General features: G+C 42.3%; 1 protein-coding gene and 2 long non-coding RNA genes across 4 annotated transcripts; 2 read left to right on the top strand and 1 right to left on the bottom strand.

Annotated features, from left to right (window-relative positions):
- Positions 1-45,125: 45,125 nt before the first annotated feature.
- LOC118964430 (uncharacterized) lies at positions 45,126-47,916 on the bottom strand. The gene is made up of 2 exons (XR_016495354.1): positions 47,727-47,916; positions 45,126-46,765 (listed from the first exon to the last, which is right to left on the bottom strand). It is a non-coding gene; the product is annotated as an uncharacterized LOC118964430 (long non-coding RNA).
- An 11,775-nt stretch (positions 47,917-59,691) lies between these two features.
- On the top strand, positions 59,692-89,540 carry LOC110522036 (dual specificity protein phosphatase 10). The gene is made up of 4 exons (XM_021600101.3): positions 59,692-60,035; positions 66,474-67,350; positions 83,093-83,479; positions 85,237-89,540. The coding sequence occupies exons 2-4, from the start codon at positions 66,522-66,524 to the stop codon at positions 85,500-85,502; spliced, it is 1,482 nt and encodes a 493-aa protein (XP_021455776.3). The 5' UTR covers positions 59,692-60,035; positions 66,474-66,521; the 3' UTR covers positions 85,503-89,540.
- Positions 89,541-141,508: 51,968 nt separating this feature from the next.
- Positions 141,509-143,784, top strand: LOC149984086 (uncharacterized). 2 transcript variants are annotated; one of them, XR_016495611.1, is made up of 2 exons: positions 141,509-142,572; positions 142,907-143,784. It is a non-coding gene; the product is annotated as an uncharacterized LOC149984086 (long non-coding RNA). The 2 variants fall into 2 exon arrangements; XR_016495610.1 differs by having other exon boundaries at positions 141,509-142,591.
- Positions 143,785-144,179: the final 395 nt, after the last annotated feature.

Genomic DNA, 144,179 nt, shown 5'->3' with positions numbered 1-144,179 from the left:
TCATAAGAGTGAACACATCAGTGAGCACATCAACCTTCTCTTTCAAACAACTGACTTCTGGTCTCTGGGTGTAACTGGTGCACAATTAATTTAATTTGAACTATATTCTCTCTCTTTCACACACACATGGCCATAAGTGTGCGTGCAAACACACACACTCTCCATGACTCTCTCTCCCCCTCTGTAGTCATGGTCTGCAATGTTCCTTTTGCACGACAGCGAGATTGCTGACCCCTTGATGAGTAACTCAGTCATGAGTTGGAAGTCTGTCTGAATTCTGAAATGTTCCATGTTTTCGGTCTGAGGTCATGTCTAGATACAGGATCTGAGCAAACACAGGGCTAATACATTCATTCTGGCTCTGATTTCAGTGTGAATGTGCCCTGTACGTGTCTTTATACATGCTATAGACATACAGTGGGGCAAAAAAGTATTTCGTCAGCCACCAATTGTGCAAGTTCTCCCACTTAAAAAGATGAGAGGCCTTTCATCATAGGTACACTTCAACTATGACAGAATGAGAAAAATTAGAAAAAAAATCCAGAAAATCTCATTGTAGGATTTTAAATGAATTTATTTGCAAATTATGGTGGAAAATAAGTATTTGGTCAATAACAAAAGTTTATCTCAATACTTTGTTATATACCCTTTGTTGGCAATGACAGAGGTCAAATGTTTTCTGTAAGTCTTCACAAGGTTTTCACACACTGTTGCTGGTATTTTGTCCCATTCTTCCATGCAGATCTCCTCTAGAGCAGTGATGTTTTGGGGCTGTTGCTGGGCAACACGGACTTTCAACTCCCTCCAAAGATTTGCTATGGGGTTGAGATCTGGAGACTGGCTAGGCCACTCTAGGACCTTGAAGTGCTTCTTACGAAGCCACTCCTTTCGTTGCCCGGGCGGTGTGTTTGGGATCATTGTCATGCTGAAAGACCCAGCCATGTTTCATCTTCAATGCCCTTGCTGATGGAAGGAGGTTTTTACTCAAAATCTCACGATATATGGCCCCATTCATTCTTTCCTTTACACGGATCAGTCGTCCTGGTCCCTTTGCAGAAAAACAGCCCCAAAGCATGATGTTTCCACCCCCATGCTTCACAGTAGGTATGGTGTTCTTTGGATGCAACTTGGCATTCTTTGTCATTCAAACACTACGAGTTGAGTTTTTACCAAAAAGTTATATTTTGGTTTCATCTGACCATATGACATTCTCCCAATCTTCTTCTGGATCATCCAAATGCTCTGTAGCAAACTTCAGACGGGCCTGGACATGTACTGCTGCTTAAGCAGGGGGACACGTCTGGCACTGCAGGATTTGAGTCCCTAGTGGCGTAGTGTGTTACTGATGGTAGGCTTTGTTACTTTGGTCCCAGCTCTCTGCATGTCATTCACTAGGTCCCCCCGTGTGGTTCTGGGATTTTTGCTCACCGTTTTTGTGATAATTTTGACCCCACGGGGTGAGATCTTGCGTGGAGCCCCAGATCAAGGGAGATTATCAGTGGTCTTGTATGTCTTCCATTTCCTAATAATTGCTCCCACAGTTGATTTCTTCAAACCAAGCTGCTTACCTATTGCAGATTCAGTCTTCCCAGCCTGGTGCAGGTCTACAATTTTGTTTCTGGTGTCCTTTGACAGCTCTTTGGTCTTGGCCATAGTGGAGTTTGGAGTGTGACTGTTTGAGGTTGTGGACAGGTGTCTTTTATACTGATAACAAGTTCAAACAGGTGCCATTAATACAGGTAACGAGTGGAGGACAGAGGAGCCTCTTAAAGAAGACGTTACAGGTCTGTGAGAGCAAGAAATCTTGCTTGTTTGTAGGTGACCAAATACTTATTTTCCACCATAATTTGCAAATAAATTCATTAAAAATCCTACAATGTGATTTTCTGGATTTTTTTTCTCTCATTTTGTCTGTCATAGTTGAAGTGTACCTATGATGAAAATTACAGGCCTCATGTTTTTAAGTGGGAGAACATGCACAATTGGTGGCTGACTAAATACTATTTTGCCCCACTGTATGTTCCTTCCTTTTGAATCTGTGGCCTATAAAGGGAACTCATTGAACTTTCCATCAGCTGCTGGATTTCACCTGCTCGGATTTCCATGCTCTCATGTAAGACAGTCTGGGTCCCATAGGGCTCTGGTCAAAAGTAGTGCACTATATGGAATAGGGTGCAGACTGGGCCCTGGTCAAAAGTAGTGCACTATAAAGAGAATAGGGTGTCCTTTGGGACACAGACACACTGTACATAAACTTATAGGGAGACACATCTTCAGGATGACGTCATAGATTATGTTGAACATATCACTCAGTCACCCTGGGACCCTCTATGTATCATATGAAGATCCCCCCCCCCCCCGCCCCCTGAATCCACTTGTGTCTGTCTGACAAATAAGATGTTTCTATATCATGTGGCTTCATTGATGTTCAGTTGGTTATGTATATGACTATGTCACCTGCTCAGTCTGTGTATCTATCTATATGATATGCAAAATGTCGGAGCAGCCTTCCACTCTGACACAATCATGTTGTATTTATTTTTGACATTTGTACTTATTTTGTCATTTAAGTATTGAACGTTATGATCATATTAAAGAGTTAAAAAATAATAAGTTGAATATGTAAAGGAAAATAAACACCATAGCCTCACATCCCATTCCCCCAACCCCACCCATCCAGGATGTCTCCATCTAACCAAACCACCCACCTCATGCCCCCCACCCTGAAACCATATTTTTTCCCCCTTCCCACCCATACTTTTTTAATGGTAGCTCACAATATGAGCATTCCAAAAGTTGTTTATATATTATAGAGATCAGTCCTTTCGGGAGCCCAGATAATTTGTGTGAGAAATAATAGGACCAAAGTGTAGTTTACATTGTTTAGCCCATAAGAGTCTGTCCAGAGCATGTGAGCTGAATGTCCTTTCCAACCCTTCAGCAAAAAAAATATTCCTCGCCCACAGGAGAGAAAAAAACGGACAATCCAAATTTGCTCCATTCATTAAAAGCACAATTTAACCAACACCCATCTAGTTTTGTGACTACCTGGACCTACCATTTGGATTTAAAGTATTGAAACCAAACCATATGGATTTGATTGAAAAGTATTTGAATTAACATGAAAAGGTGAATGCAAGAAGCGCATATCATTTCAAATAGGCTACATGTCATATTAAACAGCAGATAAACACTCTAAATAGGCCAGGAGCAAGACAGGGAGCCTAAGAAGGAACGGAAATTAATTATTTAGTCTATTATTTATATTATTTCAAGGCTATAGTCCACAAGGAAATACATTGCGAGTGCGACACAATAGGCTGGTAGGGACATAAAGCACTCAACATTTAAACAACATTTCATGCATTAAATCATTATAGTCTACAAATTGCGCATATAGCCTGTGATTTACTTAGAATTAAATACAAATCAAATGAAAAATTATTTATTGGTGCCTTTGAAATCCTTTTTAGAATTAATTTTTAGAAACACGAGTTTGGCCATTCTGTGGCTTCACACTCATGCGATGGTACCTGGAGAGCAGTCCAGCAGCGGAGAACATCCTCTCCACACTTGGATGATAAACACCCGTTTGGCCACTCTTGCCAGGCTTGGCAGAGATGGAGATTTTTTATATTTTTTTAGGTAGGCCTAAAGGTTTTTAGGCAAAATTATTATTTTGTTGTGGACATTACATCACTGCGCTCCTTCTCTTGCGCTTGGTCACCTTGATTTAGCAACTGTGTGTTTTTATCAGTTTCTTTATGAAAATATTTAGCTAACTCCATGACAGTAGCTAAAGCAAGAGGGAATATCAGCACAAGTAGACTACAAATACATGCTGGACCGGGCATGCCCTAAGCGAAATTGGAGAGGGTGAGAAGGCCTTTGGGAATCTCGCTCCGCGCTCTAGGCAAATCGGGCATGCTCCGCTCCTCGCACCGCTTCAGCTTCGCTCACATACTCTTGCCCTGTCTAATCCACGGGGTGGTTCTACTAAACTATATGGAATTGCTTTAAGAAGGTCACATCAAGGATCATTCAGATATTTGATTTAGAATTTTAAGACTCCTTGAAGTATCCTAAAAAAAATCTAAAACAATTATTTGATGAAAAAAATTGGCCTTACTGCTATTAGTCCATTAAAAATGCATGGAACAACAGAGAGTCCCAAAAATGTTTTAAAGAAAGTATGTTCTGAAGTGTCTGTCCTATATCTGAGAGATATATAAGAAAGATAGATAAGGAAACATAATTTGTACATGTATTTAGTGCCATTATTTTTGGCACTAAACAGTGTCCATATACAGTGCATTCGAAAAGTATTCAGAACCCTTGACTTTTTCCACATTTTGTTACATTACAGCCGTTTTTTTTTTTTTAACCCCCTTTTTCTCCCCAATTTCTTGGTATCCAAATGGGAGCTAGTCTTGTCTTATGGCTGCAACTCCTGTACGGACTCAGGAGAGGCGAAGGTCGAGAGCCGTGCGTCCTCTTAAACACAATCCAACCAAGCCGCACTGCTTCTTGACACAATGCCCACATAACCCGGAAGCCAGCCGCACCAATGTGTCAGAGGAAACACCGTACACCTGGCGACCTTGTCAACATGCACTGCGCCCGGCCCGCCACAGGAGTTGCCAGTGCGCGATGGGACAAAGGACATCCCTGCCGGCAAAACCCCCCCCTAACCCGGACGATGCTGGGCCAATGCGCCGCCCCATGAGTCTCCCAGTTGTGGCCGGCTGCGACAGAGCCTGGACTCGAACCCAGAATCTCGAGTGGCACAGCGATGCAGTGCCATAGACCACTGTGCCATGATCAAAACCTGCTCCAAAGCGCTCAGACCTCAGACTTGGACGAATGTTAATCTTCCGACAGGACAATGACCCTAAACACACAGCCAAGAGAATACAGGAGTGGCTTCGGCACAAGTCTCCGAATGTCCTTGAGTGGCCCAGCCAGAGCCCTGATTTGAACCCGATCTCTTTTAGTCCTTATTTGGACTAATATTCCAAGAGTCCGTAAACATTAAAATGCTATTTATAATATGGTCACATTTTCACATATAACACGCTGTTACAAACAGACTGACACATTGACCAGATAAATACTTTAACAGTCTGAAAAGATAGATTGAGTCCTTCATCTACCAGAGTCTTGCACAACCTTCCAATTTATTACATTTAAATGGTTCTAAAGTATTGTTTGAATTTATACATTGAAAGGTTTCTGAAAAGTATTCAATTTCTTTATTGCTCAATCAAAATGATATTTAGCCCATTTCTCTTTTCTGTCTGGATAACACATTGTATCTATTCCTAGTATTTCCTGAATGTCTGTATTTTACCAACTGAATACTGTTGTGAATGGAGTTTGGCTGTTTTAAATGGTGTACATAGTGAAATAAAGTCTGTTTTTATTATCTTGTTGATTGATGACCAATCAAGAGCATTGTGCAATACTACAACAGAATAACCATATATCCACCTTAAAACAATCCTTGCTGCTTTGTTCTGTGCAATTTGCAGCCTCCTAATTTCACTTGCTGATGCATTTCCCCAGACCACAGAACAGTAGTTCACCTGACTCCCAATGAACGCTTGGGTTGTTTGCTTAAGAATCTTTCCCGGTAAATATTTAGCTATCCTTCTGATCATGCATGCAGTTCTTTAAAAACATTTTTTAAAACATAAATAACTCATTTAAGACAACCATTATAAGCAGTGGTCTAGCTGCACCCCTAGTAGTTTGGTTTCTGCCACCACAATGTATGATAGACCCCATAGATAATTGTATCCCATGTTCTGTTGGCCTTTTCCTGGTGGAGCAGACCAACATAACCTTGGTTTTCTTGGTGTTCAAAACAAGTTTGTTCCGGCAAACCCACTCCCTGATATTTCCCAGATCTACTTGTAGAGCTTGCTCTACCAGTTGCACCGATTGTCTTGCTGTATAAATTGTAGTGTCATCTGCAAATGTAGTAGCTTGAGTTTCAGATAAGGCATAATGAAGGTCGTTGGTATATATTAAGTAAAGAAGAGGCGCAAGGCAGCTGCCCTGCGGTATTCCACAGTTTAGACCATGAGGGGAAGAAAACAACCCATTTGATATAGGTGGACTGTTTCCTGTCAGTTAGATATGACTGTACCCAATTAAATGCTGTCTCCTTAAACACAAAATGCAATAATTTTGTCAAAATGATTTGATGATCCACTAAATCAAATGCTGCGCTAAAATCTAAAGAATATTACACCCACAAACCTACCATTATCCACAGCATTGAGTCACTGGTCAGTCATGTCAAACACTGTAGTGGTAGTGGAATGGTTTTTGCGATAAGCATGCTAATTGGCTGTGATCAGAGGATTATTTTCCATGTACTCCCATATTTGTCTACTCACAATACCCTCCAATATCTTACTGAGTGAAGGGAATAGACAAATTGGTCGACTATTGGCAGGATTAAGGGGTTCTTTGCTGTCTTTCGGGATTGGATATAGTTTAGCATGCTCCCATACATTTGGAAATGTCCCCTTTTCCAGTGACCAATTAAATATGTATTTCAGTGGAGCTGCAATCTGGGGAGCAGCATAGCAAAGTAAATGTTTTTCTCCACAAGATCATAACCTGTGGATTTATCATTGTGTAATGACTTCAGTAGGTTTAACACCAACTCTACTGCCACCATTTCTAAAAGAGCAGGTTTTAATAATATATATTTTAAAATTCATTGGACAATAGCTTGTTTGGAAGAATGGGTGGTTACATTATTGCTCAGTAAATAAATGTTGTTGTTTTTTTAAATCAGCAAAATGATTGACAATATCTGCTGGTTTTGTTATTGTTCTCCCGTCAACCTCCACACTAGATGGGCATGATGAGATCAATGTACCAAGTAAGCCCTTAACTGTATTCCATACCTTTTTTGAATCATTTTTACAATCAATTAAATCATTTTTGAAAAGTTGTTTTTTTTCTTACGATGTAATTTAACTGCATGATTACGTAGTGTTCTAAAATTTTGTTAATCCATTTCTAGTTTAGATTTGGCTGCTATGACTTTTGCCATATTTCTTTGAGAAAATGCCTCACCTAGTTCATCAATCCATGGAGATGGATGAGCCCCAACTGTACTCTTTCTTACTGGGGCATGATGGTCCATTACCTCAGTGAGCAAATCAATAAAACATTCTGTAGCGTGATTTAAATCATCCTCTAGATAAATTAGCTCCGAGGGTACAGCAGTCAACTCATTCTGAAATAGCTCATGATTAAATGTTTTAAAATGTCTCTTGACCACAATCTTTGAGGGTTTCTTTGGAACCTTGGTGTTCATGGTCACAATATTATGGTCTGTCCAGCCCACTGGCATTGATCTGGGCTTTTAAGCATTGCAATGGTATATTACAGAAGATCAGATCAATGCACATGTCTGAACGGTGACCTAACTTAGTTGAAGATCTAGTAGTATCATTAACCGTTTGTTTCAAACCACCGCTCTCGGCATATCTCATTAATTTAGTTATATTTTAATTATTATGATCCTTCCAATTTATATTAAAATCACCCAAGATAAATACATCTGTTACTATCTGTGGCCTGGTTAAACCAAGTACATAAGTCCTCGAGATAGGACACCTTAGAGCTAGGAGGTCTATACACACATCCTACCAATATGGGAGCCTGGTGTGGCAGATGAACTTGAGCCCAGGTTAAGACCCAGATGCAGACACAGGAGGTGGATAGTATGAGTCTCAGAGTTTATTATAGTACAAGGAGCAGGCAAAAGGTAAGTCAAGGCAGGCAAAGAATCGTAGTCCAAATAAGAGTCAGACAGGTACAAGACTGCAGGTAGGATCAGGGTCAGGAAACAGAAGACAAAGGGCTGTGAGACGGGTTTAATTCTAGATACATGGAAAGTGGGATGTATACAGAGAGTGTGGGGAAACAGAAGGCGAACAGCAGAGGGTCTAAGGACCTTAGAGATGGGGAAAGGACTGATAAAATGGGGGGAAAGTTTGCTGGACTCCACCCGGGGGGGCAGATCCCGAGTGGAAAACCATACCCTCGGCCCAAGAAGGTAGTGGGGAACAGGGGTCCGGTGGCTGTCATCGATTCCTGGGGGTGGTCTTGGGAAGTGTGGCCCGGGCTCTGTTCCAGGTACGGCGACAGCAACGGACGAACATCTGGGCAGAAGGTGTACTTTCCTCTTGCTCCAGGAAGAGAGGGGGCTGATATCGCGGGGAACACTCAAAAGGGGAGAGACCTGTAGCAGAACAGAGAAGGGTGTTGCAGGCACAGTTGCTGGCTCCAGGTGGTGGGATTGGTGGAGATGACACAACGCTCGCTCCGACTGGCTGTTAGCCTGGGGATGAAAACCAGAAGACAGGCTGATCGACGACAAAATGAGGGTGCAGAACGCCTTCCAGAACCGTGATGAGAACTGGGAACCGCGAATGGAATACCATGGATCCGGAAGACGTGCTGCACAATGAGCTGGATCGTCTCCTAAGCTGAGAGCAACTTAGGAAGAGGGATAAAATGGGGGGCTTTGGAAAACTTGTCCACCACTGTAAGAATGGTGGTGTTGCCATCTGACAGAGAGAGACCTGTGACAAAGTCCAAGGATATATGGTACCAGGGGCGGTGAGGGACAGGGAGTGGTTGAAGGAGGCCAGCCGGAGTTTACTGCGGAGTCTTGTTCTGCACACACACAGTGCAGGCAGCAAAGAAAACAGAGATGTCAGGAACCATTGTGGGCCACCAAAAACGTTGTTGGACAAAAGCCAAGGTCCGATGGGAGCCAGGATGACAGGTGACCCTCGAGGAATATGCCCATTCCAGAACCAGAGCACGGGCAGAGTCCGGGACAAACATTCGTATAGCCGGGCCCCCCTGAGTGCGTCAGTCTTCATGCTCTTGGACCGAGTGAATAACAGGGCCCATCTCGTCTGCCTGGAGATGAGGCGCTTGGAATATCTCTGCACCCCCAAGTTTTACAAGAATAGATGTTCCTCCCCAACTAACCAGTGCCTCCACTCCTCCAACACCATCTTAACAGTGAGTAATTCGCAATTTTCCACATCATAATTCTTCTCAGTGGAGTTAAGATGATGGGAATGCACGGTGCAGTGATGGAGCTTCTGGTCCTGGGCAGAACGCTGGGACAGGACAGCCCCCACTCTGACGTCCGAGGCGTCGACCTCCACAATGAAATGACGGGACGGTTCCGGATGGATTAAAATGGGGGGCTGTAGTGAATCGCTGCTTGAGGTCTGAGAATGCTCGGTCAGTTGCTGGAGACCATATGAATGGAACCTTGAGAGAGGTGAGTGCAGAGCGGGGGAAAGCAAGGGTGCTGAAACAACGGTCGAAATATGCAAACTCCAAGAAACGTTGCAGCTGCACCGTTGGCTACTTATTGGCTCTGGGCAAACCATATACACAATCGCAAACACCACTCAAATGGACGGCAGTTCATCAAAAACATATTACAAGTGGAACATTGCAAATGCCAAGTGTCATAAACCAAAATTCCCATGGAGAGCGCTCCACTGTAGGATTTCATATGGAAAGGGGTTGAGTGGAGATACCCAGCTTTGACACCAGGGTAGTGTCCATAAAGCTCTCGTCAGCCCAAGAGTCAATGAGCACTCAGATGGATTTTGACTGGCCTCCCCACAATAGGGTAGCATAGAGGGGGTTATGAGTAGTGAGAGATTGAAAACACCCTGTATGGCTCACCAGTGTACTCATACCTACTGATGAGCCTGGTCTTTTATTGGGAAGTTAGGCAACAATGTCCCGTAGCTCCACAATACAGACAGCTCCTGGTGTTTAGTGTGCGTAAGCGCTCTAGCCCTGCCCAGTTGCATGGGCTCCGGAGTAGATGAGTCGACAGCCCTCTATGATTTCCAAGAGAACTTGGGTGACATCGCATCCACTCGGAAATTAAGACTTCGGGGATTCCTTGGAGGCTAGGTGGAAATCGAGGACGAGCGAGGCCAACATGGAACAGACTCCCTCCCATAGTGCCTCTGTTTTATTTGATTTAACTAGGCAAGTCAGTTAAGTACATTCTTATTTACAATGACAACCTACACCGGCCAACGCTGGGCCAATTGTGCGCTGCACTATGGGACTCCAAATCACGGCCGTTGTGATACAGCCTGGATTCGAACCAGGGTGTCTGTCGTGATACCTCAAGCACGGAGATGCACAACTCGGGAGCCCCCTATTTGACATGCATTAAGGTCATCCCTCCTCGTTAAAGGTATAAGATTTTGAATATAGAGTGCTACACCCCCACAATTCCTATTCCTATCTCTACTAAGTAATTTTATATTATGACATTTCAGCTAGATCTACAGTCTCTATTATATTATGACAGACCAGCTAGATCTACTGTCTTTATTATATTACAATAGACCAGCTGTATCTACTGTCTCCATTTCACTTTGGCCATTGTTGTGGGCCTGCCCTCCCCTCAACAGCCTCAAATAGGCTATTTCATGTGTGGGGGGAGCGGCAGACACACGCATCTCGGCCATGCTCCCTCTAATCCACAATATGTATACTGTAAGTACTTGATCACCTACCAACCAGTAAGATTTCTGACTCTCACAGACCTGTTAGTTTTTCTTTAAGAAGCCCTCCTGTTCTCCACTCATTACCTGTATTAACTGCACCTGTTTGAACTCGTTACCTGTTTAAAAGACACCTGTCCACACACTCAATCAAACAGACTCCAACCTCTCCACAATGGCCAAGACCAGAGAGGGTGTACGGACATCAGGGATAAAATTGTAGACCTGCACAAGGCTGGGATGGGCTACAGGACAATAGGCAACAACTGTTGGCGCAATTATTAGAAAATGGAAGAAGTTCAAGATGACGGTCAATCACCCTCGGTCTGGGGCTCCATGCAAGATCTCACCTCGTGGAGCATCAATGATCATGAGGAAGGTGAGGGATCAGCCCAGAACTACACGGCAGGCCCTGGTCAATGACCCGAAGCGAGCTGGGACCACAGTCTCAAAGAAAACCATTAGTAACACACTACGCCGTCATGGATTAAAATCCTGCAGGGCACGCAAGGTCCCCCTGCTCAAGCCAGCGCATGTCCAGGCCCATCTGAAGTTTGCCAATGACCATCTGGATGATCCAGAGGAGGAATGGGAGAAGCTCATGTGGTCTGATGAGACAAAAATAGAGCTTTTTGGTCTGAACTCCACTCGCTGTGTTTGGAAGAAGAACAAATATTAAGTTCTGCTTTTCTGATGTATCAAATACTTATGTCATGAAATAAAATGCAAATTATTTACTTAAAAATCATACAATGTGATTTTCTGGATTTTTGTTTTAGATTCCGTCTCTCACAGTTGAAGTGTACCTATGATAAAAATTACAGACCTCTACATGCTTTGTAAGTAGGAAAACCTGCAAAATTGGCAGTGTTTCAAATTCTTGTTCTTCCCACTGTATATATATATACTCCCAAATATTTATAATGGGAAACGTTTGGGATTTCATAATCCATAAAGTAAATTTTATAAGTTGAGAGAATGCTAAATGTATCTATGATCTTCAATGCGTTTGGGAGTGATTGAGATACATTTCCTAGATATAATATAATATTGTCAGAGTATAATGAGATGAAGTGATCAGTAGATTTGAGGGAAATTGGTGTTATTTCCTTAGATTGATGAGTTGTCTGGCCAAGGGTCCATGGATAATAAAAACAGCAAAGGAGAAATCGGATTGCCATGTTTGCTGCTTCTAGTGATTCTGAATGGAGCAGAGCATTGCTTGTTATAGCTATGGCTGAGGGATTGGCATATAGTATTTTAATCATATAGGAATTTGCTAAATTTCAATTGGCTCATTCATCCCCCTCCTCTCCCCTGTAACTATTCCCCAGGATGTTGCTGTAAATGAGAACGTGTTCTCAGTCAACTTACCTGGTAAAATAACGATAAATAATGTTCCACAGACCAGAGATAACACCATTCTAGTCTATCAAAAGCTGTTTCTGCATCGAGAGAGGAGCTGTTGTTTCTGATTAAGCATTTACTGTATATGTAGTAGTCGACGGAGATTATCTGAGGATGAACATTTTTTAACAAATCGACTTTGGTTCGTGTGGACTAATTTGGGAAAGTAATTCTTCAGACGAGACAACAATATTTTAGAAAACAGTTTAATATCTCTGGGCAATAAATAAAATCACATTTTAATTGTCACAGGCGCCGAATACAACTGGTGTAGACCTTACAGTGAAATGCTTACTTAGAAGCCCTTAACCAATAATGCTTTAAAAATGTTAAGTAAAAAATAGAAAATAAAAGTAATAAATAATTCAACAGCAGCAGTAAAATAACAAGCAAAGCTATATACAGGGGGTATACAGAGTCAATGTGCGGGGGCACTGGTTAGTCGAGGTAATATGTACATGTAGGTAGAGTTAAAGTTACTATGTATAGATTATAAACAGAGTAGCGTAAAAGAGGGATCTGGGTAGCCCTTTGATTAGCTGTTCAGGGGTCTTATGGCTTGGGGTAGAAGCTGTTAAGAAGCCTTTTGAACCTAGATTTGGTGCTCCGGTACCGCTTGCCGTGAGGTAGCAGAGAGAATAGTCTATGACTAGTGTGGCTGGGGTTTTTGAAAATTTTTAGGGCCTTCCTCTGACACCACCTGGTATAGAGTTCCTGGATGGCTGGAAGCTTGGCCCCAGTGATGAAATGGGCCGTTCGCACAACCCTCTGTAGTACCTTGCGGTCAGAGGCCGAGCAGTTGCCATACCAGGCAGTGATGCTCTCGATGGTGCAGCTGTAGAACCTTTTGAGGATCTGAGGACCCATGACCAATTTTTTCAGTCTCCTGAGGGGGAATAGGCTTTGTCGTGCTCTCTTCATGACTGTCTTAGTGTGTTTGGACCATGATAGTTTGTTGGTGATGTGGACACTGGGAACTTGAAGCTCTTAACCTGTTCCACTACAGCCCCGTTGATGAGAATGGGGGCGTGCTCAGTCCTCCTTTTCCTGTAGTCCACAATCATCTCCTTTGTCTTGATCATGCTGAGGGAGAGGTTGTTGTCCTGGCACCACACGGGCAGGTGTCTGACCTCCTAGGCCGTCTCATCGTTGTCGGTGATCAGGCCTACCACTGTTGTGTCATCGCCAAACTTGATGATGGTGTTGGAGTCGTGTCTGGCCATGCAGTCATGAGTGAACAGGGAGTACAGGAAGGGACTGAGCATGCACCCCTGATGGGTCCCTGTGTTTAGGATCAGCGTGGCGGAGGTGTTGTTCCCTACCCTTACCACCTGGGGGCGGCCCGTCAGGAAGTCCAGCATTCAGTTGCAGAGGGAGGTGTTTAGTCCCAGGGTCCTTAGCTCAGTGATGAGCTTTGTGGGCACTATGGTGTATAACGCTGAACTGTAGTCAATGAATAGCATTCTCACATAGGTGTTCCTTTTGTCCAGGTGGAAAAGGGCAGTGTTGAGTGCAATAGACAGTGCATCATCTGTGGATCTGTTGGGGCGGTATGCAAATTGGAGTGGGTCTAGGTTTTCTGGGATAATGGTGTTGATGTGAGCCATTGCCAGCCTGTCGAAGTACTTCATGGCTACAGACGTGGGTGCTACAGGTCGGTAATCATTTAGACAGGTTACCTTAGTGTTCTTGGGCACATGGACATGGTGGTCTGCTTGAAACATGTTGGTATTACAGACTCAGTCAGTGACTGGTCAGCACATGCTCAGAGTACACGTTCTGGTAATCCGTCTGGCCCTGCGACCTTGTGAATGTTGACCTGTTTTAAGGTCTTACTCACATCGGCTACGAAGAGCGTGATCACACAGTCATCCGGAACAGCTGATGCTCTCATGCATGTTTCAGTGTTTCTTGCCTCGAAGTAATTATAGAGGTATTTTAGCTTGTCTGGTAGGTTTGTGTCACTGGGCAGCTCGCGGCTGTGCTTCCCTTTGTAGTCTGTAATATTTTGCAATCCCTGCCACATCCGACGAGTGTCGGAGATGGTGTACTACGATTCAATCTTAGTCCTGTATCAATGTTTTGCCTGTTTGATGGTTCGTCGGAGGGTATAGCAGGATTTCTTCTAAGCTTCCGGGTTCGAGTCCCCCTCCTTGAAAGCGGCAGCTCTAACCTTTAGCTCAATGCGGATGTTGCCTGTATCCATGGCTTTTGGTTGGGGTATGTATGTACGGTCACTATGGGGACGACGTCATAGAGGCATTTATTGATGAAGCCAGTGACTGATGTGGTGTACTCCTCAATGCCATCGGAAGAATCCCAGAACATATTCCAGTCTGTGGTAGCAAAACAGTCCTGCAGCTTGGCATCTGCTTCATCTGACCACTTTCTTATTGACTGAGTCACTGGTGCTTCCTGCTTTCTTTTTGCTTGTAAGCAGGAATCAGGAGGATATAATTATGGTCAGATTTGCCAAATGGAGGGTCTAGAGTTTTTCCCCTCTGGTTGCACATTTAACTTGCTGGTAGAGATTAGGTAGAACGGATTTGAGTTTCCCTGCATTAAAGTCCCAAGCCACTAGGAGCGTCGCCTCTGGATGAGTGTTTTCCTGTTGCCGTATACAGCTCAGTGCCAGCATAGGTTTGCGATGGTATATAGACAACTACGAAAAATATAGATGTAAACTCTCTTGGTAAATAGTGTGGTCTCCAGCTTATCATGAGATACTCTACCGAGTATCTGAGTATACTCTACTCAGGCGAGCAAAACCTTGAGACTTCCTTAGATTTCATGCACCAGCATATGCCGCCACCCCTTATCTTACCAGAGGCCGCTGTTCTATCCTGACGACAAAGCTTAAAACACGCCAGCTGTATGTTAATCATGCCATCGTTCAGTCACGACTCGGTGAAACATAAGATATTACAGTTTTTAATGTCCTGTTGGTTGGATATAAGTGCTCGTAGTTTGTTTATGTTATTATCGATTGATTGTACATTGGCTAATAGGACCGTTGGTAAAGGCAGATGGCTACTAGGACCGATGGTAAAGGTAGATTTCCCTCTCGGCTATGGATCCTTACAAGGCACCCAAACCGTCGTCGACGATTTCTCCGTCTTTTCCTCCTGCGATTGACGGGTATGAGGGCACTGTCGGGCGTCTGAAGTAAATCCTTCCTGTCCGACTCGAAGACTTCCTCCAGTACGGGGTGAGTAATTGCTGCCCTGATATAAAGGAGCTCTTTTTGGTCATAAGACACGGTGGCAGAAACATTATGTACAAAATAAGTGACAAATAACGCAAAAAGCATACACAATAGCACAATTGTTTACGGGATTGTAAAACTGCTCTCCTTCGGCGAGTGAGAAGACTGGGTGGCATCCTTAACTTTTGAATTAACTTAATTATTTTAAAAATAACTTTGTCTGGCTTGGTGTAGATTTACAATCAGAGATGTGTAGTGGAAACCTGTCATTCAGAGCCCAACCTGTTTAGCAAAAATGTAAACATATATTTTTTCTCTTGCCTGTTTTGCATATTATTGAAGTGTCTAATATCAGTTTGCAAACAATGTAAAAAAACAAAACAATATTTAGTTAATAGTTACCCGATTAAATTAATAATTTAAAAAAATGTATATTTTTATTTATTTCACCTTTATTTAACCAGGTAGGCTAGTTGAGAACAAGTTCTCATTTGCAACTGCGACCTGGCCAAGATAAAGCAAAGCAGTTCGACACATACAACAACACAGTTAAACATGGAATAAACAAACATACAATCAATAATACAGTAGGATACAGTTCCCATTAAATGGGAACACAGGATAAACTGGTTATTGACTGGAGATGTAATATGCTGAAAACAGGTCCCTAGTGGAATGACAACAACATTGGTGCTTGTTAAAGGAGAGATGGAGAGAGGGACAAAGCCACTTAACATTGCCACATTCAGAAAATACTCACCTACAATAACCATACTTTGCACATGAACCGCCGCCAGATTTGAACAAGAAATCAGGAATGTATTTATGTGAAATGCCTGGGTTTGCCAGGGATCTCTCGGTGAACACGGCAGCCTTGGAAAGGGGATTGGACCTTTTCACGGCACGCTTGTAAGGCTCTGATTGTCCTAAATTGTTCCAACAACTCTTCTACTGTTGTCCTTCTTCGTAGTTGTCCGGCATCTGGCAACTTTTCGTGTAGTCCTGAACAGAACTACAGAGTTGATTTTCATTCCATTCACTCTTGAAGATGCTTCTTTGAAGATAGGCTGGCCAGCCATTTCAATGGTTCCCCAACGGGATGATGAGAGTAGCGTAATACAATGGTTTGAGCTTAAATTCACATTCGAAGATACTTTACATAGGACAGCTAATCAGCCTTACCAGTGATTCTCTGGGAAAACACACACGTCTCCATCTCATGTTGAGATTCAAAGTTCAAACAATTTTCAATGTATAGCTGCCACTTCACGCCTTTTCTGGTTCACTGTGTTAATTCGTAACCCATCATTTATACATTTTGCTTGAAAGGGGGCATTCCGGCAGGCTGGCACACTCCCTGACAGCACTCCGGGGCGGTGATTACTCACTGTGCCAAGTTATGGAAACAATGATCTATTATAGCTTCTCAAATCACTTCCCTCTCTTGACAAAAACACTTTAATTTTCCAAATTACATGCACAACCCATAGTATGGAAACGTCAGCTATGTAGTATGTGTACTTTCCAAGTAACAGTATTTTCCTCTATAACATTTTAAATGACATCACAAAATAACAAACAAAACGACATTAGTGTTCTATATATCACCTCTGACTATTCACCACGTTCTATGTTAGAAATATTGTTCCAGTACTTGCTTTTGAATGTGTTAGAGTTTCAGGGGGAAAAGGTATGTTGAGACAAAGCACATTCCTTTGGTGAATTTGGCGAGCACAGGCCTGGGTCTTCTCCCTTGATTTACAACAGGCCATGAGTTGTTAACCCCCACTAGCCCCCCCCCCCCCCCACCTCCACCCTCTATGGGTGAAAGGGGGTCTGATTGAAGTTATTCATTGCAAACCTGATCTGAACTATTTGGATTCTCGCTGTCAGTCATGCCATTTAGTAAGGCAGATCCAAAATGCAAGTGTTCCAGCCTAGCTCAGTGCTTTCTGTGGTGGTGGAGCAGCCAGCGGAAAATACGGAACGTAGGGGTTGTTTAATGTTTTCTAGTTGCGCCTTGATTGGCATAGTGTTCTGCCACTCATAGGGACACTACAACATCTAAGGGTAGAGCTCAATTCAAGGGTAGAGAAAATTCAAGCCCCTTGGGTGCTGCAATAGAGTAACATTAGAAGTGCCCATCAAAGAAGGCTCAAGGTCATTGGCCACAGATAAAATGAAATTATTGATAAAACGTATCGGTGCTCATTGTCCAATGGACAAACATTATACAACAAGTTGGAAATCACAAATTCAACAATGAGTGGTTTAGAAGGAATCAATGGCTAACTTCAAGCAATGCAAAGCAATCACTAGCCTTCTATTCAGTGGAGTGGGTGTGTGGTCCCAAGTCTGGGTTTAAGGGTCTCTTTTCCAAGCTTAAAAGGATCAACATTCAACATTGGCCATGCTGTCAATACAGCATGACTTCTGCCACGCTCAAAACAACTGGAAACTCGGTATTGGGAAATCTTCAGTGAGTTCAAAACAACTGCGAACTCAGAAAAAAAAACTATCTCCGACTGGGGAAAATACATTTTGAACGGTCATCAAACTCGGAATTGCAAGTCTGGAACTCTGGCCTCTTTCTAGAGCTCCGACCTGAAGATCAGTGACATCATCATGATTCAATCTTGTTTTTTTCCGATTTCCCAGTTGTCTTGAAAGCACCATAAATCCAGAGAATGCCTGACTTTGATGACCAAGTTTAGAGTAGATCTGCATGGAGGAATGGGCCAAAATACCAGCAACAGTGTGTGAAAACCTTGTGAAGACTTACAGAAAACGTTTGACCTCTGTCATTGCCAACAAAGGTTATATAACAAAGTATTGAGATAAACTTTTGTTATTGACCAAATACTTATTTTCCACCATAATTTGCAAATAAATAAAAATCCTACAATTTGATTTTCTGTATTTTTTTCTTCTCATTTTGTCTGTCATAGTTGAAGTGTACCTATGATGAAGATTACAGGCATCTCTCATCTTTTTAAGTGGAAGAACTTGCACAATTGGTGGCTGACTAAATACTTTTTTGCCCCACTGTATATTGTAGCTAAGAAAGTAGTACTACGTGTATGTTGTTTAGAAAGCTGTTAGTAGCCCTTGTGCCTTACCCTAATAATTTGGTCCCTTTCCCCCTCATAATTATGCCTACTGTGCTGACTTGGTGGTGCACATGTAACCTATAATATGTTTTAGAGAAATGTAATCATTGAATATTGTAAGAGCTTTCCTTGTCTGCTTATATGCCCCCTTTATTTATCCTATGGTTCTGACTTGGTTTACAGGGAGAATAATGAAAGAACAGCCCATGTTCTGAATTCTGTTGCTGTACATTTCAAAAGTGCTGAACAAATAGTTATATTGACTACGTCCGTCCAAGCTCGCTCATTAATGTCTTAATAGAAATGACGGATTGCCTCTTATCCACTCGTCGTCCCCTTATGCCATAGTTTGTACATCTCAATTGTCAATAGAAACCACATTTGTTTTAAGCAAGTCAGCCATATCAGCTGTGCTTTTTAAAAGGCAGTAAATGAGGCTGAATGAACTGTTTCTCTGCCAGACAAGGCTGTTGATAGCCAGGTGTAGCAGTGGTAAGGTGATGGGGCTGCTTTTGGGACAGCTTTATGTAGGCCCTAACAGTTTGTGGGCACCATTTGTCACAGTTAAGGGAATTACTATCAGAACCCAAATTAATCAATCAAATATTCTCCCACTTTTTTTTAGACGCATGCCAGCAAAGCCAATACACAACACAACACTAAACAATACATGAATTGCACTATGTTTCTGATTCATTAGTTGCTATATCAGCTAATTGATCATTACTGCATACCTTGTTGGCCAGTAAATGACTGGGACGATTACCATGGAAGTAATGGATGAGTTTAATGGATGGCAACTTCTGCTCTCTCTCTCTCTCTCTCTTATTAAGTTATGTCTTGACTTTGGAAAGAGTAATAGCTTCCTGGTCAGAAAAAAATGTTTGTTTTAGAACACTCTAACACAGCTAAAACCATTTCCAATTCTAATATCTTATTTCATTGTGATTTATTCAACCCAGATGCAAACGCAGTTGCATTATCTTTCTATAAAACCTTGAATGGCATCCCATGGAATACGGGGGTCATCAACTGAGTTTTATGGAACATTATGAATTCATTTAGTTCAATTTCAAATTGATCACAGAATGTAGGATTATGTAGTAATGAAACTCCATTGTGTGGCTTTTTTTTTTAGGATATTTGAAATGTGTAATTGGCATTTGTAGGCATGGTGATCGGACAAACTCATTTCAAATTTATATTTTCTTAATTTTTCAAAATATAGGTGTAGATAATATAAAATTGATTCGGGATGATGTTTTATGCCTGTGAGTAGAAAGTGTACTTGTTTGCTTTTGGATTATGTGCTCACTAGGCATCAATGAAGTATAATCAGAGAGTATATGTTGGAGAGCCTTAGTTGTGTGTGGATAGTAGGTGGTCTTATTAAATTTGTCCTGCATGTCCAAAATGGCGTTCATGTCTGTCCTAATAACCAGATGGAATTCAGTTAATTCTAACAATATGCTGTTCAGAGAAAAATGTAGATCACGTGAATTTGGTGCATACACATTAATAAAGGCAATTTCCTTTCCATTATGGATGTATTGTATTTAAGGAAAGTGATTCTGCCTTCTTTAGGGTCAATGGGTTCTGGGGTCATCACCCTTCCAGGTTTTTGAAATGGTTGTTTCTGGTGAATTTTATAGGGAAAATACACCCAAAACTTTCCTGATAATTTGGTCAATATGTCCCAACCACACCTGAAATACCAATCACTTCTGCATTACTTTAATAAAACAACAAACGAGACAACGTAACAGTAGTGTTTTTGCATAAACACAGGATCAATACTGACTGGGGAAAGAACCTAAGGGAGTGCCAGATATAGGGGAGGTCATGAGTGAGGTAATAGGTAACAGGTGCGTATAATGATGGATGCCAGGTGTGCGTAATAATTTATTCCGGGACCGGTGGTTAGTATACAGGCGACGTCGAATGCCGGAGGGGAGAAGCGGTAGTAGACATGACACCTTCTAACTATAGCTTTTTCCACTACCATATCCTATCACTAGGTCTATATCCTCAAAAATAGTCTCAAAGGAGACTATCATCCCTGTTAAAGCCATTCTAGCTCCGACAGGTCCTGAAATTTACTGATGTCTTGGTCACAGTGCCTCTGAGAATAGCAAGCGAGACCACAGGTAGACAGGCATCACAATTGTTTATCTAATGAATCATTGTTACACACAGCAGACTGAGTCTTGAGAGAGGGAGGGAGGGAGAGAGAGAGAATTTATTTGTATATTTTTTTAATGCCTGACATGGCATGGCACTGGAGAATTCTCTGCGGCGCAGTCTGTGTTTAATTAAGTTTTCCCCTCCCTCACCATTACTGTCTCGCTCCCTTTTTCATTTGTGCTCACACAAGTAAACACACATACACATGCTCGTACACATGTTCGTACACATTCACACTCAAGTATAATGGGGCGGCAGGGTAGCCTAGTGGTTAGAGTGTTGGACTAGTAACCGGAAGGTTGCGAGTTCAAACCCCCGAGCTGACAAGGTACAAATCTGTCGTTCTGCCCCTGAACAGGCAGTTCCCTGTTCCCAGGCCGTCATTGAAAATAAGAATTTGTTCTTAACTGACTTGCCTGGTTAAATAAAGGAAAAATAAAAAAATTAAAAATGGAGTTAAAAATGTACCATTAGCTCACACCACAGCTAGCTTGAACTGTTGTGGATGGGGCTATCCAATTGGCACTTTTTGGGTGGCTGAACCCATCTGAGGAGGCCGGTCTTGTGGGTTAGCAAAGCAGAGGTCCCGAGTTCGAGCCAGGAATGAGCGGAAATTGGGGGGAAGTGGTACTCGCTAAGCAAAGCAACACACACACACACACTGCAGAGAGAGTGACGCAGGGGTCTCACTAAGCTAAAATCCAGGCTTAGAGTGACATCTTGGTATGGCTGGAAAGGCAAGGGAGGGAGGTAGAGGGAAGGAGCAAGGATGGAAGGGAGGGAAGGAAGGAGAGTGATAGTTCTGCTATGTTATTTGGGCTTAACATTTGGATGTGTTCCACAGTGCTGCATGGCGCTACAAGCAGAGAGGAAATAAGAGACAAAGAATGCAAGCTCTTGTACAGATGCTACAGCTGCAGAATCATCTCTATTACAAGAGGGAAGAACAAAATTATGATGAAAATAGATCTTCAACTCACAAATGACAAGAATCACAATGGGGTTTGTTTGAGTGACAAGCCAGCATTAGTGATGTGATTCATATTCCATTCACACAAAAATTATGCTACAATTAGGATACATTTCTATTCCTCAAAGAACAACTTTGTTATTAACAGTTCCCTCAAAGGTACACATGATACTGCTTGATATTGTTCTATACATAGATAAAGAATACCGTAATAGTTGTCTCTATTGTCCTATACGGTAGTATACACATGTTTACTGCTGTGACATGATTTCCGTGTTCTCTTTGTTAACTAACGCTGACATCAACACTATGGTAAAACCATTTGGCCCGTGTTATTCTGGCTCACTTGAGACAAAAGCAGATGTTGAAAAAATACATGCTTGAGGGGAGCCAAAAAAAGGTCGCGAAGATGAATCCCAAAATATAACTCCCCTCTTTCTGTGATGTCAAAAGGGACAACAGCAATACTTTTGCTCTCAGAGACCGGCTGCAAAAATAGCTTTCGATAATGCATTAGGTGAATAGGAACCAGGAGCTGATATCTGGGCAGAGGGAGTTTGGCTCCACATACACTAAGGGCAGAAAGGAACTGTTTCTGAATTCTTGAGAGAAAAACTAATTGTGGTGATGAGCACAATCTCTTCTCTGACTGACACAAGTCAGAGACACACACTATCTTGACAACCCAATCTCCAAATAGTACGTAATTTATGAAAGTACCAGGCCAACCTATTGTCGACTCCTGGAGAGGGAGAAACCCACAGTTAAAACTGTCCCGATCTGGAATGACAACAGTATCACTTGTCTCCAGGGGTGTGTCATGACGTTGGCCTGGGGGTAGGTTTATGACAGTCATAAATACCTCTTTCCCCCTTTTTCCTCTCTCTATCCTACTGATGTTACATTTGCAAACCCCTTGGTTAACATAGAGATTCTGGGAACATTAGAAGGTGCAAGGAAATGAACTATATTCTGGTAATCCGACCAATTGAACATATGCGGTGGTACTTAATGAATGATGTCAGTTCGGTTGGCATCTGAGACATTCTCATCAATGATAAGATGACATAAACTCTACAGTGGACAGTTTACACATCAGAGTTATCGGACTCACATGGAATTGTTGTTCAATTTAAATGTTTGAATATGAAATTATTTGTGATGGGATGAAATGTGATTTCAGCTTCTAAAATGTGAGAATTGGGTTTCCATAAGGTTAGGGCTCTGCTCAATCAGTGGCCTGCCCCTGTAAAGAGTCATGGGTTATAAAACTTTTCAGACACACCCTTCTCGCTCCACTATATAAGCCCTTGACGACAATATAACCTCCTGTTCCGAGGATATGAGGACGACGGTCCGATGTCAGAATGGTTCAGATAATAACTACAGAACGAAGCCAACATCAGCGTGAGCTTTGGTTGCGAATAGTATGAACTTTGAACTCTTATTCACTACAGAAGTGATACCTCCTAGCTGTTGAGTTAGCAACAGCAGCTGCAAACGAGGGTTAGGAAGGAACAGACAGAGTATCCCGTCTATCACACAACGACGTTACTACAACGTATCCAATTGACCACCAGAGACATTCTTCAAAGGACTCGGTTTTGCTACACGGCCTTCCATTTACCACCAACCTACTGAAGCGCAGCTCAGAGTAAATATTTATTGCATTTTCCTTTTCCAAATGGGCGGTAATTTAGAATGCATAAGCTACTGTATTTACGATAGCACAGCTTCGCCCTTTGTTCCTCAGTCTTCCCGCTCTTTCACTCAAACCCAGCCCCTTTTCTTTTGTGTAACAAGCTGTCATATCTGTTCCGCCCGCTAGGTACCTTTTCCTTTATGACGTAATTTGTAATCAAGTTATGATTAATTATGTGTATGTGTAATTCTGTGTGATTAGTTCGGTATTTAGTAAATAAATAGTGAAACTCAATTTTGTATTGCTGATTCAACTTGTTAGCCAGGGTTCGTGAAGATAACCAAGAATTTACAACTTTCAGATGAGACTGAAATAAGGTGACGATTAATATTGACTGCTATTGATCAAAAATAGTACTAGGTCTTTAAGAGTTTTTTCGGAAGATAACAGCTCTATAAATATTATTTTGTGGTGCCCCGACTCTCTAGTTCATTACATTTACATGATTAGCTCAATCAGGTAATATTAATTACGGATAAATTATTTTATAGAATAGCACATCATATCACTTAATCTGGCATAGCCAAAGACACAACAGGTGTTTTGACTGTACTATGTGGGAGGTATTTGAGGACAGCAGCTCTGATCTTGATGAACACAGATTTCAAACTATGTAAATTCTGTTTTGAGTCAGCTGTTTCTACTAAAACTTGTAGAATCTTCCTTAACAATAAGCCTTGGGTATCAAAAATCACTACTTGATAGGAAGAAGGCAGTTTATGTTGAGGGTGATAGACAGGCTTTAAGAGATGTACAACGTGAGATGAAAAGAGATACTGGTGGACAAGGAGGCATACAAGCAAACGGTGGAGAGGACCCTCTCCTCAAGAAATGCAAGGGTGGCCTGGCCAGGGATTAAATTCATGGCTAGTGCCCTCCACATAGACAGGGGAAAAACAGTGCTGACCTTGGGAGATATGAGGGCCAGAACATGGCTAATGAACTGAATGTTTTCTTCTCAAGATTTGAATCAGACAACTTTGTGTCGGAGGTAAAACAAATGGAAGCATCATTACAAATGTTTGAGAGAGTTGTTGTTAAACAGTCTGATGTTTTAAAGTTGTTCAGGGGATGTAACACATACAAAAGCCCAGGCCCAGACATGTGTTAAAGCACTGTGCTGAACAATTGGCTGGTGTTTTTAGACATTTTCCAATCCTCACTCGACCAGCAACACATGCCAGTATTGTGGAAAAACTCAATAATTATACGAATTCCTAAAGCATCTAATCCCTCTGTGCTGAATGACTACCACCCTGTCGCCTTGACATCCTTAGTAATGAAATGCCTTGAGAAACTTGAGAAAGTCATATTCTCAGCTTCTCGACCCATTTCAGCTTGCCTATCAGCCTTGCAGAAGAGTTGATGATGCCATTCTTACCCTCCTTAACATGGTCTATATACACCTAGAGGGTGCCAAATCCCATGTTAGGGTTCTGTTTGTTGACTTTTCATCTGCCTTCAACACAATCCAGCTCTACATTCTGGCACAGAGACTCAGTCGGGACTTCTCCTTAGATGGGGGGCTGGTTTTGTGGCTGTTGGACTTCCTGAGCCAACGCTCACATTGAGTCAAAATAGGTCCCCACGTGTCGGACATTCGCAATACCAACACAGGCTCTCCTCAGGGATGCATTTTGTCCCCACTCCTGTACATCTTGTACACTAATAGTTGTACTAGTTCCCATCCTGACAAACACCTTGTTAAGTTCGCTGATGACACTGCCTTGATCAGCCTGTTGCATGATGACGAGGAACATCATGGCCCGGTCCTAGATGACTTTGGAGAGTGGTGTGAGGAGTCACACTTGGTCTTCAATACCAACATGACCAAAGATATGTGCATAGACTTCAGGAAGTGTACAACACCTACCTCTGCAACATCTATCAGAGGTCAGAACATAGAGATTGTAAAGGAATACAAAAACATGGGTGTCCTCTTGGACAATAAGCTTCAGTGGAGTAAATGTACAGACCTGATATTTTGGCAATGCCACTGTCAGCCAGAGAAATATGCTGAGAAGGATTATCACCACAGCAAGCAAGGTACTTGGAGTTAAACAGACAGGCCTGTATGAGATATTTAAGGTCAGGGCCCTCCGCAAGGCTCACAAAATCATTTTAGACCCAAGCCACCCCCTGTACCCGGACTTTGAACTACTCCCTTCTGGGTGCCGGTATAGGGCACCCCTCAGCAGGAAAAAGAGAACTAGACAATAATTTGTGCCAGCTGTGATATCCCTCCTAAATAGCTCAGGCTAATGTTCCTATCGACTCAGTAAGGCCAGCAGGCTACTCTTTAAAAAAAAATGTTTTATTGGTATGTAACTATCATGAAAGTTGTATTGTCAATTTTGTTTTGCATTTAAATGCCACTTTAATAGTGTACATGACACTGCAACAAAATTTCCCCATGGGGACAATAAAGTCTGTAAGTAAAGGCACAGATATGTTTACACATTTGTTGACGTTTGTAATTGTGAAGATTTTAAAAATTTTTGTCATGTAGTGTATGTGGACACCTGCGTGTCGAATATCTCATTCCAAAATCATTGGCATTAATATGGAGTTGGTCCCCTGTTGCTGCTATAACAGCCTCCACTCTTCTGGAAAGGCTTTCTACGAGATGTTAAAACATTGCTGCATTCGTGAGGTCGGGTACTGATGTTGGGCGTGGCTCGAGGTCGGCATTCCAATTCGATATTGTTTAAGTCAGTGCTCTGTGCAGGCCATTCAAGTTCTTCCACACCAATCTCGACAAACTCTTTTCTTTATAGACCTTGCTTTGTGCACAGACAGGAAAGAGCCAAAACAGGAAAGGGCTGTGCTGAAGCTTCTTCCAGAGGCAGTTTGGAACTCAGTAGTAAGTAATGCAACCGAGGACAGACCATTTTTACACGCTACGCGCTTCAGCACTTGGCGGTTCCTTTCTGTGAGCTTGTGTGGCCTACCACTATGTGGCAGAGCACTGTGGGGCCTAGACATTTCCACTTCACAATAAAAGCACTTACAGGTGCAGGTCTAGCAGAGCAGAAATTTGACAAACTGACTTGTTGGAAAGGTGGCTTCCTATGAAAGTCTCTGAGCTCTTCAGTAAGGCCATTCTACTGCCAATGTTTGACTATGGAGATTGCATGTTTGTGTGCTCGATTTTATACACCTGTCAGCAACGTTGAGGCTGAAATAGCCGAATCCACTCACTTTTGTATATTTAGTGTAGTTTGTGCTGGCAATATGACATACAGATGTGAGATTGGGCCCATCATGACCAACGGCCATGACTCTTCTACAAATCCACCTTAATAAGGACCTTGAATTTAACAAGCCACTTATGACAGATACCTCCATTACTTAGCCTACTATAACAGATTTACTTCTTACTCACAACATAGTCTGAATAAATGTTTACTGGCCTGAGCCATTCCAGGAAATCTGTGAGGGAGAGAGCATCCATTGGCTCTTTAAAACCTAGCGCAGGCGAATGGGGGCGATAGATGGTTTGTTACGGGGATGTAATGACAAAATTGTAAGTTTAGCTCGGCCAACAGTTCACGTGAGGGTGTGAAGTTTAATTTCTTGCGTGCCTAAGTGTGATAAGCGGCAATCACGGTGTCACTTTGAATCCCGTCAATGGACTAAGAAAAGAGTGAAACTTTGAGAGGACTTCAAGGTTGGAAAAAATGGTGATTTCCAAACCCGACATCAATTATCATGACAAGCAAAGCAGGCGTAAAGTACATACTGGTTTAAAATGGAATCGGCTCAACAGCTTACAATTAAATCGTTTTCTGCTTTATTTTAAAAGTTGGTTGTTATATATGCTCGAGACTGAAATGGGGTTTGGAATGAATTATCCATAGAATAACCTGAGTACCACTTCCTAATTGAAATGTTCAACAGTGATAACTGTATTACTTGCTTTTCTATTGTTTCTCACCATAGGTTGCTGAAAGATGCTCAAGATTGAAATCGGATTTTACACCAAATATCCATGGCCTGAATTACATATTCAATAGTGATGCAGTTGAAGTCAGAAGTTTAAATACACTTAGGTTGGAGTTTAAAACTCATTTTTAACCACTCCACAAATTTCTTGTTAACAAATTATAGTTTTGGCAAGTCAGTTAGGACATCTACTTTGTGCATGACACAAGTAATTTTTCCAACAATTGTTTACAGACAGATTATTTCACTTATAATTCACTGTATCATAATTCCAGTGGGTCAGAAGTTTACATACACTAAGTTGACTGTGCCTTTAAACAGCTTGGAAAATTCCAGAATATTATGTCATGGCTTCTAATAGGCTAATTGACAACATTTGAGTCAATTGGAGGTGTACCTGTGGATGTATTTCAAGGCGTACCTTGGAACTCAGTGCCTCTTCACTTGACATCATTGGAAAATCAGAAGAAATCAGCCAAGACCTCAGACAAAAATGGAAGACCTCCACAAGTCTGGTTCATCCTTGGCAGCAATTTCCAAACGCCTGAAGGTACCACATTCATCTGTACAAACAATAGTACGCAAGTATAAACACCATGGGACCATACAGCCGTCATACCACTCAGGAAGGAGACTCGTTCTGTCTCCTAGAGATGAACGTACTTTGGTGCAAAAAGTGCAAATCAATCCCAGAACAACAGCAAAGGACCTTGTGAAGATGCTAGAGAAACGGGTACAAAAGTATCTATATGCTGTCGTAGCAGAATCAGAATTAGTTAGGTAACATTGATAAATAAGATGTTTTATCTACTTTCATAAATATGCTTATGTGGGAAAAGTAACTTGGGGCCCAGAGAGGAGAGAGGTCAGGCTTGTCTTTTATCTGTCTGGTAATATGCAGAATATCAGAAAGGGAGAAGTCAGAATTGAACAGTATCTTCCAATGTATCTGTTATACCATGTGAAGGGCTCCACAATGTCTGTGTGCCAGTCACTCCCCTTTGTGAGTTTATCCAGGAGGGGGTATATTTGAGATGGGAATAGAATTAACAATTGATATATGCCATTGAATGAGGTAATGTTTTGGTACTAAGAAGTACCAGGAACGAGATTACAATCTCGGTTTAGGAGACCAAACTGAACAATAATTTATAGCTAATGCTATCTGGCTATGGGATACTGCTCTTCCAAGTAAAAGGCACTTTGTGAAGTTTGTTCGTCATTGTGAGTTGAGAGGGGTGGATCTTTGCTATAAAAGATCTCAGTTGCCATTTCGTAAGCACTCTCAGAGAATTCATTTATAGACACTGAATTGATCTGAGAGTCACAGGGCTATGGTGAAGCTCATTTAATTAAAATATGAAGTTTATGTATAACTCTGACTGTTGTGTGGTTTGTAACTCCTTATTTAGTAATACAGGAAATTTTCACGACAATCCACAGTAAAACGAGTCCTATATCAACATAACCTGAAAGGCCGCTCAGCAAGGAAGAAGCCACTGCTTCAAAACCTCCATAAAAAAGCCAGACTACGGTTTGCAACTGCACATGGGGACAAAGATCATACTTTTTGGAGTAATGTCTTCTGGTCTGATGGAACAAAAATAGAACTGTTTGGCCATAATGACCATTGTTATGTTTGGAGGAAAAAGGGGGAGGCTTGCAAGCCAAAGAACACCATCCCAACCGTGTAGTACGGCGGTGGCAGCATCATGTTGTGGGGGTGCTTTGCTGCAGGGGGGACTGGTGCACTTCACAAAATAGATGGTATCATGAGGCTCGACAAATATGTGGATATGTTGAAACATCTCAAGACATCAGTCAGGAAGTTAAAGCTTGTTCGCAAATGGGTCTTCCAAATGGGACAATGACCCCAAGCATACTTCCAAAGTTGTGGCAGAATGGCTTAAGGACAACAAAGTCAAGGTATTGGAGTGGCCATCACAAAGCCCCAAATGGGCCAAAATTCACCCTACTTATTGTGGGAAGCTTGTGGAAGGCTACCTGAAATGTTTGACCCAAGTTAAACAATTTAAAGGCAACGCTACCAAATACTAATTGAGTGTATGTAAACTTCTGACCTACTGGGAATGTGATGAAAGAAAAAAAAGCTGAAATAAATTATTCTCTCTACTATTATTCTGACATTTCACATTCTTAATAAAAAAAGTGGTGATCCTAACTGATCTAAGACAGGGAATTGTTTACGAAGATTAAATGTCAGAAATTGTGGAAAAACTGAGTTTAAATGTATTTGGCTAAGGTGTATGTAAACTTCCGACTTCAACTGTCCATGTAACTGCAACATGTTGCCCAATTGCCAGTAGTACCACTGGTACTAGTTCTTTCCTGCAGAGGGCACTCAAGCTACCTCCTACGGTGACGTATAGCTCACTGTGACATTACTGATGCTGGAGTCATGACCAAGTGGCTAACACTTGTGAATGATGTGTTAAGATATACTAGAAGATCACGTAAGGTGTGTTCTATACTTAGTGAGGCACTGGCACATCCAAAAATGAGACTATTTCCATCCCATCTCTTCACATATAAAGCTCTTGCCAAGCTACGGAAATGTGAACACAAAAATATGAGCGCAGACTAGCATTGAAGTGGAATTATGCTAGGTAATATTTTGTGTTCATTTGTACAGTTATGTAAACTCTGTTGTTGTCTGAGGATAAACTTGAAGAAGCCTTTTATTCGGTTTGATTCTTTTGTTGTGAGACTGGTTTCAAATCATCTGACATTGACCTTTTCGTTGAGTATAATTATTCTGTTTGAGCGTCCGCAGACACTGATGGCTAATTGTTATTCTACCAGCTTCTTCTCACTTATCTCGCTCCACTCTTCCGCTTTCCTCCTGTGAAAGAAAAACAAGGGATATTGTTTTAATTTGGGAGTGGGAAGGGATAGATTTTGTCGAGGTGTAATCAATCACCCATCCTCCCACACACACATGCACACACGGTCACCGATGCGTGCACACACAAACACACATACACACTCAGCTATCATTCCTGCAGTCTGCAAATTGGGTACAATTCACACCTATTCAGGGAAATTGGAACTAATTTCATTATGTGGAATTTTGAACCACCAATGTGATAATGCTTTCCAATTAACCAACCTACTGGCTGCATATTTATTTATTATTTATCCTCAAAGGCATACACGGTAAGCTCATTTGACTAATTTCCACTATCTGTAATGCTAAGTGGCCACAATGAGCAATATTGTGGGGCCCAGAGAATACTTTAGTGTCTGTCACGTCTAGAGATGGCTATGGTATGGTTGGAAAATACAGCTGTCAAAGCACAGCACAGAATGGGTTTAGATCATTGTGGGCGTTTCAACAGTATTGCTTGTCTATCAGTCTTTCTAAATGTACATATTTATCCATCCCTTTGTTATATGCAGTGGTGACCAGTTGTTAAGGGCAGGTGGCGCAGAGCCTACCAGATAGGCTAAATGCCTTTTTATGCTCGCTTCGAGGAAAACAACACTGAAGCATGTATGAGAGCACCAGCTGTTCCGGACAACTGTGTGATAACGCTCTCGGTAGCCAAACAAGACCTTTAAATAGGTTAACATTCACAAAGCCGCGGGGCCAGACGGATTACCAGGACGTGTACTCAAAGCATACGAGGACCAACTGGCAAGTGTCTTTTCTGACATTTTCAACCTCTCCCTGACCGAGTCTGTAATACCTACATGTTTCAAAAAGACCACTATAGTCCCTGTGCCCAAGGAAGCAAAGGTAACCTGCCTAAATGATTACCGCCCCATAGAACTCACATCGGTAGCCATGAAGTGCTTTGAAAGGCTGGTCATAGCTCACATCAACAGCATCATCCCAGATACCCTAGACACACTCCAATTCACATACCGCCCCAACAGATCCACAGATGACGCAATCTCAATCGAAATCCAGACTGCGCTTTCCCACCTTGACTACAGCTCAGCGTTCAACACCATAGTGCCCACAAAGCTCATCACTAAGCTAAGGACCCTGGGACTAAAACACCTCTCTCTGCAACTGGATCCTAGACTTCCTGATGGGCTGCCCCCAGGTGGTAAGGGTAGTCAACAACATATTTGCCATGCTGATCCTCAACACTGGGGCCCCTCAGGGGTGCGTGCTTAGTCCCTCCTGTTCTCCCTGTTCACCCACAACTGCACAACTGTACCATCATCTTTGAAATGCAAGAGAAAGGGAAATGAGAGAGACATGTTTTGTTCCACCCAGGCACAATTTAGATTTTGGCCACAGCAGTGTATGTGCAAAGTTTTAGACTGATACAATGAACCATTGCATATCTGTTCAAAATGTTGTGTCAAGACTGCCCAAATGTGCCTAATTTGTTATGCACACAAATGCATAACAAATCATTTTCAACCAGGGAGTTGCGACACAAAAGTCAGAAATAGCGATATAATATATGCCTTACCTTTGAAGATCTTCTTTTGTTGGCACCCCAAAAGGTCCCAGTTATATTCGATAATGTCCTTCGTTATATCCATAAAAACACAGTTTAGCTGGCGCGCTTCAGTCAATAATCGACTCAGTTTTCCTCCATCAAAATGCATAGCAAAATGAATCCCAAATGTTACTTATAAACTTTTCCAAACAAGTCAAACAACGTTTATAATCAAGCCTTAGGTATCCTAATATGCAAATTAACGATACAATATAAGACTGAGAATAGTATGTTCATTACCGGAGATAAATAAGAAAGAACGCGCTTTCCTCCACATGCTTGGAAACACTTCAGCCAAGATGGGAGCCACCTAGTTTCTGGGAAATTTTTCAAAAAACGCGGCCTGAAACTCTTTCTAAAGACTGTTGGCATCTAGTGGAAACCCTAGGAACTGCAATTTGGGAGGACTTGGGCTTATAATTATAGTACTAGCCATTGAAAACAGTGGTAAGGTGAAATGTTTGATTTTTGGGATGGTTTGTCCTCGGGGTTTCGCCTGCCATATCAGTTCTGTTATACTCACAGACATAATTTTAACAGTTTTAGAAACGTGTGTGTTTTCTATGTAAATCTTCCAATTATATGCATATCCTAGCTTCTGGGCCTGAGTGACAGGCAGTTTACTTTGGGCATGCTTTTCATCCGGATGTGAAAATACCACTCCCTATCCCAAAGAAGTTGTTTAATGTATTGTTTAGTGTTGTGCTGTGTAGGGGCTTTGCTGGCATTGGTCATCTCCCTGTATAAAATATGATTTTTGAAATCTGAATGTTCTGTGTTGTGGAGGTGGCCCTTATGGATTTTTCTTGTCATTAATATCATAGATAATACAGTTGACATCTAAAACGTTTGATTTTGGCCTTTTATTACTGTTAGTATGTGAAGTAGTAATAGGAAACAGTAACTCCAACACATGGTGTCCTTACACATTTCACGGTCAGTACATGCTCTGCCCTCTGCTAAATCAGTAATCACTGTCTTTTGAAAACATGTACTGTATGTCTTTTCTTTTTCATAAAGTTTCTGTATTGCAGTCTGATTATTACACCATTTTATTTCTACTCTCTCCTGCAAACCTGCAGTTTGTGTAGCTTATTTGTCCTGTTTGACTGTGTGTCCTAAACTGTGTGTTAGGTCAGATTAACGAATGGTAGCCCCGCTCCCAAGCTGAATACCAGCATTAACCAGGGGACAATGGGATTGTGGGACTAAGCCCTTTTACAACCTGTCTGCTGGCTGGTTGATGTCATCCTCTGACTCTGGCGCTTACCACCACCACAACTGTCAGCCCCTGGCTATCAAAATGCCACCAGTAAATGACAGGAATCACTCTCTACCAACACCAGCTGACCTGTGACTCTTTTTTCTCTTTCCTGTACTGTCACTCAATCTCTCCCTCTCTCTCTCTGCCCCCCCCTCTCTCCCTGGTCTCTCTCTGTTTCTCCCACCCATTTCATTCTCTCTTTCCTTCTTTCTCTCTTTCCATCCCCTTCTTTCTTGCTCTCTTTGAAAAAACCTGCCCCATCAGTTTTATAACACAGAGATGCAGAATCTTAATTTGAGCCAGTTTGCTACAGCAGGAAAATAATTGGAATTATTATGTGGATTATAATTAATGGACATGTTAATGGACATGTTTGTAGGGGCGATTAACATTTTCGTTAGGGCAAATCAAGTCTGACAGTGGAAATTACAAACTTTAGATTTATTTTTTAAACCTCGAATACACTACAAGTTTGCATTTTCTGCAGTACGGGAAAATTCTCAGCAACAAAAGGGTGACCAAATTAAGATCCTACATCTGTAGTACCACTTTGTTAGTTTGTTTAAAAAAAGAGGGAGAATAGAAAGAGAATGGAATGACATCATGTTGTTTAGAATGATGTCATGTTGTTTAGAATCAGCCTCCGGTACCGCTTGCGTGCAATAGCAGAGAGTACACTCTATGACTGGGGTGGCTGGAGTCTTTGACAATTTTTAGGGCCTTCCTCTGACACTGCCTGGTATAGAGGTCCTGGATGGCAGGAAGCTTGGCCCCAGTGGTGTACTGGGCCGTACGCACTACCCTCTGTAGTTCCTTGTGGTCGGAGGCTGAGCAGTTGCCATGCCAAGCAGTGACGCAACCCTTCAGGATGCTCATGATGGTGCAGCTGCAGAACATTTTGAGGATCTAAGGACCCATGCCAAATCTTTTCAATCTCCTGAGGGGTAATAGGTTTTGTCGTGCTCTCTTCACAACTGTTGGTGTGCTTGGACCATGTTAGTTTGTTGGTGATGTGGATGCCAAGGAACTTGAAGCTCTCAACCTGCTCAACTACAACCCAGTCGATGAGAATGGGGGCCTGCTCGGACCTCCTTCTCCTGTAGCCCACAATCATCTCCATTGGCTTTATCACATTGAGGGAGAGGTTGTTGTCCTTGCACCACACGGTCAGGTCTCTGACCTCCTCTCTATAGGCTGTCTCATCGTTGTCTGTGATTAGGCCTACCACTGTTGTGTCATCGGCAAACTTAATGATGGTGTTGGAGTCGTGCAGTCGTGAGTGAACAGGGAGTACAGTTGGGGACTCAGCACGCACCCCTGAGGGGCCCCCTGCGTTGTGTCAGTGTGGGGGTTGTGTTGTTACCTACCCTTACCAGCTGGGAGCGGCCCGTCAGGAAGTTCAGGATCCAGTTGCAGAGGGAAGTGTTTAGTTCCAGGGTCCTTAGCTTACTAATGAGCTTTGAGGGCACTATGGTATTGAACGCTGAGCTGTAGTCAATGAACAGCATTCTCACATAGGTGTTCCTTTTTCCAGGTGTGAAAGGGCAGTGTGGAGTGCAATAGAGATTGCCTCATCTGTGAATCTGTTGGGGCGGTATGCAAATTGGAGTGGGTCTAGGGTTTCTAGGATAATGGTGTTGATGTGAGCCATGACCAGCCTTTCAAAGCATTTCATGGCTACAGCCATGAGTGCTACGGGTCAGTAGTCATTTAGGCAGGTTACCTTAGTGTTTTTGGGTACTGCTTGAAACATGTTGGTATTACAGACTCAGACAGGGAGAGGTTGAAAATGTCAGTGAAGACACTTGCCAGTTGGTCAGCGCATGCTCGGAGTACACGTCCTGGTAATCCGTCTGGCCCTGTGGCCTTGTGAATGTCACATCGGCTGCGGAGAGCGCGATCACACAGTCATCCGGAACAGCTGATGCTCTCATGCATGTTTCGGTGTTGCTTGCCTCGAAGCGAGCATAGAAGTAATTTAGCTTGTCTAGTAGGCTTGTGTCACTGGGAAGCCCCTGGCTGTGCTTCCCTTTGCAGTCTATAATAGTTCGCAAGCCCTGCCACATCCGATGAGCATCAGAGCTGGTGTTGTACGATTCGATCTTAGTCATGTTTTGACACTTTGCCTGTTTAATGGTTCTGGCTTATTGTCCCACTCCTTGAAAGTGGCAGCTCTAACCTTTAGCTCAGTGCAGATGTTTCCTGTAATCCTTGGCTTCTGGTTGGGGTACCTACGTACAGTCACTGTGGGGATGACATCATTGATTCACTTATTGATGAAGCCAGTGACTGATGTGGTGTACTCCTCAATGCCATCGGAAGAATCCCGGAACATATTCCAGTCTGTGCAAGCAAAACAGTCCTGTAGCTTAGCATCTGCTTCATCTGACAACTTTTTTGTCACTGGTGCTCACTGGTGCTTCCTGCTTTCATTTTTGCTTGTAAGCAGCAATCAGGAGGTTAAAATTATGGTCAGATTTGCCAAATCGAGGGAGGGTGAAGAAGAGCTTTGTACACGTCTCTGTGTGTAAAGGTGGTCTAGAGTTTTTTTCCTCTCTGGTTGCACATTTAACACGCTGATAGAAATGAGGTAAAACGGATTAAAGTTTCCCTGCATTAAAGTTCCCTCCCACTAGGAGTGCCACCTCTGGATTAATGTCTTCCTGTTTGTTTATGGCTTACAGTTCATTGTGTGCAGTCTTAGTGACATCATCGGTCTGTGGTGGTATGTAGACAGCTACGAAAAGTACAGATGAAAACTCTCTAGGTAGATAGTTTGGTCTACAGCTTATCATGAGATACTCTACCTCAGGCGACCAAAACCTTGAGACTTCCTTAGATACAAGCTGTTGTTTACAAATATACATAGACCGCCACCCCTTGTCTTGGCTGCTGTTCTATCCTGCCGATACAGTGTATAACCCACCAGTTGTATGTTATTCAACAGAAGAAGCTGATTAAACAGCGTGATCATGACACAGATGCTCCTTGTGCTGGGGACAATTAAATGTCCATTCTAAAATGTGCAGTTTTGTCACACAACACAATGCTACAGATGTCTCAAGTTTTGAGGGAGCATGCAATTGACATGCTGACTGCAGGAATCTCCACCAGAGCTGTTGCAAGATAATTTAATGTTAATTTCTCTACCATAAGCTGCCTCCAACGTGGTTTTAGAGAATTTGGCAGTATTTCCAACCGGCCTCACAACCTCAGACCTTATGTAAGCATGTCAGCCCAGGACCTCCACATCTGGCTTCTTCAACTGCGGGATCGTCTGAGACCAGCCACCTGGTAAACTGATGAAACGGTGGGTTTGCACAGCGCAATAAGTCCTGCACAAACTGTCAGAAACCATCTCAGGGAAGCTCATCTGTATGCTCATTGTCCTCACCAGGGTCTTGACCTGACTGTAGTTTGGCGTCGGAACCAACATCAGTGGGCTCACCTTCGATGGCCAATCGACCTGTACAATTCTGTGTTCCAGTTCCCGCCAATATCCAGCAACTTCACACAGCCATTGAACAGGAGTTGGACAACATTCCACAGACCGCAATCAACAGCCTGGTGTGTCGTGCTACATGAGGCAAATGGTCGTCACGCCAGATACTGACTGGTTTTCTGATCCAAGCCCCTACCTTTTTTTGTGACCAACAGATGCACATCTGTATTCCCAGTCATGTGAAATCCATAGAGTAGGGCCTAATTAATTTATTTTCATTGATTGATTTCCTTATATGAACTGTAAATCAGTAAAATCTTAGAAATTGTTGCATGTTGCGTTTTATATTTTTGTTCTGTGTATATATATATATATATATTTAGGCAGTTATGACAGCTTCTATGTTCCTTTTGTATCTCCAGTTCAGTTACACTTGACCTGCTGCTTGGATAATGTGCTCTGGTCCACACAGCATGCATACCCCAACATGGCTGCCATGTCTCCCCCTATGGCGTGGTTGCATATTGTAGTATTGGGTCATGTTTATTAGGGCACACTGTAGCAAAACATTTCAAGATAGTTTCCTTCGACAAGTTGAGATAATCCCTCCCTGTTTCACTACATTTTTTTTCTCCATTTGGTGCCTTCTGAACACGATCCTGTTTTGCTGTAGAGGAGGTAAGCTAACAGCTGCTAGGCTAATGCTAAAAGGGGCTAAGCCCCGCGGGTCCCCTGGAGAGATCGAGTAAGAAGGCCCCTGGCTTTATCTCCTGCAGTAGGTGACCCCTGTCCTAGAAACAGTTGCTGTTTTTACGTGAGTAGCAATAGCGACGGCAGCGCAAGGAGAGAGTCATTGTTATTTATACTGTGCAGAGTTACAGCGCTGCTGAAGAGCCAATATCCCCATGTGTTTGTTTCAGACTCCATCACAGAGGTTTGAGGGGGGAATGGGGATTACAATTTGTTTGGTATGTACGTCGGTTGTGGTGTTTGTCGTACTGGTTTGAACTAAAAGTAAATACTAACATCTAATTTATGTTAAATGTTGCTTTTGTATTGGTAGGGATGAGTATAAGTATTGAAGTACCACATGTAATATAATTAAGCAATAAGGCCCGAGTGGGTCTGATATATGGCCCATATACCACAGCTAAGGTCTGTTCTTAGGTACGACGCAACACGGACACAGGCCTTAGCCGTGGTATTTTGGCCATAAACCACAAATCCCAGAGGTGCCTTACTGCTATTATAAACTGGTTCGCAATGTAATTAGAGCAGTAAAAATATATTTTTTGTCACACCCGTGGTATACGATCTGATATACCATTAGCATTCAGGGCTTGAACCATCCGGTTTATTGGTACTGTTAATGCACTCATGTGTAAGACATGCTTCCATTCTCAGATCAGGTTACCAATAACATGATGTTTACAATGTAGGCCGAATGAAAGTATTTGCTATTCTTAAGATTGTTATCTTGTATTTCAAATGGGGCATGAGCTAAAACAATATTGCACACCCAGGTATCATGGTATATACAGTATCAGTCCCTATATCAAGAGTGCATTTTCAGGCCGTTACATCATGGGCTTCATGCAAGCATGTGAAAGTGTTTGTGTGTGCGAGAGAGTGAAAGTGTTTTTTAAATGTTATTAGTATTAACCAAACAATATTTAGCAGTTGCTAAGTGACTGTGAGGATGATTCACCCCCACTTCGGGCTAAAGGACATGCCAGCTTGAATGAATAATACTGAGCAGACCACGCCAACTCGTTGAAAATAGGGTTGCTATGAATACAGTGATGGAGCTGCTTGGCTAAATGTAAATCATGCCTTTTCTCTTTAAGACTGTCACAGATGTTGGCCTCTGCTCAGAGATAGCGTGACAGCTGGGGAGATATTTTATCCTTCAACAATACCAAATTATTCATTACAGTTGTTTAAACTGCTCAGCCACAATTCTGGGAGCTGCCAATACCACCTTTTCTGTTATCATTGCTGGTGATCTGATACAGCTTGGCAGTTATGGCTCATGATTGATTGAGCCTTGATGTAAGGCCTTACAAAATACTGTACATCCTAGTTTCATACAATGAAGGCCACAGCCAAAGTGCTAATGAAAAAGCCATGTCTAAACAGTTAGGTAGGATCAGATCTTTCTACAGTCAAAATGAGACAGAGAGAGATAGAGTCAGTGTGAATTAAGGATGCTTTTATCAAATAATTAAACCTATTAATTAAGGCTATAAAATATCTGACGTTGAAATATGATGAGGACCTGTAAGTGAATTGTTTGATTGTCTGTAATCATTGGATTTCTCATATACGTAGATTTTGAAATGGATTTGAACCTACGGTAAAATGGATAATTACCTTCATCAAGTTTCAGCAGGTTAGTACCTTTTTTGTCCGACACCCCTCCTCCCAAACACTCTCTTTCCAAATCCATTATCTCCCTCTTTACAATAGTGCTGTGCTATGTAAATTGAGTTTAATCAGATGAATGTGCAGAGAGTTATGGGGCCATAGGTCAACAGACTGTTGAATCCTTGGCACTGTCTCTCTCTCCCATCACTAGACATGTTGCTTTTCAAGCTGTCGAGCCTGCAGTATGCCCATCTGTGACATGTTCTCCCAAAAACCCAAAAGCTGCAGAATCTTTCAAATCTTTTAAATCCTCAGCCTCGCAGAGGAAATGTTATAAGTTGGTGTTTCATGGGCAGATGGGGGGCAAAAACATATATAAAACATTTCTTAATTGATTTCGGCTTGAAATACATCTCACGTAACACCAGCCACTTTACCCCTGATTGTATGCATACAACTACCTCATCTATCACTATTGTTATTGATATTGTTTGTGTACATACTCAATATTATTTTATTTAAATTGACACTATCTATTTCTGATATTGCTACTATGCAAGTAACCATTTGGCTGTACCGCTTACACCTTCTGTAGAGACCCATCCACTTAGCAAGACTTAGCAACATTTTTATATATCAAATTAATATTGATATGTGTGGTCGTAACATGATTTTGTGACATACCACAACAATATCATGTGACCGTATCAATTGTCCAACACATAAATATATGCCGCATGCATCTGTTTATGTACTGTCAACAAAACTAAGGAGATGATTGTGGACTTCAGGAAACAGCAGAGGGAACACCCCCCTATCCACATCGATGGAACAGTAGTGGAGAGGGTGGTAAGTTTTAAGTTCCTCGGCGTACACATCACAGACAAACTGAATTGGTCCACCCACACAGACAGCATCGTGAAAAAGGCGCAGCAGCGCCTCTTCAATCTCAGGAGGCTGAAGAAATTTGGCTTGTCACCAAAAGCACTCACAAACTTCTACAGATGCACAATCGAGAGCATCCTGTCGGGCTGTATCACCGCCTGGTACGACAAATGCTCCGCCCACAACAGTAAGGCTCTCCAGAGGGTAGTGAGGTCTGCACAACGCATCACCGGGGGCAAACTACCTGCCCTCCAGGACACCTACACCACTCGATGTCACAGGAAGGCCATAAAGATCATCAAGGACAACAACCACCGAGCCACTGCCTGTTCACCCCGCTATCATCCAGAAGGCGAGGTCAGTACAGGTGCATCAAAGCTGGGACCGAGAGACTGAAAAACAGCTTCTATCTCAAGGCCATCAGACTGTTAAACAGCCACCACTAACATTGAGTGGCTGCTGCCAACACACTGACTCAACTCCAGCCACTTTAATAATGGGAATTGATGGGAAATTATGTAAAATATATCACTAGCCACTTTAAACAATGCTACCTAATATAATGTTTACATACCCTACATTATTCATCTCATATGTATATGTATATACTGTACTCTATATCATCTACTGCATCTTTATGTAGACATGTATCACTAGCCACTTTAACTATGACACTTTGTTTACATACTCATCTCATATGTATATACTGCACTCAGTACCATCACTCATTCATATATCTTTATGTACATATTCTTTATCCCCTTACACTTGTGTCTATAAGATAGTAGTTTTGGAATTGTTAGCTAGATTACTTGTTGGTTATTACTGCATTGTCGGAACTAGAAGCACAAGCATTTCGCTACACTCGCATTAACTTCTGCTAACCATGTGTATGTGACAAATAAAATTTGATTTGATTTGATTTGATTTGTACGTGTGCACCTCACTCAAGTTTCAACTCCGGTTGCATGGCCTTAACTTATGTATGGAATACTGTGATAAGTGCATGTGTAACAGTATATGACGTATGCTAATGTATGGTGTGAAGACATTTGGGCAGTGGTGTAAAGTACTTCAGTAAAAATACCTTGAAGTTCTACTTAAGTAATTTTTGGAGTTATCTGTACATTACTTTACTATTTATATTTTTGGCAACTTTTACATTTACTTCAATACATTCCGAAAGAAAATAATGTACTTTTTACTCCATACATTTTCCCTGACACCCAAAAATACTCGTTACAATTCAAACACTTATCAAGAGAATATCCCTGGTCATCCCTACTGCATTTCATCTGGCAGACTCACGAAACACAGATGCTTTGTTTGTAAATTATGTTGTAGTGTTGTAGTGTGTCCCTGGCTATCCGTCAATAAAAAAAATATATTAAAAAATTGTTCCGTCTGGTTTAATATAAGGAATTTTAAATGATTTATACTTTTGATACTTAACATTTTAGCAATTCCATTTACTTTTGATACTTTAGTATTTTTAAAACCAAATGCATTTAGACTTTTACTCAAGTAGTATTTTACTGGGTGACTTTATCTTCAGTCATTTTCTATTAAGCTATCTTTACATTTACTCAAGTATGACAATTTAGTACTTTTTCCACCACCAGATGTTGCTGGGGAATATAGCATTTCTGTCACATGACCCATCAATTTAGACAAGTGTGTCTGGGGAACGGGGAAAACCTAGTCAGTTGTACAATTGAATGTGTTTTCTGCATTTAACCCAACCCCTCTGAATCAACGGAGCCCGGGGAACAGTTTGTAAACTTCCTTGCTCAGGGGCAGAATGAGAGATTTTTACCTTGTCAGCTTGGGGATTCAATCCAGCAACCTTTCAGTTACTGACCAAGCACTCTAACCACTAGGCTACCTGCCACCCCTGCCCTCAACCTATATTCATGTACTGTATATCCTATTTATGTTCGCTTAGACAAGTATATGTGACTCACCACCTGGATTCGGTCTTATGTAGCAAAATTTGAAAAAAAGCTCTCCTTTGTCTACACCCATTCAGCATTGTTCACACCCTCTTAAACCAGCCCCACCCACCTACCACTTTTAGTCTTAATCTTTACTACATTACTCACTCTTAAGCATATGACCTCACATGTGAATCCTTAAAGAGATGGGTGGTGCTGGCTTAATTGTTAAGAGGGGGTGAACAATGCTGAATTGGTGTAAACAAAGGAGAGCTCTCCAGTAGGTACCACAACATTCAAAGGCCCTTTTCTCAAAAGTGAGTTTACAAGTTTATCAACTTTCAAAGCAGAACTACTTTCCCATTGTTCCTCAAAAATGCAGTGTATGATATAACATTTTGTAGCTCTGAGTCTCCACCTTTTACCAATGTAATTGTATGTTTATTTTTATTTTTTTAACATTTTGCCACATCAGACCGAATCCAGGTGGTGAGTCACATATACTTTTCTAGGTGAACATAAAGCGGATATACAGTACACGAATATAGGTTGAAGGCAGGTTACTTTTAAAAAAGTAATGTAAGAAAACCTGTTTCTCGGGTTAACTAAAAAATGTATATGTAGGACAACCTATTTCCTAGGCTACAAGAGGTTAAGTTGTGACTGCGCTTGGGCTGCTCTTTAAGTGAACACAGGAAGTGGTTTAGCTTTTTCCTGTGCTTCAGAACCAGCAAATACCACACGGTGAATTAGCTGTCAGATTTTCCAAATAGAGCGAGAAACACGTACAACCCCACGCTGCCCTGTTTAGCATCAAAGTTTTGACATGATCCGGTAATATGCGTGTCATCGGTCAATGAAGGAAACCTGTGAGTTCATTTTATCATTGCGTTCCAAGCCTTGACATTAAGAAAGCTCCCATTGAAGTGAAACACAGACGGAACCATATCTGCAGCCAAAGATGATTTGGGCCTGAGAAATTGAAGATACAAGAACATTCTTCTCCCAATGGGGACCTTATGACCTCATATGGCACATGAGCATTTCTCTAGTGCTGATGTGTCAAATCATGGATCATTTATGTTGTGGACACATGAAGATTGGTAAATAGATGTTCACTTAAATATAACTAAAATAATGTGAGTAGTCCTAAAAGCTAATGAACATGAATTTGCAAGTTCCCTTCCCAAATATACTGTATACTGTATGCCATTGCACTACTGTAAAAAAACAAAAAACAAGCCTCCATTTAGATATCTCCATTGTAAATTAAAAATGCCTGTAATGTAAGTATTATTATTTATGGTAACCAAGGTACATTTTGTTCTACAACATAGTTTACAGTGCAAGTCAAACGTTGGAATGAAAAGAGGGGTGAAATTCTCAAGATAAACTAGCTGAACAACTAAATGAAAAAAAATGCATGTTAACATATCAAGGACTTTCCCACATTTAATTTACATGTGTGTACATAAAGGTATGGTTATAAAAATAGATGGGAATGCTACTCTCTTTTGATTCAAACAACACATTATCTGAAGAGTAGGCTTCCAAACTGAAAATGAAATACCATGAATGTGTCTGATTTATGCAACCCTGGTTTAAATGTAATTTTTCAACATTACATCAGGTAATGTGACTAGTGTGACATGTTTTTTTTTTTTTACAAACAGAACATAGGCTGCATACTGAATGAAATTCTACAATAAAATTCACTGGCAATAAATATTTTTGCGATCTTTCAATGTCTGGTTAATAAATCATAGGACTGTGGTTCATCATGAAAAGTGACAAGACGCAAAACGCTACACACACAAAATGAGGGTTCCTCAAGGGTTCTTTGGGAAGGGTGGTGGTTCTATGTGGAACCATACTGACCCAAAGTAACCTTTGAGCCTTTAAATGGTTCTTTGAAGTTCAAAAAATGCAACCATAAGTGAGTGTCATTTCAGTTGATCTGTTGTGTTATGCTATTTCATGTTATATACTGTATGACTATGGCCAGTGATGGTGTTTTGTGAAAGACTCATATGGCCTTCTGTCAATTGAGAACGGTTGACTAAGTCAGTAGTTCTAAATTGTCGCATATACTCCCCCTCCAGCTCTTTAGGTCACCAGGCTACTCATTATTACACACACCTGTCACCATTGTTACGCGCACCAGTGCCTCATCAGACTCAGACAGACTTCATCACCTTCCTGATTACCTTCCCAATATCTGTCACTCCCTTTGGTTCCTTCCCCAGGCGTGATTGTTTCTGTTCATGTCTGTACGCTACCCGTGTTTCTTGTTTTGGTCCATGTTCATTTATTTACTAAATACACTCACTGAACTTGCTTTTTTGTTACATCAATTCTCTCCTCGGGGGCCCCAAGCTGTTCCAGAGCTAGCACACCTGATTCAACTTGTTAATAAACACAATAATAAAACCTATTGAAATTGTAAACTATAGTATGGCTATTAAACCAGAATAAAAAACCCTGTAAGGTTATAAAAAAACACGTTGAGATTGGGCAAGGTTATTTATATAACCATTCTCCATAAAGGTTCCACAAAGAACCATAAGAGAAGGCTGTATATACACAGATGCAATATCTTAATTTGATCACTCTTTTGTGCAGGAAATGCAAACTTCTCTATTCAAGGCAATTTTAGGCTTCTAATGGTTGCAATTTCCATTTGAAAATGGCAGACTTCATTTGCCCTAATGAAAAATGTATTAACCCCTACAAAACATGCATATTAATTATAATTATTTACATTTTCGGTTGCTGCAGGATTCTTTTCCTGCTGTAGCAAACTGGCTCAAATTAAGATCCTATATTTGTAGTCCTAAAAAGGGTTGTATCCATAGCAGAACCCTTTTTTAATGGTTATTTATAGAACCTTAGGATAGGGTTCTTTATAACACCATACAGGTTCCATTTAGAACCTTAAGAGCATGGTTCTTTATAATAAACCTTATTTGGCACTATATAGAACTATTTGTTTTTAGAGTATAGGTTCCACAGCATTCATGCAGTTTATCTGAGCTATTTCTAGGTTTGACAAACATAGAATCTATGCGCATAAAGCTAAACCATTCTGTAGGACAAACTAGCCTTTCAAAATACCTCACTAACATCAGTGTGACAATCCTCCAACCAACGTTGACCTGTACTTTTATTCCATGTTTTGTAACCAGACAAACTGGCTCAGTTTGCAAAAAGCACATCAGCCACACTGTCAGTGTTAGCATGGGTTTTACTGGGGAAAGCTGATGAATCTGCTATGCTGAGTCATTTGTTGTGTATTTTTCAGAAATCCCAGAGTACAACCGTGTTGTGTATTTTGGAAGAGGCTTTATGAATATAACAAAATCACTTAATTTTTTTACTAGTGGAAATAGTTGTGGCTTTCACTAGCACCTGACAAGTAGGCTGCATAGCCTTTGCTGTCCTGAATGGTGCACACCTACCACAGAAAACAATAGGAGATCATCATCAAGAATGGTCTGGTGATATTATTTTGGTTACTATTGTAAAATGTGACTAAGATGAATATTGATTCAGGGTTGGTGATTAATTGTTATGTTTATTCAACCTGGGACAATTACTGTAAGTGCTTTTCATGAACATGAAAGGGGAATTTCACACTGGCTCTGTCACAGCATATAGTCATTATTTTATTGACAACATTACATTTTTTTGTCATAAACATCAACATTATCCAAACCACAAGCTAGAAAGAGCGCATTTTCATTTTACCGGTAGAATCTGGAAGTTTTGAATTCCTGTGTATTCGTCTGCTCATAGTGAACCACAGTCCACCCTTACAAAAAAAGATTGCAGTCAGAGTGCAGTATAACTGCAATTATAGTGCAGTGTAACAGCAGTATGCTGCAAATACTGCGTCCAAAATTACTTTTTTTTTACTGCAGTAATTTTGCAGTGCAAATGCAGTTAGAGTGCAGTATAACTGCAGTTACTGCACTTTTACTTCAGTTTCCAAATGGCAATGTTTTTTTTGTAAGGGCAGCATTCATAGTGAATGCAGATAGCACCGTTAGGTAGATGGGGTGTGCCCACAAACTTGGTTCATGGCGTTGTTTACAGCACACAGAAATCTCAGAACTTCTCCAGGCACATTTTTTTTATACGTTTGTTTTTTAACTAACGTTTGTCATCATGCCCACATGGTCTTCTGTCTGGCTGTCCTAATTACAACCAAGCGCAAAAAATGTGTTATATTTCACCTTTCTACCTACCAGAGATTTATCCAGATGCTGCCAGTGGTTTGCGGATATGAAGAATGATGCTTACGGTGACCAAAGATTATCAGAGGGATTTTCAGGCTGAACAGATGGGGAATCCATTTAGACGATAGCTGAGAAGTGATGCGATACCATCGTTTTCTCCTTTCACAACAAAATGAAAGATTCTCAATTCGAGGTAGCGTAACGTTAGCTGGACTAGTTAAATTATCTACGTTAGCAAACATTACAGTCTTGTATTGAACTCTGAAAGCCATCAGCAAAATCATATTGCTAGCTATCTTTTGGATACACACTGTCAATCAATTTCGCCAATGCCATGGTAGTCACTGCTAGACTGGTAGCTATCTTCAGCAGAGTAAGCATGTTTGTTTGTCTGTTTGTTCTATCTTGGACTAATGTTAGCTAGCGTAAGCATAAGCTAGCTAATGTTAACAAATAAGAGTAACTCAATCTGGTAGCCATCTATTCCACCCTTGTCTGGAAAACACTATAATTGTCTATATAGCTAAGTATTTGTTACAATAAATGAGCATTTTCTAAACTCAAACTGAACCCCTGCAACTGGACATGGACATTTTCTGAGACTCCTGTTTCCACAAACCGAGGATGAAGACACCATCAAAAATGCCGTGCTACACCAAACAGTACCTATCCTGTAACTCCCAGTAATGGATACCAAACATATTTGGTTAAATCACATTGTCGGGTGTATCAATTTGTAGCTAAGAGAACTGATGATCAGCAGATGATGGGTGATGTGGTCATGATAAAATTGCCATTCCAAAGAAACATACAGTAAGTTCAGAGAACAAATGTATAGCTGTGGGAGGTGTGTTGTCATGATCAAACTGCCATTCAGCTCCTCTTGAGTCATCTTCTGCTTGAAATCCAGCATAATGTCCAATCCATCGAGAGGGATACAGTTCACAGGAGTCAGTTCTACAATGACATGCGCAGGCAAAGGAATTACTTCTCTCTCTAAGAATCCACTCTAGAAAGAAGCCCAGGCACCACACAGTATTGCCTGTAAGACAAAAAAAAAGATAATAAATGATACTCCATTGCACAGTTTAAACAACAGTTGAACTGTGCCAGCATAACACTATTAGGGTAGACTACTTGAACATGCAAACATGTGCATAGGCACATAGATTACATTTAGAACAATATCTAGCCTAATAGAAAGAAATATGGCATAGCCTTCAACCTTTACACAGTGACTAGACAGTACAAATGTACCTAGGTAAGTAGGTAGGCAGAGTATCTAGCTACAGCCATGTCTAACGGGCATGCTTAGGCAAATCTTTTTTATAGTAAAACCAGCTTAGCATTTTTAGAGATTTACAACATTTAAATTGTTGTATTATTTTTTACTCCTCACTGTTAGCTAGTAAACTTAAGTAGCTAGCTTGCTGCATAGCCTATAATTGTTATTCACATCTGTTTGGAATCTTATTTTGCGTCATGCCTATAATTTTGTGATTTTGAAATGCATCCATGGTCATTGTCAATTATGTTACATAGCTAGCTAGTAAAACTATTTACAGTTGCTGATGTTACATGTTTGCTAAAAAGTTACATAAGGGAGGCCTGGTGCATAGTAATAAGTTAGCAGGTGCCAGGCTAACTAACTAGCCAACTCCAGTCATGTGCTAACGTTTGCTGATAAACCTAGTTTTAGGTAGGTGGTTGTAACGTTATCACTTGATGTTAAGTAGCCATATCTACGACTAAAAAGAGAAGAGGTTTTACAATCGAGATACAATAAATCTCTCATGGTAAAACCTCTTCAATTTTTTGTCATGGATATGACTACCTGTATTGTTTAGCTAATTTAGCTAGCTAGCTACCTAAAGTTAGCAAACTGGGAAAAAACATGATGTCCCCCCACTGTAACACAAAAGTATGTTCGTCAGTAATACACAATTTGGGTTTCAGTTGATAAACTAAAGATATCTAGGTGGCTTGCAGGAAAAATGACTTACTAGCCACCGTATTTGTCATCTGCCCTCTTGGTGCTGTAAATGGCTGTAGCTGAGCCTCTAGCAAAATCCAACTCCTTGTTTCAAATCCTCTTCGCTATATTCCGGTTGAAACATGTATGGTTGAATGTCACCATGTAGCTAAAAAAAAAAAAGCTCCATCTTCAAATTCGTGTTGATGAGAGGAGTCACTTGAAGCCATTGTGCTCTGGTCAGTTATTTCCGTTTTGCCAAATGGATTGTGTCCGCCTCCCTTTAAAAAAAAGTCTGCCTTTGGGGCAGGACGGGGCCAGAGCATGAAGAACCGCCCATACGAGTTGTAGTCTTTCAAATACAGAAAAATTGTCTGCTGATAAGAACATCGCTGAAAGATGTCCAAAGGCTCTATTGAATAAGGACAACCATGTCTACATGCGCAAAACTTATAGTGCGATCAGCATCACATAGAGCCTTTGCGAAATGCCAAAAAGCAGGACTACATTTATTGTCAGCCCCCCCCCCCCCCCCCCATAAATACCCCAGAGGCCGTGATACGGTGTATCAATTCAGCATGCAAAGCCCAGACCTGCCTTACTCCTGGGCAATTATGTGTGAAACACATCTCACTGTCCTAGAAATGGACACTAGACATGATGAAAACAATCCCAGATTTCCCCTGGGTGAAATTCCCCTTTAACAGTGACACATATTCATAACAACACAACCCGGCTGTGATACCACCAACTGCCGATGCTATTTCAACATTGACTATGAGTATTAATTCGAATGTTATGTAAATCTGAACGTGTTGTATTTCCTGTATCTACACCTGCATCCATTTTTAGCACATTCAGCAAAAACAATAACACCAGGAGTAGGTTACTGCCTTTACAGTTTTAGCATAATGTCAGGTGAAATAGTTTATGGGATAAACATAACGTAACGTAACATAACATAACAAAACATCAACGACACCAATCACACTCTCTATCAAACCATGATACCATACACTTAAGTGTGGACATTGATACGATTATACTAGGGTCTTGCGGGGTGAACAATTATTCATGGCCAGGTCTCAGATAATTCAAATTGGATGGGGCTTTGATCAGCTCCAGCCACACATTTATAAATACCCCCTCTGTGCAGCTGCTAAGAATAGAAGCAATAAGAAATGTCCTGCATTGTTCAAGGCTGCCAACGGGTATAAATAGAGAGTCTCGGTGAGACCCTCTCCCTACGACATGTGTCCTGTCATATGGGAGCATGTGCTCTTAGCCAAGTTGGCACTTTTCTCAACGGGCCCGCTGCCACTTAATTACCCAACAACAATATTACCTCACATTTTTTACAGGCTTCAGGGGTAACTTTTGTTTGTGTGTGTAAACAAGCAGCACTATAACCCTATTTTCTTGGACAGGTTTTCAAAGTCTTTGCGTCATTGACCTGCTATCCCTTGTCAGAATTGACTGGATGGGATGGGCAGCCAACTTTGTGTAGCTAATCAAAACTAACTTTAAAAAGTTTTATTTTGACTTTTTTTTATTTTATCTTTTGACCATCATACTCTCTCACACACAGCAACTCCACTCTCACTTGTCTCCAATTCCACATACCAACCCTCAGCCCATCCCATCTATCTCTGCTGGCCACCCACTTCGTGTTTCTACGCAACACATATCTTTCAACTATGCTATGATGTTTAACATACAATTTCAATCTATCTAATCGAATAGAATCTACAGATTATGTGTTGAAGATAAATACTTTTACTAAGAGTATTAGTATATTAGTAATTGACTGACCCAGTCTCTCCAGATCTCCTAACATTACTATTTCTAGGGTCAATTTTAGGTCAATGCTATGCATTTTCAGCCATTCCTGAACCTGAGACCAGAAACAGGCTACCTGAGGGCAATACCAAAATAAATGGTCTATTGATTCTGTATCCTCACAACAAAATCTGCAGAGCTTCGATGATTTTATGCCCCAAATATTCAACATTTTGATGGTGGCAAGAATTCTATATAATAATTTTAGCTGAAAAGCACAAAGTTTTGAATCTTGCGTTGTTTAATATATCAACTCATTCCATGAAATCGGTACATCAAAAATCTCTTCCCAACTATTTTGCAATCTGTATGGCAGTTGTCAACATCCTGGTCCTCAAATGAAACTGGTATACTTTCCTATTTATGCTATTTTTATTCCTCCAGTTTTTATCCTTTATATTGGGCAGACAGACCAGTTCCCTACCTTCTCCCGCTGCCACCCGCCATCCTCCATTTTTGGGGCAATGCTGTAATCAATTGGTTGTACTATTGGATTGAGCAGACCTTCCCATACAATTCTGATAACTCCATGAAGGACATAACAATATAATTTAAGAACAAAATACCCCTTTCAAACATCTTTCACATAAATACAGGTATTTTATCAACTAGCACATTTGAGTTCAGTAATATAATTTTTTGTAATATTTGTTCTATCTTTTCAGGGGGATGAAATTGAAATTGTAGCCAGCTCTGCAATGCTTGTTTGAAAAAGACAGGTTCTTTGAAAAAAGGCAAAAAGGCAATTTTTAAACAATGGATGAGCTTTTCTTATTAATCTAGTTGAGAACCATTAGGATTCAAATAATGAGTGAAGCTTTTACAGAGAGGTTTAGTGCTTTTATATTTAATCTTAACCCACTCAATTCATATTCATTATATAGATAGGCACGTTTTATTTTGTCTGGATTAGCGTCCCAGACAAAGTGAAATATTTTTTTGCTCATATGATTTGAAAAACAAATCAGGAGTAGGCAACGCCATAAGTAAGTGAGTAAACTGAGATATGACTAAGTTATCGAGACCTTTAATGAGACATTGCAGGGATCTAGCTTGCGGTCTTAACATAAAACTTGAGTAATCGGCATACATGGACACCTTTGTTTTTAAGCCTTGGATTTCTAATCCTCTAATGTTGTTCTTGGATCTGATTTTAATAGCTAGCATTTCGATGGCCATAACGAATAGATATGGTGACAGCGGACACCCTTGTTTATCTCCTCTTGACAATTCAAAACTCTCTGAGAAATAGCCATTATTTACTATATCCATTATTTTTACCTATTTTATAAGAGAATTACCGAAATTGAAAAAAATCCAGGCATTTACAAGTAAAATCCAGTATTACTTTATCAAATGCCTTTTAAAAATCTGCTATAAATACCATTCCTGGCTTCTTATACATTGGGGAGAACATTTTGTAAGCAGGTTTCCCTACTTACAAAGCATATAGAGGTCTGTAATGTTGCACACACTGCAGCAGGGATTTTGCCCACTCCTCCATACAGACCTTCTCCAGATCCTTCAGGTTTCGGGGCTGTCGCTGGGCAATACGGTCAAGATCTCGCGATACATGGCCCCATCCACCCCCCTCTCAATATGGTGTAGTCGTCTTGTCCCCTTTGCAGAAAAGCATCCCCAAAGAATGATGTTTCCACCTCCATGGTTCACGGTTGGGATGGTGTTCTTTGGGTTGTACTCATCCTTCTTCTTCCTCCAAACACGGCGAGTGGAGTTTAGACCAAAAAGCTATATTTTTGTCTCATCAGACCACATGACCTTCTCCCATTCCTCCTCTGGATCATCCAGATGGTCATTGGCAAACTTCAGACAGGCTGGACATGCGCTGGCTTGAGCAGGGGGACCTTGCGTGCGCTGCAGGATTTTAATCCATGACAGCGTAGTGTGTTACTAATGGTTTTCTTTGAGACTGTGGTCCCAGCTTTCTTCAGGTCATTGACCAGGTCCTGCCATGTAGTTCTGGGCTGATCCCTCACCTTCCTCATGATCATTGATGCCCCACGAAGTGAGATCTTGCATGGAGCCCCAGACCGAGGGTGATTGACCGTCATCTTGAACTTCTTCCATTTTCTAATAATTGCGCCAACAGTTGTTGCCTTCTCACCAAGCTGCTTGCCTATTGTCCTGGAGCCCATCCCAGCCTTGTGCAGGTCTACAATTTTATCCCTGATGTCCTTACACAGCTCTCTGATCTTGGCCATTGAGGAGAGGTTGGCGTCTGTTTGATTGAGTGTGTGGACAGGTGTCTTTTATACAGGTAACGAGTTCAAACAGGTGCAATTAATACAGGTAATGAGTGGAGAACAGGAGGGCTTCTTAAAGAAAAACGAACAGGTCTGTGAGAGCCGGAATTCTTACTGGTTGGTAGGTGATCAAATACTTATGTCATGCAATAAAATGCAAATTAATTACTTAAAAATCATACAATGTGATTTTCTGGATTTTTTTTGTTTTTGTCTCTCACAGTTGACGTGTACCTATGATAAAAATTACAGACCTCTACATGCTTTGTAAGTAGGAAAACCTGCAAAATCGGCAGTGTATCAAATACTTGTTCTCCCCACTGTATGTTTCATGATGTTCTATTATTTCTAGTAGTTGTTGTATATTATCTCCAATGTATCGTCCATGTAAAAAACCTGTCTGATCAGGATGAACAATACCTGGTAAAACCCTTTTAATTCTGAGTGCTATGCATTTTGCTAGTATTGTTGCATCACACATTGAAGTGTAAGGGGCCTCCAGTGTTTTAGATGGACTGGGTCTTTATATTTGCCATCTGGGTCTTGTTTTAGTAATAGAAAAATCAGACCTTCCTGCTGAGTACCTGGCAGACTACCATTTCTATAGGAGTAGATAAAACAATCTAACAATGGTGTCACGATCGTCGTACGAACTGGAAATATACTCAGCAGCGTGATTTGGGATCCACATGTTTAATAAAGGAAACTCACAAAAACAATAAACAGCAAACGAAATGTGAAGCTCAAGCAGTGCTCACAGGCAACTACACAGAAATATGATCCCACAAAAACCCAGTGGGAAAAAAGGCTGCTTAAATATGATCCCCAATCAGAGACAACGATAGACAGCTGCCTCTGATTGGGAACCATACCAGGCCAACATAGAAATACAAAAACTAGAGTACCCACTCTAGTCACACCCCAACCTAACCAAATTAGAGAATAAAAGGCTCTCTAAGGTCAGGGCGTGACAAATGGAGCTTTTAGTATATCAAAAAATACTTGATATACCTCTACCGGTATGCCATCAAGCCCTAGGGTTTTTCCAGACTGAAAGGATTTAATAGCCTCAAAAAGTTATTGCTCTAATTTGGCCTTCGCACTGATCTTTCTGTACATTTGTTAATTTTCCATTTTTTATATTATTTGGAAAGAATTCCTTACCGTAATCTTCATTCAGTGGGAGAGGATGAGACGGAAAAGAGAACATCTGCCTAAAATAATTAGCTTCCTCTTTTAAAATATAATTTGGAGAATCATAGATGACTCCGTCTTCAGTAACGGGTTTCTGCAAATTATTTTTGTTAGTGTTTCCCCCCCCCCCCCCCCCTTAAGTTGTGCCGTGGCGGAGGTCTTTGTGGGCTATACTCAGCCTTGTCTCAGGATGGTAAGTTGGTGGTTGAAGATATCCCTCTAGTGGTGTGGGGGCTGTGCTTTGGCAAAGTGGGTGGGGTTATATCCTTCCTGTTTGGCCCTGTCCGGGGGTGTCCTCGGAGTGGGCCACAGTGTCTCCTGACCCCTCCTGTCTCAGCCTCCAGTATTTATGCTGCAGTAGTTTATGTGTCGGGGGGCTAGGGTCAGTTTGTTATATCTGGAGTACTTCTCCTGTCCTATTCGGTGTCCTGTGTGAATCTAAGTGTGCGTTCTCTAATTCTCTCCTTCTCTCTTTCTCTCTCTCGGAGGACCTGAGCCCTAGGACCATGCCCCAGGACTACCTGACATGATAACTCCTTGCTGTCCCCAGTCCACCTGGCTGTGCTGCTGCTCCAGTTTCAACTGTTCTGCCTTATTATTATTTGACCATGCTGATCATTTATGAACATTTGAACATCTTGGCCATGTTCTGTTATAATCTCCACCCGGCACAGCCAGAAGAGGACTGGCCATCCCACATATGCTCTCTAATTCTCTCTTTCTTTCTCTCTCTCGGAGGACCTGAGCCCTAGGACCATGCCCCAGGAATACCTGACATGATTACTCCTTGCTGTCCCCAGTCCACCTGACTGTGCTGCTGCTCCAGTTTCAACTATTCTGCCTTATTATTATTCGACCATGCTGGTCATTTATGAACATTTGAACATCTTGACCATGTTTTGTTATAATCTCCACCCGGCACAGCCAGAAGAGGACTGGCCACCCCACATAGCCTGGTTCCTCTCTAGGTTTCTTCCTAGGTTTTGGCCTTTCTAGGGAGTTTTTCCTAGCCACCGTGCTTCTACACCTGCATTGCTTGCTGTTTGGGGTTTTAGGCTGGGTTTCTGTACAGCACTTTGAGATATCAGTTGATGTACGAAGGGCTATATAAAATAAATTTGATTGATTGATTGATATGAATGGCACACATACATAATCCAGAGCTGTGTTCGAATACCCATACTAACATACTGTATACTACATACTTAATAAGTATATACTACATACTATGTACTATTAGTTAATTTTAGTATACTGGAAATGAACGGTTTTGTTTAAGTTGAGCATACCAGAGCTTCGACTGTCTACCTGAAGTTGATGCTGTTGCTAGATTGTTAGTTTTACAAATGACTAGCTAAACATTCGTAAATTCAATCTGGAGTGTGCCCTCTAAATTCAGAGCGTCAGATTGTCCGTTTGTAAATTCAGAGCACACACTGGACGCTCTGGCCAAAGAATAGGGTTGATCCGAGTGTTCTGCCCTCACAACGGCAGTCAAGCACCAAGCTAACTGGCTAGCTTGCTAGCTACTTCCAGACACAAATGAGAGAACACCTCACTCTGACCATTTTACTCGCCCTAGCAGAGCTGGATAGGCTGTTTTCATGTTATCCAGAGTGTTGTGCTGCTGGGAACAATTTAGTTATGCTTTTTTTTCCCAACATTTACTGACACTGGGCCATATTCAATGGGTGTTGAGCACTCGTAAATTCATCAGTTATTCTGTGCGAGAGTGCTCTGAAATCGAAGTAGATAGCCATTGAATCGTGGTGCCGGATGAAATGGCAGCAGTTTTACGGGCGCCCAATCAATTGGACTATGATGTGTTTTTTGTAACTTTTTTGTACATAATGTTTCTGCAACCATATCTTACGGCAAAAAAGAGCTTCTGGATATCAGGACAGTGATCACTCACCTCGGATTAGATTAAGATTTTTTCTTCAACAAGCAGAACGCAAAGGACATTCTCCGAACACCTGACAAGGCCAACATCCCAGTTATTTGCAAGAGGAAGTGACACAGGTACAGAGGACACAGAGCTGGGTGCCTCGTAAGGATCCGCAGAAGGCAAGTGGGAAAGCTGCCGTTACCATCAATATTACTCGCCAACGTGCAATCACTGGACAATAAATTAGACGAGGTACGATCACGAATATCCTACCAACAGGACATCAGAAACTGTAATATCTTATGTTTCACGGAATCGTGGCTGAATGATGACATAGATATTCAGCTAGTGGGATATACGCTGGGGGGGAGGGGTCTGTGAATATTTGTAAACAACAGCTGGTGCACGAAATCTAAGGAACTAAGGAATTTTGCTCACCTGAAGTAGAGTATCCTGTGATAAAATGCAGGACACCCTATTTGCCTAGAGAGTTTTCAGCTATACTTTCCGTGGCTGTTTATTTACCACCACAGACGGATGCTGGCACTAAGACCGCACTCAGTCAGCTGTATAAGGAAATAAGCAAACAGGAAACTGCACACCCAGAGCTGACGCACCTAGTGGCCGGAGACTTTAATGCAGGGAAACTTAAATCAGTTCTACCTAATTTCTATCAACATGATGTGTTGTGCAACCAGAGTTGGAAAAAAATTCTAGATCACCTGTACTTCACACACAGAGATGCGTACAAAGCTCTCCCTCGCCCTCCATTTGGTATATCCGACCACAATTCTATCCTCCTGATTCCCGCTTACAAGCAAAAATGAAAGCAGGAAGCACCGTGACTCGGTCGATAAAAAAGTGGTCAGATGAAGCAGATGCTAAACTGCAGGACTGTTTTGCTATCACGGACTGGAACAAGAATTATTCCGATGGCATCTAAGAGTACACCACATCAGTCACTGGCTTTATCAATAAGTGCATCGAGGACGTAGTCCCCACAGCGGCTGTACGTACATACCCCAATCAGAAGCCATGGATTACAGGCAACATTCACACTGAGCTAAAGGGTAGAGCTGCTGCTTTCAAGGTGCGGGACTCTAACCCGGAAGCTTATAAGAAATCCTGCTATGCCCTCCGATGAACCATCAAACAGGCAAAGCATCAATACAGGGCTAAGATTGATTCGTACTACACCGGCTCCGATGCTCTTCTTATGTGGCAGGGCTTGCAAACTATTACAGACTACAAAGGGAAGCTGCCCAGTGACACTAGCCTACCAGATGAGCTAAATAACTTCTATGCTCACTTCGAGGCAAGCAACACTGAGGCATGCATGAGAGCATCAGCTGTTCCGGACAACTGTGTGATCACGCTCTCCGTAGCCGATGTGAGTAAGACGTTTAAACAGGTCAACATTCCCAAGGCCTCAGGGCTAGATGGATTACCAGGACGTGTACTCTGAGCATGCACTGACCAACTGGCAAGAGTCTTTACTGACATTTTCAACCAGTCACTGACTGAGTCTGTAATACCAACATGTTTCAAGCAGACCACCATTGTCTCTGTGCCCAAGAACACTAAGGTCTAAATGATTTCCGACCCATAGCACTCAAGTCCTTAGCCATGAAGTGCTTTGAAAGTGTCACGCCCTGGCCATTTATTCTCTATTTTGGTTAGGCCAGGGTGTGACTAGGGTGGGCATTCTAGTTTATTTAATTCTATGTTTTCTATTTCTTTGGTTTTTGCCGAGTGTGGTTCCCAATCAGAGGCAGCAGTTTATCGTTGTCTCTGATTGGGGATCACGTATAAGTTGTCATTCTCCTTTTGTTGTTTGTGGGATCTTGTTTTTTGTTAGCTCTGTGAAGCCTGCAGAACGTGATGTTCATTATTATTTTGTTGTTTTTGTTTAGTGGTCTGAGTAATTAAAGTATCATGAACACTTACTACAACGCTGCACCTTGGTCTCCTTCCGACGACAAATGTTACAGATAGGCTGGTAATGGCTCACAACAACACCATTATCCCAGAAACCCTAGACACACTCCAATTTGCATACCGCCCCAACAGATCCACAAATTATGCAATCTCTATTGCACTCCACACTGCCCTTTCCCACCAGGACAAAATGAACACCTACGTGAGAATGCTGTTCATTGACTACAGCTCAGCGTTCAAAACCATAGTACCCTCAAAGCTCATCACTAAGCTTAAGATCCCGGGACTAAACACCTCCCTCTGCAACCGGATCCTGGCCTGATCACTGACAACGACGAGACAGCCTATAGGGAGGAGGTCAGAGACCTGGCCGGGTGGTGTCAGAATAACAACCTATCACTTAACGTAACCAAGACTAAGGAGATGATTGTGGACTACAGGAAAAGGAGGACCGAGCATGCCCCCATTCTCATCGACAGGGCTGTAGTAGAGGAGGTTGAGAGCTTCAAGTTCCTTGGTGTCCACATCACCAACAAACTAGAATGGTCCAAACACACCAAGACAGTCGTGAATAGGGCACGACAAAGCCTATTCCCCCTCAGGAAACTAAAAAGATTTGGCATGGGTCCTCAGATCCTCAAAAGGTTCTACAGCCGTAACATCGAGTGTATGGTCTGACTGGTTGCATCACTGCCTGGTACGGCAACTGCTCGGCCTCCGACCGCAAGGCACTACAGAGGGTAGTGCGTATGGCCCAGTACATCACTGGGGCTAAGCTGCCTGCCGTCCAGGACCTCTACACCAGGCGGTGTCAGAGGAAGGCCCTAAAAATGGTCAAAGACTCCAGCCACCCCAGTCATAGACTGTTCTCTCTATTACCGCATGGAAAGCGTTACCAGAGTGCCAAGTCTAGGACAGAAAGGCTTCTCAACAGTTTTTACCCCAATGCCATAAGACTCCTGAACAGGTAATTAAATGGCTACCCGGACTATTTGCATTGTGTGCCCCTACCTAACCCCTCTTTTACGCTGCTGCTACTCTCTGTTCATCATATATGCATAGTCATTTTAACAATACATTCATGTACATACTACCTCAATTAGCCCGACCAACCAGTGCCTGTATATAGCCTCGCTACTGAATATAGCCTTGCTACTGTTATTTTTCACTGTCTTTTTACTGTTGTTTTTATTTCTTTACTTACCTATTGTTCACCAAATACCTTTTTTGTTTGTTTTTGTTTTAATTGCACTGTTGGTTAGAGCCTGTAAGTAAGCATTTCACTGTAAGTTCTACACCTGTTATATTCGGCGCACGTGACAAATAAACTTTGATTTGATGTAAATAATCAAGTCAATAAACACTGGGTAGTTTGATAGATAGCAGATAGTTAATATACTGCCGGCAAGTTGAATGTATTGGTAGCCAAATAACGTTAGGTAACTAGCTAACATACTACATACTGCTATAATGCTATGCGGTTCGTAAGGATAGCGTAGCTAACAAATTGTCAGCCAAAAGGCATTACTTTATTACATTTTTCAACATTTTCTTAACATTTGTCATAATTAGTTAAAGCAATGAATCTGTATCCGCTTTCATCGGACTTTGGCTGAATATATTCTGTCATTTTCTTCAAATCAGAAAAGTTATGAAGCCACGCCTCAATCATCTCAAGGCATAAAAAGAAATGCACTGGTCTCCTCTTAATCTACACTGATTGAAGTGGATTTATCAAGTGAAATCAATAAGGGATCTTAGTTTTCACCTGGTCAATCTAGGTCATGGAAAGAGCCTAATGTCCATCATGTTTTGTACACTCAGTACATATCCAAGAAGAATGTATACAGGCTATAATGAACAAGTATATGTCCATGTAACGTAGATGTGCAAGCCACACATCACAGCATCTTGAGTAGGGTATTGGTTCAGGGTCTTATAAGCAGAGACATGCGCCCTTTCATATGAACCTTTACATGTCCATATAATATACGTGCCTAAGCCATAGCCCTACATCAAAATATATTGAGTAGAGTATTGTTTCAGGGTCTTACAGTGCCTTGCGAAAGTATTCGGCCCCCTTGAACTTTGCGACCTTTTGCCACATTCCAGGCTTCAAACATAAAGATATAAAACTGTATTTTTTTGTGAAAAATCAATAACAAGTGGGATACAATCATGAAGTGGAACGACATTTATTGGATATTTCAAACTTTTTTAACAAATCAAAAACTGAAAAATTGGGCGTGCAAAATTATGGCTATTCTGGAGCAGGACATCACATGACTATAATTATCCATGATACACCCCTAAATGAGCAAATTGTCAAGATCATTTCCAATGAACATGAATCACAGACAGGCTAATTGAAGGCACCTGTGGCCATAACTTTATATAATAGGCTATTGTAGATTATGCATTACCATTGTAATATCATAGCCTAGCTGCATAATATGAATCACTATAAACCAGTTAGCCCCTGAAAAAACAATCATTATTAAACTATTAAATTGCATGCAACTACTACAGTGGTTATGACTGTATTTTCTGCATAAATAGGCTGAGAAGAACGCATTAAAGACGAAACAGGATGAACGAATTTCTAATCTGAGAATGTTATCATCCGTCTACACTTGCTTCACTCTTCCTCGTAGCGCACTTTTGATTGGTTGCCAGTGACATCACCCTACTCTCATACATGGGACTCGGAGAATTGTTCATTTGACTATTTAAGGAGAAACTCAATTACTAACTCCTCGCGTCCTGTCTCTGCTCTCCTCGCCTTCTCAAAATCCATTGGATGAGAAAGCCAAATGTCCCTCCCCTTTGAATTTCTCATCCAATGTGTTTTGAGAAGGAGGCGAGGAGACAACAGAGAGTACACGAGGAGAACAATTGAGATTTACCCCTACCTAGCCGCTTTTTAAGACCCGCTGCGGAACACCCACTACTGGGTTGGTTCTCGCTGCGCCCTCACTGTACAAAACGACTAATTGAATATTAATGAAGTCGTTTATTGGCTCATACACGTGCCAATCCTAAAGTGCCAATTCTCTAGGTTGGCTGAACCCCTTGTATATTATTACTGGGGACCAGGCTAAAAGTAGAAATGTTGCGGATCCGCGGCACTGGGAAAGGCTGAATGGAATCAACATTGAGCACAAATAAAAATCGTCAACACTCAACCGGAGCACCCAAAACATTGTCTTACAAAAATGTAAGTAAACTTCTAAAATTCCTTTATTAGGCGACCTTTCACAGTGTATATAGCTTACAAGTTGTGTATAAATTACGCTGGCGTTATCAACATGAACAGACCATACTCAGCAATTTCAAGTCATAACAGTGCTAACGTTAAATATGAACGATTTCAGATATCGGGAATTTCACATGAAACTATAGGCTATTCGATATTCTATATCCTTTAGATCGTTGCAAGAACTCATTTTCTTCATGCTAACTGACAGATGATAAACTGCTGGCTTTTCAATATCACTTTTAACAAATATCTGTTACTGGCTACAATGTTGCCAAAATTATCCAGACTAGACTATCACTACAAATGATACCATGTTTTACTTACTATACGAGATAAATATGTGATGTCCAACCGCGGCGTCTTTGAATTGGAATTGACATGTTTAATCTAATCAAACCGTGTCTGTACCGCTGAAGCCCTCCATACTTTTATTCTCAGCACGTCCTCATGCCGGTCTCTTCAATGAATGTACACCCTGTGATTTTTTTTTTTTTTTACATTACCAGCCAGTTGAAACAGCTGGACACTAAATGCACGGGCCAGACGACGCGACCATGGGCGTACTTTGATGTGAGGACATGGCTTATTACGTCGTTATTATTACAACGTTTGATGAAATTTAAGCAGCCTCGCGCATCCCATGACTGTCCCAGATGTGATTTGGAGGGAGAGACCAAACTGCGGCGTAGCTCTACTACAGGTTGAAGCTGTATTCCAGTCTTTTTTGTCACCTGAAATGCATAGCCTTATTGCACTGCAATGTGAAATTGACAGTAGCCTAGCTGCGTAGTCCAGATATTTGCTCTGTGAATTTCAATTCCCGTGTGACCTGCACATATTTGTGAGGATTATATTATTTTCTCATGGGCTACATATTCATTGGACACTCCACATATATCATATAGTCTATGGTTTATATCCACCCTCACTAAATGGTCAGTAGGCTCTCTGTTTTAACTGCATATTCCCATGACTGTGGTAGTTGTCTTGCAGACGTTTACTTAGCAGATATTTGGTGACTGTGTAGCTGTTTAGTTTCTCATTCACTGTCCCCAGTCAGTGGCATTAGTCATCAACAAACCTCCATGCTATTCGATAGACGCTGTGGTTATTATTGATTCTACCCACGTCATAGTAGCCTATAGCAGAAGTCTTCTCTGGTTTAACTGGGCCCGAACGGACCCAGTAGAACCTACGTTGAAATGCTTGGAATGTTCTTCCTGTGAACCGCATTAAACAATGCCCACGTTAATTTCTACTCCCGTCTCATGTCCTGTCCTTATATTAGTTGTATAAGTAATACAGTGTGCTATACAACACAACTGGCGACGCAAAAGAAACGTTCTCACGTTTGTGCTCATTATCTTCGGCAGAAAGTCTGAGTTAAATTCATTAAAAATAATTCGCTGTAGAAAGACGCAAACAAAACGTGCTTTTGATGTCACAGCAACGAGACCCTCGAGGGATAGGAAGAGTTAGCTGCGGGAAAAAGTGAAGTCAGCGTGAGTTAAAAGAGAAAAAAATGGCCTGGGAGTAAGGGAACGTCTGAAAAGTGTGAGAAAGAAAAATAAACAGAAAATGTCTGCATTGGTTGTAAATATAGGAACATTTGATGAATCTGTGGAACAATGGAGTTCTTACACAGAACGTTTTGAGTACTTTGTGTTGGCAAATGGAATTAAAACAGAAGTCGTGCCAACATTTTTGACTGTTATGGGAGGAAAAACATTCAATCTATTGCACAGCCTGGTAATGCCTGAAAAACCTGGTGATGAATCATATCTGTCAATATGCATATTCTAGCATCTGGTCCTGAGAAATAGGCTGTTTACTTTGGGAACGTTATTTTTCCAAACATAAAAATAGTGCCCCCTAGCTTCAAGAGGTTAACATTGCAGAGAGCAATAGAAGTGAGTACGTCATTGGAAATGGCAAATAAAGATGCACAACAGTTAAGTGCATCGACCCAAGTGCCAAAGGTGTCTATGGAGTTAAAAAACAAGGCACGAGGTGGCAAGCCATGCTATCGCTGTGGGAAACCAGGTCACCAAGCAGAGGAGTGTTGGTGCAAAGACTTAGACTGCAGAAGTTGTGGAAAAAAGGGTCACATCGAACGTGCATGTAAAAACAAAAAGAGACAATCAAACAAAAGTACTGAACAAAGGAAAAGCGACTTCAGGGAGTACAAAAAGAAAGTGCATAAAATGGAGCACATAGAGGATGAACAAAGTCATACCCTGTCTGAAGGGGAAGAATCTTTGCAGGTTTTGTCCATTTCAGACAATGGATATGAATTCTCGGGTGACACCGCTACTGGATGGAAACGCAGTGGACACTGGAGCAGCCATATCTTTGCTGTCTGAGGCTGTATACAAGGAGAAACTACATTACCTCACACTACAGCCCACAAATATGACGCTGAAAACATACACCGGTGAGATTGCTTCAGTGAGAGGAAGCGTGATTGTTACAGTGGAGCTCAACAAACAGAAGGTAAAGATACCCCTCTACATTGTGAAAGGCAACCATCCAGCATTGCTAGGACGCACATGGCTGAAAAAGATCAAACTAAACTGGCAGGAAATTCACATGGTTGCAAAAGAGGACACAAACCTACAAGGGATATTGAGGAAACACGCAGTGTTCAAAGGAGAACTTGGCAGTATGAAGGACATAACAGTTAAACTGACCGTGAAACCAGACAGCAAACTAAATGCTTCAAAGCTAGACCTGTCCCATACGCCATAAAACCAAAAGTTGAAATTGAGCTAAACATACTAGTGGAGAGTGGAGTATTGGATCCAGTGAATGGGCTACACCCGTTGTTCCAGTCATAAAAAAAGATGGATCCCTCAGACTCTGTGGTGATTTCAAAGTCACAATTAACCCAGTCTTGACTGCTGAAAAATATCCACTACCCCTCATTGATAACCTCTTTTCTGGTTTAGCTGGAGGACAAAAATTCAGTAAGATAGACATATGTCAGGCCTATCTACATGTGCATGTGGACCAAGAGTCACAAGAACTGTTGACCATAGTGACTCACAAAGGACTGTACAGGTACCGGTGGCTTCCTTTTGGAATCACCTCAGTTCCGGCCTTGTTTCAGAGAGATATGGACCAGATACTGAGTGGGCTCACTGGGGTCTAATGTTTCCTCGATGATCTACTCATCACCAGCAAAGACGAGCAGGAGCACCTGAGAAACAAGAACGCTACACTACAGAGATTGGAGGAGAACGGTCTGAGGGTCCGGAAGGACAAATGCACGTTTTTCCGGCCCTCTGTTGAGTACCTGGGCCACGTCATCGACAGTTCAGGTCTCCACAAGGTGCCATCGAAGGTGAAGGCCGTTGCGGAAGCAACCTAGCTAACATGTTAAAGCAACTGCATTAACTTTTGAACAAAACCAAACAGTGGAAGTGGACAGACAGATGTGAGGACGCCTTCAAGAAAGTGAAAACAGCCTTAGCTCAGTCAGAGGCCCTAACCCACTTCAACCCCAACCTGCCATTACAGTTGGCATGTGATGCATCGCCTTATGGCGTTGGTGCGGTTGTCTCACACATTATGCCATCACGTGAAGAAAGGCCAATTGCTTTCGCATCACAGACCTTAAGTAAAGCCGAGAGCAATTATGCACAGATAGAGCGTGAAACACTCGCCATTGTGTTTGGAGTTAAGAAATTTCATCAGTTTCTGTATGGCCGACGATTCACACTGCTGACGAACCATAGACCCCTCAACTTCATCTTTGGTCCCCACACCGGCATTCCGCATCTTGCAGCCAGCCGCATGCAGCCAACCGTATGCAGCGATGGGCATTGTTATCTGCTCACCAGTACGATATCAAGTACAGAAGGTCTGAGCAGCACTGCAATGCAGACGGTCTCTCAAGGCTTCCCTTACCTGTCACACACACTGAGCACTCCCAGGCTGAAATCCTCTACTTCAAGGAAGTGACGAACGCCCCAGTTACATCTGTCCAAGTGAAAAAGTTCAGCCACACTGACCCAGTGATGTCTGAGGTCGCGGACATTGTCACTCGTGGAAACGAAGGAGAGATGTCGGGCAGCCTATAACCTTACCTAGTGAGGAGAAACCAGCTCACAGTTCAGTTCGGATGCTTGCTATGGGGTTTTCCGGTCATCATACCGCCGCCACTGAGAAGGCAGGTGCTTGAAGAACTCCATTCAGGGCACTGTGGCATGGTGTGAATGAAGGAGATTACACACAGCTACTTTTGGTGGCAAGGTCTGGACACAGCTATCAAAGACAAGGTCAAATCATGATCTGCACGTCAAAAGATGAGGAACATGTCTCAGCTAGCGCCACTACACCCATGGGACTTCCCAGGGGAGCCTTGGCAGCGAGTCCACATAGACTATGCAGGCCCACTGGAGGATTGTATGTTCTTAGTCGTAGTTGAGGCACACAGCAAATGGCCTGAGGTCATAGTGATGAAGAGCACCTCAGCGGAGAGAACCATTAAAGAGCTACTGTCAATCTTCAGCAACTCATTAGTGATAATGGCCCCCAACAGGTGTCTGAACAGTTCCGGTCATTCATGGAAGCAAATGGAATTCAGCACATCAAGTCAGCGCTGTATCATTCTGCAACGAACGGCCTCGCCGAAAGGTTTGTCCAAACGATGAAGCAAGCTTTAAAATCATCACAAGGGAACGGCTCCCTCAATAGGCACCTAAAAACACCTTCCTGTTAACCTACAGAAACACTCCCCACGCTAAACCAAAGTGGCACCCGTGTCAGCCATGATGAAAAGACAGTTTTGCACGCGACTCGACCTCCTGAGACCTCCAAAGACTAAACAGGTTGTACAGACACAACAGAGAGCACAGGGGGGAGAGACAGAGCAAAGCAAATGACAGAAGCTTCATAGCTGGAGAGAACTACTGTAAAGTTCCAAAGTGGATACCAGCCACAGTGGTTGCACAAACAGGACCTGTGTCCTACACAGTTCACACACCAGAAAACATCATCTGGAGGAGACATGTGGATCAACTGTTGCCAGGAACCAACCTCAGAGATAACTCCTGTCAAGCGACAATCCAAGATCAGCTACTGGAGGCCTACCATGACTACGAGCCATCACTTGAACATCCACTGCAGCAACCTACAAATGTGGAAAGTGCTCCAGACTCACCTGCACCAGCCAGAGAGCCTATTCAGGGTACTGTTGCACCCCAGTTTGGGCATACACCATCACCACTCCGACTCAGAGACAATGTGACTGTAGACTCACTTGTACGTCGTCATTACCCTGCAAGAGAAAGATGAACCCGTGACAGGTTAACTATTTAGTTCAGACTAACCTCTGACATTGGGGCAGAGTACACCCCAGGGTTAAGTCGGGGCACTGTGTCAGTCTACCCTCTTTCCCTAGTTTAAAAAAAGGTTATTCTGAGAAGTTCATTTATTCACATTAAGATAACTTATTTTAAAAAGAAAACAATAGGCAAAACATTGAATTATCAAAGGTAAAGGGGGAGGAATATGTTGTGTATTGATATTCTAGTTTTGTCCCTTTAGGGCACCTGTAACTCCCTTGCTTACCTACGATGAAATGCTTGGAATGTTATTCCTGTGAAACGCATTAAACAACGCACATGTTAATTTCTACTCCCGTCTCATGTCCTGTCCTTATATTAGTTTTATAGGTAATACAGTGATACAATAATACAGTGATACAATAAAGTAATACAACGCAATCATTTTAAGAAAAGGGGACCCGGACTTAGACATTCAGATCCGAACCCAAATGGGGCCGACTACAACTATATCAGACCCAATTGGACCTTAATAAAAAATAAAAAAGATTATCAGCCCCGTTGCTCTTCTCGTTAACGAATAGGGCTTCATATGTTGGCTAGGCCTTCTATAAGTGAACAGATTCACCTTATTACTGTAAAATAAATATGCTATAGGCTATGCAGACCCGTGGTCAGGTCCATTTGGGTCTATCAATTGCAGTTACATAGACCCGAGACCGATGACAATCAAACAGGACCTGATCTGAACCTGAGGGAAACGTTTGAATTTTGGATCCGGGCCCGCTTGGGTCCCGGGTCGGGCTCGGGTATTCAGGTTAGGGTGGACCCATAAAGACCTCTAGTCTATAGTGGATTCTGTTGGTGCACTCACAAACCTAATCTAGGCCCATATTCATAAAGCAACTCGGAGTACTGGTCTAGCTTCAAGCTCCGTGTCAATGTAATCTTATTTATTATTATCTAAAAGGCAAAACATATCCTAAATCAGCAGTCCTACTCTGAAATACTTTAAATCAAATCAAATCAAATTGTATTTGTCACATACACATGGTTATGCATGCAAGCCCTGACATTTTGTTTCTTCTGTCAATCTTTCCCCATGTAGACTGGCTTCTTGTAGTTCTCCCTAGACGTCCTGACCCTCAGCCTCCCCATGCCTCCATCTCCCCTCGACGACAGAATTGTGGTGGCGCTGCCAAGGCCGATCCGACCTCAGGAACTCCGACTGTGCCTGGACACCAGCTACCTGGACACCACCGTCACCAGCCACAGCAGCAAGGCAACGGTCATCAGCACCACGGTGGTGAAGATCCGGGCGACCAACCTCACGTATATGCCCTCATCCAACGGCTCCACACGCTCCCTGTCGTGTGGATGCAGCAGTGCCAGCTGCTGCTCGGTCACCACCTACGAGAAGGACAGCCAGCACAACCAGCGCCACCAGCATAGCCACCAGAGCCACGTGAGCCAGGTGAGCGCCAGCAGCCCCAACCTCAGCTATGCCGGACCCACCTCTTCCTCCAACTCCATGGGCATGGTCCACCATGAGGCCTTTAGTGACCCCAGTCTCACCTCAGGCTCACCCAAGGCTCTAGGGTCCACCATCCGGGTCATCCACCCAAATGAGCTGGCCAAGCGAATGGCCAGATGCCCCATGGGACACCTGGTTGGGCCGGTCCCGGTCATCATCGATTGCCGACCCTTCATGGAGTACAACAAGAGCCACATCCAGGGCGCGGTACACATCAACTGTTCGGACAAGATCAGCCGGCGGCGGCTGCAGCAGGGCAAGATCACAGTGTTGGACCTCCTGTCATGCCGCGAATCTTCCGGCAAGGACTCCTTCAAAAGCATCTTCTCCAAAGAGATCGTGGTGTATGACGAAAATACCATGGATCCCCAGAGGGTGACTTCCTCGCAGCCCCTCCATGTGGTCCTGGATTCGCTGAGGAGGGAGGGCAAGGACCCCATCGTTCTCAAAGGTAGGACGAAGTTCTGGGCTCATATTCACAAAATGTCTCAGATAAGGTAGTGTAGGAGTGCGGATCTAGCATCAGTTTTGCCTTCCAGATCATAATCTTGAGGTCTCTCTGGAGGTTGTGTCGAAGCTTCAGTGAGTCAATGTAGAAACATCAGGGATGTTAACTGGAATTGTTGAAAGATGAGGATGAGGTCTTTCATATAAAAAGCCTACAGGACTGTTTTAATTAGAGACACTTTTTTAAGAGCTCTGGTTTGTTTCTGAGAGGATGAGAGAGATTGGTTTACGTAGCTCTAAGCTGGTCCGTCCAAGTCCTTTTCCAGAGTCTTTGTGCTTCTGCTGTGATGGAAATAGACGTTTAGATGACAATAGGCAATGAAGTTGGTGCAATGGTGATATTTGCTATTGAATGTATGTCCCTGATGAATAGGCTCATGTTAGGTGTAAAGTAGATCTAAGGAATTTGTCTTGCCTCCATTGTGTGTAAGACTCTTTTACTGTAACTCACACTGCAATTTACTTTGTAGTTTTACTTTGTACTACCCATATAAATTACAGAATGAAGGCCTAAACTGACACTTCTGCTTCATCTCCACACACACACACACACACACACACACACACACACACACACACACACACACACACACACACACACACACACACACACACACACACACACACACACACACACACACACACACACACACACACACAGATCTTAATTTGGCAGGCAGCTCTAGTCCTGCCAGGGTATGTAATATGCTTTGGCTGTTGTGCAGAGACTAGGAGGCAGCTGTTCGTAAATACTGAGCCCTGTTGAGGCAGCAGCCTCTGGGTTAGTGCCATGTTTTATATCTTCGGTTCGTGTGTGTCTGTGTTTGAGTGTTTGTGTGTGTGCAGAGCTGGAGCAGCAGCAGGCTGTGTTCTGGGTTGGGGGCTAGGACATGTTTCTGCCGTCTGCTTCGCAGACGCTGTCTTGCAGGCAGATCATACTGTAGCACCTTGATGCCATCCCATCCTCCTACGGCTCTACTGTCCTCTCTACCTTCCTCTCCTCTCGACCTGATGGCTTCCTCCATTTCTTCCCCCTTCCTTCCTCCTTCGCTCTCCCTCTGCGCCCGTCTCTGTCTGCGGCGATGGGGAACAGGGAGCGGGCTACAGTAGGGCAGAATGTCTTGGTCTTTTTTTTCTGATTTAATTCCCCTGAAATGCAGACATCTGCTGCTGCAGGAATCCTGGTTAGTGGTTAGAGCGTTGGACTAGTAACCGGAAGGTTGCAAGTTCAAATCCCCGAGCTGACAAGGTACAAATCTGTCATTCTGCCCCTGAACAGACAGTTAACCCACTGTTCCTAATCCGTAATTGAAAATAAGAATTTGTTCTTAACTGACTTGCCTAGTTTAAAATAAAAAATATTTATGACTCTGTCTCGGCTGGTCTCAACCGCCGTGTGTGTATGTGGTTATGTGGGTTTCCCAGCGTCAGTGTAATTTATAACAAGACATGATTAATTCTAATATTGATCATGGAGGGTCTTAGTGATTAATTGGATCCTGTAGAAGAGAGGCCTCTAACCATAGACATAGGATGCGTCTCAAATGGCATTCTATTCCCTATGTACTGGAATAGGGTGTACTAGTCTTTTTAAAGAAGTTTTGAAAAATAAAAGGAGCATGTTATTTTCTGCACCTTCTTCTTTCATTCTTCTTCAAAATTGTAAATACATTTTTTTTTTACTTCAGTCAAGTTTCATTGGATCTAGAAGTTGTGGGTATTTTTTTAATCAGTTATGACCCTGCAATCAAAAGCCAGAAATACACTACATGGCCAAAAGTATGTGGATACCAGTTCAAATTAGTTGATTTGGCTATTTCCTCTACACCCGTTGCTGACAGATGTATAAAATTGAGCATACCGCCATGCAATCTCCATAGACAAACATTGGCAGTAGAATGGCCCATTCTGTAAAGCTCAGTGACTTTCAACGTGGCACCGTCATATAATGCTACATTTCCAACAAGTCAGTTCTTAAAATGTCTGACCTGCTAGAGCTGTCCGGGTCAACTGTAAGCGTTGTTATTGTGAAGTGGAAATGTCTAGGAGCAACAACGGCTCAGCCGCAGGCCACACAAGCTCACAGATTGGGTCTGCCGAGTGCTTAAGTGAGTAGCGCGTATAAATCATCTGTCCTCGGTCCTCTGGAAGCAACGTCAGCACAAGAACTGTTCGTCTGGAGCGTCATGAAATGGGTTTCCATGACCGAGCAACTGCACATAAGCCTAAGATCATCATTCGCAATGCCCAGCTGGAGTGGTGTAAAGCTCACTGCCATTGGACTCTGGAGCAGTGGAAACGTGTTCTCTGGATTGATGAATCACGCTTGAATATCTGGCAGTCTGACAGAAGAATCTGGGTTTGGCGGATGCCAGGAGAACGCTACCTGCCCCAATGCATAATGCCAACTGTAAAGTTTGCTGAAGGAGGAATAATGGTCTGGGGCTGTTTTTCATGGTTCAGGTTAGACGCCTTCGGTCCAGTAAAAGGAAATCTTAACACTACACATGCTTCCAACTTTGTGGGGAAGGCCCTTTCCTGTTTCAGCATGGCAATGCCCCTGTGCACGAAGCGAGGTCTATACAGAAATGGTTTGTCGAAATCGGTGTGGAAGAACTTGACTGGCCTGCACAGAGCCCTGACCTCAACCACATCGAATGAGATGTTCGACGAGCGGGTTTCCACATACTTTCGGCCGTGTAATGTACATAGACCACGAAACATATGTGATTGATATTTTTTGGCGATCAGTACTTTTTTGATTTCCTGAGAATTGTTTGTGAAATTTACGAATGGTATTTAATTAACCATAAGGAGGGATGCCAAATATTAGTTACGATTTACTCATGCATTAATGAAATGTGAAAAACAGTTTTGGATGCATCCCAAATAACATTCTATTCCCTAGCTACTTACGTGCACTACTTTTGACAGGGCCCATAGAGCTCTGTTCAAGAATCAAAAGTACATAGGGATTTCAAATCAAATTTTATTGTTCACATACACATGGTTAGCAGGAGAGGTCGACCAATTAATCGAAATGGCCGATTAATTAGGGCCGATTTCAAGTTTTCATAACAATCAGCATTTTTGGACACCGATCATGGCCGATTACATCCACGAGGAGACTGCGTGGCAGGCTGACTACCTGTTATGCAAGTGCAGCAAGGAGCCAAGGTAAGGTGCTAGCTAGCTTTAAATGTATCTTACAAAAACAATAAATCTTAACATAATCACTAGTTAACTACACATGGATGATGATATTACTAGTTTATCTAGCTTGTCCTGCTAATATATAATCGATGCGGATCATGTTAATTTATCATTGAATCATAGCCTACTTCGCCAAACGGGTGATTTAACAAGCGCATTCGCGAAAAAAGCACTGTCGTTGCACCAATGTGTACCTAACCATAAACAACGCCTTTCTTAAAATCAATACACAAGTATATGTTTTTAAACCTGCATATTTAGTTAATATTGCCTGCTAACATGAATTTATTTTAACTAGGGAAATTGTGTCACTTCTCTTTTGTTCTATGCAACAGAGTCAGGGTATATGCAGCAGGTTGGGCCGCCTGGCTCGTTGCGAAATGTGTGAAGAAAGAATAAAGGTTTTGTTTTCAAAATGATAGTTTCTGGATTGGACCATATTAATGACCTAAGGTTCGTATTTCTGTGTGTTATTATGTTATAATTAAGTCTATGATTTGATATTTGAAAGAGCAGTCTGACTGAGCTGTGGTAGGCAGCAGCAGGCCCGTAAGCATTCATTCAAACAGCACTTTTGTGCGTTTGCCAGCAGCTCTTCGCTGTGCTTCAAGCATTGAGCTGTTTATGACTTCAAGCCTATCAACTCCCGAGATTAGGCTGTGGTAACCGATGTGAAATGGCTAGCCAGTTAGCGCGGTGCGCGCTAATAGCGTTTCAATCGGTGACGTCACTCGCTCTGAGACCGTGAAGTAGTTGTTCCCCTCGTTCTGCAAGGGCCACGACGGGTAACGATGCTTTGAGGGTGGCTATTGTCGATGTGTTCCTGGTTCGAGCTCAGGTAGGGGCGAGGAGAGGGATGGAAGCTATGCTCAGTATACTGTTACACTGGCAATACTAAAGTGCCTATAAGAACATCCAATACTTAAAGGTATATGAAATACAAATGGTATAGAGAGAAATCGTCCTATAATTCCTATAACTACAACCTAAAACTAAATTGAGGCTAAATTGATTTTATTGATGTATTATATTAAGTTAAAATAAAAGTGTTTATTCAGTTTTGTTGTAATTGTCATTATTACAAATAAAAAGTTAAATATATATATTTTTTAAATTGTCCGATTAATCGGTATCGGCTTTTTTTGGTCCTCCAATAATCGGTATCGGTATCGGCGTTGAAAAATCATAATCGGTCGACCTCTAGTTAGCAGATGTATTGCGAGTGTAGCGAAATGTTTGTGCTTCTAGTTCCGACAGTGCAGAAATATCTAACAAGTAATCTAACAATTCCACACCAACTACCTAATACACACACATCTAAGTAAGGAATGGAATAAGAATATATACATATAAATATATTGATGAGCAATGACAGAGCGGCATAGGCAAGATGCACTAGATGGTATCAAATACAGTATATACATATGAGATGAGTAATGTAAGATATGTAAACATTATTAAAGTGGCATTATTAAGTGACTAGTGATCCATTTATTAAAGTGGCCAATGACTTCAAGTCTGCATATAGGCAGCAGCCTCACTGTCTTAGTGATGGCTATTTAACAGTCTGATGGCCTTGAGATAGAAGCTATTTTTCAGTTTCTTGGTCCCAGCTTTGATATACCTGTACAGACTTCGCCTTCGGGAAGGTAGCGGGGTGAACTGGCAGTGGTTTCGGTGGTTGTTGTCCATGATGATCTTTTTGTCCTTCCTGTGACATCAGATGCTGTAGGTATCCTGGAGGGAAGATAGTTTGCCTCCGGTGATGCAGACCGCACCACGCTCTGGAGAGCCCTGCGGTTATGGGCAGTGCAGTTGCCGTACCAGGCGGTGATGCAGCCCGACAGGATGCTCTCAATTGTGCATCTGTAAAAGTTTGTGAGGGTTTTAGGTGACAAGCCAAATTTCTTCAGCCTACTGAGGCACTGTTGCGCCTTCTTCGCCAGACTCTCTGTGTGGGTGTGCTATTTCAGTTTGTCCTAATGTGTACGCCGAGGAACTTAAAACTTTCCACCTTCTCCACTGCTGTCCCATCGTTGTGGATAGAGGGGTGTTCCCTCTGCTGTTTCCTGATGTCCACGATCATCTCCTTTGTTTTGTTAACGTTGAGTGAGAGGTTGTTTAACTGACACCACAGTCCGAGTGCCCTCACCTCATCCTTATAGGCTGTCTCGTCGTTGTTGGTAATCAAGCCTACTACTGTTGTGACGTCTGCAAACTTGATGATTGAGTTGGAGGTGCGCATGGCCACGCAGTCATTGGTGAACAGGGATTACAGGAGGGGGCTGAGCATGTACCCTTGTGGGAACCCAGTGTTGAGGATCAGCGAAGTGGAGATGTTGTTTCCTACCTTCACCACCTGGGGGTGGCCCGTCAGGAAGTCCAGAAACCAATTGCACAGGCGGGGTTGAGACCCAGGACCTCAAGCTTAATGATGAGCTTGGAGGGTACTATGGTGTTGAATGCTGAGCTGTAGTCAATGAACAGCATTCTTACATAGGTATTCCTCGTGTCCAGGTGAGATAGGGCAGTGTGCAGTGTGATGGCGATTGCATCACCTGTGGACCTATTGGGGCAGTACGTAAATTGAAGTGGGTCTAGGGTGGCAGGTAAGGTGGAGGTGATATGATCCTTGACTAGTTTCTCAAAGCACTTCATGATCCCAGATGTGAGTGCTACGGGGCGCTAGTAATTTATTTCAGTTACCTTTGCCTTCTTGGGTACAGGAAGAAAGGTGGCCATCTTGAAGCATGTGGGGGACTGCAGACTGGGATAGGGAGAGATTGAATATTTCTGTAAACACACCAGCCAGCATGCTCTGAGGACGCTGCTGGGGATACTCTCTGGGCTGGCAGCCTAGCGAGGGTTAACACGTTTAAATATCTTACTTACCATGACCACGGAGAAGGAGAGCACACGTTGTCCTTGGTAGGTGGCAGATGTATTATCCTCAAACTGGGCGAAGAAGGTGTTTAGTTTGTCTGGAAGCAAGACGTCGATGTCTGTGATGTGGCTGGTTTTCTTTTTGTAGTCCATGATTGTCTGTTGACCCTGCCACATACGTCTTGTGTCTGAGCCGTTGAATTGTGTTTCCACTTTGTCTCTAGACTGACAATTCGCCTTGTTTGATTGCCTTGCTGAGGGAATTACTACACTGTTTGTATTCGGTCATATTCCCAGTAAACCTTCCATGGTTGAATGCAGTGGTTCGTGCTTTCAGTTTTGTGTGAATGCCGCCATCTATCCACGGTTTCTGGTTAGGGTAAGTTTTAATAGTCATAGTGGATACAACATCTCCTATGCACTTCCTTATAAACTCACTCACCGAATCAGCGTATAAATCAATATTATTCTCTGAAGCTCTGAACATATCCCCGTCCACGTGATTAAAACAATCTTGAAGTGTGGATTCCGATTGGTCAGACCAGCGTTGAATAGTCTGTGTCACGGGTACATCCTGTTTGAGTTTCTGCCTATAGGAAGGGAGGAGCAAAATGGAGTCGTGGTCAGATTTGCCGAAGGGAGGGCGGGGGAGGGCCCTATGGTTTCCAGTTTGTGTAAAGTCCAGTGAAGTTCCTTGAGGGCCATCATGGTATGGGCTTGAGGGGGGATATACATAGACGTGACAATAACCGACGGGAATTCTCTTGGGAGACAATACGGTTGGCATTTGATTGTGAGGAATTCTAGGTCACGTGAACAAAAGGACTTGAGTTCCTGTATGTTGTTACGATTACACTATGAGTCGTTAATCATGAAACATACACCCCCACCCTTCTTCTTCCCGGAGAGATGTTTATTTCTGTCGGCGCGACGCACAAAGATTCCCGGGGGCTGTACCGACTCCGACAGCAAATCCCGAGAGAGCCATGTTTCTGTGAAACAGAGTATGTTACAATCCCTGATGTCTCTCTGGAAAGCAACTCTTACCCTAATTTCGTCTACCTTGTTATCCATAGACTGGACATTAGCGAGTAATATATTCGGAAGCGGTGGATAGTGTCTTCGCCTCCGAAAGTCTGACCAGAAGGCCACACCGTCTACCTCATCTATGGTGACGTTATTTTGGGTTAGCCTCTGGAATCAGTTCAGATGCCCTGGGTGGTTCGGACAAAGGATCCGCTTCAGGAAAGTTGTATTCCTGGTCATAGTGCTGGTAAGTTCACTTCGCTCTGATATTAAATAGTTCTTCCCAGCTGTATGCAATAACACTTAAGATTTTCTGGGCCACCAGTGTAAGAAATAATACATAAAAAAAATATATATTTCAACGTTTCCTAAGGACTAGAAGCTAGGCGGCCCTCTCTGTCGTCGCCATCTTTGGGACGCAACCTCAGTCTCCGGTTTAATTATTGGGCTTTTTCCAGAAGAGTAAATCATCAAATGGCGTATATCAATATGGCTTGGACGGCATATTTTGATGCAGAGAACAGCAACATTTCTGGTCCTGACTTGCTTTTTTCCCTGTGACCCAGACCTAATTGTAGTAATGAGTTATATAGCTGTCAAATGTGTCATAAGCAAACATCATTATTGATGTAAGACTGTAGACCTAACAGTTGATGGATAGCACTGAATAGTGGAACCTGTGAGAAGCCCTCAGAGCTTCATAGAAGTTGTAATTTTTGAGTGAGGAACTGTGCTGGAGGCTTCTAAAAGTGAGAGAGACACATGAAGATGCTTTCCTCCATGAGATTGTCGAAAGGTGCTTCACAGATCTCATCTCTCTCCACAATGTGCCAGAAAATGATTTAGCCTTTTCTACTATTCTCACTCTCGCCTCTCAAAGGAAGCTATTTACCAATTGAGCGCATCTCCACAAGAAAGGCGCCGCTTGAATATGTGCATTACAAGTACCATTTTTTCAAAGATGATTTTGGTTGAACAGTTGAATCTGTTAGTTTGTTGAAAAATCCAGAAAGAGAAAGCTATTTAATGCATCATTAGAGAATCTTGCCACACACACACACACACACACACACACACACACACACACACACACACACACACACACACACACACACACACACACACACACACACACACACACACCCCTAGTAATGGCATAACTAGGTTGTGGTGGTCACTATAATTTATTCAACTGTAGTAATGTTCAACGCCTTTAAGACTCGTGTGAAGAGACTCTCATTCCATTATTTACACTCAGAGTGAGTGTTTTTCTATTTCATTTTTTTATTTCACCTTTATTTAACCAGGTAGGCTAGTTGAGGACACATTCTCATTTACAACTGCGACCTGGCCAAGATAAAGCAAAGCAGTGCGACACAAACAACAACACAGAGTTACACATGGAATAAACAAACATACAGTCAATAATACAATAGAAAAAGTCTATATACAGTGTGTGCAAATGAGGTAGGATAAGGGAGGTAAGGCAATAAATAGGCCATAGTGGCGAAATAATTACAATATAGCAATTAAACACTGGAGTGATAGATGTGCATAAGACGAGTGTGCAAGTAGAGATACTGGGGTGCAAAGGAGCAAATTAAATAAAATAAATAACAGAATGGGAATGAGGTAGATAGATGGGCTGTTTACAGATGGGCTATGTACATGTGCAGTGATCTGTGAGCTGCTCTGACAGCTGGTGCTTAAAGCTATTGAGGGAGATATGAGTCTCCAGCTTCAGTGATTTTTGCAGTTCGTTCCAGTCATTGGCAGCAGAGAACTGGAAGGAGAGGCAGCCAAAGGTGGAATTGGCTTTGGGGGTGACCAGTGAGATATACCTGCTGGAGCGCGTGCTACAAGTGGGTACTGCTCAGTGAGCTGAGATAAGGCGGGACTTTACCTAGCAGAGACTTGTAGATAACCTGTAGCCAGTGGGTTCGGCGACGAGTATGAAGCGAGGGCCAGCCAACGAGAGCGTACAGGTCGCAGTGGTGGGTAGTGTATGGGGCTTTGGTGACAAACTGGATGGCACTGTGATAGACTGCATCCAATTTGTTGAGTCGAGTGTTGGAGGCTATTTTATAGATGACAAGGATCGGTAGGATGGTAAGTTTTACGAGGGTATGTTTGGCAGCTTGAGTGAAGGATGCTTTGTTGCAATATAGGAAGCCGATTCTAGATTTAATTTTGGATTGGAGATGCTTAATGTGAGTCTGGAAGGAGAGTTTACAGTCTAGTTGTCCACGTGTTGACAGAGTCGAAAGCTTTGGCCAGGTCGATGAATACGGCTGCACAGTAATGTCTCTTATCGATAGCCGTTATGATATCGTTTAGGACCTTGAGCGTGGCTGAGGTGCACCCATGACCAGCTCTGAAACCAGATTGCATAGCGGAGAAGGTACAGTGGGATTCGAAATGGTCAGTAATCTGTTTGTTAACTTGGCTTTCTGTCACGACTTCCACCGAAGTTGGTCCTTCTCCTTGCTCGGGCGGCGTTCGGCGGTCCACGTTATACCGGTCTTCTAGCCATTGCCGCTCCACCTTTAATTTTCCATTTGTTTTGTCTTGTTTTCCACACATCCTCTGTTCCCTCCATGTCTGTGTGGGGTATTGTTTATTGTCTAGGTGGGCACACTTCTGGCTGGGTTGCGGCAGGTTTTATTTGTACTCGTGATTTGTGGCAGCCGGTACTTTGTACTTGCTTGTTGTACTTTGTGCTGCCTCACTTGTTCTTTGGGCATTTGTTTCTGTGATGCGGTTGCATTCTGTTCTAACAATTGCCTCAGTAAAGTGCTTCTTTATTCACTCATCTCTGCTCTCCTGCGCCTGACTTCCATTCACCAGCTACACCCACTGCATGAAATTTTCGAAGACCTTAGAAAGACAGGGTAGGATACATATAGGTCTGTAGTAGTTTGGGTCTAGAGTGTCACCCCCTTTGAAGAGGGGGATGACCGCGGCAGCTTTCCAATCTTTGGGAATCTCAGACGATACAAAAGAGAGGTTGAACAGGCTAGTAATAGGGGTTGCAATCATTTCTGCAGATCATTTTAGAAAGAGAGGGTCCAGATTGTCTAGCCTGGCTGATTTGTAGGTGTCCAGATTTTGCAGCTCTTTCAGAACATCAGCTATCTGGATTTGGTGAAGGAGAAATGGTGGGAGTTTGGGCGGGTTGCTGTGGAGGGTGCCAGGCAGTTGACCGAGGTAGGGGTAGCCAGGTGGAAAGCATGGCCAGCCATAGAGAAATGCTTGTTGAAATGCTCAATTGTAGTGGATTTATCAGTGGTAACAGTGTTTCCTAGCCTCAGAGCAGTGGGCAGCTGGGAGGAGGTGCTTTTATTCTCCATGGACTTTACAGTGTCCCAGAACTTTTTTGAGGTCGTACTACAGGATGCAAATTTCTGTTTGAAAAAGCTAGCCTTAGCTTTCCTAACTGCCTCTGTATATTTGTTCCTAACTTCCCCGAAAAGTTGCATATCATGGGGGCTATTCGATGCTAATGCAGAACTCCACAGGATGTTTTTGTGCTGGTCAAGGGCAGACAGGTCTGGAGTGAACCAAGGACTATATCTATTCCTAGTTCTACATTTTTTGAATGGAACATCCTTATTTAAGATGGTGAGGAAGGCACTTTTAAAGAATAACCAGGCATCCTCTACTGACGGGAGGAGGTCAATGTCATTCCAGGATACCCCGTCCAGGTCAGTTAGAAAGGCCTGCTCACAGAAGTGTTTCAGGGAGCGTTTGACAGTGATGAGGGGTGGTCGTTTGATTGCAGACCCATTCCGGATGCAGGCAATGACGCAGTGATCGCTGAGATCTTGATTGAAAACAGCAGAGGTGTATTTGGAGGACGAGTTAGTTAGGATGACATCTATGAGGGTGCCCATGTTTACAGATTTGGGGTTGTACGTGGTAGGTTCATTGATAATTTGTGTGAGATCATCAAGCTTAGATTGTAGGATGGCAGGGGTGTTAAGCATGTCCCAGTTTAGGTCACCTAGAAGCACGAGCTCAGAAGATAGATGGGGGGGCAATCAATTCATATATGGTGTCGAGGGCACAGCTGTGAGCAGAGGGTGGTCTCTAGCAAGCGCCAACGGTGAGAGACTTGTTTCTGGAAAGGTACATTTCTAGAAATAGACGCTCAAATTGTTTGGATACAGACCTGGATAGTAAGACAGAACTCTGCAGGCTATCTTTGCAGTGGATTGCACCTCCGCCCCCTTTGGCAGTTCTATCTTGTCGGAAAATGTTATAGTTAGGAATGGATATTTCAGGGTTTTTGGTGGTCTTCCTAAGCCAGGATTCAGACAAGGCTAGGACATACGGGTTGGCAGAGTGTGCTAAAGCAGTGAATAAAACAAAACTTAGAGAGGAGTCTTCTAATGTTGACATGCATGAAGGCTTTTACGGTTACAGAAGTCAACAAATGAGAGCGCCTTTTGGAATGGGAGTGGAGCTAGGCACTGCAGGGCCTGGATTAACCTCTACATCACCAGAGGAACAGAGGAGGAGTAGGATAAGGGTGTGGCTAAAGGCTATAAGAACTGGTCGTCTAGTACGTTCGGAACAGAGAGTAAAAGGAGCAGGTTTCTGGGAATGGTAGAATAGATTCAAGACATAATGTACAGACAGGTATGGTAGGATGTGAATACAGTGGAGGTAAACCTATGCATTGAGTGACGATGAGAGAGATATTGTCTCTAGAAACAATTTAAACCAGGTGAGGTCACCGCATGTGTGGGTGGTGGAACTAAAGTAGAGGTCAACCAATTAATCGGAATGGCCGATTAATTAGGGCCGATTTCAAGTGAATCTTTTTTTTAACTAGGCAAGTCAGTTAAGAACACATTCTTATTTTTAATGATGGCCTTGGAACTGTGGGTTAACTGCCTCGTTCAGGGGCAGAAAAACAGATTTTCACCATGTCAGCTCGCGGATCTAATCTTACAGTTAACTAGTCCAACGCAATAACGACCTGCCTCTCCCTCGTTGCACTCCACAAGGAGACTGCCTGTTACGCGAATGCAGTAAGCCAAGGTAAGCTGCTAGCTAGCATTAAACTTATCTTATAAAAAACAATCAATCAATCATAATCACTAGTTAACTACACATGGTTGATGATATTACTAGATTTTATCTAGCGTGTCCTGCGTTGCATATAATCTGACTGAGCATACAAGCATACACGTTTCTAAGTATCTGACTGAGCGGTGTCAGGCTTGTAAACATGAATTCAAACAGCACTTTTGTGCGTTTTGCCAGCAGCTCTTTGTTGTGCGTCAAGCATTGCGCTGTTTATGACTTCAAGCCTATCAACTCCCGAGATTAGGCTGGTGTAGCCGATGTGAAATGGCTAGCTAATTAGCGGGGTGCGCGCTAATAGCGTTTCAAACGTCACTCGCTCTGAGCCTGTCGTTGTTTCCCTTGCTCTGCATGGGTAACGCTGCTTCGAGGGTGGCTGTTGTCATTGTGTTCCTGGTTCGAGCCCAGGGAGGAGCGAGGAGAGGGACGGAAGCTATACTGTTACACTGACAATACTAAAGTGCCTATAAGAACATCCAAAAGTCAAAGGTTAATGAAATACAAATGGTATAGAGGGACTACAACCTAAAACTTCTTACCTGGGAGTATTGAAGACTCATGTTAAAGGGAACCACCAGCTTTCATATGTTCTCATGTTCTGAGCAAGAAACTTAAACGTTAGCTTTCTTACATAGCACATATTGGACTTTTACTTTCTTCTCCAACACTTTGTTTTTGCATTATTTAAACCAAATTGAACATGTTTCATTATTTATTTGAGGCTAAATTGAACTTATTGATGTTTTATATTAAGTTAAAATAAGTGTTCCTTCAGTATTGTTGTAATTGTCATTATTACAAAAAAATAATAATTTAATCGTCCGATTAATCGGTATCGGCTTTTTTGGTCCTCCAATAATCTGTATCGGTATCGGTGTTGAAAAATCATAATCGGTCGACCTCTAAACTAAAGGGTTAGCTAAGGCATATTGAGCAGGGCTAGAGGCTCTACGGTGAAACAAGGCAATAATCACTAACCAAAGCAGCGATGGACACGGCATATTGACATTAGGGAGAGGCACGCGTAGCCAAGTGATCATAGGGGTCCAGTGAGTAGCTCAGCGGGCTGAAGACACGGCGGTTCAGACAGCTAGCGGGCCGGGGCTAGCAGCTAGTTAGCAGTAGGGCCTTAGAGGGACGTCGCAATGGAAGAAGTCTGTTGTAGCCCCCTCGTGCTGTTACGTCGGCAGACCAGTTGTGATGGATCAGCAGAGCTCCGTGTGGTAAAAGGGTCCATGCCAATTGGCAAAATAGGTATAGTGGCCAAAGAATTTGTCCTATGGGCCTCTTCAGCTAACAGTCCGATATGCTCTAGACAGCTAGCGGGCCGTGGCTAGCAGGCTAGCAGAACGGGCATTCTGAGGACGTCGCGACGTAGGAGCCAGTGGAAAAAACACCTCGGGCAGTTTACATCGGTAGTCCAGTCATGATGGATGGGCGTGGCTCCGTGTCGGCAGTAACAGGGGTCCAGGCCAATTGGCAAAATAGGTATTGTAGCCCAAGGAGTGGCTGATGGACCTCTTTGGCTAGCCGGGAGATGGGCCTAGCAAAGGCTAGCTCCAGGCTAATTGGTTCTTGCTTCGGGACAGAGACGTTAGCCAGGAGTGGCCACTCGGATAGCAGCTAGCTAGGTGCGATGATCCAGGTGAAAAGGTTCAGAGCTTGCAGTAGGAATCCGTAGATATGGAGAAAAATAAGTCAGATTTGCTGTGGTCTGAGTCGCGCTGTGCATACTGGCAAGAGTTGTCCGGGCTATAGGTTAGCTGATGACCGCTAGCAGTGGCTAGCTGACTACTAGCTAGTAACTAGTTGGGGCTTCTGTTAGGGGTTCCGGTTCAAAAGTAAAGAAAATAGCATATCCGTACCACATTGGGTGAGGTGGATTGCAGGAGAGTATGTTGAAGTTGAGGTTAATAAAAAAAAATGTAAAATAAATATGTGAAGAAAAAAAATTATTAAGATATATACACAGGACACGACAAGACGAGGACAAAGACGTCTGACTGCTACGCCATCTTGGAATACTTGCGTGAGAGAGTGATGAAAAAGCGTTACTTTAGAAACATAGCAGTTTAATATGTTTGTTTAGTGTGGCCCTATCAGTTAGACTCATTTTATGACCCTCTTATGATAGACAACATCCTCCCTAGTTGAAAGTTGATAGGAGATCCTTACCTGCCCCATTTCTATGGCGAAGCCGGTGAGGCCATACCATGAACTCACTTAGCATGATGTTAGATTTTGTTAACTGACACTGATACTCTGTGTCAGGCCCCCATGCCGGTGGCGTCATGCCCTATGTGTGTTAACGTTATGTTAACGTTGTGTCAACATTGTGTCAACGTTACACAGTGTTATTTGAAGGAGTGCAGATGTCCAGAAAGACAAATGTTCAACATTTATTATCCTTATTTGGCCATCATCTTTGGCTCTGAGGAGAGTGATGACAGCTATTTTTCAGAGGTAAAAAAGGGAATGCTGTGTGGATTGCCTTGGGGCCATGTTTTATGTTTCTCTCACTCTCTAAATGATCAAGGAAATAGGACGTTACCTCCAGGACCGTAGGTGATTGAGAGACAGAAACAAATGAAGTGCAAAGCCTTCCCTTCAAACTGTTGTGATATCCAATTCAAACACATTATATGGTTTGAATGGTTGGGTTAGTTGGGGGATTGGAGTGTCCCAGTGTTCGACTTCAGGCTATAGAAGTGTACGTTATGATAATTTGGTCACCTATTTTGCCTCCCTATCAGATTGATATGAAAAACTCCACTTTTCAAAGTAGAACGAGGAGCGATGGGCCAGAAAGAAGGAAGAACAACCGAATAATAGGTAGATACATCAATTGGACTTTAAGAATATTTTGAAGATAAATACACAACACATAGGATGAGATGATAAGAGTACTAAAAACGAAATATACTAATGGTCAATAGGGAATTGTCAATGTAAATGGGAGTTGGTTTTCAGTTCAACAGCTGTTTAGAATCTGTGGAATGTCACTCCTGAACTCAGAGCTACGTGTGCTACGTTCTGTGCATTGAGTCGGGAGCAGGATAGTTGTTATTCGGCCATTGGCCCAGTTGTACTGCAAGGACTTCTGATTGGTCAACCCCAGGCTAGGGTGGGGGGTTATAAATGGCGTCCCGTTCCTTTGTTCTGTGGAGAAAAGCTGAGGAGACTGAACATCTACCTCCCAGCATAACATCTATGATTTGTCCTTCTCAAATAAACCTATTTTTCTCTTATTGAAGAATAACATCAACTGCTAACAATATGGACATGGATTGTTTTTGATAGTTTAATACAGTAATAATTCCCTCCAATAGACACGTAGCAGATGTGTTCCTGTCAGACAGTAGTAACCTGCCATTGACATAAAGGATTATACCTGCAGGCGTTAAGTTTATTGTCACATTTAAGTGTATTTATGTTTCGCTAACTCATCCTGTTGTTGTCTGTTGTTTACCCAGGGGGCCTCAGCTCCTTTAGACAGAACCACCAGAGCCTGTGTGACCACTCCCTCCACCTCCACGAGAGCCTGGACGCCAGCATGGGCGTCAGTGGGGCCTCCGGCCACACAGGGGTGCTACCTCACTCCATGTCCCTGCCCTCCACGCCGGACATCGAGAATGCCGACCTGACGCCAATTCTGCCCTTCCTCTACTTGGGCAATGAGCACGACGCGCAGGACGTCCACAGGCTGCAGCGCTACAACATCAGCTTTGTGCTTAACGTTACCACCCACCTGCCGCTCTACCATTACGATACGGGTCTCTTCAGCTACAAGCGGTTGCCCGCAACTGACAGCAACAAGCAGAACCTGCGGCAGTACTTTGAGGAGGCATTTGAATTCATCGGTATGAAATTTTTCGAAGTTTAGTCAGTGCATGGCGGCTTGGCCCAAATGAAAAAGTACTATATTGTGTACAATGGTAGGAATACTATAGTATTCACTGTACTGTTTTTGCTGACTTTACTGTAGTATACTGTAGTATTTATAGTTTTCTGTAGTATTTATAGTATAAATACTGTAGTATTTTTTTTTAGTATATACTATAGTCATTACTGTCCTGTTTTTGCGGACTGAAGTATACTGTAATGTCTTTATACTTTAGGATTTACTGTAGTGTTTTTGGGGACATTACTGTCATATTTACTAAAGACAGACAGACAGACAGACAGACAGGCAGGCAGGCAGGCAGGCAGGCAGGAAGGCAGGACTGGGTTCTGAACAGAGAGTTTAGTGCTCCTGCTCTTTTCTATGACCTGTAGGGAACACAGTATATGGTCTATATTTGGCATGTAGGTTTTTCACTTACAGGTAGCACAAATTGGGATATGGGGGAGGGGAATGGGCAAGGTATATGCAAATTCAATACTGTAGCATTTACTATAGTAAAACATATATTACGTTTTTGCAGACATTTCTGTTGTATTTACTACAGTGTTTTTTTGTGTGGATAATACTGTAGTATTCTATACTATACTACAAAATTATATACTAAGTACTACACATAATTGAGGGATACTAATGTATAGTATTCTAAAGTATGCTATAGTTTACTGTAGTATTCTATAGTAAACTGTAGTATTTCTTATTTGGGTGGGTGCACTGAGTGTACAACTCATTTAGGAACACCTTCCTAATATTTAGTTGTACCGCCTTTTGCCCTCAGAACAGCCTCAATTCTTTGGGACATGGACTCTTCAAGGCGTCAAAAGCGTTCCAGAGGAAGGCTAGCCCATGTTCACTCCAATGCTTCCCACAGTTGTGTCAAGTTGGATGGATGTCCTTTGGGTGGTGGACAATTGTTGATTCACACGGGAAACTGTTGAGCGTGAAAAACCCAGCAAGGTTGCAGTTCTTGACACACTCAAACCTGGCACCTACTACCATACCCCGTTCAAAGGCGCTTCAATATTTTGTCTTGCCCATTCACCCTCACAATCCATGTCTCAGTTTTCTCAAGGCTTAAAAATCCTTCTTTAACCTTTAACCTCCTCCCCTTCATCTACACTGATTGAAGTGGATTTAACAAGTGACATCAATAAGGGATCATAGCTTTCACCTGGATTCACCTGGTCAGTCTATGTCGTGGAAAGAGCATAACGCATTGTAGATGCAGTGAATAGGGCAGAGCACGGCAGGGGTTGCAGTTGGTGGCAGTGGTGGGATCTCATTGAATCGATTCAGTTGTATTATTTATTTTCAGGCCACATTGTGATTGGAGTTAGTCAGTGATTTAGCTTGGTTGATACATATTCAAATGGCTTGCTTTTATCGATCGGAGGCTGTGTAGGTTGTTGGACTTTTGAAATGATGGATTTGTTAGCTCTACAGTTAGTATAACGTATGCACAGTGTAGGTTTTGAGTGAGCGGACTGCAGGGTAAAATATGACACATTAGTTACATAACTAAAACATGAATGTGATGTTGTCGAAGTCTATTTTGTACTACTGCATGTTTTATGTTGCTATGATGAGTTCTATTCTAAAGAGACTAAAATGATTATCTGTTTCTGTTGAAGTCTATTTTGTACAATGTTTCATATGCCTTAGCACTAAAACGCTCCTAAAACTCTTCTAAAATGCTCCTCTCTTTCCTTTCTTCAGAGGAAGCACAGCAAGCAGGGATGGGCCTCTTGATCCACTGCCAGGCGGGTGTGTCTCGCTCGGCCACCATTGTCATCGCCTACCTGATGAAGCACACCTGGATGACCATGACAGACGCCTACAAGTTCGTCAAGACTCGGCGGCCCATCATTTCACCCAACCTTAACTTCATGGGCCAGCTGCTTGAGTTCGAGGAGGACTTGAACAACGGTGTCACGCCGCGCATCCTCACGCCAAAGCTCATTGGGGTGGAGACCATGGTTTAAGGAGGACACCTGCCATTCCTGCTTTAGGAGGACATCCAACAGGCTACTCTTAAAGGCTGATTCTGAGAGAGATATCTTTATTTCAGAATCTCCTAATCATGCTCTTTTGGGACTGTCACAGGAGTGCCAAAGTTCTTGAGATGAGATACGCCAAAAATCCCAGCTGTTCTGAACTGGCCGGCTTCCCGGAGGAACAGCAGTGTTGGGGAGAGAAAACGGTCAGTGGGAAGCTGTCTGTGCATGACAACGGAGGAGCAAAAACATGGAAGGAAAGGAAAATAGATGAACTATTTTGAGAGAAAAAAACACCATGTTCTGTGGGGACTGAGCAATTTAGTAGTTATAGAAACTGAACTCTTCAGGCTCACACTGTGCTGTGGCTCATGGTTAATGTTGCAGGCAGGCTGGGAACGAGCTGGCCGAGGCGGTGCCTGTCAGAAAAGATGAAGACTTGTTTGGTGTGTTGATGTTCTTGTTCTATTTTTATACAGGAGTTTATGGGAGTGACCATGACAAGCCCAAAGTGGCTTACTGTGCAATAATTTCTGAGTGGACTGCGCCTGAGAGCTTGATATTATGTGTATATATGGGTATTCAATGACGATTAAACATTTCCAGCTCGCCGCTGATTTGACATGAAGTACCTTTTTTTATTTTTTATTGTTGTTGTTCTCAATTCCGTATTTTTTGGCACATACAATTGAGCTGTTACGTTTGGCACACATTAGATTGTGTTTTTTGTTTTCCAACTGTGTTTTTCCATTGCCCATCACCATCAACCATACCATTTGTTTTTAGTAATACATTTACTGCCATAAAGAGCTTCGTCCCACAAGTTTACTGAAAGCAGATATATTGCTCCTCAAACAAAATGGTGGTAATCCTGTTTTAAGTATTACTTCAGTTGTAAAGTAGATTTGAGGACTATTCTGTGTTTCCTTTTAAATAATGTACCCTCACTTCTAACCTGTCCCTCTTTTAATGTAGTGTCTAACCTCTCCAGATATATTTTGGTATAGTTGCCCTTATAGAGTATGATTTACTACATTACAAAGTAACACAGTTCTGAGATGACCTTGAATTGGGCCTCTGGCATCAAACGAGACATTGTATGAAGGGTCATTGTTAAAAGTCAGACCTGTCGTAGAAGGAAGGTACTGTAACCCCTTTCTAATATTTTGAAACCTCCCAGTCCTGCCTCTAAGCTAAGCTAACGGGGAGCTCTTGTTCTGCCACTTCGTGTAACACCAAGCTCAGTACTTGTGCCTCTATCTATGCCTTAACTAACACCTATCTTTTCTCCACTGGATCTTTTTGCGGCACTGTATAGTACAGGCCATCATCACATGCAGACAGAAGCAGCCGAGCAGGCTGGGGTCGACTACACGGCCTGCGGATGCAAACCAAACCTTCAGCAGCAGCAGTCAACTCTGTGTTACATTCAAAATGATATTAAGGCAGTTTGCACACAGTTTCACTCCAAAGAGCCTGTCACAGAATTTGTTTTAAAACCAAATTTCACTAATGGACTCTGTGCTGCTTTGGTTTTTAAGGCACTTTGGGCTATTTAGATAATGTGTATTTTAAAATGACTATGATCTGGTGCTGAATCTGATATTTGAAAGGAGAATTGAGATCCTGACCAACTTATAGTCTAGGCCTCTTCCACACAGGCTGTGCTGAAGCAAAAAAGTATGTTATGATGGCTGTGTGTGTGACTCCGCGCTGAGCTTTTGAATCTCATCAAAGACGAGTCACTGAAATGTTTCCTTGCATAATGCATGCTGTTTCAAACAAGGTGATGTGCAGCCACTTAGCTGCTAATTATGTTGATGCTCAGTTTTGGCCCTAACTAGCGTTAGCATTAGGGTTAGCGCGACAACTCAAACAATGGTAGACTATACAACGAAAGACAAAATAGGGTCGTAATTCAATAGGGCATGCAATGCTTAAAAAATTTCACAACAGAAAATGGAAATTTGAGTTTTCATTGGATAAGGGGGTCCGGCCCGCAAGGGGGCCCAAAATTGGGCGGGATAACTCAATATACTTTAAAATGCCTAAAACCAAATCAAAACTGGAAATTAGAATGGACCTACATTTATATAGTTTCTTGACTGTATCCAGCTCGCTAATATTCACGTAAATTAAAGCTAGACAGTATCGAAAATTCTAAAAATGATGGATAGATTCAAGTTTTGGATAGATGCAAATTTAGATGCACATTTTTACGCCGTGGAAATAAAACACATTTTCAGTGCGGCACTCCGGATCTCGTTAAAGACCGCCCGGGGCAATTTTTTGGGGACACCCCTGATTTAGTGCTTGATGAATACGACCCAGAAACAAAGACAAAACATGGAGTCATATACAAGTGTCTGAATAAATTAGGAAAAGTATACTTAAATATGCTTAGCACGCGCAGTCATAATATTTGTGTGGCAGTGTCCTTGGGGTTTGAACTGAAGTTACTTTGCATATAGGTTATATACATACTGTTTCTACTGCTGCACCCAAAACCTCATGATTATTCATCGGATAGTCCACTCAAGAAAACATTTGAGAGTTTAGGGAGACTACAAGACAAATTAAGCAAATTGAGGTGTTCTTTAGGAGATTGCACAGCTAAAGAGAGTACAAAGCATTTATCTATCCACAAAATATCTAAGTATTGGGGTAATAAATTATATTTTTTGAATTCTCACCTATTCTTCCTGTCTTCAGTTGCTATTATCATTTACAGTACATTGGTGTATATTGGTGCTATACAAACACTGTACGTGGATATGACTGGTCTTCAAAAGTTTACCATACGTTTGTAGCTTGTACATTTACAGTATATGAAATGATAACCATCTGCAAAAGAAGTACACATCTGAACCAATTAAGTAAAAAATATAAACCCCCATTTCTCTTCCACTGGTTCTAAACCTGTTCCCTATTTGCTTTTCATTTGTAATTACAGTGTGGTATTTGATTGATACATGTTACTGTTGTACATTCTTCTTCTATGGTTGGAAAACAAAGCATGTGTGTTGAGTGTCCCCGGTCGGTTCATGAGAGACGCTCATAACTCTCTACTGTCTTTCCAATGATGCTCTCTCACTGTGGATGGCGAGCTTTTATGCCTCGTTCCAAATGGCACCCAATATCAGCGATTTGGGGGATTTTAGTTTCTTGTTAAAAAAGACTGTAAAATGACCAGGGTGGGTTTACTTTAGGACATGTATTCCCACAAATAGAAAAATCATATCGCAATGTAATCAATATATTAAATTATTGTTCTTTTCAAATGCAATCTCTTTTTGGGGTTTAGCTGTGGTCAATTTGCAGTTTACAAATTATTCAAATTATGTTCCGGCCCCCCTCTGACGAAAATCAGCCCGCGGCTGAATATATTTGCCTACCCATGCCCTCCATAGTGCACTTCTTTTGATTAGACTTGTCGAAAGTAGTGCATTAAATAGGGAGTAGGGTGCCATTTGGGAGGCAACTTTTGTGTCTCTCGCCAAGGCGGTTTTGAGTGACAGCTCCCTGAAAGGGATTCCGGTGTATGGCTTTTATTTGGAAAGACACCTCTGCATTAGAACCATTTAAAACTGTCATATTTGATTTGGGACTGTTTATGGCTGGACCTGTTTGAGTTTCTGCTTTGGGCTCGGAGACTCTGGGGAGAACAGGGGGGTCACTATACAAGTATGTACTTTAACAGTGAGTGTGTGTCTATAGTTCCGCAGTTAAAGCATATACTCTATATTCACAACTTTTCTATGCATAAATTTATATCCATTACTATTTTTGCACTGACCTATGGATGGACAGCTGGATTTTATTTTTTCACAAAGGGTGCTATTATAATGGAGGCCTTCTCCCGGACAACACCTTTTTGCATGACCTGCTTAATATTACCCCCTATGACGGATCTATGACTATGAACCTCTCCTCCTCTCTATTCTTAAACAGTTGTGGTTTAAGCACTGTAATTTTGTAATCCCTTCCCTACGTGTAAGGTTTAAAATAAACCAAGGCTAAAAGTTTTATCTGGGGTTGCGTGTGTTTTTGCGTTTGTAAAAATGTTTACGTGTTCTCTTCCTTTTGAATCCATTTCCTGGTTGCCTTGACTGTAAGCACACACATTTTGGGTAAATATGTTATCGTTATGTACATTATAACCCAGCAACAACAATAACAACAACAGTTTCACCACAGTGTAACACTACCACACAGTCCATAAAGAGTGGCACTATTCCCAGTTATCCCGGCCTACTGAAATGCGAATAGCCACGTCGCCGCTGCACCGAAACAGAGTTGTGAATTATTTGCACTCGTCCATTGAACCCTGTGTCACATAGCTGCAGGACTTTATGGGCCTATTTTTACTCCAACCCTGCAGGAATCCACTGCTGCATGGCTAGGGGGAATAGGGGGGGTTTGATTAACACAGCGCGGGTCAAGTTCCCTCCATAGGAATAGGCCCAGAAATAGTTTTTAGTGTTGTTTCTAATTACGAGTGATGAGCGGCCCTGCCTCATTAATCCTTTCCTTTCAGCGCTGGGCAGGCCGGTGGCACCAGAATAGCCCTGATCTTAGCGCTGCTGCATGCGCGCCACTCCCTCCCTGCTCCCCACTCCCCGGCCCTGGCTACGCTTCATGGACGTATTAGGAAAGGCAGGCTCTCCCAGCTCTGGGCCCAAGAGGACGGCCTATCTCTTGGACACACACACAATATAAACACACACACATACATTATGTACACTTGCGTACTGTAAATAGGCATATACACACACATACTCACACACAAACAAACGCATGCACGTGCGCCCACACACATACTCAAACACACATAGCTACATACACACAATAGGCGGACGGTGGCACCTTAATTGCGGAGGGGTTGATAATGGTTGAAAGGAATAGTATTAAACCTATCAAACACATGGTTTCCATGTGGTTGATACCATTCCATTCACTCCATTCCAGCCATTATTAAGAGTCGTCCCCTCAGCAGCCTCCTGTGACGTACACACACAGTTGAATACACTCTGCTGCCTCCCAGCCAGAGGACTCAGAAATAAACCAGGGAGGATGTTTCAGTTTGAGCCCTGCTGCACTGGTAACCGTCAAAACAGTTTCCTGTGTCATAGGAGGGATGAAATCAACCTACTCGCACGATATCCCTTCAAGCCTGGATAAAATGCTGTAACACAAATACTGCAACTGCTCTCTAAGGTGCTGCTTGCCAAAGCTAAACTATGCTACCTAAAAACTAGAACGCTTCAATATGTTTATACTATGGCCTGATGAGATAACTCAGAACTGGTTGATTTATGCACATGTCAAATAGAGGTTTTAATGTCCCAGGCCTCCACACAGGTTTTTGTTGAAACTTCAGGGAAACATGTACAGTGCCTTCAGAAAGTATTCATAGCCCTTGATGTTTTCCACATTTGTTTGTGTTACAGCCTGAATTTTGTGTCACTGGCCTACACAAAATACTCCATAATGTTAAAGTGGAAGTACACTACCGGTCAAATGTTTTAGAACACCTAACTCATTCAAGGGTTCTTCTTTATTTTTTATAATGTTCAACTGTTGGGGAATAATCAGAATTAGTTGGTAACATAGGTAAGATGTTTTATATTCATCATATGTTTGTAAGTTACTTCTCATCAGAATGTTTATTTTTGTATAATACTGTGGCAATACTGTGCAGTCATCTGTTCTCTGTCAGGACTAAGTTACTTGGGCCGCAGAGAGGGGAGAGGTCAAGCGTGTATCTCTTGGCTCCACAATGTCTGTGTGCCAGTCAATGTGTCTCGGTGATCTTGTCAAGATAGGGTGGATTTCATATATGCCTGTTGATATGAGGATTTGTTTAGGTTCTGAGTTTGAGAAAAGAAAATAGTTTAGGAGACAAAGCTGAACGATAAATTATGGCCAATGCTGTCTGGCTATGTGTGTCTTTGCTATAAAGGATCTCAGTTGCAATGTGTAAGGGACTCTCAGAGAATTCATTTATAGACACTGAATTGATCTGAGAGTCACAGGGTTGTGATGGAGTTCATATAATTAAAGATGGACTTTGTGATAACTCTGACTTGTGTGTGGTTTGCTCTCATGATTTGGTAAATACAGGAAATTTCCACGACACAACATTGCAGAATAATAGTGAAGACATCAAAACTATGAAATAATACATATGAAATCATGTAGTAACAAAAAAAAGTGTTAAACAATTCTAAACATATTTTATATTTGAGATTCTTCAAATAGTCACCCTTTGCCCTGATGACAACTGATGACCCTGATCACTGATGACCCTGATCACACACTTGGCATTCTCTCCGCCAGCTTCACTTGGATTGCTTTTCCAACAGTCTTGAAAGCCAGGTCATCTGATGCAGCATCACTCTCCTTGGTAAAATAGCCCTTACATAGCCTGGAGGTGTGTTTGGTCATTGTCCTGTTGAAAAACATATGATAAGCCCAAACCAGATGGGATGGCGTATCGCTGCAGAGTGCTGTGGTAGCCATGCTGGTTAAGTGTGCCTTAAAATCTAAATAAATCAAAGTCTTAACATCTGACACATAATGAAGGCATAATTGCCAGAAAATAGCCAAACATTCTTTTGAAGTTTGTTCAAGTGTTTCTTGCACAGAGATTTTGAGATCAATGTGTCCAACTTTCATCCCTCAAACTCTCCTGTTGGATTTATCTATAGTTATGCACATGCGCATAAGGGATTTATTCACAATCCTAGCAGTCATACAAGTTAAATCGGCATCCATTGATGGAAAATACGGAGATCATCTGTTCACCCACACCGCGTCTCACAAAGACACGGGTTGGAACCAAACATCTCCAAATTGGACTCCAGACCAAAGGACAAATTTACACCGGTCTAATGTCTAACATTTATTTGGGCTTCAATTTCTGGGGCTGGTAACTTTAATGAATGTATCCTCTGCAGCAAAGGTAACTCTGGGTCTTCCATTCCTGTGGCGGTCCTCATGAGAGCCAATTTCGTCATAGCGCTTGATGGTTTTTGCGACTGCACTTGAAGAAACTTTAAAAGTTCTTGAAATGTTCTGTATTGACTGACCATCATGTATTAAAGTAATGATGGACTGTAATTTCTCTTTGCTTATTTGAGCTGTTCTTGCCATAATATTGTCTTGGTGTTTTACCAAACAGGGTTATCTTCTCTATACCACCCCTACCTTGTCACAACCCAACTGATTGGCTCAAACGCATTAAGAAGGAAAGATATTCCACAAATTCATTTTTAAGAAGGCACACCTGTTAATTGAAATGCATTGCAGTTGACATTGCAATCCAGGTATATAAAGCTCTTAGAGATTTACCCAGATAGACTCATAGCTGTAATCGCTACTGTCGTGACGCTGTATTAGTTCATGTGACGACTGTTGCTCATCGAATGATTAAAAGTTTATACGTGATTAACTGAATCAAGCAATTATTAACTCATTAACCTGGGGCACCATGGGAAAATACGTTTTTATTGAGTTTCTATTTCCCAAATGAACTCAAAGGATATCATAATATCGATTTTTACAACAGCCGCTAATTAATCAGTTCTCTACAATCTCGTTCTGAACGTCGTATAATCCGTGAATCTGCACGGACCGGGGTCTCACCAATGAGTTCGTACCACACCAATCTTAGTTGAGTATTTATTTACTAGAAAGCTAAAATGATGATAAAAGATACACATGCACAAAACACATTCTAGGCTATTGATTAGAACTTAGCATAACGGGCCAACACACTATGGCGCGTGTTACCCAAAATGGGGATTTAAAAGAGAGAAAAAAAGAGAAAGTACACGAGAGAAATATACATTTGGGTGAATTTGTCAGCTATGCTTATTCTAACCCTAGCCTTGCCCCATACTGCCGCTCTTATGGGTCAGAAAATAATGATGTAATTACGTGGGGAAGGTCTCTGTGGATTCTCCACGTGGACCGTTCAGGCTGCTCAATGACGCACTTCTCCGGCGCACCTCTCTGGTCGTCCTCACGATGTCAGTGTCCATTTGGCTTAGGAGTCTGTTCCCTCGCCCTTGTTCTGGAAGGGCTCTTCTGAGGACAGACAGCTCTGTAGCTCAGAGCTCACAGCATATCAATGAAACAGTGTAGTTACCAAGATTCGATGGGAGATGGAGGCTAGGTGGTTCGACTTGAATTCACCCGCTTAGACACAGCTACTCATTCGTAGCTTGGGTAGAAAAATATTTCTTTGTCTTCAAACTTGTGTTGCGTTTTGAGTTCGTTTTAGACCTCGGCTGCAGCTTGGGTCACGTAGTCTTATCTGTAAATTCTTCACTCACAGGTTTTATACCATCGTGTCAGAAGTGGGCGTAACCACCTTTAGGGCAATTCTCTGGGCGTACCTAGTTAAGAGGCAAGGTCTAGATTTGACTTATATCCAATTTTAGACAACTAACATCTTTACCAAAACATTGTCTTTGATTTGGACATTTTCCATACAACGTACAATGTATAAACATCAAACATATACTAGGTAAACTGTTGACCTACAATGTTTTCGTAATAGCGTCATCTATTAACCTTTAATAACAAAATAAAAATTACATACATTTTCATATTCCATCTATCGTCATGACCACCATTGTGGCTGACGGAAACCATTTTTCCAAAGTCTCTTTATTTCATGTTTAATGTTCTGAGGCTGGTTCTCCATAGTAACAGGACAAAAGGAATTTGTCTATGGCCTAAGATTTACCAGGGGCGTGAGGGGTCATAAAACCCCCACATCTTCAGACCCCTAGATCTCTCTTCCTCTGTTGGGGTTGAGAGATAATCTGTAGGGTTGTGGTCTCCTGTAACCTGACCTGATCAGGACAGTCATGACACTACCAAAGGTGATTATAACATGTATTTACTCAGTGGGTTGAATACTTAGGTAATAAGATATGTTAGTGGTTAATTTATAGTTATTTTTATAATTGTTTTTAAAAAATTGTCTAGATCGATGACAAAACCCCCCAAATCAATACATGTTCATCACACCTTGTAAGACAAAAAAATGTGGGAAGAGTAAAGGTTGTGTCAATTATTTCTGAAGGCACTGTACAACACGAAATAACCAAAAACATACCAAAAACAAACAAAAGCATTTTTTAAAAAATGTGTTAAAATAACATGAAATTGATCATAAATACAGTGTAGACATTGTAAATGTTATAAATGACTATTGTAGCTGGAAATGGCACATTTTGTTATGGAATATCTACATAGGCATACAGAGGTCCATTATCAGCAATGCGTTCCAAAAGATTGTTGTGTTAGCTAATCCAAGTTTATAATTTTAAAAGGTGAATTTATCATTAGAAAACCCTTTTGCAATTATGTTAGCACAGCTGAAAACTGTTGTGATGATTAAAGAAGCAATAAAACTGGCCTTCTTTAGACTAGTTGAGTATCTGGAGAATCAGCATTCGTGGGTTTGTAAGGTCAGAAACAAAGAACTTTCTTCTGAATCTTGTCAGTCTATTCTTGTTCTGAGAAATAAAGGTTATTCCATGCGAGAAATTGCCAAGAAACTAAAGGTCTAGTACAACTCTGTGTACTACTCCCTTCACAGAACATTGCAAATAGGCTCTAACCAGAATAGAAAGAGGAGTGGGAGGCCCCGGTGCACAACTGAGCAAGAGGGCAAGTACATTACAGTGTCTAGTTTGTGAAACAGATGCAAGTCCTCATCTGGCAGCTTCATTAAATAGTACCCACAAAACACCAGTTTCAATGTCAACAGTGAAGAGGCGACTCCGGGATGCTAGCCTTCAAGGCAGAGTTCCTCTGTCCAGTGTCTGTGTTATTTGGCCCATCTTAATCTTTTCTTTTCATTGGCCAGTCTGAGATATGGCTTTTTCTTTGCAACTCGGAGCGTCCTGGGGTCGACTCTTCATTGTTGAACAAAGCCATCACCTACAGAGAAATAAACCTGGAGAAGTGCCCCCGAAGCAAGCTGGTCCTAGGGCTCTGTTCACAAACACAAACAGACCCCACAGAGCCCCAGGATAGCAACACAATTAAAGCAAATCATGAGAAAACAAAAAGATTTTAAACTAGAACGCTATTTGGCCCTAAACAGAGAGTACACAGTGGCAGAATACCTGACCACGGTGACTGACACAAAATTAAGGAAATATTTGACAAAATTAAGGAGAAAATAGCCTTGTTATTGAAAATGGCCACCGAAGGCAGACCTGGCTTTCAAGAGAAGACAGTGTATGTGCACATTGCCCACAAAATGAGGTGGAAACTGAGCTGCACTTCCTAACCTCCTTCCAAATGTATGACCATATTAGAGACACATATTTCCCTCAGATTACACATACCCACAAAGAATTGGAAAACATGTTTATGGGACATATTGGAGTGCCAACAGAAGAAGCTCGTCAAAGGTAAGGCATGATTTATATTTTTATTTCTGCGTTTTGTGTCGTGCCTGCAGGGTTCGAAATATGTTTTCTCACTTTGTTTATAGAGGTGCTACTCTCAGATAATAGCATCGTTTGCTTTCGCCGAAAAGCCTTTTTGAAATCTGACATGTTGGCTGGATTCACAACACGTGTAGCTTTATTTGAATTTGTCACTCTGCATTTGCTCTGGCTTTTGGCCAGGTGGGACGTCCCACATATCAGCCTAAGAGCTTGTAAGTAAGAATTTCACCGTAAGGTCTACACTTGTTGTATTCGGTGCATGTGACAAATAAAGTTTGATTTGATTTTGATTTGTTTATATACATAATATGACATTTGAAATGTCTTTATTCTTTTGGAACTTTTGGAAGTGTAATGTTTACTGTTAATTTTCTGTTGTTTATTTCACTTTAGTTTATTATCTATTTCAACTTGCTTTGGCAATGTAAACATATGTTTCCCATGCCAATAAAGCCCTTACATTTTATTGAAATTGAATTGAGAGAGATATAGGTAGAGAGAAAGCGAGAGAGAGAGTGAGAGAGAGAAAGAGAAAGAGAGAGGAAAGAGAGACATGAGTAGAGGAGAGCAGGGTCCTGGCCCATTTCACATGGGTCCACCAAGGAAATTACAGCCAGGTCTTCAGGCCACTCCTCTATGCAAACTACAAATTAATCTCCGTAGAAGTGAGGAGGACTGGGAAGGACAAGGAGAGTTAAGGCCATGCACTTGAGGAAGAGATAAGTTTTCAAGACATTCACCGATGTATTTGTGTTTACGTCTATCAAATTGGCCAAAACAGAAACAGCAGGGGTTTAAACTTTAGAACCCAGTTCCTACATTTGAATTTAAAATTAAAATTTATCAAACAAAACTATGCTACATTTTATCTCTGGGACGCTCAGGATGACAAATCAGAGCAAGATTACTGAATGTAAGTACATTATTTACGTATCAGAGGTGAATGTATCAAACCAGTTGTCGTGATAAAAGTTTTTTGTTATCGTTCACTCTTCTGAAACAATAGCATGGCATTTTTTCTCTATAATAGCTACTGTACATTGGACAGTGCAGTTCAATAAACAAGAATTGAAGCTTTCTGCCCATATAAGACATGTCCATGGCCTGGGAAATGTTCTTGTTACTTACAACGTCATGCTAATCACATTAGCGCACGTTATTTCAAGGGGACACTGATCCCATAGAGGTTTTAAGGTGACAATATGTTTTACAAATGTTGTCAAACCTAGGGGCTAGATTCAAGCAGTTCTGCCTTAACCTGTGATAACCGACAACTGCATAGAAGTTCATTGTTTTTATTTAGGTGAGGTTGGAGGTGTAACTGTGTTGGAGCTGTCAAATCATCAGCGTCTCCCGGGCGTTATACCTATTGCCATTGGATGCTCCGAGTCGCATTAGTAATAATCCCATGCAGCCTTGTTACAAATTCGAACACTAGTATGTGTGTTGTAATCTACACCTTGATTAGGCTGATATGAATCCCTATTACTTAATTTGATGATTTTCAGTTTGAGTGTGATTATTTCTAAATATCCTACACTTTCTCGTTCTTCTATATAGCCTACACTTTCTCATTCTGAACTTCTAACGTGAGTGAGTGGGACAGGTGTCATGGACTGTGAGCTCTCGTTCTCTGTGGCCAACATGAGTAAGACATTTAAGCGTGTTAACCCTCTCAAGGTTGCTGGTCCAGACGGCCGCGTCTTCAGAGCATACGCAGACCAGCTGAATAGAGTGTTTACAGCCATATTCAATCTCTCCTTATCCCAGTCTGTTATCCCCACTTGCTTCAACATGTCCACCATTGTTCCTGTACCCAAGAGTGCAAAGGTAACTGAAATAAATGACTATCACCTGTAGCAGTCACTTCTCTCATCATGAAGTGCATTGAGTTAAAGATCATATCACATCCACGGATTACGCAATCGCAATAGCACTGTACACTGCCCTATCCCGTCTGGACAAGAGGAATACCTATGTAAGAATGCTCTTCATTGACTACAGCTCAGCCTTCAACACCATAGTACCCTCATCATTAAGCTCTGGACACTGGGTCTGAACCCCGTCCTGTGCAACTGGGTGGTCCTTCCGGACCAGCCGCCCCTAGGTGGTGAAGGTAGGCAACAACACCTTCACTATGCTGATCCTCAACACAGAGGCCTCACAAGGGTGCGTGCTCAGCCCCCTCCTGTACTCCCTGTATGCACATCTCCAACTCAATAATCAAGTCTTCAGACAACACAACAGTGGTAGGCCTACAACGATGAGACAGCCTACAGGGAGGAGGTGAGGGCCCTGGTGGAGTGGTGCAGGGAAAATAACCTCTCCCACAACAACTGCAAAATGAAGGAGCTGATTTTGTACTTCAGGAGAAAGCAGAGAGAGCAAGCCCCCTTCCACCAACAGGGCCGCAGTGGAAAAAGTGAAAAGCTTCAAGTTCCTCGGCATACACATCACTGACAAGCTGAAATGGTCCACCCAAACAAACAGTGTGGTGAAGAAGATGCAACAGCCACTCTTGAATCTCAGGAGGCTGAAGAAATTTGTCTTGGCCCCTAAGACCCTCACTAAATTCTACTGATGCACCATTCGGAGCATCCTGTCGGGCTGTATCACCTGATGGCACACTGCCTGCCCTCCAGGACATCTACAGCACCCGATGTCACAGGAAGGCCAAGAAAATCATCAAGGACCTCAGCCACCCAAGCCACGGCCTTTTCACCCTGGTACTATCCAGAAGGTGAGGTCAGTACAGGTGTATCAACACCGGGACCGAAAGACTGAAAAACAGCCTCTATCTCAAGGCCATCAGACTGTCAAATATTCACCGTTAACCAGTACCAGCTTTTATATATACACATAATTTTCCTTCTCATGAAGCCATCTATTTTGTGAAGTGCACCAGTCCATCCTGCAGCAAAACACCCACAACGCATGATGCTGCCACCCCAATGCTTCACGGTTGGGATGCTGTTAGTCAGCTTGCAAGCCTCCCCCTTTTTCCTCCAAATATAGTGATGGTCATTATGGCCAAACAGTTCTATTTTTGTTCCATCAGACCAGAGGACATTTCTCCAAAAAGTACTATCTTTGTCCCCATGTTGTCAGGTGTTAGTTGTGCAGAGGTGAGAACGGAGTCAGGCGCAGGACACTGAACTGAGTAAAATAACAAACTTTATTCGGGAAAATAATCAGGAAAAATAAATCCACGCAGGGATCACAAACCCTAACACAAAAGACTAACACAAACCAGGAACAATCAAGCACAAAACATAATGGGAACCAGAGGGTTGAATAGGGAAATAATAATAACTTAATGGGAACACTCAAGTCATAACAAAAAGAAAACAGAAACATGGATTGGTGGAAACTAGAAAGCCAGTGACGAGCGCCAAACGCTGCCCGAACAAGGAGAGGCACCAACTTCGGCGGAAGTCGTGACATGTGCAGTTGCAAACCGTAGTCTGGCTTTTTTATGGTGGTTTTGGAGCAGTGGCTTCTTCCTTGCTGAGCGGCCTTTCAGGTTATATTGATATGTGACTCGTTTTACTGTGGATATAGATACTGTTGTACCTGTTTCCTCCAGCATTTTCACAAGGTCCTTTGCTGTTGTTCTGGGATTGATTCACACTTTTTGCACCAAAGTACTTTCACGTCTAGGAGACAGAATGCGTCTCCTTCCTGAGCGGTATGACAGCTGCGTGGTCCCATGGTGTTTATACTTGCGTACTATTGTTTGTACAGATGAACATGGTACCTTCAAGCATTTGGAAATTTGCTCCCAAGGATGAACCAGACTTGTGGAGGTCTTCAATTTTTTCTGAGGTCTTGGCTGATTTCTTTTTATTTTGTTTGAAGGTAAGCCTTGACATACATCCACAGGTACACCTCCAAATGACTTAAACTATGTCAATTAGCCCATCAGAAGCGTCTAAAGCCTTGACATAATTTTCTGGAATTTTCCAAGCTGTTTGAAGGCACAGTCAATTTAGTGTATTTAAACTTCTGACCAACTGGAATTGTGATACAGTGAATTATAAGTGAAATAATCTGTCTGTAAAAAAATTGTTGGAAAATGTACTTGCATTGTGCACAAAGTCCTAACTGACTTTCCAAAACTATAGTTTGTTAACAAGACATTTGTGGAGTGGTTGAAAAATAAGTTTTAATGACTCCAACCTAAGTGTATGTAAACTTCCGACTTCAACTGTACATAACTATTCTGTCCTATGTTTTTTTTCAGATATACTACTTATTCAATCCATAAACTGCCCGTTTGGCTTTACATCCCATCACATACACTATATATACAAAATTATGTGGACACTCCTTCAAATGAGTGGATTCGGTTATTTCAGCCACACCTGTTGCTGACAGGTGTATAAAACCGAGCACACTGCCATGCAAACTCCATAGACAAACATTGGCAGTAGAATGGCCTTACTGGTGTGCTCGGTGACTTTCAAATTTGCACTGTCATGGGATGCCACCCTTCTAACAAGACAGTTTGTCAAGTTTCTGCTCTGCTAGAGCTGCCCCAGTCAACTATAATTGCTGTTATTGTGAAGTGGAAATGTCTAGGAGAGACAACGGCTCAGCCGCGAAGTGGTAGGCCACACAAGCTCACAGAACAGGACTGCCGAGTGCTTAAGCGCGTAGTGCATACAAATCGTCTGTCCTTGGTTACAACACTCACAGCCGATTCCCAAACTGCCTCTGGAAGCATCGTCAGCACAAGAACTGTTCATCAGGAGCTTCATGTACAATGCCAAGCGTCGGCTGGAGTGGTGTAAAGCTTGCCGCCATTGGACTCTGGAACAGTGGAAACATATTCTCTGGAGCGATGAATCACGCTTCACCATCTGGTAGTCCGACAGATGATTCTGGGTTTGGCGGATGCCAGGAGAACGCTACCTGCCCTAAGTTTGGTGGAGGTATAATGGTCTGGGTCTGTTTTTCATGGTTCGGGCTAGGCCCCTTAATTCCAGTGAAGGGGAATCTTAATGTTACAGCATACAATGACATTCTAAACGATGTTGTGCTTCCAACTTTATAGCAACAGTTTGTGGAAGGCCCTATCCTGTTTTAGCATGACAAAGCCCCCGTGCACAAAGCGGGTTCCATACAGAAATGGTTTGTTGAGATCTGTGTGGAAGAACTTCACTGGCCTGCACAGAACCCTGACTTCAACTCCATCGAACACCTTTGGGATAAATTAGAACACCGAGCCAGGTTTAATCGCCCACATCATAGTCCGACCTCACTAATGCTCTTGTGGCTGAATGAAAGCAAGTCCCCGCAGCAATGTTCCAACATTTAGCGGAAAGCCATCCAAGATGAGTGGAGGCTGTTATAGCAGCAAAGAGGGGACCAGCTCCATATTAATGCACATGATTTTGGAATGAGATGTTCGAGGAGCAGGTGTTTACATACTTTTGGATATGCAATGTATGTACATATTTATATAAATTCCGTTCTTTACCTTTTTAGATTTGTGTGTGTTGTTGTGTATTGTTAGATATTACTGCACTGTTGTAGCTAGGACATATGTGTATGCGACCAATGAAATATGATTTGATTTGTGATATAATGACGTTGACCACACGATTAGCCGCTCTGATTTTACAGCTATAACACAGTTGTACCTCCAACACACCCGAAACACTAGCTATGCCGGTGTCGGCTATCCCCGGGTTAACACTTCATAGGATAAAATCTAAGCCAAAGTCATTTTATTTGATTTCTTATTGTAGTATGGTACAAATGGTGCTGTTGGCTCTCTGGGCATACACACACATAAAAATGTCCTTGTTTTTGAAAGAAAAGCTCATTTTTGGTCCTTTAAAATAACATCAAACTGATCAGAAATACAGTGTAGACATTGTTAATGTTGTAAATTACCATTGTAGCTGGAAACAGCAGATTTTTTTTATGGAATATCTACATAGGAGTACAGAGGCCCATTATTAGCAACCATCACCCCTGTGTTCCAATGGCACGTTGTGTTAGCTAATCCAAGTTCATCACTTTAAAAGGCTAATTGATCATTAGAAAACCCTTTTGCAGTTATGTTAGCACAGCTGAAAACTGTTGTGATGATAAAAGAAGCAATTCAACTGACCTTTAGACTAGTTATGTATCTGGAGAATCAGCGTTTGTGGGTGCACAACTGAGCAAGAGGACAAGTACATTAGAGTGCCTAGTTTGAGAAACAGACGCCTCACAAGTCCTCACCTGGCAGCTTCATTAAATAGTACCTTCAAAACACCAGTCTCAACGTCAACAGTGAAGAGGCGACTCCGGGATGCTGGCCTTCTAGGCAAAGTTGAAAAAGCCATATCTCAGACTGGCCAATAAAAAGAGAATATTAAGATGGGCAATAATAACACAGACACTGGACAGAGGAACTCTGCCTAGAAGGCCAGCAACCCGCAGTCGCCTCTTCACGGTTGACGTTGAGACCAGTGTTTTGCGGGTACGAAAATGGGTGCACGCACTACTGTAAGTCGCTTTGGATAAAAGGCATGTATTATTATATGATAAAACAGATAATCTCATCATAATAATGATGCATAATGTCATCATCAACATTATTATGATTTGACTTAGTTGATTTATATCTACAATCACTACATCCCCATAGAAGCCTGTTGTATATTGGGCTGTGTGATGGTGAATTCCTTCAGTCCCAGTTGTCCTAGTACCTAAAAAAGGAACATTCTCCCTGACATCCCTCTTCTCCTTGGGTCCACATTAAATGTCACACCACAACTTTTTTTCAGAATGGATACGTTTCTGGAGCTGAATCAGGGCTTTTATAAATAGCACTGTGATAACAATACTGTGACTCCCAGTGTGGATGATAGCCTACTGTAGCTGAGGGCACCTGGCTCTATGTCCATGGTCTGCAGTCATTCCCATAGAGAAATAGTGAAGTCCATTGCTTCCCTCTGGTGGACAAATGATGTGCTAGCAAGCAAATTACTTATTCAGAACCATGCTCATAAAAACATTAAAAAGATGGGCCCTGTTTTCTGAATGAAGTAAGGCATTCCAAACTTCAGAGAGTGAATTCAAGGGTGAGTGCAAGAATACACAAGTTATATCATCTCATAAGCTTACAGTCAGCGTCATTATTATTTATTTATTTTTATTTCACCTTTATTTAACCATGTAGGCAAGTTGAGAACAAGCTCTCATTTACAATTGCGACCTGGCCAAGACACATGGAGTAAAACAAACATACAGTCAATAATACAGTAGCAAAATAAGTCTATATACAATGTGAGCAAATGAGGTGAGATAAGGGAGGTAAAGGCAAAAAAAAGGAGAAAAAAAAGGCCATGGTGGCAAAGTAAATACAATATAGCAAGTAAAACACTGGAATAGTAGATTTGCAGTGGAAGAATGTGCGAGATAGAAATAATGGGGTGCAAAGGAGCTAAATAAATAAATAAATACAGTAAGGGGAGAGGTAGTTGTTTGGGCTAAATTATAGATGGGCTATATACAGATGCAGTGATCTGTGAGCTGCTCTGACAGCTGGTGCCTAAAGCAAGTGAGGGAGATAAGTGTTTCCAGTTTGAGATTTTTGTGGTTTGTTCCAGTCATTGCAGCAGAGAACCAGAAGGAGAGGCGGCCATATGGTTGTTATAAGTAATCAATGTTGAGTCACACACTGCTTTAAAGCTTGCATCACTCACATCCCTATGTGGTGGCAAATGAGCCAATGGAACTAGGACTTTGACATATAGTACAATGACCACACATCATAACCTTACAGCATGACTAGTCTTACTGGTTACTCAAACGTATTTTTTTACTTATCTCGGCATACATGGTCTGAAATAACAGAATTCACAAACGTACTTTTATCCATTCTGGATAGAATGTTACAGTAGTGTATTTTTGGCTATCTAGGCTTCAGGCTCAATATCACTGAATTTGAGTTTGAGAGTGGGGATTTCAGGAGGCTTGCTGAAAGATACAAAATCACCACAGGCAAGTACTATACTGTAGGCTACGGTCTTCTGCTTTCTCAGCTTGTCATCTATGTAAGCTCTCTCCCTCTTACATATTCCATCCCTTCTCTTACACATCTTAATTTGACCAGTACTCGAGCATAAAAATAATCCTGCTCGATAAAAGTGCATTACTGTTAATACAGCCATGTGTTATTGCGGGTTTTCAGTGAATTTGTGTAAATCATGAAGCTCATCTGCATTTCATGCAGTGCAGGAACATTCTCAGTAACAAAAGAGTGATCAAATTAAGACTCTTCATCTGTACATCTCTTTGTTTCTCCTCTTACCTACACTACATGACTAATAAATAGTATGTGGACACCTGCTCGTCTCATTCCAAAATCATGGGCATTAATTTGGAGTTGGTCCCCCCTTTGCTACTATAACAGCCTCCACTCTTCTGGGAAGGCTTTCCAGTAGATGTTGGAACATTACTGCGGGGACTTGCTTCCATTCAGCCACAAGAGCATTAGTGAGGTCAGACTATGATGTTGGGTGATTAGGGTCTGGCTCACAGTCGGCGTTCCAATTCATCCCAAAGGTGTTCGACGGGGTTGAGGTCAGGGCTCTGTTCAGGCCAGTAAAGTTCTTCGATACCAATCTCGACAAACCATTTCTGCACGGAAACCGCTTTGTGCACTGTCATGCTGAAACAGGATAGGGCCTTCCCCAAACTGTTGCCACAAAGTTGGAAGCACAGAATTATAGGAGCCCTCAAACTCAACTCTGGACCTTGAAGCCAGTTCCACTGCATTTTGTTTCATTATTGTCATCTCTCCACTATATTAAGTTAAATGACAGAGTGAAAAGAAGGAAGCCTGTGCAGAATAAAAATAATTCAAAACATGCATCCTGTTTGCAACAAGGCACTTAAGTAATACTGCAAAAAATGTGGCAAAGAAATTCACTTTTTGTCCTGAATAAAAAGCATTATGTTTGGGACAAATCCAATACAACACATCACTGAGTACCACTCCTCATTCGTCCGTGCATGGTGTATGCTTGTCATTGGCAAAGACTAGGGAGTATTTCAGGATAAAAATAAATGGAATAGACCTGTAAGCACGGGCAAAATCCTAGAGGAAAACCTGGTTCAGTCTGCTCTCTAACAGATACTGTGAGACAAATTCACCTTTTGTGGTGAAAAACCTACAAAAGAGTGAATATAAACCATAGAAAATAAAAAATCAAAGCAAAAAAAATAAAAACAACCCTCCCCTTTGGACCACCCACCCCAGTAATTTTCTAACTGTCCCTGACAGTCTTTCTAGTCAGTGATGTCTTTCTGTCTGACCTTCATGGCCACTGATTAATATCTAATAAAGAACAAAACATGATCTTGTTCTTTAACCTTCCTCCTTGATTGTCACTGTGGTAACGCCAGTGTCCACCCCACAACTGATTCATGTGTGTTTATCAGACGCAGCTGCACCTCTGCATTTATACGATCAAGATTAAGCCCCTACCCCTCACCAATTCCTATACAACTCGTACCCCCCCCACAACCCCATATACTCTTCTTATCACTCACTCTCTCTCTCTCTCTCTCTCTCTCTCTCTCTCTCTCCTGGACATTTGTTACGGCAGGATGGAGAGCAAGACAATGCGAGGGGCAATAAAAGTGTTATTTTTCACCTTGGTTCTCAACACGTCGTAATGTTGAGATCAGCAATCGCTTATTATAAACTCCTCTCCGTACCATGACATTAGTAAACAGAGTGATATAGCACTGAGATAGCTGCCTGGCCAATCAGAAGTTTTGTTTTAACAGAGTAGTGTCATGGAGCTGTTGGGGGTCTGGACTAACTCGTTACATGGTAACACACAGTGTTAGTGTACAATGTAATTGTTATGGTTGAGACCTGGGACCAGACTTCTCACTTATCTGGCTGTCTGGTGAGACCCAAACTTTACACTCAGGCCAAGGACGGAACCATGAATATCCTAGAGTTATGGGACAGTTTTATGACTGTGCGTAAAACCATTTATCAAGGGTGAACAATAGACAAGACAACCATATATGCCAATGTTAACTTATACACCCCTGTTTGGCTCCTTAAAATCTCCCAAATGAAAGTGAAACTATTAGCCTTTGACTCTACTCCTGCTTGTGACTTTTGATACTCATTTACTGGACTTTGGTTGGTGTCAGCACACCTGCTGCCCCTCAAAATGTATATTTATCACACTATTGGATGATTCATGGAGTGGTCAGCCAGTTCACCTCATGGACCCAGAGACACGGGCTGCAGGATGCCTGTGGAAGGTGTTTGATGTGATTCACATTAAAGTATTTCTGTGGTGTGCGCCAGTGAAATGTTTCCCCCCCATGCTGCTCACAACAAATCCCAGAAGTTTCTAATGCTGTTTTACGGGCTGGTAAAAGCCAGAACCTCTCTCACTGGTCCTGTGGATTAAACCGAGGTGACTCAAACACACACGCACGTGGATGCATTAAGTCTCTCACACACAGACCCACACGCATACACTCACACACTTACAAACAGGGGGGGAGAGAGAGAGATACCAGGCAAGTTGTCTCAGTTTAGGATATAGGCCTCCCTCTAGTGTACAAACGCAGCAGTACACAGACCGAGACAGAGTAGGAGTCATGAGGCACTCAGTTTCTCTGTGTGTCGCAGCCCCACCACTAGTTCTTCTCATATAACCTCTACTGGCTGTTACGCTATAGACTCTACCACATATGAACCAGCAGGCTTTGTGTGGTTTTGCATAGGCACCAGGCAGACTTTTATTAATTCCACAGCCTTTCTTTCTCTGTCTACCCCGTGTCTCTCCTTTTCGGACAGTAAAAATCAGGACCTCCAAGGCGTCTGGATATCCTGTGACTCTCTCCTGCTGGTACTGCCCACTGGCCAGACCCCACACAGCAGACCACCAAACCCCACAGTCAGCAAACCCCACAGTCAGCTTCACTGTCTGTCTGGAGTGGACCGGCATCAAAGCTTTTTTTAGAACAATCTCTACAAATCTACATGAAACGTGTGGTTGTGGATCTGTCATGAGACAATTGACAAAAGACCCTGACACACACTGCCCCACAAAAGCAAGCCTGGTTGTCTCTTACCATAGACATTGTGTGATACAACCTACAGATCCATGGGTAGATCCATGACTTTGGCAAGACTAAATCTAGAAGGATGGGGGGGGGGCAAGGTGTATGAGAGAGGAGGAAGAAACAGTAAGAGCCATACTATTGACTCCAGAAGGGCATCTTCCACTCTAAGTCACTTTGAATGAAAGTGTCTGCTAAATGGCTAAAATGTAAATGTCTTCTCCAGACAAGTTCTACAACTGAGCGTCTACAGTGGACTTAGACATGGTGGAGATTGAAGAGACATAGGGGAAAGTCTGTCTTAAATTACCCACAACTCTGAGGTGTGGCCTTGGGCACATGGCATGGATTTCAGTCGTCATAGCTTCCACATTAAACCATCTTAAGAACTGTTCATACAAAAAATATGAAAAATGTGTGACTCCCATCATGCCAGTATTGTAGAATTACTGTATTATTTTCAATCTAAAATGACAATATAACAAATTCCTCCAAGGACAGTTAATACATTTTGATGCATTGCATTATACACAATCGTTCACATTAATTTCTAACAAGTTCACAGTGCTTGCTGTTATTCAAATGTCCATAAGGTGGCAGTGTAACGTTTCCAGTTGGATACACAGTACGCACAGAAACTCTTCCCCTTCTCAAAATGGATGATAAACTGAAGTTCAACTGCTAAAACGCACTCCCGAATTGCAGGCTGCAAATGTTCTTTGAATTCCTCTTAGAATAACGGAATGATAGATTTAGCAGGCCCTCTTCCCAAATTAATAATTTTGTCCTATATAGCCCAGCGTATCAAATCGGTGAGATGATTTTAGCAGCTTTCCCTCACAACTTTTTTGTTTGTTTTGAACGTGTTGAAGTCCGAAGTTGGCTCCCCATTTTCCATACCTCGGCAGCTATGTTATGATTCATTTACAGTAGTTCCAATGGACACTTTGTTGGATTAAAATGAAATTGATCGGATAACAAATCTCTATGGATATTGGCCAGAGAGGCTGTCGCAAGAATACATCAAATAATATGTACAACACATTTACAAATGTGATGTATCAATTACTTAATCTCTTGAAACACAGAGAAGACTATAGGTCAGGTATAAGAATCAGAATGTTTTAATATCCTTTTGCCCTGAGCAAGGCTGGTAAACCACTGTTCCCAGGACGCCGAAGACGTGGATGTCGATTAAGGCAGCCCCCCGCACCTCTCTGGGTTGGGTTAAATGAAGAAGACACATTTCACTTGAAGGCATTCAGTTGTACATCTGACTAAGTATTTCCCTTTCCCCTTTCCTTACAAATCTTTCAAGAAAAGCGCAAGGCACTTCATATCTCTGTTGCTAAATAGATACATTTGTACATTTTAAGTGACTAGACAAATGTCGGTAATTGAGCAGTAAATTAGAAAGCAATGTGTTAATTCTCACCAAATCAACCATTACAGTGTTATGGTGATTCACAGTCTCAGTGGATAATTCTCCATGAACAAAATTACTGACCGTTCTCTTTTGATCAAGCTAGGTGGCTGTCCTGGCATCACATTACATAGCATTACTCCTGCATAGTGTTAATGGACTTACTTAAACTCTCGGGTCCTGACTTATGTTTTCCAATGAATTAAAGTGTCAGGAGTCACAAATCACAGTGGTGGGATAGGTCAGGGTGGAGAGAGAGAGAGAAAGACGTGTAGCCTTTATACCCACACTTTTCCACCTTAGCGGGGGCCCTTTGGCCAGGGGCCCACAGCGGTCACTGGTAATGGTTTGTTCCCCGAACAGGTGAAACTGTATCCCCTGGTCTGACCCTGTAGGGAACACTGCTACAGATCCCCCCCGCTACTAACCCCCTGTCCCCCAGCCCACATTCCCCCTTTCCTCCTCGTCCTGGCAGAGCAGTAAACTTTACTCAGCTAAATGAATTAAGTACTCCTATAATACCGTAGGCCTACGCATTACAGAGGAATTTCCATATTACAGCATACGATACTCCCCTTTCACAGCTCTCCTACGGCACTAATGTAGAGCAGTACTTGGCTGCACCGGGCTGTAACCTGATAGCCAAATGGGACAAGATTCAGCCCAGCAGATGCAATGAGGTAGAGTTGGAGGGGTGGAGAAAGTAGCCCCTGCTAAGCAAGCACTTTTTATTAGACCTCATTAGGTGACCGAATGACTTAGTACTCTGGATTCATTAGCGGCTAGCCAAAAGCTGACTCTCCCCTTCCTCCCTCCTTCCATTCTCCCGCCACTCCGTCCTCACCAGCCCTTTTGCCAAGGCATGCTAATTAAGTCGATGGAATCATCATCGTCTCATCGGCAAGGACAGAGGGGGGCACACACACACGCTGCCGCCGGCGACCTTCACCATCGAGTCAATCTCCTCGCTTCTCAGTTTTCCCTCTCCGGACTCCAGAGGAGGTCAGAAAATGAGGAGGGAATGGTTGAGTCAGAGCAGCTGAACCCACCGCTGTTAAATGGTCAAACGCGAAAGGAATTAGCAGCACTACGGTCAGGTGGCCTGAGACACTGAGGGGAGAGAGAGAGCCAAGAGATGTCCGCTCACTCACTCAGTTCATTCAACTCCCACTTTTCCGCAATCTCTAAATCTCTCTCTTTTCTCTCAAGCGCTCTCGGTCGTTGTCTTGGTGTCTCGTTTCAAGAGCTAACTGCGATTGCCTTTAGAGTGAGTTTTTCTCTCTCTTTATTTCCAGAGAATGCTGATAACATCACACTAGGTGTTGGTCCAACATGATCTACTCCATGTCTGTAGCTAAGTCCTGTTACTGAAGAGAGTGAGTTCTCAATCCTCACCCCTGCCACCCACTCCTTTAAAATGGGAGAATATGCTACCCACCCCAAACGATGACCAGGCCAGACAATATGGGAAAATTGACCTTTGAACATCCAGTCCATTATGTTAAAAAATGTATATATATATATATTATTTAACTAGGCAATTCAGTTAAGAACAAATTCTTGTTTACAATCACGGCCTACCCAGGCCTAACACTAACCCGGACAACGCTGGGCCAATTGTGCGCCACACTATAGAGTAGCCAAGTCCCAATAACAGCTGCATTATGGTTCCATGTCCGCTAGAGGTCAGCTTTTTTCATGTCTCTGTCATTCATTAACTTGCCTCACAACAGAGTAATGACAGCGTACGACCAGAATATTGCATTGAGATTCATCAAATTCTTCTCATGGTTAAGTGAAAATAGGTTGTGATACAATTTGATGACTGGTAGAAACAGATCACACACAGTAGCCTAATGATATCTATTGAATCCAGTAACGTCTGTATGCACTCTGAAAATACATTGACTATTAAGGTAATGTTTTCCCTAAATTGTCATTAATCACCGCTTATCATGAAGAGGTTATACATAGGATTTGACCCATTGCGTTTGTCGGTCGTGCAACACTATCGCTAGCATCCTGTTTACTGATCCTCAGGCTAATTGTTCATGATCTAACAGTAAGTCATTGTCACTCTCTCCATTGTTCTTTTGATCCGTGCTTAGCCGGACATACAAGCTAATAATCAAGGTTGATAAATAGTTTGCTGTATTCCTGTGCTAAGCACTGATGACGTGCTACTGGCTGAAAGAGTAAATACATGATAGATTTCCTTGTGTGCGTAAACATACCGGTAGATCATCTCTCTGATATTGACCTAGAGTCTAAATAGGATAGTACCATAATGAGGCCCCCTCTCTTCTGGATTTCATCATTCTTAGACTAATTTAAAAGTGCTACTTAAGTGTTTTTTTGGGGTATCTATACTTTACTTTATTATTTATATATATTTTTACAAACTGTATTTCACTATATTAAAAAATATATATATATTTTTACTCCATACTGACACTCAAAAGCATTTGTTACATTTTGAATGCTTAGCAGGACAGAAAAATGGTCCAATTCCCACACTTACCAAGAGAACATCCCTGGTCATCCCTACTGCCTCTGATCTGGCAGGGTCACTAAACACAAATGCTTCATTTGTAAATTATATCTGAGTGTTGGAGTGTTTCTTCTAGCTATCCGTAAATGACTTATTTCATTTATTTCATAAACAAAATCAGAAAGGGGGCAGATACTTTTTTTTTACAGCACTGTATATAAAGTATAGTGATTGTGCGCAGAGTCAGAGCAAGATAGAGTCAGTGCAGATATTTCGAGTACCATAACAAACACTAACAAACACTGGTGCAATTGCCAAACCTAATGGTTATGCAGCCAGTCAAGATGCTCTCGATGGTGCAGCTGTACAATTTCTGCAGGATCTGAGGGACCATGCCAGATCTTTTTCAGCTTCTAGAGGGGGAAGAGGCGCTTTCGTGCCCTCTTCATGACTGTGCGGGTGTGTGGGGGCAATGTTAAGTCCTTAGTGATTTGGACGCCAAGGAACTTAAAGCTCTCGACCCACTCCACAACAGCCTTGTTGATGTGGATGGGGGGGTGCTCTCCCCTCTTTCTCCTACAGTCCACGATTAGCTCCTTGGTTCTTTCTGACGTTGAGGGAGAGGTTGATGTTCTGGCACCACACTGATAAGTCTCTGACTTTCTCCCTGTAGGCTTACTCATCGCTGTCTATGATCTGGCCTACCACCCTCATGTTGTCAGCAAATTTGATGATGGTGTTGGAGTCATGCACGCCCATGCAGTCGTGGGTCAACAGGGAGTACAGGAGGGGACTAAACACACATGCCTGAGGGGCCCCCCTGTTGAGGGTCAGCATGGCGTACAGAGGTGTTGTTGACTACCCTCACCACCAGGCCAAAAGTAAGTCAGTATCTGGTGTTGCCACCAGCTGCATTAAGTACTGCAGTGCATCTCCTCCTCATGGACTGCACCAGATTTGCCAGTTTTTGCTGTGAGATGTTACCCACTCTACCACCAAGACACCTGCAAGTTCCCGGACATTTCTGGGGGGAATGGCCCTAGCCCTCACAACAAGCTCAGTCCGATGATGCTGTGACACACCGCCCCACACCATGCATGGACCCTCCACCTTCAAATCGATCCCGCTCCAGAGTACAGGCCTCAGTGTAACGCTCATTCCTTCAATGATAAATGCGAATCCGACCATCACCCCTGGTGAGACAAAACCACATCCCGTCAGTGAAGAGCACTTTTTGCCAGTCCTGTCTGGTCCAGCGATGGTGGGTTTCTGCCCATAGGCGACGTTGTTGCCGGTGATGTCTGGTGAGGACCTGCCTTACAACAGGCCTACAAGCCCTGAGTCTAGCCTCTCTCAGCCTATTGCGGACATTCTGAGCACTGATGGAGAGATTGTGCATTCCTGGTGTAACTCGGGCAGTTGTTGTTGCCATCCTGTACCTGTCCCGCAGGTGTGATGTTCAGATGTATTGATCCTGTACATGTGTTGTTACACGTGGTCTTCCACTGAGAGGACGATAAGCTCTCCATCCTGTGTCCCTGTAGTGCTGTCTTAGTCGTCTCACAGTACGGACATTGCAATTTATTGCCCTGGCCACATCTGCAGTCCTCATGCCTCCTTGCATCATGCCTATGGCACATTCACGCAGATGAGCAGGGACCCTGGGCATCTTTCTTTTGGTGTTTTTCCAGAGTCAGTAGAAAGGCCTCTTTAGTGTCCTATGTTTTCATAACTGTGACCTTAATTACCTATCGTCTGTAAGCTGTTAGGGTCTTAACGAGCGTTCCACAGGTGCATGTTCATTAATTGTTTATGGGTCATTGAACAAGCATGGGAAACAGTGTTTAAACCCTTTACAATGAAGATATGTGAAGTTATTTGGATTTCTATGTATTATCTTTGAAACAGGGCTCCTGAAAAAGGGACATTTCTTTTTTTTGCTGAGTTTAGTTATTTCCTCTCTTGTCCAGGTGGGAGAGGGCAGTGTGAAGTGCAATTGAGATTGCATCATCTGTGGATCTGTTGGGGCGGTATGCGAATTGGAGTGGGTCTGGGATGTTGATGTTGATGTGTATCATGACCAGCCTTTTAAAGCACTTCATAATTATAGATGTGAGTGCTTCAGGGTGATAATCATTTAGGCAGGTTACACTACATTATCAAAATGATGTGGAAACTTGCACGTCGAACATCCCATTCCAAAATCAGTGGCATTAATATGGAATTGGTCCCCCCTTTGCTGCTATGACAGCTCTGTGCAGGCCAGTCAAGTTCTTCCACACCGATTTCAACAATTTCTGTATGGACTTCTCTTTGTGCACGGGGCATTGTCATGTTGAAACAGGAAAGGGCTTTCCAAACTGTTGCCACAAAGTTGGAAGCATATAATCGTCTAGAATGTCATTGTATGCTGTAGCATTAAGACTTCCCTTCACTGGAACTAAGGAGCCTAGCCCGAACCATGATAAACAGCCCCAGACCATTATTCCTCCTCCACCAAACGTTACAGTTGGCACTATGCATTGGGGTAGGTAGCGTTCTCCTGGCATCCGCCAAACCCAAATGAGTCCATGCAAAAACCCATTTCATTAAGCTCCTGATGAACAGTTCTTACTTTACAAAACCAGCACTTGCAGTTGACCCAGGCAGTTCTAGCAAGGCAGACATTTGACAAACTGACTTGGTGGAAAGGTGGCATCTTATGACAGTGCCACGTTGAGTCACTTAGCTCAATTTTACTGCCAATGATTGTCTATGGAGATTGAATGAGATTGAATGGCTGTGTGCTTGATTTTATACCCCTGTCAGCAATGGGTGTGGCTGAAATAGCCAAATGCACTAATTTGAAGGGATGTCTTTTAGTTTATAGTTTAGTTTATTAATTCGACCATTTAAAAAATACAAGCACACATAACACTTGAAAAAGCCAATAATGCACATGAGCAGAATTATCGAGGATAACACACAATAAAGTCTGGGACTTATTCCAGAGGTAGTTGGGAGCCTAAATCCTGCCTGATGTTACTGCTGTTCCCAAAACCATTGACATACGTTAGACTACTGTAACCACACACAGAGAGAGAGAGAGTGTGTGTGTGTTAAGGTTGGGCGATTATGTACAAGTCTACATCGCCCGATTGCGCCCCATAGCGATTCTCGATAGTCGATCACTATTGGGGGGTGGGTGTGTGTCTTCCTCATGGCTACCCATGTCTTTCCATGGAAATGTAACATTTATTTGGAAAGTAATAAATATATAGGTATTTTTAAAAGCATTCATGATTTGCATAAATGTAATGTACAAACTGTAACTCTTGTTAAAAATATGAAATGGCGTTGCATTTGGTGAAGAGCATAATATGACTTGTTTAGGACTCGAAACTCAAAGTTAAGGACTTGAGACTTGACTTGATACTTGACGGTCTTGACTTGACTCAGACTTGCCTGTCTTGACTTGGGACTTGTAAAACAATGACTTGGTCCCACCTCTGCAGTTGTAGCTCAATCGTGGGTGCAATGATCACGTTCCCGCACTGGCTGACTGTATGGCAGGTCATTGATTTAACGTTACGTTAGCCTACATGATACACTGGTAAAGTTATAAAATATATAGCTGTCGGCTATATTAGCCACCGTTCTTTGTGCAGCTTCAAATGTCGAACAAAGTTGGAAATTGTTGTGACTCCGTCTGTAATTTTCTTCCCCCATGTTTTGCAAGTTGCAATCTGTTTTTTTTGTTGATACAGCGTCGTCTTTATATCTGAAAATAATAATTTTGGGTATCATCTTTCCAAGGGCTCCATCGGAATTCACCCACCGATGTTCCTCTGCATTGCCACGCACAACGTTTTCTCAGCTGGCACAATTTGATTGGCTGCTCTCTGATTCAAACTGTAATCCGTTAAATGAAGAGTTGATGCGCTGCACACCTTTTTTTAATAGCATCATTTTAAATATGTGGGCTTGGCGAGGGTATCAAGTCAGGTTGAGTCATAAGGCTCAAGTCCAAGTCAAGTCACGAGTCATTGGTGTTAAAGTCAAAGTCGAGTTGTAAGTCATCATTTTTGTGACTCGAGTCTGACTGCTTATTTATATTGTGGTAATCTCTTGAAACAAGATGGCTAGGCAAGATCGAACAAGGTTAAACACAGTATGACAGCGAGATAATTAAACAAAACACTCATAAGAACATCTATCTGATCATTGCAGTTACTCATATGGTCACAGAAGACATCAAACAGTTTTTTTACTTTATTTTTAAAGCTGCCCAGAGAGGACGTCGTTTTTATGGGCAGAGGCAACTCATTCCACTCTCCAGTGTACAAGAAAGTACCTTTCCCAACATTACACCTGAACCTGTATAAGCATACATTAGCAACACCTGATCTGGTGCCATGTATGTGTACATCCCTAAAACAGGGAAAGTAATCAGTTAGATATCTGACCGCAGAACCATAAATAGTCCTGTAAACCAAACCAGGTCTAATCTGAGACACCCTAGCCTCAACAGGCAGCCAGTTTAGTTCCTGAAAGCAGCTCTTGCCTATGTGAGTACGTGGACTCACCTTCAATACTACCATGTCCACATACTTTTGGCCATGTAGTGTATATTTATATGAGCTAACTTTAACCTTTTCCTGGGTAGTTTATATGAAACTGAACTCATAATGATAATATGTTGTATTTCTAATCATTCTATTTCTAATCATTCTATTTCTGATGATTACAAAGAGGGAGTTAATGGATATTTGAGGAGATTATGATTAGCAGATGCTCTATTTTTTTGTTTCCCTTGTGCATATCAGTCTTGCTGGACTGTTGGTCTCTTCTGATTGGGGTGTTGTCCAGTTAGAATGGGGGGTAGTAGTGTGTGCTGTCTACTCTGGAAGGGGCCAGATGTTGCAAGGTGGAGCTGGCCTTTCTGGATGGGGCCTTTCATTAATTCGATCAAATTTAGGAGTTTACCAAATCAGTTACCGGCTTCATTAATAAGTGCATTGACAACGTCATCCCCGCAGTGACCATACATACAGTATATCACAAAAGTGAGTACATCCCTCACATTTTTGTAAATATTTGAGTATATCTTTTCATGCGATAACACTGAAGAAATTACACTTTGCTACAATGTAACGTAGTGAGTGTACAGCTTGTGTAACAGTGTAAATTTGCTGTCCCCTCAAAATAACTCAACACACAACCATTAATGTCTAAACCGCTGGCAACAAAAGTGAGTACACCCCTAAGTGAAAATGTCCAAATTGGGCCCAATTAGCCATTTTCCCTCCCCGGTGTCATGTGACTCGTTAGTGTTACAAGGTCTCAGGTGTGAATGGGGAGCAGGTGTGTTCAATTTGGTGTCATCGCTCTCACACTCCCTCATACTGACTGGTCACTGGAAGTTCAACATGGCACCTCATGGCAAAGAACTCTCTGAGGATCAGAAAAAAATAATTGTTGCTCTACATAAAGATGGCCTGGGCTATAAGAAGATTGCCAAGACCCTGAAACTGAGCTGCAGCACGGGGGCCAAGACCATACAGCGGTTTAACTGGACAGGTTCCACTCAGAACAGGCCTCGCCATGCTCGACCAAAGAAGTTGAGTGCACGTGCTCAGCGTCATATCCAGAGGGTGTCTTTGGGAAATAGACGTATGAGTGCTGCCAACATTGCTGCAGAGGTTGAAGGGGTGGGGGGTCAGCCTGTCAGTGCTCAGACCATACGCCGTACACTGCATCAAATTGGTCTGCATGGCTGTCGTCCCAGAAGGAAGCCTCTTCTAAAGATGATGCACAAGAAAGCCCGCAAACAGTTTGCTGAAGACAAGCAGACTAAGGACATGGATTACTGGAACCATGTCCTGTGGTCTGATGAGACCAAGATAAACTTATTTGGTTCAGATGGTGTCAAGCGTGTGTGGCGGCAACCAGGTGAGGAGTACAAAGACAAGTGTGTCTTGCCTACAGTCAAGCATGATGGTGGGAGTGTCATGGTCTGGGGCTGCATGAGTGCTGCCGGCACTGGGGAGCTACAGTTCATTGAGGGAACCATGAATGCCAACATGTACTGTGACATACTGAAGCAGAGCATGATCCCCTCCCTTCGGAAACTGGGTCGCAGGGCAGTATTCCAACATGATAACGACCCCAAACACACCTCCAAGACGACCACTGACTTGCTAAAGAAGCTGAGGGTAAAGGTGATGAACTGGCCAAGCATGTCTCCAGACCTAAACCCTATTGAGCATCTGTGGGGCATTCTCAAACGGAAGGTGGAGGAGTGCAAAGTCTCTGACATCCACCAGCTCCGTGATGTCGTCATGGAGGAGGACTCCAGTGGAAACCTGTGAAGCTCTGGTGAACTCCATGCCCAAGAGGGTTAAGGCAGTGCTGGAAAATGATGGCGGCCACACAAAATATTCACACTTTGGGCCCAATTTGGACATTTTCACTTAGGGGTTTACTCACTTTTGTTGCCAGTGGTTTAAACATTAATGGCTGTGTGTTGAGTTATTTTGAGGGGACAGCAAATTTACACTGTTATACAAGCTGTACACTCACTACTTTACATTGTAGCAAAGTGTCATTTCTTCAGTGTTGTCACATGAAAAGATATACTCAAATATTTACAAAAATGTGAGGGGTGTACTCACTTTTGTGATATACTGTATATACCCCAACCAGAAGCCATGGATTACAGGCAACATCCGCACTAAGCTAAAGGCTAGAGTTGCCGCTTTCAAGGAGCAGGACACTAATCTGGATGCTTATAAGAAATCCTGCTATGACCTCTGGTGAGCCATCAAACAGAGAAATTGTCAATAAAGGACTAAGATCGAATCCTACTACACCGGGTCTGATGTGGCAGGGCTTGCAAACTATCACAGATTACAAAGGGATACCCAACCGTGAGCTATTCCATTAACGCGAGCTTGCCATATGCTCTCTTCAAGGAGAGCAACACTGAACCATGCATGGGAGCACCAGCTGTTATGGATGACTGCGTGATCTCGCTCTCCATAGCCGATGTGAGTATGACCAGGTTAACATTCACAAGGCGGCAGAGCCAGATGGAATACCAGGACGCGTACACAGAACATGCACTGACCAGCTAGCAAGTGTTATCTGTGACATTTTCAACCTACAGACCTGCCCCGATCTGTAATAGCAACTTGTTTATATTCCCTGTGCCCAATAACTCCAATGTAACTTGCCTAAAGGACTATCGTTCAATAGCACATACATTTAAAGCCATGAAAAACCTTTGAAATGCTGGCTGGTCATGGCTCACATCAACACCATCATCCCGGACACCCTGGATCCACTCCAATTTTCATACCTCCAACAGATCCACAGATATTACACTCCATACTGCCCTCACCCACCTGGACAAATGGAATACCTATGTTAGAATGCTGTTCATTAACTACAGCTCAGCTTTCAACACCATACAGTAGTCCCCTCCAAGCTCATCACCAAACTCAGGACCCTGGGACTGAACACCTCCCTCAGCAACTGGGTCCTGTATTTCCTGACGTGGTGAGGGCTGGCAACAACAATTCCGCCACTGACCATCAACACAGGGGTCCTTCAGGGGTGTGTGCTTAGTCCCCTTGTGTACTCCCCGTTCACCCACGACAGCGTGGCCGTGCACAACTCCAGCACCCAAATTCCAACACACAACACACACGTTCGCTGACGACACAGTGACGACACCACAGCGGTGGTAGGACTGATCACCGATGATGATGAGTCAGCCTATAGGGAGGAGGTGAGAGACCTGGTAGTGTGGTGCCAGGACAACAACCTCTCGCTCAACGTCAACTAGACAAAGGAGCTGATCGTTTACTACAGGAAACGGAGGGACGAGCACCCCCCCCATCCACATCAATGGGGCTGTAGTGAAGTGGGTCAAGAGTTCCTCTGTCTCCACATCACTAAGGAATTAAGATGATTCACACACACCCACACAGTTGTGAAGAGGGCACGACAGCACCTCTTCCTCCTCGGGAGGCTAAAAAGATTTGGCATATGGGCCACAGCTCCTCAAAAAGTTTTACAGTTGCACCATTGCGAGAATTTTGACTGGTATCACCGCTTGATATGGCAACCGCAAGGCACCTGACCGCAAGACGATACAGAGGGTGGTGAGTACTGCCCAGTACATGGGTGGCAGGTAGCCTAGTGGTTAGAGCATTGGGCCAGTAACTGAAAGGTTGCTAGATCGAATCCCCGAGCTGACAAGGTAAAAATCTGTCGTTCTGAACAGGGCAGTTAACCCACTGTTCCTAGGCTGTCTTTGTAAATAAGAATTTGTTCTTAACTGACTTGCCTAGTTAAACAAAGGTTAAATAAAAATGTAATACAAAAATCACTGGCCTCGAGCTCCCTGCCATCCAAGAGCTCTGTACTAGGTGGTGTCAGAACAAGGCCAAGAAAATCAGTGACAACTCCATTCCCCCAAGCCATGGATTGTTCTCACTTGGCAGTACCAGTACACCAAGTCTGGAACCAACAGGACTGTGAACAGTTTATACCCTCAAGCCATAAGACTGCTGAATAGCGCATCAAATGTCTACCCTGACTACCTGCCTTGACTCTATGCACCCACATAACATGAGCACTGCACTGTTGCTGCAGCAACTCTTTATTATCTATCCTGCTGCCTAGTCACTTTACCCCTACAGTATATGTGCATAGCCTCAATTACTTCGTACCCCTGCACATCGACTTGGTACTGTGTATATGTTATCGTTATTCAATTTGTATTTTTATTTAAATGTTCAACTCTGCACTGTTGGAAAAGGACCCTAAGTCATTATTTCACTGTTGTTTACAAAGCATGTGAGAAATAAGACTTGATTTGACACACACACACACACACACACAAAGGTTCGGCACTCAGTGTTTTTTGGCAGCTCGCTAGTTTATTATTGTCTTTAATGGAGTCGACAGGAGGTAGGCGGGGAGGGGGAGGGGGGAGTGTGCTGTTGTTTTGCGCACTTGCCTGTGATGTGGCCAGCTCTGTTTGGAGCCTTGTGAGAAAGGAAGCACCAGGAAGATCAATACATCCTCTGTGTAAATTTCCAGCAGAGTGTGACGTGTGTGTGGGGAAGCCAGCTCCAGCCAAAGGATACTTTCCTTATTATGGATTTGACATGAACTTGGCCTTAGGCCCTCCACAATGTGATGGATGTATTATTTGATCTTCCTGTCTTTGTTAACCTCTTTGGGGCCTATTGGAGGCGAGTCCTCTCTCTCTCGCTGTGGACGAAGGGCCACGTCACTACTCCTATGTTAGAGATGGTGGGATTTATTAAGTATAATAATGGCTGTACTTCACAAGACTACTTCACAAGACTCTTTCACTCACCCACATAGGACACTTGGAATGGTCCCGGGCCGGCATTCTAGGCACATATGAGTCAACTTACTCCACAATACTTTATATGTTGATACACAAGGCTATGCATCGCTAAGGAGGAGAGAACTGATCATTTTACCAACTGCCCGTTAGGGGTCTTGACATCTATTCTGCTTCTGTAACACTGCTCTTTATTCTCATCTGCGTCTTTATTGAGGAAGTAAAGAGCGTGTGTGTTGCGAAGGAGAGGTTGGAGGTCTTCTAAAAATAACTAAATGGGCAACAGCCTGGGACAATGACACGGTAATATTCCTTAGATGTTTAAGACGTCAGAGATGTTGGACAGAATTCAGGCACTCTTTGTTCTAAAACATGGCACCAGATTTAGACCCCCCGGTTAAGTGGGTAGAGTGTCAAACCTGGGTCAGAAAGTGCTCACACCATACAATCCTGTCGACCAGGCAATAAAAATATAAACTTGGCAAAAAAAGAAACGTCCTCTCACTGTCAACTGCGTTTCTTTTCAGTAAACTTAACATGTGTAAATACTTGTATAAACATAACAAGATTCAACAACTGAGACATAAACTGAACAAAGACATATGACTAACAGAAATAGAATAATGTGTCCCTGAACAAAGGGGGGGTCAAAATCAAAAGTAACAGTCAGTATCTGGTGTGGCCACCAGCTGAATTAAGTACGGCAGTGCATCTCCTCCTCATGGACTGCACCAGATTTGCCAGTTCTTGCTGTGAGATGTTACTCCACTCTTCCACCAAGGCACCTGCAAGTTCCCGGATATTTCTGGGGGGAATGGTCCTAGCCTTCACCCTCTGATCCAACAGGTCCCAGACGTGCTCAATGGGATTTGTGCCCATAGGCAACGTTGTTGCTGTTGATGTCTGGTGAGGACCTGCCTTAAAACAGGCCTTCAAGCTCTGGTGTAACTCGGGCAGTTGTTGTTTCCGTCCTGAACCTGTCCCGCTGGTGGGATGTTCGATGTACCGATCCTGTGCAGGTGTTGTTACACGTGGTCCACCACTGCGAGGATGATCAGCTCTCCATCCTGTCTCCCTGTAGCGCTGTCTAAGGCATCTCACAGTACGGACATTGCAATTTATTGCCCTGGCCACATCTGCAGTCCTCATGCCTCCTTGCATCAAATCAAATCAAAACAAATCAAATCAAATCAAATTTATTTATATAGCCCTTCGTACATCAGCTGATATCTCAAAGTGCTGTACAGAAACCCAGCCTAAAACCCCAAACAGCAAGCAATGCAGGTGTAGAAGCACGGTGGCTAGGAAAAACTCCCTAGAAAGGCCAAAACCTAGGAAGAAACCTAGAGAGGAACCAGGCTATGTGGGGTGGCCAGTCCTCTTCTGGCTGTGCCGGGTGGAGATTATAACAGAACATGGTCAAGATGTTCAAATGTTCATAAATGACCAGCATGGTCGAATAATAATAAGGCAGAACAGTTGAAACTGGAGCAGCAGCACAGTCAGGTGGACTGGGGACAGCAAGGAGTCATCATGTCAGGTATTCCTGGGGCATGGTCCTAGGGCTCAGGTCCTCCGAGAGAGAGAAAGAAAGAGAGAATTAGAGAGAGCATATGTGGGATGGCCAGTCCTCTTCTGGCTGTGCCGGGTGGAGATTATAACAGAACATGGCCAAGATGTTCAAATGTTCATAAATGACCAGCATGGTCGAATAATAATAAGGCAGAACAGTTGAAAGAAACTGGAGCAGCAGCACGGCCAGGTGGACTGGTGACAGCAAGGAGTCATCATGTCAGGTAGTCCTGGGGCATGGTCCTAGGGCTCAGGTCCTCCGAGAGAGAGAAATAGAGAAAGAGAGAATTAGAGAACGCACACTTAGATTCACACAGGACACCGAATAGGACAGGAGAAGTACTCTAGATATAACAAACTGACCCTAGACCCCCGACACATAAACTACTGCAGCATAAATACTGGACGCTGAGACAGGAGGGGTCAGGAGACACTGTGGCCCCATCCGAGGACAACCCCGGACAGGGCCAAACAGGAAGGATATAACCCCACCCACTTTGCCAAAGCACAGCCCCCACACCACTAGAGGGATATCTTCAACCACCAACTTACCATCCTGAGACAAGGCTGAGTATAGCCCACAAAGACCTCCGCCATGGTACAACCCAAGGGGGGGGGGGGGGGGGGCGCCAACCCAGACAGGATGACCACATCAGTGACTCAACCCACTCAGGTGACGCACCCCCTCCAGGGACGGCATGAGAGAGCCCCAGTAAGCCAGTGACTCAGCCCCTGTAATAGGGTTAGAGGCAGAGAATCCCAGTGGAAAGAGGGGAACCGGCCAGGCAGAGACAGCAAGGGCGGTTCGTTGCTCCAGAGCCTTTCCGTTCACTGAAGAGATGAGTCTTCAGTAGAGACTTAAAGGTTGAGACCGAGTTTGCGTCTCTGACATGGGTAGGCAGACCGTTCCATAAAAATGGAGCTCTATAGGAGAAAGCCCTGCCTCCAGCTGTTTGCTTAGAAATTCTAGGGACAGTTAGGAGGCCTGCGTCTTGTGACCTTAGCGTACGTGTAGGTATGTACGGCAGGACCAAATCAGAGAGATAGGTAGGAGCAAGCCCATGTAATGCTTTGTAGGTTAGCAGTAAAACCTTGAAATCAGCCCTTGCTTTGACAGGAAGCCAGTGTAGAGAGGCTAGCACTGGAGTAATATGATCAAATGTTTTGGTTCTAGTCAAGCATCTCTGTTTTGTCCGAGTTTAAACGTAGAAAGTTTGCAGCCATCCACTTCCTTATGTCTGAAACACATTCTTCTAGCAAGGGCAATTTTGGGGCTTCACCATGTTTCATTGAAATGTACAGCTGTGTGTCATCCGCATAGCAGTGAAAGTTAACATTATGTTTTCGAATAACATCCCCAAGAGGTAAAATATATAGTGAAAACAATAGTGGTCCTAAAACGGAACCTTGAGGAACACCGAAATTTACAGTTGATTTGTCAGAGGACAAACCCTTCACAGAGACAAACTGATATCTTTCCGACAGATAAGATCTAAACCAGGCCAGAACTTGTCAATGTAGACCAATTTGGGTTTCCAATCTCTCCAAAAGAATGTGGTGATCGATGATATCAAAAGCAGCACTAAGGTCTAGGAGCACGAGGACAGATGCAGAGCCTCGGTCCGATGCCATTAAAATGTCATTTACCACCTTCACATATGCCGTCTCAGTGCTATGATGGGGTCTAAAACCAGACTGAAGCATTTCGTATACATTGTTTGTCTTCAGGAAGGCAGTGAGTTGTTGCGCAACAGCCTTTTCTAAAATTTTTGAGAGGAATGGAAGATTCGATATAAGCCGATAGTTTTTTATATTTTCTGGGTCAAGGTTTGGCTTTTTCAAGAGAGGCTTTATTACTGCCACTTTTAGTGAGTTTGGTACACATCCGGTGGATAGAGAGCCGTTTATTATGTTCAACATAGGAGGGCCAAGCACAGGAAGCAGCTCTTTCAGTAGTTTAGTTGGAATAGGGTCCAGTATGCAGCTTGAAGGTTTAGAGGCCATGATTATTTTCATCATTGTGTCAAGAGATATAGTACTGAAACACTTGAGCGTCTCTCTTGATCCTAGGTCCTGGCAGAGTTGTGCAGACTCAGGACAACTGAGCTTTGAAGGAATACGCAGATTTAAGGAGGAGTCCGAAATTTGTTTTCTAATAATCATAATCTTTTCCTCAAAGAAGTTCATGAATTTATCACTGCTAAAGTGAAAGTCATCCTCTCTTGGGGAATGCTGCTTTTTAGTTAGCTTTGCGACAGTATCAAAAAGGAATTTCGGATTGTTCTTATTTTCCTCAATGAAGTTAGAAAAATAGGATGATCGAGCAGCAGTAAGGGCTCTTCGGTACTGCACAGTACTGTCTTTCCAAGCTAGTCGGAAGACTTCCAGTTTGGTGTGGCGCCATTTCCGTTCCAATTTTCTGGAAGCTTGCTTCAGAGCTCGGGTATTTTCTGTGTACCAGGGAGCTCGTTTCTTATGAGAAATGTTTTTTGTTTTTAGGGGTGCAACTGCATCTAGGGTATTGCGCAAGGTTAAATTGAGTTCCTCAGTTAGGTGGTTAACTGATTTTTGTCCTCTGGCGTCCTTGGGTAGACTGAGGGAATCTGGAAGGACATCAAGGAATCTTTGTGCTGTCTGTGAATTTATAGTACGACTTTTGATGATCCTTGGTTGGGGTCTGAGCAGATTATTTGTTGCAATTGCAAACGTAATAAAATGGTGGTCCGATAGTCCAGGATTATGAGGAAAAACATTAAGATCCACAACATTTATTCCATGGGACAAAACTAGGTCCAGCGTATGACTGTGACAGTGAGTGGGTCCAGAGACATGTTGGACAAAACCCACTGAGTCGATGATGGCTCCGAAAGCCTTTTGGAGTGGGTCTGTGGACTTTTCCATGTGAATATTAAAGTCACCAAAGATTAGAATATTATCCGCTATGACTACAAGGTCCGATAGGAATTCAGGGAACTCGGTGAGGAACGCTGTATATGGCCCAGGAGGCCTGTAAACAGTAGCTATAAAAAGTGATTGAGTAGGCTGCATAGATTTCATGACTAGAAGCTCAAAAGACGAAAATGTCATTTTTTTTTTTGTAAATTGAAATTTGCTATCGTAAATGTTAGCAACACCTCCGCCTTTGCGGGATGCACGGGGGATATGGTCACTAGTGTAGCCAGGAGGTGAGGCCTCATTTAACACAGTAAATTCATCAGGCTTAAGCCATGTTTCAGTCAGGCCAATCACATCAAGATTATGATCAGTGATTAGTTAATTGACTATAATTGCCTTTGAAGTAAGGGATCTAACATTAAGTAGCCCTATTTTGAGATGTGAGGTATCCTGTTCTCTTTCAATAATGACAGGAATGGAGGTGGTCTTTATCCTAGTGAGATTGCTAAGGCGAACACCGCCATGTTTAGTTTTGCCCAACCTAGGTCGAGGCACAGACACGGTCTCAATGGTGATAGCTGAGCTGACTACACTGACTGTGCTAGTGGCAGACTCCACTATGCTGGCAGGCTGGCTAACAGCCTGCTGCCTGGCCTGCACCCTATTTCATTGTGGAGCTAGAGGAGTTAGAGCCCTGTCTATGTTGGTAGATAAAATGAGAGCACCCCTCCAGCTAGGATGGAGTCCGTCACTCCTCAGCATGTCAGGCTTGGTCCTTTTTGTGGGTGTGTCCCAGAAAGAGGGCCAATTATCTACAAATTCTATATTTTGTGAGGGGCAGAAAACAGTTTTCAACCAGCGATTGAGTTGTGAGACTCTGCTGTAGAGCTCATCACTCCCCCTAACTGGGAGGGGGCCAGAGACAATTACTCGATGCCGACACATCTTTCTAGCTGATTTACACGCAGAAGCTATGTTGCGCTTGGTGATCTCTGACTGTTTCATCCTAACATCGTTGGTGCCGACGTGGATAACAATATCTCTATACTCTCTACACTCGCCAGTTTTAGCTTTAGCCAGCACCATCTTCAGATTAGCCTTAACGTCGGTAGCCCTGCCCCCCGGTAAACAGTGTATGATCGCTGGATGATTCGTTTTAAGTCTAATACTGCTGGTAATGGAGTCGCCAATGACTAGAGTTTTCAATTTGTCAGAGCTAATGGTGGGAAGCTTCGGCGTCTCAGACCCCGTAACGGGAGGAGTAGAGACCAGAGAAGACTCGGCCTCTGACTCCGACCCGCTGCTTAATGGGGAAAACCGGTTGAAAGTTTCTGTCGGCTGAATGAGCGACACCGGTTGAGCGTTCCTACAGCATTTCCTTCCAGAAACCGTGAAAAAGTTGTCCGGCTGCGGGGACTGTGCCAGGGGATTTATACTACTATCTGTACTTACTGGTGGCACAGACGCTGTTTCATCCTTTCCTACACTGAAATTACTCTTGCCTAGCGATTGCGTCTGAAGCTGGGCTTGTAGCACAGCTATCCTCGCCGTAAGGCGAGTACAGCGACTGCAATTAGAAGGCATCATGTTAATGTTACTACTTAGCTTCGGCTGTTGGAGGTCCTGACGAACCACGTCCAGATAAAGCGTCCGGAGTGAAAAAGTTGAGGAGGAAAAAACAAAAATATAAACGGTAATTAAAAAGTAAAAACCGTAAATTTGTCAGGTAGCAAAACAGGTTGGCAACAAAACGCACAGCAAATTTAAAACAAGTCTGCAAGTCGTGTCGCCTAAGGCATGTCGCCTAAGGCATGTTCACACAGGTGAGCAGGGACCCTGGGCATCTTTCTTTTGGTGTTTTTCAGAGTCAGTAGAAAGGCCTCTTTAGTGTCCTAAGTTTTCATAACTGTGACCTTAATTGCCTATAGTCTGTAAGCTGTTAGTGTCTTAACAAGCTTTCCACAGGTGCATGTTCATTAATTGTTTATGGTTCATTGAACAAGCATGGGAAACCGTGTTTAAACCCTTTACAATGAAGATATGTGAAATTATTTGGATTTTTACGAATTATCTTTGAAAGACAGGATCCTGAAAAAGGGACGTTTCTTTTTTTGCTGAATTTAGGTCAGACTTTGGCATTGTTTTTCTCAGTAAAAGACAACACTGCTTTAGTCATTTGCTTTATACGGGTCCACGGTCCTCTCAGAAGGTATGCATCAGTTCTGGGTTCAAATATTATTTCAAATAATTTCAAATAATTAAGCTGTGCTTGTAAGAGCTTGCATGTCGTAAATATAAAATCCCCAACCATCTGGCATCCCAGATAGGCTACAGCTAATGCTCAAAGTATTTCAAAGATTTCAAATAATACTTGAACCCAGGTCTGGTATGTGTGTTTCATACTAGAAAGGTCCTCGATGCGATCCTGAGGCCTTGTTTGCATCACTTGAGCTCAATGCTTCAAAACACAAATGTTAGAGCGGACGCCCAGTGTGGTGTTCAATGTAGCCTCACCCCGGCAATATTTCAGTTCCTGTGACCTGCCATGCCCGTGAACCAGTACCACCCACCGCTCAGATTATCTTTCCATGTTCTTTCAGAGATGAAACTCTGTGGAAAAGAGGGGGGAAAAGTGGAGTATATAAAAAATGCAATTGACTTTAATAACTTATGTATTGGGATACCATGGTTGGTGCATTGACAGCAATGACACTTGTGTCATAAAGGAGAGATCTCTTGCCATTTTTATGACCTATTATAAAAATGTATTTATTTAGTAATTTAAGAGAAAGGCGCCTAAATTGTCAAGTGAAGCAGATGTAGATAAGATAACTTGAAAAAACTATATACAATCGATGCCCCTTCTCCATATATTCTTTGAGTCCTTATTATTGGACTTGTTTTGTTTTTGGGAGTCTTGAGCTCTTGGCCTCTTTTGGCCTTGAAAGAGGAGAGCTTGTCTCTCTACCAGTCGAGTGGGCAGTCTGGTGTCTGCTACTCTGCACTGCTGCAATGGTTCCCTCCTCCTTTGGCTGTGGCAAGTGTCCACAGCCCCAGTCTGGCCTCTCTGGCCTTGCAGTATATCGTTCCAACCTAAGGCCTTAACCTTCCCTTCAGCCCATCCTACACAAAGCTCTACTGGATGAATGTTCTCCTTCAAAAATACCCCCAAAAAACACCAAGTGCTGGGCAGGAGTGACCTGACCCAGAGTTTTGAGGACTCCAAGCCAGACATGGCCCTTCAGAAGCCTTACTGACTCTCCAAAGACTTTAAATATGGAGTCTCGTCTCCACATAAGCCGTACACAACCGACTGAACCGACCGCTAACGACACCAGATATAGGTCGCTACTTGCTAAAAGCCATGTGGACATTCTTTATTGTATGCTCTTCGTGCCCCAAAAACAAATCCGCTGCCCGAACTTCTGACATAACAAGATAATCACACATTTCTGGCCGACGGGCCATTTGATTTATAAAGTGATTTGTGGGAGAAAAAATAGAAGAAAAAAAAGTATTGTCCACGGAACGGCCACAGGGCTCTTCCACTATTCCAGAGAATTCTGGGATGGTAGTAAATTAGTATGTGCCCTTTTTTTCTTCTCTCTCTCTATTCCCCCAATGATCCATTATATGACAGTAAATCGGGGCCTGGAGTTGAGGGGTCCCCAACAATGTCCTCCCTCCCCCTGCACCCCCTTCGTCAGGATACAAGAGATTTGGATGTGCAGAGCTCTACTCAACCTCTGATGTCAAAGATGACTTAATCCAGGGTTTACAACAGGCCTTAAACACAGCTTGCAGATCCTGAAATGGAGAGAAAAAATGAAAGATGGGAGAGATATAATTGTCTTCTTACATCCGCAAAAGGTATTTTCTCTACACATCCTCAAATATGCTCCTTATGATTTATCATATAGCGCATAGTAGGGATTTAAACTGAACCCAAAGCATTGACTAAACTTACATTATACGTTAATTTAGCAGTAGAATGTATGGTCCCATCTAGGTTGAAAATCTTTCTCTCAAAATTCATTCAATTTAAACTGAAATTAATCTATTTAAAATATCATTCTGATGGATAAAGGTGGTGCACATACAAGAAGGCGATGTACCATTTCTGTTGACTCTTTTTCTCAGAGTGAAAAAAGTATTTGGCCCATATTTCTATTGCCCTACACTCAATTTAACTTTACTAAAAGCCTCCTGGTTGGTAGTCCTCCCCTGCAAGCTCAACCTTCCGACCCGAGGTCCCAGTCCCTGGAGAATGCTAGATTAGCTAGTTAGAGATGAGATAGTGGCAAATACCTAGTGGCAAATACCCAGCACTCCTTTACCTTACAGTCCTAAATGGGGTTCTATGACTGATAAGAGGGTGGTTTGGATGAGGAAAGGAAGCCACCCCCCCAAAAAAGGAGACATTGGAAGCAGGAAACAAGCTATCCATTTCATACCCCCTTCCATTTACCATGCCACCTGTTGGACATGATCATTACCAAGGAGCTGTGGGGCAAAGGAGAGGGCTGAGCTGGCCATTTATATAAACAAACCCCGGACAAAACTGTCTAATTATCCCCCACGGCCCCCAGTCCCTGGACCCCAGGCCCCCTTAGGCCCCCAGCTCTCTCCTCACGGATCCAGCCCCATTTGCTGGCCTGGCCCAGGGCCAACACTGCAGGCTGGTATCTGTAAGCAGTCTGAGCACATCCTAATGACAGCTCTCTTTTAATCCCCAGGCTGTATAATTGCCCGGGGTAGCTTACAGATGGTCTGTGGGCGCTAGTCCAGGTCAGTCATAAGGAGGGTCAAGGCGAGGTTTACGTGAACATTACGACGTATGTGGGCCTAAATAAAAATGGCTGTATCATTTACAAATGGTGAGGACTCGTGTTGTAGTAGCGATGTCTTGATCCGAACAAGCGGTGGAACTCGGAATGTTTGACGTACCACGGGCAAGGTGAAAATACATGGTGTCTAAAGTGTCCGTGCACTTCTTCAAGGATGCCTTGTGACACAACTAGTTCAAAATTGTCAGTGGTCAGTTGCCCGGTAGCGTTTGGAATTCTTCGAGTGAGTCTAATACTACTTTGAATGTGACCGAAGTCTGAGTTAATTGGCCATCTGTGAGGAAATCGTTGACATTGAGGACCTGTCTTGATGGGTCATTGCTAGAGAGCAAATGAAAAATGTGCACCTGTGCAAAACTTAAGAGATTTCAATTAATCGTAAAACCATAACAGTTTTAGGTAGGATTAGCTATAGAAAATACTTTCCAGTTCAAAGTCAAAATACAACATAGTACATTTACAATGAACAGGACATCTAAAACATCCAGGAAACTTCGTGCTAAGCATCTGCACATCTGTCCCATTTACTCACTACAACTGTTTTGTCAGGGAATGATCAGGTTTGTCCACCACTGAACCAGGGCAGATAATTCCCCCACCCACCTTCCTAAACCTGCTATTTGCTATTGGGGGGGGGCACATTCCCCTGGGTTGGGGCATTAAGGTCTTAATTAGGACACAAGGGGAAAGATTAAACGGGGGAGGGGGGGGGGGGGGGCGGGGGGAACTCGAGACGATCATCTTCCCCAGTTCAAGGCTAATTGCTGAAAGGGATCTGACATGGAATGGCATCAGGAGACAGGGAGAGCATCATAAGTTATTGATGTGAGGCCATGTCTAAATATTCTAATTTTGAACATCTTGATATTATAGCTCATCATACAGACGGGGTTCATATGGTACATCTCCAGGACACGAGGCCATTCATTCTAATGAGGCTCATTTACATGGCTAAAATATCTAATTTGATGTTTATTCTTCAAATCGAAATAGCCAAAGCATATCAATTAGGTGGCTACTAATGCGTAGGCCAAACATTCTGATAATGTCAACAGGGCTGAAAATATAGGCCGGCGCTCGGGCCTATGCCTATGCTGCCTCAATATATATTTTTCCTACCGATGATGTGTAGTCTACAATCGTCAAATATTGCTTTATTTAGTTGACAAATTAAATCATTTGTTTCAAACTTTCAAACACAATATCCCTTACTGAAAACGGCAGTTTGCATCATCTCCTGGAGGTTTTCCCGCCACTGCTGGCTAATCACAGGTGACCTGCACGAGCGCCAGCTGAGGTGTGTTGGAACTGGGAAATCCACCAACGACGAGCAGGTAAATCAATATGTACATCCACTAAAAAAATACTATAATTATTTACCAGTAACGTCATTGACTGTTTATTACGGGGGGCTTATTACGAGGGGCTTATTACGAGGGGCTTATTACGAGGGGCTTCTGCTTCCGTTTCCATGCAAAACCTACCTGAATGACTGTAGATAATGTTGTCTACTTTTTGTGTTACAGACATGGGTGTCACAAATTGTGTAGCATTTTCGTTCTTCGTGTCCAAAGAATATAATAGCAACTATCGGTGACACTTTCTTTGGATAGTCCATCTGTAGATTCACTAACATTTCAACGATATCTACTAACCCTAACCTTAAGCCTTATCCTAACCCTTATTGTAAACTTAACCCTAACCGCAACCTTAGCAAGCAGTTGCTTATCAACAGATAGATTGTTTGTTTATAGTATTACCATCTGTAGAGCATCTACAGAGCATCCACAGATGGACTATCTGGACTATCCAACTAAAGCGTAACCCAACTTTCAATACGCAGCCTACTGTACTGTAGGTCTATGCTGCAGAATTTCTCTAGTATCCAATGTGGCTGCAAATAGGCGTTACAACTGTGAACATAAACAATTACAAATGCCATACATACTTCACAACAATTAAAGTGCACTTAGTCAAGGGAATTATAACAGCTGCAAAGAGCAAATATCTTTGATGGGGTAAGATTGTGTTTTCCAAACACATATTGCTGTGATTATCAGGAAGGCTGTGTTTATAGGAATGCATTCTATTGATTTAAGTTTACTTGGCTACAAAATAACTCTATATTCAGGAATTCTAGAGACAGTTTGAAGTTATTAATGATGACGAGTAAGTTGCTGGCTACAAAGATGAGGATATTACTGCTGCTGGTTGTCATAATTATTCCACACATAAAGAAGTACAGTATAGATAATGACCACAAAGTGAAATAAATCCATTCCAGTTAATAATCCAGTTAATACCATGATCATGTCCTCCAGCATGACTCATTCTCAACACATCTGTTTCTGGATAAATTACCAGATTTGTGTGAACAAAGGAGGAACGCAGCGCTGCTGTTCAAAAGATCATCAGAAATGATTCCCTTGGCAGGGGTCTCTACAAGACCTTTTGAGGGTAGTTTAATGCAAGCCTGATTCAATAAAAAGATCAATGTTTTTCACAAACTTTTATAGACCTCTGTTCAATCAATGTAATTCAAATAAGACATCCTCTCCTTTTTCTTTGACTATTAGATCTTTGCTTTGCCTTACGATGAGAGACAATACATTGCGTTGAACGGAGCAGGCACAAGCAGGCCACCACAAGGATATCCCCTCCTTCCAGCTTTCTTTATCACAGTAAGTCTTTTTTTGATGATTATAAATGATTTGCCAGCCTGCTCAAAACATCAAAATGTCAGCTCGTTCATCTCCCAAGTAAAAGAGTGATCCCCAGCTTTTGAAGCAGTTATATGTGAATGGGGGTAAAACCCTTATACAATTTCCACTTGAAATAGGAAGACAGGGTCTTCGGGGAGACACTAAATTGAAACTAAGGCTGTGCCTGATGGACCACAGGATATGCCTGCAAATTTAGACATATCAAAATGGCGAAAAAGTCTGTTAGTGCCCATTCATATAAACTGAATGGCTTGTAATGTTCTCAGTTCCTTGGAGGATACTTGCAAGGTTGAGAAAAGACTGCAGGAAGAGCAGAATGGTTTTGACATAACTTTATTTTAGTGCGCTACAGGTTTTCTCTCCTCCCCGCGGTTTAATGTTATATTCCACTGGGTCCCGGAAGACAGCAGCCCAGTAAATCCCTACTGCTCGACTTTAAAGGAAACACTATCTGAAGACAGGTGAAAAACAGAAAGAAAAATACACCCAGCCCCTCTTGCCCAATGCATTCCCCTCTCTAGAGAGTCATCATCTTCCAGCCCTTCAAAATAATGGCTCGGGGACGAGGTTTAAATTTAGCCAGAGAGCAAATTATAATGATAAAATAATATCGACTCACTTTTGAAACTGTAATTCATTTGATTAAAAAGTTACACTTACATATTGCAGGTGGCCTTCGTGTGCTTTTTGGTTAAGCATGATTTTATGTAAGGGGGTATCTGGTTTTGGTTTTCAGGCCCCAATTGCAACTATTAGTGTGGACTAGGTCCCGCTTGGGGGGGGGGGGGGGGGGGGGGGGGGATCTCCTTGCTGGAAGTGGGAGTGTTTGAAACCACACAGGAGATGCTCTAGAGGGGGACGAATTAGGAAGTCTTCACTTAGCCGGCCGTAATGAAGTGAGCCGATGTGCACTGCTGTAAGGTTTAACATTTTCCCTTTTTTATTGGAGGAAGGAGGTTAGGGGTTGAAAAGTAAACAATGAGAAGGTCTGCAGCCACGTCAACTGCTCCCCACGCGCTTCAAAGGACCTTCCACATGTTTTCGAGATTTGAAGCAAAACTGAGCTATTGCTGTTTCAAGAGCGCCTTGTTGTTGATGTTTTTTTTCCTTCTGTTTGTTTAATTCCCAGCTTCGCTTTCCCCCATATGCTCTAATGTGTTTCTGCCGCTCTGAAATCTGTTCATTTGCATTTTCCAAATGTATAGCTTTTAGATGGTTATCAGGATCAGGGGAGTGTGTCGTGTTGTGGGGGAGTGAAGACATCAACCATCTGGTAACCCTCAGTGTTTGTTGTTGTAAGATAAATAGAAGTGTACTGGCTTGTCAATGGTATCCCAAACACCACTGAGTGCTTTGTGGGCTCATCAGACACTTCATCTTACAGTACAATAAATAGATAAAACATGGGATCCTTTACGTGCCCCATTTTTCCTTCCAATATTATCCCATGATGATTATTTGTAAATTATTAGGGTGTTAACCTTCAAATTGCTCAAGTTGAATCATATCAATCAATCAAACTGCTCAAGTTGAATCATATCAATCAATATACCGATATCAAGCTGTTAGCCATGTTTAGTTATTTTCTCTATGATGTTAATCAATTAATGCAGTCACTAAAATCGTCTTGACATACAATTTTAAGGCTGCTAACCTCATTGTAAAAACATTATCAGCTAACTCCGCCCCTAGCACAACCTAGGAACTGTGTACAAAGAGGCCAAATCTAGTGTACTGCACAGGCTCTGGCTTTACTTTACCACAAGCATGGTACAGCTACATCAATATAATAGTTTCATTGTTACCTTGCTATGATTTGTTAAGCCGTAAACTCATTATTCTTTACTTAAAGGTAATCAACGATTCTCTCTGGGCCAGACATTACAGGACACAATATTTATGTATTTGCTCTAATCATCGCGGTTCATTTATTTTAAGACTATTGAAATAAACTGATGAGAGTATTACCAGCTGGCTAATAGAAGAGGAATGAGAAAAACAGCTAGCATGCAAACGATATGGCAACAGTTAGTTGCCATGGTGCGCACTGTCCATGAGGCATTTCAAAACAAACATAATTGACGGGAGCAACTACACTGAGGAGTTCTGGATTGACTGCAACATCTGCTTGGATCTGCAAACGAAGCTTCAGGACGATGTTTCATCTCAATCACAATGAAGTGAGATTAGTCAATTATAGATACTACAATAAAGTATCTTGGACCTGCAGATTATTTAAACAAAACCAAATGCATGGATTCAAACAGGTAGTAGAGGAACAAAATGTTTTTAGCAAGTACGTATGAGACATATACTTGGATTTTTTTTTATTACACTGTAAAAAATGTAGTTGTTTCAACTAATTATTATTAAGTAACTGGTTGCACAGCCTTTTATTAGTTTACTCAACTTTTCGGTCCAAGTGTCACCTGAACTAAAAACATTTAGTTGGCCCAAACTTAGCTCCAACTTGAAAACGTTGGCAAAAATTCGGTGAATTTAAAACGATATTTGCTCAACTTGTCTCATATGTTCATTCATGTTCATTGTTTTTTACAACTTAACTAAGAAAGGCTGTGCAAACAAACACTGCTTTCAACTTACATATTTGACACACATAATTACATTGTACATGATCATTAATGCAGTAATTATTGTTCAACATGTCCTCACCTGGGATTTGAACTTACCTCTTGTTTCATGGTATTCTGCACTTCCTGCTCTGCCACCATGTCTGTGTCAATTATCAGTTAATCTGACTATTCTCTCTTCATTTATTTATTTCAGCAATTTTTTGTTTTTCTCTATAGTTAATGTATAAATGAACATGCACAATGCAATCATGTATGTCAACTTGTGTCAAATATGTACAGTGCCTTCAAAAAGTATTCGCACCCCTTGACTTTTTCCACATTTTGCTGTGTTACAGCCTGAATTTAAAATTGATTAAATTTAGATTTTGTGTCATTGGCCTACACACAATACCCCATAATGTCAAAGTGGAATTATGTTTTTATAAATTGTACAAATGAATAACAAATGATAAGCTCAAATGTAATAAGTACTCAAGTATTCAATCCCTTTGTTATGGCAAGCCTAAATAAGTTCAGGAGTAAAAAATTGGCTCAACATGTCACAAAATAAGTTGCAAAGACTCAATATTAGTGTTTAACAGGATTTTTGAAGGACTCCCTCATCTTTGTACCCTACACATACAATTAATTATCTGTAAGGTCCCTCAGTTGAGCAGTGAATTTCAAACACAGATTTAACAACAAAGATCAGGGAGGTTTTCCAATGCCTCGCAAAGAAGGAACCTATTGGTAGATGTTCATATTTTCTATAATGGTGGTGGCTGCATCATAGGGAGTTTTTGGATAAAAATAAACAATATGCAGCTATAAGCACAGGCAAAATTCTAGAGAAAAACTTGGTTCAGTCTGATACAGACACTGGGAGAAAAATGTACCTTTCAGTAGTACAATAACACAAAACCCAATGCCAAATGTACACTGCTTACCAAGTTGCTTAAAAATATTATATTGAATGTTAACGAGTGTCCTGGTTACAGTTTTGACTAAAATCAGCTTGAAAATCTATGGCAAGACTTGAAAATGGCTGTCTAGCAATGATCAACTACCAACCTGACAGAGCTTGAAGAATAAAAAAATAACAAGTGCAAATATTGTACAATCCAGGTGTGCAAAGCTCTTAGAGACTTACCCAGAAAGAATCACAGCTGTAGTCACAGCCAAAGCTGATTCTAACATGTATTGACTCTGGGGTGTAAATTCTTATTCAAATTTGATATTTCTGTGTTTATTTTTCAATCTGTTAAAATGTCTAAAAACATGTTTACACTTTGTCATTATGGACTATTGTGTGTAGATGGGTGAGAAAAAAACTAACAATTTAATCCATTTTGAATTCAGGATGTAACACAACAAAATGTGGACTAAGTCAAAGGGTATGAACACTTTCTGAAGGCACTGTAAGATAAAATATTTTATGTTTAAAGCACTGTGTTCAAAGCCTTTTTTTTTGGTAAGATGCCCAAATAATAATTTCTAATTGAATGATGAAATTAGACAATTTGAGCAACACATAATTTTAAGATGACTGAATTTTGGCCTACGTTTGGAGAACATTTTGGGCCAACTAAAAAACAACTAGATGTTTTTTTACTGTGTAGTGGGGCTTGCGAAGCAAGAGTCCTCACTATAAATCTTTTACATATTTCTAACTTATTAGTATTATTCTTCAGCACACTACTCCTTTTACACGTTTAAGCTAGAAATGCCTTTCAAACTTTAACAAGTGTAGACTGGTCTCGATTGAGTTGCTTAAATTCGCCTTTTTAATATATTTTATACTTTTAACTGTTAACCTTTTTGTCTGTCTTTTTGTCCATCCACTTTCAATGGATTTCCTCAGCATTCTAAAGGTCCATTTGTGATATCATCACTCCCAACGTTTTATTCTATTCGTGTAACTTTTGACAGAAATCAGCTACTTTGACCACTTTCCCAAAAATGTAGGCAAGAAATTGGAGGGTATGACATCTAGGTCTTCTTCCCTGCAGTGGAAGCTGGTGGGAAGAGCTATAGGAGGACAGGCTTATTTTAATGGCTGGAATGGAATAAATTGATAGATATCAAACATATAGAAACCACATTTGTTATTCCATTCAATTTATTCCATTCCAGCCATTACAATGAGCCCGTCCTCCTATAGCTCCTCATACCAGCCTCCACTGCTTCCAAGCTATTGAAATCTGTAATCAGAACAGAATTATCTGGTACCAAACAACGTTGTAGCTGTTTTAGTAACCGCATAAACAAAACAAAAATGTGTGTTTAGAAACAACTGCCATTTTGACCACTCCCCCTAATAAGAGCATGTGAAATCTTTGTCTACTTCTCTGCTATTTTAATCTGAAGTCAGAAAAAATATTCTACCTATCAAAAGTCAGTTGTTTATTAGAGTTTAGAGTGATACAAAATAGCTAGCCAGTGTCAGCTAATTACTCTCCCATGTCCATTTCTATGAATAGTCAATTGCAGAACCACCATTTATTTTCTCTCGTTTCAACAATTCAGCAATTTTTGACAGCCCACAACAACCAGAAATAGGATTTTAGCAAAGCTTTAAAAATTCTTAAGGCTAGGGGGCACTATTTTCACATCCAGATGAAAAGTGTGCCCAAAGTATACTGCCTGCTACTCAGTTTCAGAAGCTAGGATATGCATATTATTAGTATATTTGGATAGAAAACACTCTGAAGTTTCTAAAACTGTTTGAATGATGTCTGTGAGTATAACAAAACTTTTTGGCAGGTGAAACCCCGAGGACAAACCATCCAGGAATTGTATTTTTGAGGGCACTCTTTTAAATGGGTTTTCATTGGGAATCTACAATTCTAAGGCAGTTGCTTGCAGTTCCTATCGCTTCCACTGGATGTCAACAGTCTTTAGAAATTGGTTGATGTTTTTCCTTTGAGAAATTAAGAAGTAGCCCTGTTCAGAACGAGGGTCAAATGAAGTGTGCTGTTTGATAGAGGCGCGTGAACGACAGAATTTATTGAACAAAAGGACCATTTGTGATGTTTAATGGAGTGCCAACTGAAGAAGATCTTCAAAGGTAAGGCATGCATTATGTTATTTCTGACTCTTGTGTTGTGCCTGGCGGGTTGAATTATGATTTTCCTGTGTATGTTTGATGGGGTGCTATCCTCAGATAATAGCATGGTTTGCTTTCGCCGTAAAGCCTTTTTGAAATCTGTCACTGTGGCTGGATTAACAAGAAGTTCATCTTTATTCCGGTGTATAACACTTGTATGATTTATGAATTATAATTATGAGTATTTCTGTTTTTGAATTTGGCGCACTCCTATTTCACCGGGTGTTGTCAAATCAATCGGCGCATGAAGGGATCACTAAGAGGCTTTAGAGGCCTATGTTACCTAGTTAGCACACCACCCTGCATCCCACTGCTGGCGTACCACTGAAGCTAGGAAGTGTTGATCCTGGTCGATCTCTAGAAAGTGTTGTTGGAGGGCCAGTAGGAGGCAATCTTTCTTCTGGTCCAGAAAGTATCCCAATGTCCCAGGGCAGTGATTGGGGACATTGCTCTGTGTAGGATGCTGTCTTTCAGATGGAATGTTAAATGGGTGTCCTGACTCTCTGTGGTCACTAAAGATCCCATGGCACTTCTTGTGTGTTAACCCTGGTGTCCTGGCTAAATTCCAATCTGGCCCTCACACCATCATGGCCACCTAATCATCCCCAGCTTCCAATTGGATCATTCTTCTCCCCTGTTACTGTTCCCCAGGTTGTTGCTGTAAATGAGAATGTGTTCTCAGTCAGCTTACCTGGTAAAATAAGGGTTCAAAAAGCTATATAGTATCAGTGTCTTTCAGCTGGATGCATCTCATATCTTTGGTTAGTTGCCTGGCCTAGCATAGCTAGCCAGCTATCCCACACTTACTTTACACATTCAATGTCGACTATGTAAACTTAATGTGCCCACACAGCTAAGTTTTCGAGCATGCAAACAATTTAAAAACTGACTTTAGGGCTAACGTTACCAGGCAGGCTACCCATAGAGAGACACAGTTTATTATTTATTTTCTCTGCACTTGGAATTCTGCTGTAGGCCTACAGATGAAGTCGGAAGTTTACATACACTTAGGTTGGAGTCATTGAAACTTGTTTTTCAACCACTCCACATATGTCTTGTTAACAAACTATAGTTTTGGCAAGTCGGTTAGGACATCTATTTTGTGCATGACACAAGTAATTTTTCCAACAATTGTTTACAGACAGATTACTTCACAGGTCTGGTTCATCCTTGGGAGAAATTTCCAAATGCCTGAAGGTGACGTTCATCTGTACAAACAATAGTACGCAAGTATAAACACCATGGGATAACTCAGCTATCATACCGCTCAGGAAGGAGACATACTCTGTCTCCTAGATATGAACATACTTTGGTGCGAAAAGTGCAAATCAATCCCAGAACAACAGCAAAGGACTTTGTGAAGATGCTGAAGGAAACAGGTACAAAAGTATCTATATCCACAGTAAAAAGGAGTCCTATATCGACATAACCTGAAAGGCTGCTCAGCAAGGAAGAAGCCACTGCTCCAAAACTGCCATAAAAAAAGCCAGACTACGCTTTGCAACTGCACATGGGGACAAAGATTGTACTTTTTGTAGAAATGTCCTATGGTCTGATGAAACAAAAATAGAACTGCTTGGCCATAATGACCATCGTTATGTTTGGAGGAAAAAGGTGGAGGCTTGCAAGCCGAAGAACATCATCCCAACCGTGAAGCACGGGGGTGGCAGCATCATGTTGTGGGAGTGCTTTGCTGCTGGAGGGACTGGTGCACTTCACAAAATAGATGGCTTCATGAGGATGGACAATTATGTGGATATATTGGAGCAACATCTCAAGACATCAGTCAGGAAGTTAAAGCTTGGTCGCAAATGGATCTTCCAAATGGACAATGACCCCAAGCGTACTTCCAAAGCTGTGGCAGAATGGCTTAAGGACAACAAAGTCAAGGTATTGGAACGGCCATCACAAAGCCCTGACATCAATCCTATAGAAAATTTGTGGGCAGAACTGAAAAATCGTGTGCGAGCAAGGCATACAAACCTGACTCAGTTACACCAGCTCTGTCAGGAGGAATGGACCTGTCACGACTTCTGCCGAAGTCGTTGCCTCTCCTTGTTCGGGCGGTGCTCGGCGTTCGACGTCACCGGTCTTCTAGCCATCATTGATCCATTTTTCATTTTCCATTGGTTTTGTCTTGTCTTCCCACACACCTGTTTTCAATCCCATTCATTACCTGTTGTGTATTTAACCCTCTGTTTCCCCTCATGTCTTTGTCAGAGATTGTTTATTGTCAGTGTAGTGTTTTTTTGTGTAGGTGCGCGATGGGTCTTCGAACCCATATTTGTTTATATTCAATTTTCTATTTAGTGTTATGGAGCATGTTACTTGGACATATATTAAAAGACTCCATTTTACACTCAGTTTGACTCTCCTGCGCCTGACTTCCCTGCCACCTCTGACAGGACCAAAATTCACCCAACTTATTGTGCTACCAAATTCTAATTGAGTGTATGTAAACTTCTGACCCACTGGGAATGTGACAAAATAAATAAAAGCTGAAATAAATCAATCTCTACTATTATTCTGACATTTCACATTTAAAAAAAAAGTGGTGATCCTAACTGACCTAAAACAGGGAATTTTTACTATGATTAAATGTCAGGAATTGTGAAAAACTCGTGAAAAACTGAGTTTAAATGTATTTGGCTAAGGTGTATGTAAACTTCCAACTTCAACTGTATATCCTCAGTGAGTAATCACAACATACTGTATCACCTCACACTATACACTGTAGCAATAAACAGTAATTTACTCCAACACACACACACACACACACACACACACACACACACACACACACACACACACACACACACACACACACACACACACACACACACACACACACACACACTGTGTCACGCCTTGACCTTAAGAGAGCCTGTTTATTTCTCTATTTGGTTAGGTCAGGGTGTGATTTGGGTGGGCATTCTAGTTTTCTATGTCTTTGTTGGCCGGGTATTACTTAGGCAGCCTGTTTTTTCACCTGAGTTTGTGGGATCTTGTTTTTGCTCAGTAGCTGTCTAACCTTGCAGAACTTTACGTTCGTCAGAGTTTGTTGTTTTGTCGGTGTTTCATCATTAAATTATCATGAACACTTTCCACGCTGCACTTTGGTCTCATTCATTCAACGACGGGTGTAACACAGTGGTGGAAAAAGAACCCATCATACTTGAGTAAAAGTAAAGATCCTTTAATAGAAATTGACTCACGTAAAAGTGAGTCACCCAGTAAAATACTACTTGAGTAAAAGTTTAAGTATTTGGTTTTAACTATACTAAGAATCAAAAGTAAATGTAATTGTGAGAATATACTTGTGTCAAAAGTAAAAGTAGAAATAGATGGAGCAAACTAGATGGGATAAAAAATGTTTTTAATGACGGATAGCCAGGGACACGCTCCAACACTTTACAAATGAAGTGTGTGTTTAGTGAGTGTCCGATCAGAGGCAGTAGGGATGACCAGCGATGTTCACCTGATAAGTGTGTTAATTAGACAATTTTCTTGTCCTTCTAAGCATTCAAAATGTAATGAGTACTTTTGGGTGTCAAGGAAAATGTATGGAGTAAAAAGTACATAATTGTCTTTAGGAATGTAGTGAAATAGATGTAATAGTTGTCAAAAATGTAAAGTAAATTACAGATACTCTAAAAAACGAAGTAGTACTTTCAAGGTTTTTTACATAATTACTTTACACCACTGAGCACACACACACACACGACACACACCTGGATACCCAACCCTTAAATCTGAACATCTTTCGGTGTCTTTCAACATTCATGATCCCCTTCCTCTCATGTGTGTCAGCTGAAATGTCATAAACATTACCAGAATGTAAGTCAACAGGCTGTGATTGACATACACTTAATCGTATATAGATTACCATAGTAGGAATAGAGGTTCTGTAATGCCCGGGGTGTAGTGGAGGAAGTAAGGTGCAGGAAACAGAGAGTTCAGGGTAGCAATACGTTTAATTCACCTCATAGGTGAAACTGACGCCAACCCAAACAAATGCCCCAAAACACGGGGAACTAAACAGTCCAGAAAATACACACATACACGGACAACCGTGACCTACAGTCGTGCACAAATGTACACTGAGAATAATCCCGCACACCCAGTAGGCGGGCCTGCTGGATAATAAAGCCCCACCAATAAACCTAATTAAACACAGGTGTAACTAATAAACAGACAAGGGGGAAAAAAAGGATCAGTGGCAGCTAATAGGCCGGTGACAACGAGCCCCGAGCGCCACCCGAACAGGAAGGGGAGCCACCTTCGGGAGGAGTCGTGACAGGTTCACTTATTTTTGTTTCAGACCTTCTTTAAACTTGTTGTTCTGTCTTTCCTCCTCTCACAGTGGCTGCAGTAGAAGATTGTGTTCTTGCCAGACTGCTCATCCATGGCCAAGCAGTGTACAGAGTGGGCAGATACAGCTCAACCGTGCTGCCACTGAAATGTTTGTTTTGTGCAAGGGTTCAAGGTATTCTTCTCTATTAAAGGTACAATCTGTGATTGCCTCATAAATTATGGGGGATTTTAAAATGAAGGATTCATAGCCATTCATCCTGAAAGAATATACTAGCTTAGTTCATTTGTAAAGAAGTTATTTCTTTCCATTCTTTTCAAACAATGTATATCTTCAATAAAATGTAAAATAAAATGTTTTAAAGTGTACAAATTATGTTTATCTCGAGGATAGGTTTTCTCTCCGTTTTATAATATATTGCTCTGTTAAATGTTGGTCTGCACTATAGTAAATAAAACTACGGTTCTGCTGTAAGTCCAAAAAAACTATTATCACTCTGTTTCCACAGAGTGAGTTGTAGTTCCCACCGAATTGTGCTTTGCAGTGACACAGCTGTAATACCATCCAGGCCAAAGAGTATGCAGAGTCCACAGATCCAACTCACTGGCTCCCTGTCTCCCACCGCATTGACTACATGATCCTCCTTCTAACTTACAAAACTCATCACTACCTCCCCCCGTCCCTACGTCTCTGACCTTCTTCTCCGCTACCAAGACACACCTCATTCCGTACCACCACAGCAGGCCACCTTGTGGTTCCCAGATCCACGCTCCAGAGCTTCGCTGACAGGACTTTCTCCAGGTTTCCTTCAAGGATCTGGAACTCCCTCCCTCCAGCCACCTGTAACTCTTGAGTCCATCACCATCTTTAAGTCCCTCCTAAAGCCCCACCTCTTCACCATGGCCTAACCTTAAGCCCCGCCCACTACAACCCCTGGTTCAGACTCCCGTTTGTCAACTTTGACCGTCTCCGGAGAATCACCACCTTCAACATCAACCTCTAACATTTTCAAAAGCGACAACCACTAACAACAATTAGCAATCTGTTCTGTTGACTGTGTGAAGATGTGATGATATGCTTGACTCAGATTACTTATTCTTTTTGAGCTCCATTGGCACTTTCAAGTTTAATGTGGTGATTCTTTGGAGACCGTCCAGGTTAGCGGCATCAATGTTCTTGTCTTTCTCCCTCAGAGGGACATCTTTCTCCTTCCTGATGCCGGTGCTGTCCTGTAAAGGAGAGAGAGGGGGAGATGTTAGAGAGACAACTAAAATAATGTCTCATCAAATGTTAGAAACTAACACAGTGCCCAGTAACGATTGTCTTTCAAGTTTCAATACCTACCTTAATAATGATCAATAAATTGCAAGTCTGTTTGTCATTAAATAATTTGTCATTCTTCCTTTATCTCAAGGTAAAATAGTGCATTGTTGAACAGAAGTGTCATACATTACAGCATATCCACTTGGCAAACATGGGCAGAAGTGCTCCGAGGGAAAGGGTTTCCCCTTTCCGGCCATTTGGTCTCTTTTCCCACTGATCCCCCTCCAGCCCAGAGAGGACTTCAAGAACATCGCACTGTCATACAAATGCGTTGTGATAGTTTGCATATCGAGTAGGAGAGTGTATAAACGTTTAGTAGGCTAGTCTGAGTGTAATTACTTGTGATGAAATATGTGATCTAACTGCACCACAATCCAAAGTAATAAGGTTTATATACAGTACCAGTCAAACATTTGGACACACTTACAAATTCCAGGGTTTTTCTTTATTTTTACTAT

This window comes from Oncorhynchus mykiss, chromosome 4 (genome assembly GCF_057628025.1).
Source record: "Oncorhynchus mykiss isolate SJ-2025 chromosome 4, ASM5762802v1, whole genome shotgun sequence".
Lineage (NCBI taxonomy): Eukaryota > Metazoa > Chordata > Actinopteri > Salmoniformes > Salmonidae > Oncorhynchus > Oncorhynchus mykiss.
Note: the sequence above shows the minus strand (reverse complement) of the source record. Positions and strands in the feature narration are given on the sequence as shown.

Bases quoted from the DNA above. Each gene is read 5' to 3' on its own strand.
- LOC110522036 (XM_021600101.3), top strand. From the start codon at position 66,522: ATGCCTCCATCTCCCCTCGACGACAGAATTGTGGTGGCGCTGCCAAGG. The intron at 67,351-83,092 runs GTAGGACGAAGT...TTGTTTACCCAG, and splicing joins GGACCCCATCGTTCTCAAAG to GGGGCCTCAGCTCCTTTAGA. The intron at 83,480-85,236 runs GTATGAAATTTT...TCCTTTCTTCAG, and splicing joins GGAGGCATTTGAATTCATCG to AGGAAGCACAGCAAGCAGGG.